Genomic DNA, 115,128 nt, shown 5'->3' with positions numbered 1-115,128 from the left:
TCTTTCTTTCTCTCTCAAAATAAAAAGACATTTTTTTAAAAAGAGTATATATTCTGGTGTTGTTGAGTGGTATGTTCTATGAATATCAATTTAGTCAAGTTGGTTGATATGTTTTTTTATGTCTTCTTCCTACTGGTTTTCTGTCCACTTGCTCCATTATGGAGTGAGGAATGTTGAATACTTGATCTCTAATTGTGGATTTGTTTATTTCTCCTTTTGATCATCCTTAATTTCAACTTTCTATATTTTCCTCCTTAATTCTTAATGGAGTACTTCCTCCAAAAGTATTTTCAAAGGTAGTCTTTGTGTACAGCAAAGCTCTGACCCCTCATATAAATGAAGGTACTTTTTCATCTGCTATCACTTTTAAATGATAATGATTTGTATGGATAAAAACTTTAGGCCAAAGTTCTTTTTCCTCAGTATTTTCATGGTATCCCCCATGAGCTTATTGAATCTCCTGTGTCTTGAGAAATCTGAGGTTGATCTTGTTCTTTTGTCATTTATCAGTCTTTGCCTTTGGAGGTTATTGAATTACCCTTGACTTTCTTAAATGTCACTGTGATGCGTCTACGTATAGGTTATCTTTATCTGACTTGTATGGCTAACCTTTCATTGAAATATTTTTGTGTTCTTTAAATATGTTCTTTCCATCCCCTCCCCGTCAGCCTTTCATGCTGACTCCCAGGAGAGTTCCTTAGTTGTTGGTTTTTTCCCTTGTTTTCCTGTCTCGGTAAGTCATTCCTCAACTGTATTTATCCCATCTGTTATGTTTTTCATGCTTAATGTGTTTTCACATAGGCTGATTTCATATTGTTAATATTTTCTCTTTTTTCTAATGTTAGTATAGATATTAATGTAGATTATAACTTGGGGTTCTCCCAAAAGAATTCGTTAGTAATACTGTGCAGTTGGTTGTCTCTTTCATTGTGAGTGTATTCTAAGGATGTCTAGCTATTTGGGCCTGTCAACTCGTGTTCCCTTGGGGCATATTAAGCTATTTTGGCAATGACAGATTAGAAAAGAGGGAGAATGACACTCCCTCCCCCCCAGGAGAGAGCACCCACAGTCACCACAGAACCATTTGTTACCCACTCTTGTTTGCTGATGTTGCATCAGGCATGCAGGCTAGTTGGGGATTCACCTTCACATTCTTCGAAATAAACAGTATTGGGAAGGAGCAGTTTCTTTATCTGGTGATTTGTTGGGGGAAGGGAAGGCTGTAGAGGAAGAAGTAGGGGCGGGATGCGGTGCCGTACCAGCGCTGCAGTGTTGCTGACACAGGCGGCGGCCATCTTACCGTGAATTCTCGGTGACGGTTTGTGATGGGGCGCTTTGGACTGGCTCTGGTTTCCATCGCTCTTGGCAGTGCACTTGGCAGGCCCTGTCAGTCAAAGAACTCATGAATTTCTCTTCTCGAACTCTTCCTGAATTATTTTGATCATCTCCCTTTCCATTTTCTTGGTTCTCTCTTTCCAAAAATCCTATTATCTGGTTGGACAGGTCTAATTTAAGCCTTTCCCCCCCTCCTTTTCCTTTTTGCACTTTTTCTCTCCTTGCTGGAAAACTACTTCAATTCCATCTTCTAACTTTTCTAATTAATATTTTAAAGTAAACTCTTACTGAAGGGCAGCATGTACATGGAAAAGTGTATCCTAAGTTCAGAGCCCATGGAATTTTTGCACAGTGACATCCTTTTAAACACCATCCAGATAAAGAAGTAGAGCATTTCCTGCACTTTTGCCGCCTCCTAACCACTACTTCCTCCCCAAAATCTGTATTGACTTTTAACACCTGGTTTATTTTTGTCTGGTTTTGAACTTGGTATAAATGGAAATGTAGACTCCGTGTCTAGTGTCTTTCTCTCAGTTTCATCCATGGTGCTACACCTCTTAGTAGATCTCACTGTGTCATTGCTGTGTCGTGCTATGTCATGTGAGTCACTACCGTTTATCCGTTTGACTGTTGATGGACATTGGACTTGTTTATGATTTGGGACTATTACAAATACTTTTGCTGTGGACATCCTCAAACATGTCATTTCTTGTGTATATGTACACACCCGTGTTGGGTCTGAACCTGGGAGTTGGAAGCCGAATCAGGGTGTGCCAATGTTTACCTGCAGACCATGTTAGAGAATGTGTTGCCACTTTTCCTGTGGGTCAGGAACTTGGGAGCAGCTTGACTCGGTGATTGTGGCCCAGAGACTTTCACAACGTAGTAGAATACTGGCAGGGACCACAGTCCTCTGAAGGCCTCTTCAAAAATGGCTCACTCACATGGCTATTGGCAGGAAGCCTCAGTTCCTCACCACGAAACTGCCTAGATACTGACAAGGCAGCAAACTTCCCCCGGAGCAAGTGATCCAAGAGAGTTAGCAGTTGTTTTAGTCATTCTGGAGGGCATATTGTAATGTCTTATTGCCGGTTTTAGTTTGTATTTCCTTGATGACTATTGAGACTAAGTATATTTTTGAATATTGACTACTTTTAAATACTTCTAAATACTTTTGCTCTTCTGTTTTAATTTCCAGTAGTTCCTTTTTATTTTCAGAATATACATTTTTGCTGACATCTTGTTGTTTTTTTTATGGACCTAGTATTTTTTCTTGCATCTCTCATGATATTAAGGATAATCCCTGCCCCCTGTCAAGGTTTTCATTTCCCTGCACAGTTTCTGTTTCTTCTGAGTTCCTTCTTTTTCTCCTTGTTGTCTGCTTTTGATGTCAGGGTTTTTTCTTAAATGTCTCTGAGCTTTTGGCTATCTGTTTATATTTAAGAGCTGCCTTCTAAAAGGGGCCGACGGAAGTATTCCAGGCACTGAATGACCATGGACTTCACTATAGGGCCTCAGGATTGGGGTGTTTCACTATGAACTAACTCTCAGTATCAGGATCTGGACATTTACGTCTTTTTCCCCCTTCATGAATTGTCAGATTGCCCAAAGCATACTCCCTCGTCTACTGTCTGTAAGGTGTAAGCCTGGGAGTCTCAACATTTAGTCTGTAAGCCTTGGGTTTTAGGACTCTGTTTGGACTCTCAGGTGCGCATGGGAGCTCCCCAGTCCCTTGTTCCCATTTCTAGAGAAGAAAGCTTAGTCGTCGACTGGGTGGAAGGAAGACTGTTGGGAGAGGACCAGTGCTCAGACTGCCTCTTCGCCGGTCCAGGCCAACCTGGCTTCTCAGATCTCCTGTTGCTGGTTTAGTGTTTCCTTTTCGCAGACATGCCAAGTTAGCGCTCTGTTCCTCTTTTCCCACTTGGAGAAAATTTCACATTCATTAGCTCTGCTTTGTCTTTGTGGGTTTATGCCTTTAAAGAAATCTTTTAATGCCATTCTTACAGGGGTTTAGGAGACAGTAGAGAAGGTAAGGACATGCGCTTAATCACCATCTAACTGGCAATATTGTTTAAAAGAGTGTGTGTGTTTCAAGAAAACTTAAAATTTTGGGATCAACTTCCTTTTTCTCCATTGACTATATCAGGTTACCTCTACAAGCATTCAGAACTGTTCTTGAAAGTCAGGTTTCATCTCATTTCTCACCCTGTGGCAGCAACCAGGAGCATCTCTTCAAGGCTCCTTCTTTGTTTCTTTGCAGATTGCATTTTAGGCACTGACCTAGTGTTCTCTCTAATCTGCTGGAGGAGTGGTGGTGAAGGTGAAGGGGACGAGGAGGAACGTGCTTGGTCTCAGGATCTGTCTCCAGGAATTTAGCGTTCTGCTCATTTCTGCAAATACCCCATTTCCAGCAAAATAATTTTCCTACTAGTCTCATCATAGAAGGACCTTTCATGTTGTTCTTGATGATCAGGTTTTATGTGTGACATAGATGTTGCTTTATCCAGATTTTCTGAATCTACTTCTTGGCATTGCAAAGGATAAAGCTTTCCAGGAATGGGCACAGATGATTCGGGAGGTTAAGTAACAAATGTAGTCATGCCACTATAATTATTTGATGGACCAATTTGGTTCTTTGGACCTATATAAAGAATCAGCCATGGAAATTTAACTGTAATTCTGAATTTTGTAGTCCTTTGTTACAATCTTCAGTGTTACTGTGGTGAAAGTGTTGGCATCAAGAGGTGGTGTTAACTTTTAATCTTAAAAGTGCTAAGGGATCAGGTTCTCTAGCTGAGGGCATTGGAGAGTAGCCGCACACCTATAATCATCTGTGGTCATCTTCATTATCAACTGTTGGGATATTTTAAGGGAAGTGGGTATTGTGGGCAAAGTTAACAATAAGTGACAGTTAACTTTCTAAATTATTTGTCCCTCTGGCTTGAACTTGGAATAAATATTTAACATATAGATAATCATCATATCTTGAATCATGATCAGTGCCTTTATTTGGGAAGAAAATCTATATTTCTCAGGATAAAGATAGAGCCACCAGGACCTCCAAGTTCGAAGTTATCGTATTTATGTGTTTAGAATGATAGCTAAACTGAATTGAATGAATAGATATTTTAAATCTCTTCTGTCCTTTGATTCTTATTAAAAAATACTTTGTGAAATTGGTATGGTTATATCTCTTTTACTGGTAAGAAAGCAGATTCTCGGAGAGACTAAGAAATTTGCCCAGGAGTATGGGCCTCAGTTGACAGAGTTAGAATTTTGTCCTAGATCACTCTTAGATCTAAAAACAGACCTAGATCACTCCTAGGTATAAAAAACTGAATAGAAGTAGAAGCTGACAGGTGAATGGTTCGTCCTGTTGATCAGTTTGCAGAGGATTATGTTTGTGAGTATTGGTCACAAGAAATGTTTAGGGATTCTCTCCTAATGAGTTTCTCTTTATAAGGTCTGTTGTTGTTTAACTAAAGCCTTTGGAATTTCAGTCATTTCCTTCCCAATCTCTCTCGCCCTTCAATTCTTCCCACCCCCTCCCCCTTTGTCTTTTTCCCCCACCCATTTTGGCTCTCCTCCAGTTCTTCTTCTCCCCTTCCAGCAATACCTATTGGCTTGGCTAGACTTACCAGAGACTTTAGTAAGTAGATTCTAAAATGTGATTGCGCCAAGCAAAGTTGACTAATGAATGAGAAGTTTCTCAAAACTTATTTAGAATGAGAGATACGGATTAATAGCCTCAGCTCACAGGCTCTGGGAAAAGCTTAAAGGTGATTTCTTGCAGAAGCTTTTTATGAGCAGCCTTGCCCTCAGACTAGGTCACAGTCTCTTGAGAGATTCTTTCCTAGAACCTTTCTCACAGCACTCATCACCATTGAAATTGAATATCTCATTGTATAATGAGGAGTTTCATCTGTCTCCTCCACTAGCATATAAGCTTTATGCAGGCAGACCGCACCGGTCGCACTGCTGACTGGGCTTCAGTGAGCTTACTGGCTCCACATGGTGGACACCCGTGTTGGCTGGAGGGGTGAATGGATGGTGGCTGGATGGATAGAGTAAGTAAGTGAATGAAAAGACATTGGTCTTTGATTGCATTTCTTCTGCTTTTGCTTGGACTATCGCAGGAGCTTCCTACTGTTCTCAGTGTTACCATCTCAAAGCTGTTATCTGTACGGTTCCACCCTCCCCTCAGTTATCTCCAAAGGAGATCTTATCTTACTCCTTTCCGCCTTCAGAAACCTGTGACTTCCCACTGCTGTTTGTCAGTAAGACACCTCAGAGTTGAGCTCCAACAACCTCTCTAGTCTCATTCTCACTCCCCCCTTGGACCCTACACCCCAGCTACCGTGCATTATTCACCACAACCTATCATTCCTGTGTCATTTCACATCTCGCTGAATTTACGTATGCAGGCAATCTGATTGAAGCATCCTGTCTCCCTTGCTTGGCAGATTTCTGCTTATCTTTCACACCTTAACTTGGCTATCTCTACTCTGTGGAACCCTCCCCCAGCCAGAATTCATCAGTCCTTCCTTTGTGTTCAGGGTGACTTTATCTTTAGAAGTTACATGTAACATTTGTTATTTAGTTTTGTAATTATTTACCTAATCGACCCCTCTCTTAACTTGCTGCTCTCTAAAGATCGGGTTCTTCCTCTCTTTTATGGCTCCCTCAGGGTGGAGCGTATGAGAGACAGTGTGGAGTGATTAAGAGTGTTCTTTAGTACCAGAGAGACGTGGCTGTGATTGAAATTTTGGTCTGCCACATGCTATTTACTGGAATTATTCTTTTATACTAATGCCTTTTCTTTTCTTTTCTCCCTGTCTCTCAACAAGTCACCTCAAACCTGATACTCAGAAAAATATAAACATTGAATTTCAAATGTAAGTTTAGTGGTATTTGTAAAGGATTGAAATGTGGATTTATAAAATCATTTCCAACATCTTACCTAAGGAGAAACATAGAATCCATTCATTCAGAATTCTCAGAGTGTCTTTTTTCCTAACGAAAGTTGCCATCTTCCCACCGGTTCAGTATTTGGGTGTGTGATGCCGCGTGTCCAGCATTACTTGTTAGGAGTCAGTGAGCACACCACATCCGTATCCCAGGCACTGTGTGCCACCTAGATGTCATTTTAGTCCTCAGAATAATCGTTGGACGGGGCACCTGGGAGGCTCAGTCGGTTGAGCGTGTGACTTTGGCTCAGGTCATGATCTCATGGTTCCTGAGCTCAAGCCCCACATGGTCTCGCTGCTGTCAGCACAGAGCCCACTTCGGGTCCTCTGTTTCCCCCTCTTTGTCCCTTCCCTACGCATGCTCTCTCTCTCAAAAATAAATAATGGAAAAACATTCAACAACAACAACAAAATCAGCAGAAGAATCCTGTACAGTGGGGACTACTACCTTCTCCTTTGAGGAAACAGGGTCAGAAACCTTGAGCACCATTTTCTGTAAAGTGGTGAAAGAAAAATCATGATGGTAGAAGATAAGGAGAGGAAGCGGCTTCTGTTGCCTGACTTACGCATTTGATATTTCCCAGGGGCGAGTAGGAAATGAAATCGCTACTTAGTGGAATCAAGATATTAGTAATGTCTGAAGCCCAATGTCTTGAGAATCCAATAAAATGGCATTCAGAGTTTCTTCCCCTGGAGATTGCAGGTTAGTTGTGGAAGGAGACATGGGCTTTTCACACTGCATGGATTTCCTGGACAGTTTCAGTAGCCAGAGTGTCTTTCCAGGGGACGGACTTAACGTATCCTGTTTGAAAAGGGTCTGCAGGCTATCATCAGAGAGTTATGAAAAGCCACATGAGTACTGATGTTGTATATGAATGTGAGGACAGTGGCATAGTTAACCCAGTGTTCTCATCTTTGGTCAGGACTCTTAGCTGCATAGTTCTTTGCTATGTGGGGGGCTCTTGTAAACTGCAGGGTATTCAGTGACATCCCTGGCCTCCACCCACTAAGTGCCAACCCCTCCCACTACCCAGTCGTCACATCTAAAACTGTCTCCAGATCTTTCCTGCTGATGCTTGGGGGTGGGGACAAAATTGCCCCTGATGGAGGGGCGCGGACCTAAAGTGAGGTTTTCCAACGCTTCCCGGCTCTGTTTTGAAGTCCCAGAACAGGCATGTTGCTGAGCAGTAAGTAGAAGCTTGCCGAGAGCCCACGCCCTTGAGCTGCTGAGGGCCCGTGAGGCTGGTTGAGGTCTTTTGACTAGGGACAGTATTTCTAGTAGGCGACTGAAATAGCTCTGGTTGAGGCTCTTAGTAAAAATTTGTTTCAAAGAAGTTTAACATCTGTTTTCATTTCTGCTTTTGTAACTTGCTTTGCTACTCAATTCCTTTATTTTAGATGCCTTCCTCTTAGAACTTAAAATACTAGAATATAGGTCAGAATTTCCAGTTTAACGGGAAATACATTTTATTTGAGCAGAAATAAAAAATATTAATTACTTCAACTTATGGTAGGACAGTGGAAAGTTTAATGTTAGTTCTAGCTGAGATGACAGCAGAGTAGATAATAAATAGTGAAGGGAACTTGAAGTCTGGTGTATTCAAGATTCACTTCCTGTTCTTGTTTATCATTGGAAAGTTGCACCTTATGAAAGATTTGAGATTCAGATCATTGCATTATTCTAAGAAAAAAAACTCAAAATGCTAACCACGTCTCGGTAACCATAGCAAAATATACAGCACACAAAAATAATCTCATACCTATCTTCGGGTTGAATTTTTTTGTATGCGATATATACTGAGTTCTGAAGTATCCGATGTGCTTTTATTATCTGAGGTCAAAGGGATAAAGACCTTCTCAGGAGAGCCCAAGCGCGCCCATCAAGTGAAGTAATTGAAGTAACCAACTCCCGCTTATTTAGTGGAAAGGGAGTTTGTTATTAATGCAGTTCAGAGGATGTCTAGAAGGGCAAAGACCTAGTCATGGATGCAACAAAGCCAGAATCACACTCAAAATAATCCCCTCCCCTAAACTGATAGAATTTGTTAATTAATGTTTAATGTTGGCTTGTAGAACCTAAGATGAATTCACCAGGACAGGTTGGTCTATATTATTTTCAGCTCTCATCCTCGTGTGTGGAACAGTGTGAGGTTAATAGTAAGCCCTTAATTGACATTTGTTGTATAAATAAATTAATATAAGGATATATTAATGTTAGCAACAACATGGAGAAAAAATACATAGTAGTATTATGAAATGTTAATATTATATATTCTATTTGGAGATTTTTGATAGCTGAATTTACTCTTTCTTTTAAGGAACCTTGACAAATACATCTTGAATGACTATTTTGTACCCTAGAGCCTTGTTGTACGTATGTTCCTGATGGACATGAACATCCACAGCAGTCTTGCAAGAGTAGATGTTAGTCTCGCTGTGTCCGTGAGAAGGAAGAGGTTCTGAGAATCGGTTGCATCACTGGGGTCATGTCTGTGTATTTAAGAGGCAGATCCAAGGTTGAAATTCATGTCTGTTTGACTCTTAGCTCAGACATTTCCTTTTGTGTAACACAGCTTTAATGCAATTTTTTAAGGTAAAAGATATAGTTCATGGTTCTCTCTTTGCTGAACTAGAACGTAATTTGAGTGTGTAAACTCACCAAATTGGCACTTCTTATATACATTCTCAACTGCAATGTTGCAGATGTTTATAAAAGTATATGTTAGTGTCTAAAGGCAACTTTTAGATTGTATTCAAATTTTGTTGCTAAAATGAGAAGTAAAAAATAAGCACATGCTGCAAGAAACTTTTCAAATTGGGGGAAAACGCCCCATGGAAAAGGTTCTGAAAAAGCACTAACTACACACCACTGCAGTTATTTGGCTATTAATTTTCTTTTTCTTTTTTCTTACTTTTCAGAGAGAGAGAGACAGAGTGTGAACAGGGGAGGGGCAGACAGAGAGGGAGACACAGAATTTGAAGCAGGCTTCAGGCTCTGATCTGTCAGTACAGAGCCCACCAGGGGGCTCGAACTCGGGAACTGCAAGATCATGACCTGATCATCCGAAGTCAGATGCTTAACTGACTGAGCCACCCAGGCGCCCCTATTAATGTTCATTTTAACTTAATAGAAGAAACCGTGCTGTTCCTCTTCAGAGCTCTCCAATGCTGCCACTATGTTTTATACTTTAAAAACTTTTTTTAGTGCTTATTTATTTTCAGACAGAGAGGGACAGAGAGAGTGCAAGCAGGGGAGGGGCAGAGAGAGAGGAGAGAGAGAGGATTTGAAGCAGGCTCCTCTCCATCAGCACAGAGCCCAATGCAGGGCTCAAACCCATGAGATCATGACCTGAGTCAAAGTTGGCCCCTCACCCAACTGAGCCTCCCAGGCTCCCCCCAGACATTTTTGAAGTAGTTCTGGCTCATAGAAAAGTTACAGGAAGAGGACAGAGAACTCCCTTAGACCAAAAACCCGGATGCCCTGATTATTAACATTTTTTACATTTGCTTTATCATTTTCTCTCTATATTATGGTATTTTTCTGAATCATTTGAGAGCAAGTTGTAGATGTAATGCCCCTTTAACTCCTAAATGCATCAGTATGTATTACTTTATTCGTATTTCGCATTTGTCCAAATAATGTCCTATTTTATAGCAAAAAAAAAAAAATCTGGTCTTTGGTCCAGTCCATTATTGCATCATTCATTTAGTTGTTATGTCCCTTGACTCTTTAATCTGGAACATTTCTCATTCTGTCTGTCTTTTATGGCCTTGACATCTTAAGGAATATAAGCCAGTTACTTTATGGAAGACAAACCTTATTTTAATAATGTGGTAAAATTAAAGTTTTAAAAATGAAGCATTAGAAAATAATTTGTACTTTCCATGTTTCTCTTGGTATAACCTGTTAAAGGTTTTTATCATGAAAAATTTCACAAAAGCAGGGAGAATAAGGAAATGAGCCCTCTAACCCAGATTCAATAATTACCATTTAGCATTTCTTCCTTCTTCTGTTCCCCTAGAAACAAAGTACTTTTAAGTATTTTGAAGGAATTTCAAGACATCAAAATATTTTCCTTCATGTTTACATTCTAAAAAAAAAATTTTCTTGTATAACTATATTATTTTACCTAACAAAATTATTTGTAATTTCTTAATATTATATACTACAAAAACTATGTTCAGATATCTTCTCTTACTTTGAAGCCCTTTTATACTTGGTTTTGCATTTGACTGTCATGTCTCGTTTCTTTTTTTTTAATTAATCACTCCTTTCCTTTTGGTAGCATATTTTGGTATTTCCTATGGTATGATGGATACGGTGAGATTGGCTTGCTTGTTACCTGTTGCATGGTCCTCCTAGTGTACCTCCACATAAACCAGAGGGTGGAAGGCTGACTGCTTGATTTCTTAAGCCCCCTTGCATCCAGAGTTCTGGGTATGATTTGGCCTCCACCAGTCAGAAGAACTTGGATGGTGCCTGAGTTCAATGTGAACCAAGGCAGGAGCATACAGATACTAATTTTGTGATCCAGTTCCACAGACCCAACAGCACTCTGGAGGTTATAATTCACACAGCTTCCTGGTTCCTAGATCCTACAGTGATGATGTAATGACTTCCTGATTTCCCAGGGTCCTGAATGTGGCAGAGGAAGCAGTCTTCCAGGTAGACCAGTTGTTCTGTGTTGTTCCTGGAGCCACAGCCTGGATCTGCCTTTCTAGCACTTTCAGTAGTTTTACAAGTTTTACAATTCTGTGTACTAAGTCTTTTTCTGCCCAAGACAGCTTGAGAGCTATTCTGTTATCTATAAGTAAATCTTTGCTGACAGGACTGGTAATCAAGAAAATTCAACTTTTACATTTGACTTCAAATGTGTATATACAAAGTGATGTACCTGACTCTGAAATGCTTAGATTTGAACTGCAACATGCTTTAAGGAAAAGGAAGTGGCCCTTTGTGTTAGGAGATCAGTGGAGCATTATTGTGTGTGCATGTGTGGATGTTTATGAAACACTGACAATCTTTTCATGTGGATTTCTAGTATAACCTGTTCTTTGCTGGTGACTTTGTCACTAAAAACCGTCTCTTACCAGGACTTCTTGAAGGGCTGTTGAGACTATTCTTCCATGTGTTCTTAAAATATGCACATGACCACATGTGTCCCGTTCCTGTCTTTTTGTATGATTTGAGTTGTGTAGCTAACTCGTTAGAGACAGACGCAGCCACTTGATGTATGGCGCCATCTTTCTCTCAATCTTTGGTCAGGCTGTCCCTGATTTTTTGCTTCCACCCTTCATGTAATAAGAGTATGGGAATGTGTTGGTGACTACACTTAACCAGTTTTTAAAATGTACTACAAAAAAAATTTCAAACATACACAAATGCGGAGAGGATACTATAATGTCTACCATGTACTCGTTACCTTATTAGCATTTTGCCAGACACATAAATGTCAAGTAATTTGACAATTGGATCCCTTAATGGGATACTTTTTTTCTTTTCATGTGCCATTTTATTTTTACCATTTGCTGCCTCAGTTCTGCATGGCCAAGACCTACAGCATCTTTCAGCCCTGCCCCTGCCTCTGACTGACTGGCCTCCCCCTGGTTCTTTCCAGAGACCTTTGTTCATGGGAACGGGCACAGCTGAAGGCCATGTCCCAAAGCATTTACCAGTTGATGGGACTAAAAACAGGGGTGCTTTGATCTCCTAGTTCTGTGAGTATGGTGTGTATGGGTGTTTTGATGATGTTTTCTTAGCACCTCTTCTTTAGGGAAAGCTAATAATCTCAAATTCATGACCTTTCCTTGCTCTTGATCCTTTAACAGGGAAAAGAGGCAATCATATACAAGATAGCATTAATGATACTTTCCTTGCCCTCTTGTGTTGTAGTATGTATATGGTGAACCAGTGCATCGTCCAGTTGTTATTTATTTGTCAAACCTGAACGCAGGCAGTAACCCCATATATTTTCACTATATATGTTTAAAAAAAAAAAAAAAAGCCTGTGTTTCACTGTAAGACGTAAGGGGAAAATTGTAGAGCTGGTGCCCTCCTGCAGTAAGAATGCATCACAGTGTTACCATTTTTAGAGCTCGATTAAAACCTTTTGTAGGCTCCTTGTAGTTTCATTCTGACACACTTTTTTTCTTCTCAAAACCTGCCTGGGAAAAGTCATTCTTAAAAGTATAGAAATCAGAAATAAATGTTCTCACACTCTGAGAAAATTGAAAAATGTCAATCAAATGCTATTTGAATTCTTGGTATGGATCACTTGTGGGAGGTGGCCATATGGGACCAAAGAGTAAGGTGCCTATGAGTGGCTTGCCGTTTAGTTGAGTAGACAGGACATCCAAAAAGCATTATTAGCAGCGAGAAGCCACATAGTAGGTATACAAATAAAGACAAAAAGAAAGTCTTTAAAACTTTTGAGGAAGATGAACTGTTGAAAACTAAGGTCATGTATTTTCCCACATACGTTACCCTCTTACATGTTGTCTTCTCTCCAACAACTGCAGTGCGGCGGGTTCCTCTGAGGTAGAGCAGTCTGGATATGTATTATCAGGGGGACGTTAAACAAATGTATGTGTCATCCGTTGCTTCCTTGTATGTGGAAGGCAGAGGAAAAGGTAGGGGCACCCCTCATATTGCAGCAGAAAACCGCTTTCTGGTTTTTTTTTTTTGAAAAGGAGTCTTGATTGATTTCAGTGTCATTCCAGTTTCCAAATCAGTGTATTTTTCATGCTTAATTTCAGTATGAAGCATATATTAATTATCTGTTGCTGTCTAGCAAGTTATAATAGGCGATAGTAAAACTCCTTGTGCATATACTTTAGTAGTAGCTAATATTTGATGACCTGTAGTAAACCTGTATTTTATGAGCATTATCGATGTGCAAGATGCTGTGCCTGGAGTTACTCAGAATTGAGAGGGAAAAATGCAAGGTCTCTGGCCCAGAGAAGCTTATGTTTCACTTGAAGGATGTAGGAATGATGCACATGAAATAATAGATCATGGGCAGTGTGATGTTGGCAAGGAGTTTACACATTATTTTTTTTTGAGATGTTTATTTTTATTTTTGAGAGAATGAGCATGCATGTGCACACACGAGTTGGGGAGGGGCAGAGAGTGCAGAGCAGAGGATCTGAAGCAGGCTCTGTGCTGACAGCAGAGAACCCCATGTGGGGCTCGAACTCAGGAACTAGGAGATCCTGCCAAAGTCAGACACTTAATCAACCAAGCCACCCAGGCGCCCTTCCGCATTATCTAATGCTGTTGTTTTGCTGATAAGAAAACTGAAATCTCAAACGGCTAGAAGACTGGACAGAGGTGGTGTCGCTGATTAGCGGTCAAACCAGAACCAGGCCCCAGGCTTCCGGGCCAGTATGTTTTCTCTTTTCTTTTATTGTAAGATAATAGACATCTAAAGTTAAAACTGTGTGGTATTGAATATATAAAATCCAAGAAAGCTGAGGAAAGGAAGATGGGTGGCTGTAGGTGGTCCAAGAAGAATTTTAGGAGGTATGATTGGGATGTGAATATAAATAGAGGAAGCAGAATAATTCAGTGCTTGAGAATCAAATATTTGCCATAGTCATGGTCCAGAAACAAAACCAGCTACACTAACTTGAAAGGTACATGTTGGGCAATAGAGGGAAACTAGGCTGCAGAGGCTTGCAAGTGTGGAGAGGAACTTGGACTTCGAGTGGGGAACTGCTCTCCATCCTGGAGCCTGAAATGACACAGTGAAAGTGGGATTAAGGAAGATTGTTTGTTTGCCAGGAGAACTGGAGAGTGTCTGCATTTTTCTTTTCTTACGCTCTGTTTATTGGTCTGTTTCATTTTAAGCACACTAAATACTGTGTTAGTCAGAACACTGGGCTTTTGTTATAGCCACACATTCACCCTGAAATCTCGGTGGCTAAATACAGAAGTGGATTTCTTACTCCGCGCTCCTTGGCCAACACAGGCGGATGGGGTATGAGGTGGGAAGCTCCCCGTTTACTCATTCAAGGGGCCAGGCTGACAAAAATTGCCACCATCTAGAACATCTCTGGTCGCTGTGCTAGGAAACAAGAAGGGAATGAATCTCTCTCACTGCTCTCTAACACTTCATCTTGGAAGTGACATATGTCACATTTGCCTCCAACCTACTGGCCAAAAGTAGTCACATATTCCCCTAAGGGAATTTGAGGGTATTTGGTCGACAGTGCCTCTTCTCTTCCAAGACTCCTGGAGGACGTGGACCGTATAACTCTACTTGTTTAGGAGAAATCATACAGTGATTAAGAGGGCAGACCCTGGAATTGGACTGTGGGGGTCTAGAGCCTGGCGCCCCCACTTATAGCTGTGTGACGTTGGGTACCTTACTCAGTTTCTCTGGGGCATAATTTCCTTGTTTGTAAAACAGGGATAGTAATGAGATGAGCCTCACAAAAACGTTATGAGGCTTGAATGAGATTGTGTGTGTGTGTGTGTGTGTGTGTGTGCGTGTGTAGAGTGACTGTATGTATGTATGTATATTGCTCAGAGCTTTATGCCATGTAACTGTTAGCAAGTATTGGTTGTTGTTACTCTGCTGGCTTCCCGTAAAGCATCTGAAAGGAAGGCCAGTTTCTGACTGTAGTTGATGGACTGGGGGAAAGACACTGTAGTAAATATAGGTGTGCAGTGCCAGCATCTTTTCATCCCAGAAGAGATGGGCAAGGGAACATGCATCGGGGTGGGGGGGGGACCATCCAAGCCTAGATCCCACGGATGACAGGAGGGCCATCGGGTGTGGGTGTCTGAGAGAATGAAGCCTGAGTTTGCAGAGGAATTGGGGGCAAGGAAAGAGGGTGCATGGAAGCCCTGATGTTCTGGTGGGGGGCACCCGAGGCAAGGGGGAGGGAGCCGTCTCCTAATGGACATGCTTCTGTAAGCAGGGACATGCTTGCTCTCGGAGTTGGCCTCCAGGCACAGGCCGGATGCTGTGGATTTCATTCCTGACTCCACTTCTCCATGTGGCCTGGCACTCCATGTCCCTCATCAGCACAATGGCGATGATAATTGTCCCCATCTCTTAGGACAATGAAGAGTAAGTGAAATAATGTCCAGCAAGTGCTTGGAAATGTGGCATGAAGGAAGGAGTCAGTGAATATCATTCTTAGCTAATGGAGCTTTTATTTTAAAAGAAATTTAGGAATTATCTTTTAAATGACCATTTTCTCAGAGTTTGATCTAAACAGACCTGGATTGGCAGGGGTTCTCACAAGTGCTTTAGCCCTCCCTGGATTCGAGAGAATGGGCCATGTTGTCACCAGATGAGCTTTTCATTTTTTCGTTCTAACCTGAATGGTCAATCAGCAAATGTTTTTAGCTTTGCAAAGAATAACAAACTGGAATGGGCTAAAGATTGACCAAAATAGACCCTTTTAAAATTGTCTGGTACTTTACTGATTGGTAGGAGTCACTGCCCTTGCCTTCTGAAATATCAAATTATTTCCAAACAGAATATACTCTGTGTCTAGATTTAAATTGGCTTGTTGAGTAATTAGCTCTATTTTTTAATCTGCCTTGTTTAAAGTTGGGGTCTTAGGGGACCACTGTCTTCAATTATACAAATGTTCTAGTATATGTACTCTGTACATGTAATTAAGCATGTAAGGCATGTTTTTTCATTGAAAAATGAAGAACTTCACAGATATTTCAGTAGGGCTTTAGAATTTTGCTAGTACTAATACAAAACAGGTGCTATCCAGTTAGATGGCTATTTGAGGACTTTTTGTGAGCCAGGCTCTACCCCAGGTGCTGTGCACATAACTGATGGCGTCCTTGTCTTCATGGAACTCCCAGCCAAGTTTATAATCTACCTACTGCTGGCTCTTTGTCCTGTTTAAGAATTTGATGGTCTCCTGGCGTATAATAAAACAGTTAAGGGGCGCCTGGGTGGCTCAGTCGGTTAAGCGTCTGGCTTCGGCTCAGGTCATCATCTCACGGTTCGTGGGTTCGAGCCCCGCGTCGGGCTCTGTGCTGACAGCTCGGAGCCTGGAGCCTGTTTCGGATTCTGTGTCTCCCTCTCTCTCTGACCCTCCCCTGGTCACACTCTCGCTTGCTCTCTCAAAAATAAATAAAAAACATTAAAAAATTAAAAAAATATTAAAAAAACAGTTAAGTCTTCTGATACTTTTTCAGGGTCTGTGTGATGCAGTTCTGTCTACTTTATGGCTAGGATATAGAGTCAGGGTTACATTTCTGATGTTGCTTCTCACTTACCAGGTGCCTTTTCTGAACTTGGGTTTAATAAAGTATGAGTGATGCTACATGCTCCTCCTGTCTCACAGGAATATGAGAAGGAAGACATTACATAAAGTTTGGACTACTTTGTAAATTATGGAGCTCACCACATATACCCAATACTATTTCTAACACTTAACATTTACTATTCTATACCATCTATGCTAGTCTACACTGTCATGGAAGAGCTGATACATTTATATTGATTCAAACTAAATAGGTTTGAGGGTTTTTTAATTTTAAATTAACCAAATATCCTTTCAGAAAAATAAAATAAAATTATGGAGAGGGAAATTTAATTAGCTGCTGTAAAACTGTCAGCTTTCCTAGATGAGTTTTTCTAGTTCGAGATTACAATTTAAAATTGTTAATAATAGATGACCTGGTTCATGTAGAAAATACTTAGAGGTTTGTGATTTTCAAACAATGTGTTGTATATAAGGCACCTCCTTTGTTCTCTAACAGAATACAAACATTACACAGCGCCGTCCCTGGTCTCCAAGTTTACCAGCTCCACGAAGGAAATAAATGTAAAGCCAACTGATAATACAAGACAGTGGCAGGGTGCGCAGAGGCCATGTGTGAACCATGGCTGCATGAAGAAAGGAGTAAGGGCCTTTTAAAGGAGAGTAAATAGTTGAGTTTCCCTGGAGGACTGGCTGGGTTTTTTTGTTGTTTGTTTTTCTTTTTTAAGATTAGTTGGAGATGGGCTTAAAGTTTACCTTTTTGGCAATATGACTACTGATCGGAGAAAATCATTTATATGGATTTGCAGTATATTGGAGGCAGGAAGCAGAAAACGGCACAGATACGAATGTGGTATTTGCTGAGTGACATAGATGTTTACTTCCTTGTTTGAAGGATCTGAGATCCTCGGCACCGAGAGGACTTTCTCACGTGTTGCGAAGCCACACGCACGTTGGCTCGTGCATCAGCTAGTCTGTCTCACATGTCGTGACAAAACTCGTACGCCGTGAAGACACCGAAACTAAGGAGGCTTTGTTTCAGGTTTTCCTTCAGTTGCTTTCATACTTGTTTTTCTTTTGGGATCCAATTCAAATGGCTGTGTAGGTGCCCCTTGCATATCATGTAGTCCTCTGCCCTTTCTTCCACTTCACTTGGGTTTTCTGTGTGGCCTGAGGAAAGACCCTCACAAACCGACTTGCATCCGTGTTGTCTCACCTATCTCCATCCGCTGTGACCAAGGTCAGTGCCTTTTTTTTTTTGGTCCGGGGCTTCAAGGTCAACAGCTCTTTTTGAAATTCACGTAATACAAACCTGAAAGTACTCAGTATAATGGTGTTGACTCAACCGTAAAGATACATCTTCTTATAGGATAAAGGTTGAAAATGAGTAAGATAAGAATTCGAAAGAAAAGATTTCCAGGATATAAAGCCTAATAAAAATGTAAAGTATGACTCATGATGTAGCGCCTCACTTCTGTAGGTTCCATGATCAAAACTGGTAGTGTTGCTAATATAAATACTGCATTGGGGCAGCTTGGGGATTTAGTAAAACACATTTGAGCTGGCAGATAGGACGACAGTATTGCAAAGGTCTTGAGTTTGCCAGTACCTACTTATGCTCAGGTTTTTGTGTGAGCAAATGTATGATGTTGTGAAGAGCCCTGGGAACTCTTCAAGTTCGTAATTCTGCACTTTTCTCCTGGCTCACTTAGGCGAGCAGCAGCCGTGGCTCCTGCAGCTTATTCTCCTTGCCCTTTCTGCTAACCCCGGACCGTTGAAATGCAGAGCAGGGCACTGCCAACCTGTGATAAAAAAAAAAAAAAAAAAAGAGTGGTCCCCTAGACCCAAGGAAACCAAGCATATTTGCAAATTCTTTATTCCCAACCAGAATTCAGCAGTGGACCCTCCTCTCAGTGGTACGGCACCTCCACATAAAATCCTTGCTCTATTCCTGACCTCTGGGCCCTTAACTACTCTGCTGGCTGTTTGGGGAAGAGCCCGGTGCATTCATTTGCCTCAGTCACCATCATCATTTATAATGTTGCCATCCAAATCTGTTCCTGCCAATTCTGTTCTCTCTCTAAGTAAGCATTTAAAGACATACTCTTAATTTTGTAGCATCCTGCTCTTTATTCCAGAAGAGTTCTCTGAAACAAAATTTTATGACTCAGAACAAAAGAAAGCAAAATGCTGATATTATCAAGGAGATTAAAGTCAAAGATTGAAAGAAGTATGAGTTAAAGAAATATGTTAACAAAAAGAAACATGTTACAGTATTGACATTTTTACATGGCAATATACAATCTTACAGTCTTTTTTTCCTCTGCCAAATTTTTGGCAGGAAATATTGATGTTTAAATTTTTCAATAACATAAAAATCTTTTTATGCTGAGAGATATAAAATAGCCTCCCTTTTGGTAGAGTATTTTGTTACACATTAGAACTTTGCTTTATGTTGTTTTCTTGAGTATAAAAAACGATATCCACCCATTTACTTCCAATATGGAGGTAGGAACTCATGCCCAGTGAAAGGACTTTATAAGAATCCTAATTGGAAGTTGAACAATCGCTTTGCTTTATAAGAAAAGTTCAGCAAAGTTCATCATACAGTCTACTTTGCTATAAACTCAAGATTTAATTCTTCTTTTATTTTCCATTTAAAGACTTGGAATGTATCATTGTTTGAGTTTCTGTCATTTCACGTGAGTTTTCTTCAGGGGCTGACCTCACGGCACTGGAAATTGATACACTGACCTGACGCTTCAACATCTTCATAACCTTTCTCTTGTACCCTTTACATGCAAAGAAATATATGAAAGGGTCCATACAGCAATTGAAGTTCATCAGACATACTGTAAAGTGCAGAGAAATCTGGAATGAATGTCTTTGGCTACATTCCAGGAAATCAGGAAAATGAAGCTTCTTAATCATGTGTTGAATAATTGCAACATGGTAAGGTGTGAAACAGAGAACAAACACAACAATTATAAAAATGATTGTGTTGAGAGCCTTTTTGTTTACACCAGATTTCTCAGTCAGTGGGTTTTGTTTGGCAGTTTTAAAGAGTTTGCAACAGATTTGAGAATAGCAGATGAGAATGATTAGGAGAGGGAGCACATAGCCTATGAAACACGCACCAAGCAGAATCCAGGGAAGAGATTTTGTTTCTTCGAAGTTCGGATACTCCATGCATGTAGTCCTTTCTTGCTCCTCCTTTGACATAGGATTTATGAGTAGTGGGAGTGTTTGAGCGAATACTAGAATCCAGACAAATATGCAAATGCACTTTGCATGTTCAATCCTTTTCATCTTGTTGTAGCGCAGTGGGTGCACCACGGCGAAGAACCGGTCGATGCTCAAGCAGGTCATGAAGTTCACGCCTGCGTACGTATTGATGTAGAACAGGAGCGCTGTGATCCTGCACAGGGCCTCGCCCATCCTCCAGTCAAAGCCCATTGCGTAGTAGGCTATCCGCGTCGGCAAAGCCGTGGTGAAAAGTATATCAGAAATCACCAAATTTGTTGAATACAGCGTGGTTGAGTTGATTTTTTTCCTGTTTTGAATAATAACAACCAAGGCTAGCACGTTTCCCACAAGCCCGATTACGAAGACAATGCTGTAATGTAGAGGCATTAGTATCCTGGCCGTGTGGTGGTGTGAATAGAGGTCACAGTCACTTTCTTCAGTTGCTGCAGAAGGTGTAGTAAAATTGTTGTCCATTTTTGTATCCATCAGTGGTGTTCAAAGTCTCTAGGGAAAACCAAGGAGAGTACTTTTAAATAGAAGCATATTTAATTAAAAGTTATATAAACTGCCTTTTATAGATCTAACTTTTAAACTCTGAAAATTTATATAATTTTTAAAAATCTTTGATAATTTTACACAGTAAAGGAAACCATCAACAAAACCTTTAAAAGGCAACCTGGTGAATGGGAGGAGATACTTGCAAATGATGTCTAATGAGGGGGTCATATCCAGAACACATGAGGAGCTTCTATGACTCAGAACAAGAGTAATCTTGATTAACAGTGAGCAGAGGACCTGAATAGGCATTTTTCCAAAGAAGACCTACAAGTGGCCGGCAGACATACGAAAAGATGCTCAACATCCCTAACCATCAAGGAAATGCAAATCAAAACCACAGTGAGATATCACCTCACACCTGTCAGAATGGCTCGTATCAAAAAGACAAGAAATAACAAGTGCTGCCCTGGATGCGGAGAATAGAGAGTCCTCATGCATGGTCGGTGGGAATGCAAGTGTTTGCAGCTGCTGTAGAAAACAGTATGGAGCGTCCTTAAAAAATTAAGAATAGAAATACCACACATTTCAGTAATTTCACTACCAGGTATTTAATGGAAACAAAAACACGTATTCAAAAAGATATATATGTACCCTTGTGTTTATTTTAGCATTACTTGTAATTGCCAAGATATGGAAGCAACCCAAGTTTCCATAGGTAGGTCAGCAGACACCACACACACACACACACACACACACACACACACACTCACTCACTCACAAGAATATTACTCAACCATAAAAAAGGGAGATCTCGCCATATGCACAATGTGGATGGACCTAGGGGCTATTACACTAAATGAAATAAGTCTGAGAAAGACAAATATCAGACAATCTTTCTTACATGTGGGGTCTAAAAAGCAAAGCAAAACAAAACAAAACAGCAGGAATAGATCCATAAATATAGAGAACAAGCTGGTATTTGCCAGAGGAGAAATGAGGTGGAGGGTGGGGAATGGGTAAAGTAGCTCAAGGAGATTATTAAGAAGCACAGCTCCAGGGGTGCCTGGGTGGCTCAGTTGGTTAAGCATCTGACTTTGGCTCAGGTCTCGATCTCACTGTGAGTTAAAGTCCCACATCAGGTTCTGTGCTGACAGCTCAGAGCCTGGAGCCTGCCTCAGATTCTTTGTCTGTCTCTCTGTCTCTCTCTCTCTCTCTCTCTCTGCCCTGCCCTCACTTGTGTTCTATCTCTGTCTCAAAAATAAATAAACATTAAAAGTTGTTTTTTTCTTGGGGCACCTGGGTGGCTCAGTTGGTTGAGCATCCAAGTTGGTTTGACTCAGGTTATGATCTTGTGGTTTGTGAGTTCAAAGCCTGCATTGGGCTCTGTGTTGACAGCTCAGAGCCTGGAGCCTGCTTCAGATGCTGTGTCTCCCTCTCTCTCTCTGCCCCTCCCCCAGTCTCGCACTGTCTCTCTCTCTCTCTCAAAAACAAACATTAAATTTTCTTTAAATGTTTTTCTTTAAAATAAAAGCACCCCTCCAAAAGAAAAAAATCTATGATCTGTGTTTACATATATAGTAACAAGAACAGAGAATAAAATTTATGTTTTTACTCACAACTTGGTAATTTTGACAAAGCCCTGGCAGAGGAAATAAGAACCATCTATGTAGAGCAAATGTATTTTTGTGACGAGAGGGGACGTGATAACTTTTTAGTCAGAAATACTGCCCCCCCCCGCCTTTTTCGGAATCATTGTCTGGTTAAGAACAAAATGGTGTGTCACACCCCACATTTCAGATGGGAGTAAAACTTTGCTTTTAAATTGAATTTCAGTTGGACTTTTTTTTTTTTTGGCCAAATGCGTATCACTGCCAGGAAATGAAATCAGTCACACATTTATTTAGTGTAATAGAACTTACCACAGTGATCTGATTTGTGTTAACCTAAAAAGTATGAGAACAAGCTAAGGCCTTGTTAGGAACTGAAAGGTAGGTATACTTTAAAAAAGAGAAGATGATGACCACGACAACCACGACAAAAACGATGAAAAAGAAAGAAAAAACTGAAACCGTTTCAGGGGAAATGTTAAGATTAATTCTGAACTAGACTGTTCCCCATGTATACCACGGCTGCGTGCAGTGTACATTCCTACGTTTCGCACGCTCGTAAGCATTACACGTTGTGGTGTCTTGTGCTCTGCTTTCCTCACTTCACAGGTTCATGGACCAGTGTAATCTGTTTGTCATGTGTAGATCTTACGTGGACATTTGATAGATATCTGTGCAGTATTCCAGTGTGTTAATACATAATTTGCGTGGCTACTTCCTTGATGAATACTTGCAATATTTCCAGTTCTTTCTTGTTATAAATAATGTTAAGATGAAATTTCAAGTCCTGCGTTGAAAAGTGGAAAGCAATAAGACGACTCCTTATACGAGGCTGAGCTTTGATAAAACTTACGAGGAGCAGAGCAGTAAATGCTGTGAAGTTATCTTTAGAAGAAGAATGATATTCGGATAGGACTGTGTGCACAAATCTCATCTGAAAGCCACCAAAATTGAGGGGAAACGTCAGTTTATCTTGCAATGATGGTTTATGTTAAAAGAAAAACATTCTCTCCCTGCCCGTATCAAAACACCAACCACTATTCTGACCTCTGTATTAAATGAACTGCATCTCTACTAACTTAGTCCTAACAGTCCTAAACAGTGATGGTAACAGACAGTGGGGGTCTTCAGAGCATGCCTTCATGTTGTAGTGTGTGTTATTATACAGCGTCGATAGGTTAATTGTTAAAATATGGAAATACAACCTCAAGCAAAAGGGAACAAAACTGGAAGTGGTACTTTCTGTTAATCAAGAAAATACAAGAAGGGAGACTGTGAGAAAGAAATTTAAATGGATTGATCTCACCTATTAAAAGACACTGTCGGTTTGGATTTAAAAAAAATCCAGCTGTATGCTGCTTAGAAGAGATATGACTCAAAAAAAATGACTCAGAAAGGTTGAAAATAAAGATTTGGGAAGACATGTATCAGGCAAATCCCAGCCAGTAGGAAGCTAGAGTTAGCAATGCCACCATCAGAAAACAAACAGAAATGAAGACAAATTCAATATTAATAGGGATGAACAGAGTCACCACAGAAATTAAAAAGAGCAGTTCACACAGAATATAAAAATCATCTTGAACTGTGCATGTAACAGCAAAACGTAAAGGAGGAATTGGAGATTTAGAAGATGCCAGATACAGATTAAAGACTTAAAAAATTTACCCAGTGAGACTTTACAGAATTTGTGCTGAAGGTACATGAACATTTTATGGAAGTTTGGTGGTGTACAAGGTCCTCATAGAGCCTCTGAGCTTTCAGAAAAAATGTTACCTAGCAGCTGACGTTCCAGTGACTACAGTGCAACTAAATTAGGAATGAACAACATAGAGATAAAGGATACATTTAGAATCTAAAAAAATATATATATATGTTTCTAAGGAACGCATGGGTTAAGAAATCACTATAGGAATTCTGAAAAACTTAGAACAAAATACTGAAATACTATATGCCAAACAATGGGATACAGCTGAAATGTTAATCTAAGATAGATGTAGAACCTTGAATGCATTTATTTTATTTGCAGCATTTTCATTTTGAAATAATTTTTATTTGAGTATAACTAACACGTAATGTTACTTTAGTTTCAAGTGTATAGTACAGTGACTCAGCATCTCTATATGCTTGTGAATGCATTTACTTTTTTAAAAAATTGAAAATAGATAAATATATAGCTCAGGAAGCTAGAGGAGAATTGTTTACCCTAAAAAAGTAGAAGAAAATAATAATAAAGGCAGTTGCAAAAATTAAAAAAATAGAAAACAAAACAAATGCCCAGTAAATACAGAATTTCCGTTTTGTGCAGAAAAAAAATAGAGTGATTCTTGAAAAGGAAATCACGGGAATTGCAGCTGTGGAATGAAAGTAGCAAAACCTTATCCAGTGACTTGAGAAAGGCTGTGAGAAGTTAACTTTTCAAGAACTGAGACTAGACACAGAGAGGTGAAAATTCCGGGCAGGGGTTGCGACTTAGGAACAGGTAGCAAGAACTTCTTTTTGTACTTTCTGTGAATTTTTTTCCCCCTGAAAATCTCAATATGTATATTTTATTTTGAGGAATATTTCTCAGCAGATCTGGGAAATGTTTTTAAAACAAATATTAGGATAGAAATTCTCCATATGAGTAAATATCAGTGTAGAGATTAGGAAAGATGCGTTAATGTAAGAGTCAGAGCAGAATGTCCCATTGCTGGCCCTGGTGTACATGCATGTCCAACTTCTTACTGGAGTGTGGCCTCCGGTAGAGCCACACGTGGCAGGGCTTTCAGAACATCTGAGGCTCAAGCCTATAACTAACACGGTGTTAGTTATAGGGATGCAAATTTGCAAACAAATCAAATGTCCATCATTAAGGCATTGGCTAAATATTTTATAGCATAGCCATAGAGTAGAAATGACTGTGCGCATGCCTGTTTCTTGACCGGGAATAATGGTAAGTAAGGAAAGCAGACTACACAACATGCCACTTTGCTGCGGAGGAAAAGCACGTGTGTGTACATACATGTATACACGTCTGTGCGGATATGTATGCCAGGACATAATTTTATACATGTAACTTTTGAGTTTTATCCATATACTCTTAAACTTTTCTTCTTTTTTTAAAATGTTTATTATTTTGACAGAGAGGAGCAGAGAGAGAAGGGGAGAGAGAATCTCAACCAGGCTCTGCATGAGCCCAATGTGGGGCTCAGCCTCATGAACCATGAGGTCATGATTTGAGCAGAAATTAAGAGTTGGTGGCTCAACCAGCTCAGCCACTCAGGTGCCCAAATATACTTTAATAAAATTTTTAATGAATTGACTATGAAATGAGTAAATAGGTAAATAACTTAATGTGAGAAAAAACATTTTTTTCAGTTCAGTTCTTGCAAAAATCTTGTCATCTCACATACATTTCAAGGGTAGCCCTTCAGTGCCCTTTACTCAGATTGATGCATTAATTTTTATTCAGAGCCTACCTTTAAGTCCTGTCCGGAAGAACACTCCTATTGACCCCGTGGGCTAAGTGCTGCTCTCCGCTACCTACTTGCCATGTGTGGAAAGCAGGTGCCATGGAAGTTAAAAGGTCATGCCGGATCCTTCTCTCTGCTGACCTGGCTTCAGGTCTCCTACTCTGTCCAGTTCTTGGCAAGGGCAGGTGGTTCTGTTCCCTTGAAGAACTGAGAGTCTGTGGTTTTGAAGGGGTCTGGGCTTTAAGAGCCATCCTTCTCTGGAAACAAACAGCTTGGGAACAGTGTGGCCCAGCCGCTGCAGAGCTGGGCACCGATCCTTCCTGGGGACAGTGGGGCACCCATTTCTAGGACAGCGTAGATCCCTGGGGGGAAGACTCTTGAGGGACCTCTTACTGCCCAGCCTCATCCTGAGTCAGTCAGAGAAAGACACCTGCACAGTGCGGGCATGTAAATGGGATGGCTCAGGATGGTCTTTGGCAAAGACGAATGTAGGCTGTCTAGAAATCGGGTGATGTTCCAGTAACCTCTCCAAGGTTGATTCTGTTAGTGGCCCTAGTATGTCACCTTAGTTCTTGATTATACCTGTCCTGGGATACTGATGCTGTTGTTTTAGTCATTTTTTATCTTTTCCAAATTGAGAGAAAAATTCTTTAATGGACTTGACTGTTGTTATCCCATTCTTCCCTGAATCAATTCATTTATTATCATCTTCCGTCAGATATTATTTTATACCCTCCTTTAATCATTTTAGGATTCAAGATTACTTTCCTGAACCTTATTTTTGAATACATTTTAAGTATTTTACAGTTTTTAAAATAAGTTTTCCCCCTCCTTTTTTTTTTTTTTTTTTAAGTTAGCTCTATGCTTAACATGGGGCCTGAAATCATGACCCCGAGATCAGGAGTTGCATGCTCTCCTGACTGAGCCAGCCAGGCGCCCCTTTAGTATTTTACATTTTTATAATCATTAGACAACAGCTCTGTCGTGTTACTAGGATGAATACACAAGTCGTGCTTGGAGGTACCATGGCATACCGTTCCACTGCCTAGAGAAAAACATAAAGAAGCGTTTGTTCTAAATCTTCTTTTCCGTATAAGTATCTGTAGGAATTCTAATTCCCTCATTAGGCTTTCTAATGAAAAGGTATGTGTGGCCACTAAATGGTCCTTCCTGCCCACCCCCAAGGAACATGGCTGGAGCCTGTGCCCCGCGGGCGCAGCCAGTAACTGGGCTGCAGGACGTGTGGGGCCATATTGAGGGTCCACCTGAGGAGCCCCCGTGCCTCCTGAAAGGGAGCTGTCTGCAGCCACCCTGCTGATCCTCCGGCGGTCACGTCACTGAGGGAGGGGCTCTGGCCCAGGTTTGTCTCTGTGACACGGTAACGGTACCTCTCCTGCTCTGGTAACATATGTAAAACAGCGAGTTCTCCCACAGCAAAATATCCTGCACTGTATTTTTACTTATGTTTTCGGAAGTGGGTCTGTGTGTTTCTCTAGAGTTGATTTCATTGCTACTAGAGTAGCTAACGTATCTTAAGACATTATCATCTCATTTTTGCATAACCGGACGTGTTGACATGAACTGACAAGTTCTTTCTAGCCACAGAAAGAGGAAAATAAAACGTTCCCCCCAAAAAACTGATCTATTAATATTTAAGAAAATTGTCTGAGCACTAATGTAATTTTTACACTGGAAATATTTACCCTGGCGTCTGACTCAGAGGCTTTTGGGATTGCTCACAGATCTGCAGTCCCAATCTACTTGCTTGGATAGTTATTTTCTTAAATTTCATTTGTGGCAGAAACAAAACCTTCACTGCATTCATAGATTTAGTATGAACTAGAATACTGGCTTTTAACTTTTGCTTTAAGATTCTGAAATTTCACCTTTACCCCTAATGTTTATTCACTTAATAATCATCAACAGCCTTCAATGAAAAGGGGTTAAACTTCTAGTAATTTTGTTTAAAATCAGGCCTTAGCAATGAATTGAATGACTCAAGTCATGTGAAATGATAAGCCATAGAAGTGACTTCTCTATAAGTCCAAGTCTGCTCAAGGCCATGTTTACACTTCAGCACAATCTGACTCACAGTACCCACAGGGGCATGCACCAAAGAGGAAGTTCCAGGAGCACACTTTCGAAAACAAGAGCACAAAAATGTGGACATAAAACACGAATTGTATTTGTATAGTATTAAATGAGGAGTGTTGATTGATCTCTTTCTCTGATTTCTCTGGGGACACTGTCCTTTGGCTATTTTGTTGAGAGGTAAGGTTGAGGGAAAGCTTCTGGAGTCGGAAAAGATGAAATCATTGAGAAAGGAGGGTGCAGGCAAAAGCTTGGGGTTCCGTAGAAGAACGAGGATTCTGTCTACCGAGGAACCAGGTGAGCACAGACATCAGGATGGCAGGCAGAAGCTGGTCTGGGCCCTTGTGGGTAGACATACTCCTTGGAAGAAAGAAATCATTGCCTCTTCCTCTGGTTACCTAGTTGGTGAGCATTTGTCAGTTGCTTGAAAGAAACCGCCTTGCTCTGACTCACACGGGGACTTTGGAGTTTGGTCGTGGCCTAGCTTTTAACCAGTGGTTTTTTGCCCACCTTCTTTTTCGTTGACTAAATAACCATCACCTGAGCGGCTGTGTGGGCCATTGGCCGGTAAAACAGGCAGGTGGGAGACGTTAATTCCGAATTGTGGGAAAGAGCCCTGGGGCACAGCCTCTCATCACCCCACCAGCAAGTCAGATTGTTCCAGTAAGCTGCTACTCGACTGTTTAATGGTCAGTGTGCGCCCCAGTTCACTTAGTGAAATAAGTCCTTCTACACTGTCAGGCAACTTTACCCCCAACCAGCTTTGAGTCCCAAGTTGATGGCTCACTATGTCTGTGGTCAGGATTCATTTTTGGAAGGATATAGGGAACGTTGTCCGGCAAGGTTGCAGGCACACTGACAGCCGCCTGAACTTTCCCAGGACAGAACCTCACACCTGCCAGAATGTTAATGTTCAGAGTGCGGCTGTCTGTGGCCGGCCTGTCTGAGGGGACTTCCCGGCCCCGCCTCTGGGTTTGTGGAAGTGTGACCCTCCTGCTGACCCCAGGGCACAGGCTGGTCCTCACCACCTTGCAGTAGGTCCACAGAGGGTCACTTACAGGACAGTGCACAGAAAACTCCTTCTTGGCTTTTTTTTGGTTTTGTTTTGTTTTTAATTTTAGAGAGAGAGGGAGGGTGTGAGCAGGGGAGAGGGCAGAGGGAGGGAGGGAGGGAGAGAATCCTAAGCAGGCCCCAACCTGAGCCTGGGCTTTGCGGTGCTCGATGCCACGACCCTGGGATTACGACATGAGCCAAAATCAAGAGTCAGACAGTGAACTGACTGAGCCACCCAAGTGCCCCAAGAACTTCTTGAAGACATAAAAAACCAAACCTGTGTTCGCCAATTTGTAGTTTACTAGTGTCTCTGTGGCGTCCTGACCTAACGGGCAGTGACGGAGGAAGACCACCTCGCCTTCCATAAACATGTGCATTAGAATTGAGGCGAAAGTGAAAGGGGCCTGACATTTGATTACTTGATAACCACCCACTTGCACATTTGGGGTTTCGTATATTCCAGCGATTTTTCTTTCCCCTTTCACTGATTTTCTTTGTGTGGTTTTTGGCAGCTTTAATATACTGAGTAGGATGATGTGAAAGTTGCCTATACGAAGACAAAGGAGGTGGTAATACTAAGGACAAGAGTTACACCACATAATGTTCAGGAACTTAAGAAAACAGAGTCCCACTAGAGTGCTCTTCGCAGTGAGGAGGACAAATGTGTTTCTGTGGGGCATGATTTGACCTATAAGTACAATAACTGGATAATATAAAAAGATTGTTTTGTTTTTTAATGTTTATTTTTGAGAGATACAGAGTGTGAGCAGGGGAGGGGCAGAGAGAGAGAAGAGACGCAGAATCTGAAGTCAGCTCCAGGCTTCGAGCTGTCAGCACAGAGCCTGAAGCGGGACTCGAACTCATGAACTGGGAGATCATGACCTGAGCTGAAGCTGGACGCTTAGCCAACTGAGCCACCCAGGCGCCCCATAAAAAGATTCTTTATAGTAAAGATCTGGTTTTGTATAGTCTTCTTTTTTTTTTATGCTTTTTAATTTATTTTTGAGAGACAGAGAGAGACAGTGAGAGCAGGGGAGGATCAGAGAGACAGGGAGACACAGAATCTAAAACAGGCTCCAGGCTCTGAGCTAGCCGCCAGCACAGAGCCTGATGCAGAGCTTGAATCCATGAACCTTGAGATCATGACCTGAGCCGAAGCCAGACGCTTAGCTGACTGAGTCACCCAGGCACCCCTGGTTTTGTATAGTCTTTATCCCTGGAGTCCCAACTGTTTCTAGAAATAATATATATGTTTTCTCCTTAGAGTTCAAGGGAGTTTCAGGTTTTGTTTTTTGTCTCATCTCATGGAAACTAGTCTGAAACAGTAATTACCCTTATTTTATGGAGGAGCAGAATTCCAGAGAGATTAGATCATTTGCTCAGGGTCCTCCCTCAGTTTAGGTACCAAGTCAGGAGTCACAAAGGTGTCCAGGAGTCCACACCCTCCCTCACCTGCTCACTCTGCCAAGCCAGCGGTTCCTGTGCCTGCGGCCTCTCCTCCACACCACGCGTCCTCTGTCCATCCGCCTGTCTGTATGCTACCCCCACGTCCACTGCCCGCCTTCAGGGCGCATCTCTCTGATGCTACTGCGAGCCTTCCACAGGGCCTTTCACGTGCGGCCCAGCGAACTCTGGGCCAGTGGGCTGATGGAAAGCTCTCTGACTCTGTGGCTGGCCTCTGCCTTTCTCTTCAGCTGGCTCTCTGACCATCTTCTCCCTCTGATGCCCTGGCTCCAGCTTTACTAAATTATTTGCGGTTTTTTTGACATCCCGTGTTCTCTCACAGCTCTGTGCCTTTCTGGCACTTTCCTTCTGTAGGATGCCTCCTCTTCTTTGTCCTGTATCCTCAGCTCTTACTTTCCTTCAAGACTTAGTGTAGAGGGACGCCTGGGTGGCTCAGTCAGTTAAGCATCCAGCTTTGGCTCAGGTCATTACTTTATGGTTTGTGGGTTCGAGCCCCGCATCAGGCCCTGTGCTGACAGCTAACTCAGAGCCTGGGGCTTGTCTTCGCATTCTGTGTTTCCCTTTCTCTCTGACCCGCCCCTGCTCATGCTGTTTCTCTGTCTCTCTGTCTCTCTCTCTCAAAAATAAATAAAATCATTTAAAAAAGTAAAAAAAAAAAAAAAGGATTTAGTGCATCAGTCTGCTGTTCCTGGAATCTCCCTTGGGCTTACCCTCTCCTGCTCTGTTGCCAGCACCCTCTGGACAGACAGCATGGACTGTCCTTGTGAGAGCACTGTGTTCTGAATTCGCACCTGTAGGTTGAATTTATTTTTCTGTTTCCCACTAGCCTGTGGGGTCTTGTGAGTGGGGACTGTGTTAATTATTTTTATCTCCAGCCAACCCATGACTGAGGCACAATAAATACCCACTGAAGAACAGCAAAGTCCCAGCTTTCTAGGTCTTTAGGCAAAGGTTCTTCATCAGCATTCTTGGCTAGTATTAGGATCCAGTGTCACTAAGCGCGGACTCTCCTCCAGATGCCATATAGGCTCTGGCTATGCTCACTCACTGCACCATCACCGAGCTTTCCCAGACCCGTGTCCAGTGGTGCAGCTGAAACACAGAGCACTTACATGACTTGCCTAAAGACATCGCTGCTAAATGTTAGGATTCAGTCCTGGCAGCTTGGCTCCTGCAATCCTATTTTGTGCGATGTGTTTTATCCCTGGCTCCTATTCCCAAAGTGATCTGATGTTACTGGCAGAAAACAGGTTAAAAATAGGAAGATTTCCCAAAATTTAACATGTACCAACTCCTCCTTCTGAACTAGAGAGAAGAGGAGAGCTGGGGAGCTGGAAGGAGGCAGAGGAGGAGGGAACTATGTTGCTATAAATAAAGGCACTCATTAATTTACTTATATTTTAAAGTAAGTAAAGGCTTTACAAATGAATTTAAATTTTACCAATTTTAACCATATTTCCATAAACCAGTTTGGACTGAAAGAAAATGGTGAATACCTAGAGTAGTTTTGTGCTGTAAATTTATTTTTATGCTACTTTTTAGTATTTATAGATATTTAACAAAATATTTTTTATTCTTTCTGAGCTTTCAAGACACTGCAAGGATCTTTGTTTAACTGTACAGTTTTCAGATGATTTTCACATGCATTATCTCATCTGATAGTGAAGCCTCGTGTTTTACAGACTTCTTGGGAAGCTCAGGGACTACGGGGCTAGAGGGGCTTGCGCACCCTTAGCACGCGCCCACCGTGCTCTGTGGCCTTGACCGCTGCCCCCGTGGCAGGGAGGGAGGCTTCACTTGTAAACTCCGCTAGGCCGGGAAGCTCTTCTTTTTTAAATGCACTCTTCTTAAGGTGGGTGGCTTTCTCCCCTGCAACAGTTCACCCCGCAGAGTGTTTCAGAGCCATCCTCCAGTAGATATTAGTAAATGTCGGTGGATTTCTCACATGAAGGAAATTCATATAGTGATCTGAGGTAGAGTTTATTCTAGTAAATGATCGGTCATGTTACTAATAAGTTCTAGGAAGCCAGTTAAAGTCATTTATAAGAGGCATCCCCACTCCCGCCTCATGACAGGTGAGTGAGGGGACTTCGTGCAGCAGCGTGTTCTGTGTAGCGTTGTGTCCCCAAAGTATGATTAAGTCCTGGGGAGGGAGCACGCTCTGACCTACTAGCAGCTGCAGATGCAGACTCCAAGCACGTTAGATGCTTCCCCTCCATAGACTCCGGTAAGAAAAATACTTCTCACAGAGTGGTCGGGCGAGGAAACTGCCTACTGGATTCACCCTTCGGTAGTCTAATGGGTAGAGTAGCAGTTTTCTAGGGATTACTATGACAGCCAATGTGACAAGGGTTTGGCAGTATCATTACTCCCCATTTCACAAATGAGGCAGCTGAAATCAGAGCCTGCCCAAGGCCACACAGTTTAGGAGTAATCGAACCCAGGTCCAAGCCTGATTCCAGAGCCCTGAACCAGGACACTGTGTGGTACTTGGACTGATACCCTCAAGGGCCCCCAGACACACCTTCCTTTAGAGGAACTCTCCTCATAGCTTACATTTTGCCAGAAATTCCTATTACTGCCATTCCCAACCTGGACATAAATCTTGCCAATCATCCCAAGCACTGCAGTGTTTTGTGACATTTTTTTAGGCACATGGAAATTCTAGAAAAAATAGACTTGTTTAGCATTAGTGATCATCAAATAAATATAAACCAAGCAACAGATCCACTTTTCACTTATCACATTAATTGTTTATATTTAGAATTAAAATATTCATGTTGGCTCAGAAGCAGTGAAGTCCAGACGGGCAGGGGGCCAGTGTGGACAGCAAATTCGTAAAATGTTTTTGTAAACCAAAAAAATACCAATTTACATATAAAGCTTTAGAAACATTTATACCCTTTGCCCAAGGAATCCTAGTACTGGGATTCTGTCCAGAAAAATACTTTCTAGTATAGAAGTAATGGTGTATAGAAGAGACCTTTAGGTATATAGATACATGGTCAAATAGGAGAATGTAACAACTTTTTTTTATTTTAAATTGTGCTAAATAAGTTCTCTACACATGCACTTAAGTAGAAACACTCCATATTAAAATGATTTTGTTCCTTTCCCTTCATACTAGAGGACCCTGAGACGCTGGCATTATTTGCTGACTTATACTCGATACTGTTTTCTGTAACTGTGAGTTCACGTAGAAGCACAGAGTAACTGTGTTTGGCGTAGATTTTTTGGCCTGGCCCCTTGCTCTCACCTCCCTTGGTGTTAGCTAATTAGAAGGCCAATCATCAGAGACTAAAGTATATTCATGATACGATTTTTGTTAGAAATGTTTATAGTTGTCATTGAATAGATTGTATTCTTTGTACCTTAATTAGGCTTTTAAAGTTTTACAGAAGACTTTATTTAAAAGAAACAAAATATCTAGTACTCACCTCTCGGTGACTTGTTGGGGCCCCTGTGCAGGAGCAGTCAGTGTGTGCCCGACAGAAGTAGGTTACTTTGGCATGTTGCTCGAGGGTGCAGACATCCTTTTATGGTGCTGGTGGTGGCTGTAATGTCGCGCTGTGACTGAGCATAGCGATGATCACTTACCCTCACATATGCGTGTGCACTTTTTTTTTAAATGGGAAGTGAAATTTTTCTGTTAGTGATTGTTTTTTTTTTTAACAATTATCCAAAAACCCCTTGGAATTTATGAATTGCTAATATCTGTGGAACTTTGTAGGTTTTTTAAATAAAGATTTAAGTCAGTATTTAAAAAATTTCTTTGAAAGGAAGACTAAAGCAATAAACCTTCACCAGAAAAAAAAAAAAAAGAATGAAAATTACCAATGATTTTGTACCTACATTCTGTGTAAAAGTAGGAGTTTTTCAATGCTTTAAAGAAAACAATGTCAACTGTGACAGTTTGGGGACCTGGAAACCTGACACGGAGAGCCGTGTGCCGTTCTCGCTCTGAGCAGCGAGAAGGAAACCCAGGTTTCTGTGGTGAGTGGGAGACGATGCTCTGGCGCGGCACGGGGACTAGCTGGTGTTCAGGCAGGCGCCCGGCGCACAGGGCCGCTGACTGCGTGGACACGTGGGCGACAAGCGAAGCGTTGAAGGGGGACGTCGCACGGCTGACCGCCCAGCCTCTTCGCCTTTCAGTGCTGGGTGGCTCAGTGTCAGCCAGCTCCCGTCACGGGGCTGTCGAAGCGCAGCGTCTGTGTCGGCTACGTGATGGCCGTGCGGCGGCCAGAACGGAGCGGGCCCCCTGACACTCACTCGGAGCTGGCCTGGCCCTTCCCAGTCAGTCGGGGTGCCGCGCTTGGCGCAGGGCGTAGAGGACCACGGGAGTGGGCTGGCCGGGGGTCTGGATCCCAGGTCTCAGGAGAACCGATGCAATACACTGAGAACGTTTAGAATGTTTCGGCGTGGCCGGGATGTGGGCATCTTTCTCCTGCTCTGGAAGCTGCCCCGTAGAAACGGGGTTAGGTCGTGCCTGTCAGTCCTCCCGGCTCCAGAGAATAGAAAGAAGGCCAGTAAGAGGAAGTCACCAGGGACAGCTCTCAGATCCAAATAGGAAGGTCGTTCCCAAAAGCTCGGATCGTTACCAAAAATGGAAGAGGCGCTTTCTTATTTAGGTGCCTCCATAAGCTGCTTGACTGTTCTGAGGGAAGAGACAGAGAGAATTGAATCACTTGGTAGGAAATTATTCCTTTGACCTCACATCCTCCCTCCAGAACCTGTCAGACTAGCGAAGCAGCTGCAGCGCCTCCTCAGTGGCGTCATTCCATCTCACAGCTTTCCGGGTTCTTCTACGCTCGGAAGTGCCGGGGATGGCGAGCACTGTCAGAAGACCAACCGCTCGCCCAATCCTTTGTGCCTCCACCTCCCTGTAAAATAGAGGTACTGAAGTAAATGATCGCCAAGATAGTTCCTAGTGCAAAAGTTCTGAGAGGGAAGTACAGAGATTTTATGATTTGGTGGTAGATATAATAAAATATTCTAGAATTAATTTATTTAAAACTTGGATTGAGGAATATTTGAAGAAGACACTGTCGAGAAGCTTCTCAATTTGTTGAGAGGACATATTGGCATGGTGTTTTGGCTTTTAATTTTTGAAAAACTTTTTTTTTTAATGTTTTTTATTTTATTTTTGCGAGACATAGAAAGCGCGACCAGGGGAGGGTCAGAGAGAGAGGGAGACACAGAACCAGAAGCAGGCTCCAGGCTCTGAGCTAGCTGTCAGCACAGAGCCCAGCGCGGGGCTCGAACCCACAAACTGTGAGATCATGACCCGAGCCAAAGCCGGACGCTCAACCGACTGAGCCACCCAGGTGCCCCGAAAGACTTTTTATTAAGTAAAACACTGTTTTATAATGAAGAACTCAACTAGGTAAAGTAAATGTTCCAGCGAACTGGATCTTCCTCCCGTTTGGGAGTAGAGTGGTTGAGTATATAAAGAAAAGGATGCAGGGTGATGGTCCTGGGAGATGCTGTGGGGGGTTGGTGGGCGCTAATTTCATGAGCCCACAACCCGTATTTTTATTGTTGTTGAAAGTTACCAGGATTTCTTTTGTTGTACTGTAAAAGTGCAGTCCTTTTCTGTAGAAGAGATAAGATGGACATTTGTGACCCAAACTGAGTGTTTTTTATGATTTTCTTCTATCATGTACAGTTGGGGTATACAGTAGATTATAAATATTACTGACAGTAGTTGAAAGAAAAAGAAAGAATGAATTATAACCTATTTTCCTCTTTTCTCTATTTCACCTCATATGCGCAAGTCAAATAGGGCTTCCAGAAGTTAGCTATTCACAGTTTGGAAAGGGTCAAACTGAATTATTGTTGACAATATACAGAACAGATGTTGTATCATGAAATAAGGAAAAGAGAAAAACTGGTCAGTGACTAATAACATTATGATAGTTTGTGAAGTCTGGGCGTATAGAAATAGCAACGGAAATTTCTACAAAACAACCTGTATATTCATGGTCTGAAATGTGTGCTTTTTTATTATGGGTGTATGTGGTCTAGTACTTAGTCATCTTTTAAAACTACACAGTGATTAATAACTTCTAAGGAATTTTTAAACTTCTTTTATTGGTATATAAGACATGAACTGTGGTCATTAAAATTCCTATCAGTATTGTCTTAGTTTACATTGAAATGTAATCTCAAACAAGAACATGACTTCAGATTGTCTATTGTAATATCATCCATTACACTTTATTGGAACTTCTATAAGTTAAGTACCTCCAAGAACATGTTCTGTGGTGAGATCTCTCAAGTACAACCAAAATAGAGTTTTCTTATTACCAGGAGACCCAAAGGCCATATTTTGAGTGTACATATGAAATTATGTTTTAATCTCACTAAAAATAAAACAAGATGGTTTTTTAAATAAAAGGCAAATTCTGGGTAGTTTGCCCTTTTAAAGAGAAACTTCTTTAGTGGGCAAATATTTCTTAAGCAGCCCCTCTGTGCCAGGCACCGTTTTAGAGAGTGGTGATAAAGCAGCAAACAAAACAGGCAGAAATTCCAGCCTCCGCGGAGTTTCCCTCCAGTCAGGGAGACAGATGGTAAGTCAGTCACACAGTAGATTATGAGCTTATAGGTGCTGTGGAGAAAGGAAATAGAGAATGCGGAGCGGGGATGGGTCTGGAAGGTAGGGTAGGGGCTGTGCTTTGGGACGAGGCGGCCGAGAAGCGCCTCCCTGAGAAGGAGCCATTTGAGTAAAGACCCGAAGGGCCTGAGAAAATAAATGGCGTGCGTGTCTACGGGAAGGTGGCCAGGACAGGCACGCACCGTGGGGCACCAAGTGCCTGCTGGTGCCGGGAACAGCGGCAGCCAGCGGTGGGGGGCCGAGCAGAGGTAGGAGTAGCAGTAGAAGACCAAGTCTTGAGGTCTGGGTTGCAGGGCCTTGTGGGTCTTTGTGAAGACTTTGGCTTTTACTCTAGGCTGGGGACTCGCTGCAGGATTTTAAGCCCAGGAGTGACTAACTTGCACTTTTTCATGGGGAGAATACACAGCTACTTAATCAACTTTGTTTGGGTTTAGATAAGTTGAATTGGAACAAAACAGTTTCTTGTGTAGTATTTAGAATGGCAACTTAAGTCTCTGTTGCAGAGTATTTCTGAAAGGAAATGTGTAGCTCAGGGTCTGGCATGGAATAGGTAAGGAGGTCAGTTAACATTTACTAGATGAGGGAAAAGAAGAATTTTCTACACAACAACCAGAACATTCTTTCAGGAAGGACAACTATGTCTTTGATTTGCTCTTGGACGTATGTCTCATTCAACTATAGTCACAAAGAGGAAGTTTGTTTATAGAGAGCTACTGCCAACATTTAAAGCTATTTTCTCTATTAATACATATTTCAAAGCTTAAAAATTCATGGAGAAGAAAGTTATTTTCTCTTGTGATGTTAGTAAACTTTGCATCTTTGCTGAATAATTCTTAAGACTGCTGAGTGTACAGAGTTGAGAGATCAGCAGAGATGATGGTTACAAAGTAGATCAGATAGTTTTTGTTCCCTAACAAATCATTCTAAACCCGGTGATTGGGGCACGTAGGTGGCTCAGTTGGTTGAGCGTCAGATTTGGGCTCAGGTCAAGATCCCAGAGTTGTGGGATCAAGCCCCACATGAAACCTGCTTAAGATTCATTCCTTCTCCCTCCTCCCCTCCCTCTCCCCCTCCCCCTTCCTCTGCCCTCCCCCTTCCCCTCCCCCCCTCTTCTTCCCTCCCTCTGCCCCATCTCCCATTTGTACACACTCTCTCAAAAATTAAAAAATTTTGAAAATTAAAAAAATAAGTCTCTGCTCATTAAAGTTGCCTTGTCAGGTTTTTAAAATAATCAGACAAATATTGAGAGTCAATTATGTGTTAGAATTTACATTAGGTATTGGGAGACGCAGTGCTAAGTAAATATTGGACTTTCTGACAGAATTTGATAGGAGACTTTTTAAAACCCTGCATAGTTAAAATGTGATCATAAAAATAACCTCAAAATGGGTTAGACCTAAATGTGAGGCCTAAAACTATAAACCTCCTGGAAGACATAAGCAGCAACCTCTTTGACGTGGGCCATACAAGCTTTTTTCTAGGTATATCTTCTCAGGGAAGGGAAACAAAAGCAAAAATAAACTTTTGGGACTACATGAAAATTAACAGCTTTTGCACAGTGAAGGAAACCATCAATAAAATAGCAAGGCAACCTACCAAATGGGAGATCCTGCAAATGATTTATCCAATGAGGGGTTAATATCCAAAATATGTAAAGAACCTATATAGCACAACTCATAGAAGCCCCACAAATAATTCAATTAAAAAATGGACAGACCTTGAATAGACAGTTTCCCCCAGAGGACCTACAGATAGCCAACAGACAGATGAAAAGATGCTCAGTTGTCAGGGACACGCAGATCAAAACCACAGTGAGATATCATCTTAATCTGTCAGAATGACCACCATCAAAAATACAAGAAATAACAAGTGTTGGCAAGGATGTGGGAAAAAAAGGAACCCTCACACACTGTTGATGGGAATGCAAATTGGTGCAACTGCTGTGGAACACAGTATGGAGGCTCCCTAAAAAATTAAAAATAGAATTACTGTATGATCCAGTAATTTCGCTACTCAGTATTTACTGAAAGAAAATGAAAATGCTAATTAAAAAGATAAATGCTCCCCTGTGTTTATTGCAGCATTATTTACAGTAGTCAAGATATGGAAGCAACCCAAGTGTGCACTGATAGATAAATGGATAAAGATGGAGTGTGCATGCACACGCACACCTGTGCGTGCATGTACACACACACACACACACACACACACACACACACACTGTAATATTAGCCATAAAAGAAAGAATGAGGAATGAGATCTGGAGGGCTCTCGGTGATAGGAGCACTGGGTGTTGTATGTAAGTGACGAATCCCTGGGTTCTACCCCTGAAACCAGTACTACCCTGTTACGTTAACTAACTTGAGTTTAAATAAATCATGTGCTCAAAAAAAAAAAAGAGCTCTTGCCATATGCAACAACATGGATGGACCTAGAGTGAATAATGCTAAGTAAAGTAAGTCGGAGGAAGACAAATCCCTTGTGGTTTTAGTCACATGTGGAATTAAAGAAACAAGACAAATTACCAGAGAAAATAAAAGACAAACAGAAAAACAGACTCTTAAGTAAAGAGAACAAGTTGGTAGTTGCCAGAGGGGAGGTGAGCGTAGGCAAAGGGGTCAAGAGCACATTTATTGGGTGTAAAGGGAGAGAGAAAAACAGAAGGACCAGGCAGATGTCTACGTAAAGAATACTTCGAGCACCAGATCCCTTCCTTGCCTCAGATTGGTGGGTGGCTGCCCAGTCTGTTCTCACCCCAGCAGAAGTCTGGGGTTTTATTCTCTGGAGAGGGCTCAGAACTGCAGGATGCTAGGCATACCCTAACCCTGATCCCCTGGAGAGGTCTCTGAGCACATGCCTTAACTCTAACCTCAACCCTAACCCTAGATTAAAAAAAAAAAGTACATGGGATGAGCACTGAGTAATGTATAGAAATGTTGAATCACTATATTGTACACCTGAAACTAATATAACCATATGCTAATTATACTACAAATAAAAGTAACAAAAAAGACTACAATTATAACCGTTAGGTTATTCTCCTAAAATTCTCTCCCATTATATATTACCATATATGACGGTCATACAGCTGTCCAAGAGTAAGGACTATCTATCTCATGCCCCAAATTGAATGCGATGCCAGGCTGTGCCAAGCACTGTGGCGCTTGCTGGAGGATACAGTCCAGGAAGATGCATTCCCTTCCCTGCTACGGGAGGTGCTCTGTCTGGGAGGCGAGCCAGATGAGTGAGGCATTTGAAACTGAGCCACTGTCCTGCCTACATACCTTGGCTGCCCTGTCTCCATCGTCCTTCCCACAAGACCAGGAAAGATTGCTTCTGACACATCGGTGTCTCCGGTCCTTGCCGGGTGTCTGGCACTTAGGTGCCCCGCTAATTGGGGTTTTCCCTCTTCTAGTATTTGCTGCATTTTTGATGCCTATAGATGCTTCTGCCATTTTTCACATTTGCAGTGTATGTTTGTTTTCATTTTGTTTTTGGAAGCAGAATTGGGAGGACAGTGAGTGATTTTGTTTTTTTAATAACATGATCTCTATCAAAGAAGGGAAATTTTGCACAAGAAGCCAAGAGTGTTCTGTGTTTCGACAAAAATGGTAATGAGAACATTTCTTGCATTTTTTTTGTGGTAAAGATATATTCATGCCACTCACCAAACACATACAACAACAATAACACAGAGGAAAAAATAAAAGGTACGTTGAGTCATTAAGCCAAGCGTCTAGTGAAGAATGAGTGCGAGTATGTGCCCAGACCACTCTCCCATTCATGCTTCCTGCTTAGCCCTTGCGGGAATGTGCGTGTGCAATTCTGGAGCTAGTTCCTGGAGACTAGAGACTGCTCTAGTAGATGGGGCTTCTGAAGCTGGGCTGCCACCTCACCTGGTGCAGAGGAAATTCACTGATTGACTGAGACAGTGAAACTGAGGTAGCTTTTAGTGGAGAGGAGGGAGCTTCTGGCCACCCAGAGGAGCTGGAGTAGCGGCTGCAGGAAAAATTGAGCTGTTGAACGCTGAACGTGTTTCCTGAGCAGAGAAGTGGGAAGGACGTTTAGGTTGAAAGGATAACTTGTGTCAGTGAATAGTCAAAAGAGCCTACTGTGCCCAGGGAGCGTCTTTGGGGGTTGAGATGATGGGAAGGAACCAGATCGGGGGAAGGGAGAGGACAGTTGTGGGAAACTACACTAATAAGCACGAATTGGAGGGCTTTGCTATTTCATGCTAATATTTACATTGGATCCCAGGCACCTGTGGAAGGAGAGGTTTAAATGGGGTGACATGATCAGTGTTGTGTTTTGTTGTCAGCAGTGTAAGTGATGGATTGGAGAGAAACAGGACTTTAATTAGAAAGACACTTTGTGACTTCTGAGTATGTCAAGTCGAAGGTATCAAATGGAATGGCTTGTGACAATACCAAGGAGAGACTGGAGTAAGAAGAGGCTCTGGTGAGCCCTGGAGAGGGTAGAAGAGTGGCAGGGGAAATCTGGGAGGCCAGCAGGAACAGGTTCTAAGGTGGGGAGAGGTAGGGGATTGAGGAAGGAGACAGGAGTGGGAAGGGTGTCAAGTGCCATGGTGATCTAACAGGACAGTATGAGATGAGACTTCGGGATGTGAGCATGATAAATTACATTAGTTGCTTTTGTTAAAACCTCTTTCATTAGATTTAAGTCATTCAGGGGAAGAAAACGTAGCAGCAACTTTAAATTTTCTCGCAATGCCTGACAATTAGTAGATGCTGAACCACCTTTGCAGTCATTTTAGGAGAATCTATAAGTATTCAGATAGAGTTTTCATAAAACGTTATATATAACTACAAATTATCTCAGATGTGATGCACATACACAATCCAGCTTGTACATCTGAGACCATGCTTTCAGATAGAGATAAAATTATAAGCAATATTCAAATATATATGTGCTCTCTGTATTTTAAATTGAGTACTTTACTATAGTGATTTTTTGTTTGTTTGTTTGCATAGCCTGGCACCTGTGTTTGCTCTGTTTGTACCATTTTACTGCTCCGTACCAAGAGTCCAAGTGGCACAAATTCTGGGCCCGTTGTCCATCACAAACAAGACGTTGATTTATATCTTGGGACTACAGGTACAGTACGCATTTTTATGTTCATGTTTCTTTAACCAGATCTTTTTTTTTGGTGGGGGGAGGTGTCTTCTCATTTGATCTCCTTGAAAACAATGTTTTTTTCCCATAAGTTTGGCTTCATGATCTATATCAAATGTTGAAAGGAAGTGTTACAGAACAAGAACATCAAGGTATATGAAGTACTAGAATACTTTCATAGTCTTTAGAAATCTGATAAGAGCTTTCACTGTAATTTGTATCAGTGGAAAATATTTTAATTTCATTGTACAATTCTGTGTAAGTACCTTTAAAAAATCACAGTATGAAGTGGAAACAAATGAGAACCATTGAAAGGTGGAAAGTGGAAATTCACTGTCAAAATTCATGAATACAGTGTCACAAATGGAGCGCTGAGGAAGAAACCAGACATGCCTCACCACCTTTGTAACTTCTGTGCTGCATGGCCACTTGGCTAAGCGGTTTGGTTCGAAGACTGTTGAGAGTTCTAATTGTGTGATTGAAAAAGGCCGTGTTCACCAGTATCCTGTGCCATTGACCTACCTCTGCCGGGTTCCAGGCCAAGTGACAGGAGATACCCCATTTTCATTTTCTCCCTGTAATAATACTCGTCACTTTTCTTTCACTCTCACAGCTTTTGATGTGAACTTTTATTCTACTGTTTCCTGCAGCGCCATGGCCTTTTGATCCACTGTTAATACTCATAACATTCCTTATTCCGCATGTATCAAACCGGATACTAGTGTCTCTGTCAAATGCCCTCCTCTCTCCCCTTTTAACCTTTGGTATTTCCTCCAACCTGTCTAGCGTGCTGGCAGGTGTTATCAGTGGTTCATCTGGGGTGAGTGTTTCCTCACCACTTTTACAACTGTTTCTCATGAAATGGTTGTTCATCTCTCGGCCTGCATGCAGTTACACTCTCCCGGATCCTTCCTAGTGTTGTGGCACCTAATAGGCCCTTTCTGCAGTTTATTCTTACTACTAGGATTTGCTGTGACATGTTTACTTTTTAAAAGATTTTATTTATTTTTTTTTTTTGAGAGAGTGACTGAGGGAGAGAGGCAGAGAGAAAGAATCTTAATCAGGCTCCATGCCCAGTGCAGAGCCCAACATGGAGCTCAATCTCAGGACCATGAGATCATGACCTGAGCCAAAATCAAGAGTCAGATGCTTAACTGACTGAGCCATCCATGCACCCCACATGTTTACCTTTTAAAAAATGTTAACAGCAGAAGGCAAAATGCAGTGGTAGAAGAGTGCCCTGGCCCTGGGGCAGGAGACCCAAGTTCTAGTTCTACATGGCGACAAGACTTGGGTCAGTTGTAGAAGCCCTGTGAGCCTCTTGTTGACTCTAGAGTGCCTTCTGAAACAAGTTACAGAGCGTCCTTGAGGGTGAAAAGTGTTGTTTTATTAATTATGGGTAGGAATTCAATGGAGCATTATGGAAAGTCTTTGGAGCCAAATGGACTTTGGTTTCATTACTTGTTCTGGTAGTTATTTGCATTGTCACTTTTCTGAGCTCCTGTTTGCTGGTCGGTAAAGATAATGTCTATCTTACAAGGTCCCTTGAAGGATTAGCGATAGTAGTGTTGGTCATTCAAGATAATCCAAACAGATAATAAGAACTAAGTCATTTGGCTTCAGAATTAATTAATTAATTAATTAGTGTCTCTTGGTTTTTCTGAGATTGTGAGTATTACTTTTTCTTTTCTTCTTTTTTTTTTTTTCTTTTTTTTTTGGTGAGTAGAAATTAGTATCAGAAAAGAGAGGTGGAGATGCCTCCTTGGCTTCTTGAAAACCTCTAACGTCCTGACCATGGATGGCATCCAGGGTTCCTTTTGCCTGTTCAGTATCAGCTGCCACCCCTCCCTACCTTGAGGTGAATGTGGACCCCTTATTCTCAACGTTTGTCTTCTCTCCCTACCTCCCTCCTCCCTTGACCTGCACATATGTTTCTGCATCTTTCTGTCTCCTGCATAACCTTCTTGAAGCCAGGAACATTGGATGAATGAGTGAATGAGTGAGGGAAATGAGTGAAAGATGGAATGATTTTAATCATTGTCAGAGGAGCAAAAATGTTTGTGATGGTATCAGATGGCCTGAGGGCCCATCATATAGTGCCCTTGCTGGGGGCTGTGGAGGAGAAAATGAAGTGTGAGGTGTGGCACCTGTCCCCAAGGAGCCCACACTGAGAAACAGCACTGACTGCTAAAACGCATGCGCAGGCACAGTGGGGCCCAGGCACGCAATAAGATGAGCGGCTAAGAGTCCAGAGGAAATAACTTTGGATTGACGAAATTGATGATACGCTCTTCTTACTCGTGTATGAGACGTGGCAGTCTGGAGGTCATGATCAGTGGGCAGCGGAGCCAGACCACGTGGGTACACTGCCAGCTCCACCACCCACCAGCTCTCTGACCTTGAGGAGATTATTTCACCTCTCAGTTTTCATGGTTAAAATACAGCTAATAATAGAACTTACCTCATAGGGTAATTAGGAGGATTCAATAAGTTTAATATATGAAAAGCGTTAAGATCGATCCTTGGCACACAGTAAGTGCTATGAAAGTGTTAGCTAAAAACAAACACACACACACAAAAGTGCAAAAAAGTGTTAGCTGTTTTATTCTTTATATTTTTAGAATAAAACTACAGATAAATATTTTTCCATGTAATTCTCATCCTTGTTATTTTCAAAGTTGTTTAGGCTGAATAAGCACCCATGCTTGGTAAAAGGAGTAAATTTTAGATCAAGGGATTAAATTTAAATTTGCAACCCGTGCTTCTTTCTCTGTAAGTTAGCACTGAGAGCACAATTTGTCAGCCTCCTTTTTGCCTGGGCTTTGTCATCTCTTACCTTTATATCTCTCTTCTGTTTATGCTTCTCTCTCACTCACTCTCTCTCTCTGCCTCTCCCTCCCTCTTTCCGTCCCTCCCTTTCTTTTTTATGGACTCTTGGTAAATGTGCAGAACTTTGAGATTTTCATCTAGCACAGTGGCTGTAGTTAAGCCCTGGTCCTGCTTCTCTGTGTAGGAGCAGAAGTCCTCATATGCCCAATATAATGGTATAAATATGAGCAAACAGCAGGCTCTAGATCTTTTCCTCCTCACAGCAGCCCTTTGAAGGGATGTCTCACGACCTTAGTTGTGTGCTCTCAGCACAGCTCTCCTATGTAAATGATCTGGAAAACAAAGGGAGAGATTTTATGAGACAATTCTGGACTCACCTCCGTATCACCGTCTAGTTTGCTCTTCCCTGAGTGACCTGGGCTGGGCGGCCCCGCAGGGAAGCCCAGCAGCCCCGGATGTGCCTGCGCGCTCGCACAAGTTGGCCGTCCAGAGTTAGAGTGACAGTGGTGAGGAGTTAAATGACAGAACCATGGGAACCAATGTCGCCTGTCATTACTCAGCACCAGGCCTGGGATGGTGGCTGTGTGGTTTGTATGTTGTTGATTGTAATCATTGCTTCGTACGTGGTATTTTACTTTGTTTAAATCAATTAATGTCCACAGGTAAATAAGAATATGCCTGAATTTCACTTATTTTTCTTTGCACAGGAGCGGGCTAAGTGCAGTCTAGTTTAGGCTATGGAAAGGCAGAGAGCTTGATTAAAAAAAAAAGAAAAAACATTATTTTCTTTTGGATGATAGAATTAATATTTCTTAATTTTCTACTTGTTTATATTCAGAAATACACAATTACTATTTAAATGGTTATCACTGTAATTATATGAACAGAAGTATGCTGTGACTGGCGGTTGAATTTCATTTTTAGTTGCCTTGTTTTTCTTTTATAGCTTTTTACCTCTGGTTCCTACGTCTGGATTGTGGCCATAAGTGGACTTGTAAGTGTGATTCCTACCCCCCCCAACTCACTTTTCTGAAGCAACTTTAGGGAAAATGTCGAGTTTGGATTATTGACACATTCCCTGGCCTCCACCATTCATTCGTCACGTGCTACTTCCTTAGTAATGCACCACGGCCAGTTACCGGGCAGTGAAGGTCAAGGGGCCAGTTTGTCTCCATTTTCAAGGTCATTTTGATGAAAGTTTTAGCTGAGTTTCTTGTTAGTTTGTTTTTTTTTTTTCAAAAAAATGTTTTTAAGTAATTGATTTGAGAGAGAGAGGAGAATGAGCAGGGGAGGGGCAGAGAGAGAGGGAGACCGAGGATCTGAAGCAGGCTCCCTGCTGACAGCAGAGAGCCAGTGCAGGACTTGAGCTCACAAACCATGAGCTCATGATTTGAGCAAAAGTTGGACACTTAACCAACTGAGCCACCCAGGTGCCCCACTAATTTTTTGAATTCTGTTTATTTTGAGAGAGAGTGTGAGCAGGGTAGGGGCAAGGAGAGAGGAAGAAAGAGAATCCGAGGCAAGCACTGTACTGTCCGCATGGAGCCTGATGTGGGGCTTGAATTCATTCATAAACCATGAGATCATGACCTGAGCTGAAATCAAGAGTCGGGCCTTTAACTGACTGAGCCACCCAGGCGTCCCTCTTGTTACTGTTCTTTAAAATTACCTTAGCAGTTGAACTCATCAGAGGAAAAAAATGACAGGAAAAAAAATGAAGTTGGATTTACTAAAAATAACCTGAGATGTTCTGCTTGTTTTGTGAAGAGACATTGTCACGCAAGGGGAAAAATAAGGCAAAACGGAAAGTCAGGTGGACCGGAGAATCGTCGGGGTGCGTGGCTGGAGAAGGAGCAGGGACAAGCGGAAGGATTTGGGCCGCGTCCTCACCCGTGGGCTGGAATGGGGCCATGCCAGGATGCCCATCCCCCTGCCGTGCTGTTTTATTTTATCAAGTGTTTGTCTCAAACTCTAGTCGTGAGATATTTCAAAAGAAATCTAGAACATGAAGTTGAGTTTTATTTTTCATCTATAACTTAAATTTCTACTCCCAAGTTTATATAAAAATAAGTTTAGAATTAGTGTGTATGAAATAGTTTTAATCTTTTTCTTGGGGAAGACTAATGCAGAAGGGATTCCTGGTGATTTACAGCCTCACGGGGAAAGGAATTTGAAATATCCGTGCACTCCCCTGTGGACGTTTTCGGTGCTCTCACGATTTAGTCTTGTTTCCTGGTGGGTGGGTTCGGGCCCCTGTGCTGTTACTTTAGGCCTGCCGACCTCTCTCCTTCCTTTATGCGCTCTGTACAGTTTCTTCTGTGTGCCCATTCTTTTCACTTACAATGTAGTTCTCCATTCCCCAGCTGCCAGCCCTCGTCCTGAAGGTTGAAGTCACTTTGTTTCCCCCTCCCGAAATACCTGTCTCAGGCGCCCCGATGACTGCGTGGCCTCAGGCCCCCCGAGCTGACCTCCAGTTTGTGGTCTGCAAACCATCCAAGCTGCTTGGTGTTCCTGAGGCTTCGCAGTGACTTGGTGACAGTGTGGGATCCGACCCGTCTGTGGGGCACGGTCACCAGGCTCCTCATCTCCTCGCTGACCTGAACTGTCAGTTTGATCAACAGCTATTTCACTAGTGTGCAAACGATAGATAGTGCGATGCTCTCACGAGGGCAGCGGGACAGTCTCCTCGGTCTTTCCTGACACCTTCTGTCGGCCTTTGCAGGTCGGGGTCTCGCGTCCGTTGTGGGTATTTTCCTAAAGCACTCAAGAATTTGAGAAGCACTGGACTGTGCTGTTTCACCGTGTTAGTTGACTGTTGGTTGATTGTCTCTCATTATCCAAAGCCTTCTTTAATAACTCATTACATGACATTGGTTTTAAAACATATTTTATTTCTTTATTGATTTCAGACTTCTGGTTTTTTTTTTAATTTTTTTTTTATGGTTTTTATTTTTTTTTTTTTGAGAGACAGAGACAGCGTGAGCAGGGGAGGGTCAGAGAGAGAGGGAGACACAGAATCTGAAGCAGGCTCCAGGCTCTGAGCTAGCGGTCAGCACAGAGCCCGACGTGGGGCCCGAACCCACAAACTGTGAGATCTTGACTTGAGTTGAAGCCGGACGCTTAACCGACTGAGCCACCCAGGCGCCCCCAGACTTCTGTTTTAAATCAAGTGCTTGGTATCACCTCAGAAAGTTTTATTTTGTGGCATTCAGTGCTCTAGAATTAGAGGTTGCATTTTTTTTTTTCATTTCTTTGTAGTCTTTTTAAAATCTAAAATGTGCATGTTGTGGTCACAGTCTTTGCCAGTACATGTTTAACAGGTAGTGGGTTCTTGTTTAAATTTTTTCTAATTAAGTTTTTATTTTAATTCCAGTATAGTAAATATACAGTGTTCTGTTAGTTTGGGGTGCTTGTTGTGATAAGAGCTGAGTGACATATGGAATTGTTGGATTTTTTTTTAAATAAAAGTTTAACCAACTTTTAACATAAAAATCCCTTGTTTAAGAAGAGTAAGTAGAGGGGGCGCCCAGGGGGCTCAGTCGGTTAAGTGTCCAACTCTGGCTCAGGTCATGATCTCACAGTTCGTGGGTTAGAGCCCCGCATCAGGTTCTCTGCTGCCAGCACAGACCCCATTTTGGATCCTCTGTGCCCCTCTCTCTCTGCCCCTCCCTGTCTTATGCTTTCTCTGTCTCTCTCAAAAATAAATAAACTTAACAACAACAAAAAAAGTAAATAGCATTGCACAGTATTTGGAATATAATTCCTAGAATTGAGCATTTAAACAGTCCACATATTCGTGAACACCTCTGAGCCCATTGAATTTTCACTTTTAACAGTAATGAACTGAGCCTGTGTTGACCTACAATGAACACAAATCTGACAAATACTCATATCACTTTTGTTCTGCATTATATTCCACCGTAATTAGATGACACAATTTACTTCCAGTGATTAATATCAGTCATAATCACAGCCAGTTTTCCTTTCCTTTAGGCCTTAGAGTAATGTTAGTGCTTGTTTTGAATTTAATGAATATTTATTTCTGACTTCCCCCTAACACGTTTTTATTATAAAACATTTAATAAAATATGGTACATTTTGGATAAGGATAATTCTAAAGAAGGATAGTAAAATAATTTGTGAATGTTCAGTTTACACATTACTGATTATAGAATCAGAGTCTGAGACTCACAGAGCCACAGCTTGTCCCAGATGTCTGTTGCTCAACGTGACTTCTCTCCCGTGTATATCAAGTGACTTCCCTTTTTTTTTTCTTAATCCTAAATAAAATGCTAAAAAGAAAATAAAATTCTTACTACCAAAAAGAAATGCACAGATGGTATTCAGTGTTCTGGGAGAATGGTAGGAAACTTGTTAATGAAATTTCACCTTCCAGCACTGAATCTAATAGTTCTCCCGACATACTCTGTGTGTTAAGGAAGTGATTTTATTTCAATCTGGCAATTCTGTGTTGTTTAAGAGAAGGAGCTTTTTTTGAAAAAGACATTTGTGTAAAACATAAGTAATGTGTATCTGCTGTCATAGAAACCACAAACTTTACTCGTGCTTTTTTGGAAAGCTGCCAACTTCAGATGTATTTTAATATTTAGTTACTGGTGGATTCAATTTGGGTTGGCTAGTTTTTATCTCTCCATGTGTCATTTACTCTTGCATGATTATAAATGTTTCCGAATAGAAAACTTTAAAATACCTCACTGACTGAGAGGAGAGAGGTTGATAGAATTGAGTCAGGACAGCACTTAACTTAGATAGGAGTCCGCTTTCTGACTTCAGCGATGTCACAGAGAAAAGGAGGACTACATTTATTTCCTGGGGTGAGAGGGAAAGAGTATCTAGCTTTCCACGGGCAGTCCTGAGTCAGTTGCCTAGGACAGCTGTCACTCTTCAGTTCTGTTTTGTGATCCAGCCCAGATTCCACCTGCTGCCCAGAAAGGGCCAGGGGCATTCAGCTTTGCTTCGACATTACTTCGAGATTATTCCCATGTATCGTGAACACATGTTTTATGTTGTGCTGTTTCTCCTTTGGTAATTCTGGCTTTTAATACCAACAGTTAATATTTAAAATAACATGGGGCACCTGGATGGCTCAGTCGGTTAAGCATTGGACTTCAGCTCAGGTCATGGTCTCACTGTTTGTGAGTTCGAGCCCCGCATCGGGCTCTGTGCTGACAGCTCAGCGCCTGGAGCCTGCTTCGGATTCTGTGTCTCCCTCCCTCTCTGCACCTATCCCACTTGTGTTCTGTCTCTCTCTTTTTCTCTCTCTCAAAAAATAAATAAATATTTAAAATAACAACCATTTCCATGAAAGGTCACAAAATTGTAATTGGAAAGCTTGGCTACAATGGCCAAGTGAAATATCTCAGTTGGAGCATGAACTTCAAGGTGTTCGTATCCACCTCTTCTTCAGGCCTTTGGAGAGAGGCCTTCAGAAATGGGGGGGCACTCTTTAAATAATAACAAGTTCTCTGGTCTTGTTACACATGAATACTTTTCTCCTTAAAGATCATGTTGTTTCCGTATAGAACTTTAAGTTCTTTTGTGGTTCTGCAGAGAGCCTTTGGGCCATCCGTATCCCTGAACTTCTTCATTTTCTGCCATTTTATGAATCATAGTAGTGAGTCATTACCACTGGGATGTACCCTAATTCTCAAAAGTTGAAGTCTCAGGCCTGAGCTGATTCTGGAATGATTAAAACAGAAAGAGCCCGCTTTCGCCAATTTTCTTTTTCCAGTTCACATGTTTATCGTCATTTGGTCCTCTTTCGAACTGTTTGGGGACCCATATCTCTCAGACTCCAGGCTTCTCTCCTTCAGCTGTCCTTGCAGCTTGCCTGTTTCCTGCGTTCTTCTCTACAACATGCCAGACTTTGATTAGCTTATGATCAAGCAACCTAGTGTGGAAAAAAAGTCTGCCCTACCCAAAAATAAGATTAGAAACATAGATTGATGGCCGATTATTTAGAACTTTGAATGTGGTTTGAGTTTGTATTTTCTTCTGTAGGCAGAGGGGATCTTTAAAGCTTTTCAGAAAAAGAAAACCTCACGATGGTGGGAGATTACAGAAGTCTCATTAGGGTTTGTAAATCATGAAAAAGAGGAAGGGAAAAGTGAGCAATCCTGTAGAAGTCGGGATGCCTCATTTGTGGGCTACAAGGCTTTCTTTTCTCATCCGTCCATAGTGGTTTTAAAGAAAAAGTATAAAACATTGTCTTTTGGTAGCTGAGAAAAAAGCATCAGACAGAACCATATGTTTTTTTTTAAATAACATGTATTTATTTATTTTGAGAGAGAAAGAACAAGCAGGGAAGGGGTAGAGAGAGAGGGAGAGAGAGACTCCCAAGCAGTGACACGGGGCTCGATCCACAAATGTGAGATCATGACCCGAGCTGAACTCAAGAGTTGGATGCTCAACAGACTGAACCAGTGAGGCGTCCCCAGAACCTAATGTTGACTGGCTTTCCAAGGGATGAAATGACGTTATGGGGAAAGCTTATGGGACTAGCAAAATCTGTGGAAATCTAAACTCTTTGGAGTTAAGTTTGGAGCCCTGACTGCTCCCTGGTGAATGAGAATGGCGTGTTGAGTCCTCTGTACCTTCTCCTCCTTTTCATGTCTTTTTCTTCTCCTCAGACCTCCTTTTCCTTTTTCTTTCTTCCCTTCTGTTTCTTTTCTGGATTGGCCAAAGAACGGTACAATAGAGTGGGTCAGCTAACTCCTCTGATGCCTGAGGTTTTCGGTCCATTGGACCGAGGGCAGGCCCAGCAGAGGGAAGTCAAGGCTGGATGGAGCCGTGACGTTGGCTGGGCGTGTGGAAGGGCCAGGTGGAGAAGTGGAAGGCGGCAGTGACTTCCCAGGAGCCTCCAGACGCACAGGGTGCCCTCACCTACTTACAGTTAACGTGGCGCTTAGGATCCCAACACCCAGCGGACTGTTTTTCGGCCTGTCGCACATCACACGCGCACGTTGTCTCTCTCATATGGACTCATTTGCTCCTCCTCCCTTAGCTCCCTTTCCTCCCCTTCCTCTCCCCGCCCCTCTCCCCCATCCTGACCACATAGCCAGGACCTATTGAAGGAACCCTTCTGTCCCTCTGCCATAGTGTGTCAGTTGTCACTCCGCTCAGGGCTGACAGTGTGAACGTCCTGTTAGACAGGCATCCACAGGGAGGGAGTGACCAGTAGACCTTGATTTTTACACGCTTAGTGTAGAATAAATGAGCTTACTATTACCAGTGTATTGATGAAGCTGTCACAGAAGTGCTCATAAAATAAAGGTGTAAAATTTTTATTGCTGCAATATATCTTACACCTGTAGGCAAAAATCTAGCCTCCTTTCAAAGCCTTTCAATATTTGGCCTCCGCTTACCGGCCTAACCCCCATGCGCCGTATACTTCAGTGACTGACTAAGCTTGCCCCTTCCCGAACACCGTGTCCTGCCTTGGGATTCTGTGCTGTTTGCCGTCGCAGCTTCTTTACTTTCTCCGTACCAGGCACGTGTGGGAGATTGTGTTCTTTCTTCAGTACTTCTGTTTGTTGCCCTTTTCTAGCCGGGGCTGCCCTGAGGGCCTCGCTGTGCTCTGTCAACAGCAGCCTCTACTCTGTGACTCACGGTAGCGCTAAAAGTGATGATGCTTCTCAAGCAGCAGTTCTGCCACCGCGGCACAGCCCCCCATTCCTCTGCTCCCTCTGCCCAGAGAGAAGCTGCTCCTTCAGCCCCAACGTCAGAAAGAAGGGCGCGCGTGGAGCATGGCTGGGCCGACATGTAAAATGAGTGAGAAATAAATGTTTGCTGTCAGCTGCTGGAATTTGGGATGCTCTGTTCCCACGGCATAGACGGCCTAGAGAAAGCAGAGTAATACAGCTCTTTTCCAAGTACTTTATAAATATTATCGTTTTTAAAAAATGTTTGTTTTTGAGAGAAACAGCAAGCAGGGGGAGGAGCAGAGAGAGAGGGAGACGCAGAATCTGAAGCAGGCTCCAGGCTCTGAGCTGTCAGCACAGAGCCCAACGTGGGGCTCGAACTCATGAGATCATGACATGAGCCGAAATGGATGCTTAACCGACTGAGCCACCCAGGCGCCCCTACAAATATTATCTTAATTAGCATTTATAAAAGCCTGATGAAATAGGGACTGTTTTCCTCATTTTTTAATTTTATTTTAACATTTATTTATTTTTGAGAGGCAGAGAGAGACACAGAACGAGTAGGGGAGTGGCAGAGAGAGGGAGACACAGAATCTGAAGCAGGCTCCAGGCTCTGAGCTATCAGCGCGAGATCATGACCTGAGCTGAAGCCGGATGCTTAGCCAGCTGAGCCTCTCAGGCGCCCCTCCCCATTTTATAGATGAAACAAAGGCACAAAGGATTAGGTAATTTGTTAAGAATACAAACTAATAAGTTGTGAAGACAGAGTTCAAATGCAGGTAGTCTAGCTTCAGTGTCTGTCCTAAGAGGTAGGTTTGTCTAACCACATGCAGTTTCTTCCATCTGTATCCCTCCTTTCACCGTCAGATCCCTTCTTTTCTGAGCAAAATCTCACTCATTTAGGTCCTGACTCTGAAGCTTTTTCTGAGTCAGCTTTGTCTTTCAGTTTAGGAATTAGACATTATTCTTTATAATCCCCAGATAATCTATAAATAATTATTGAGTTTCAAAATTCACTTTTCACAAAATTCACAAAACAGTGTCTGTGCTCTGAAGCATTACTGTGTAATACGTTGTGACTGTCAGGGTGCTTTCAGTGTGCACCACCGCACGAAGTTGTTACCAGGCCCCGCGGTGGTGGAGAAAGCGGGCTTCCCAAATGGGAAATCAGAGATTTCAGAGATGGGGCTGCTGAGCTTCAGATTGCACAATTGATGTGTGGCAGCACCAGGACCAACGGCCAGATGTCTGGTCCCAGCCCAGTGGGTCCAGAGCCTCCTGTTGCACCTTCCGGGGCTCTCATCCATGTCTGTTTCAACCACAAGACACGCACAAGGTCATTGTTAGATCCTCCCTTGACTACACCACTAACATGGGCCCTGTTCATTGTCAATTGTAGACATGATTCTGGAGGGAGATCCTGGATATGAAGAAATTTTACAAATGCCCAGCAGTGCTGAAAGACACGTGTCAACTTTCTGTAGCCTTTGTTGTGACTTTTGTGCCTTATCCCATTGGCTGCCCCTACTGCCCTTCTGATGTGAAGAATCTAGCCTATGGCTGTACTTGCTCTTCTAGGATGAAGATATTTAACTGGTCTTCTGTATAATGGGTTAAAGATGCAGCTCAGGGGCACTTGGGTGGCTCAGTCAGTTGAGTGTCCAGACTTTTTTTCTCCAATGTTTATTTTTAAGAGAGAGAGAGAGAGAGACAGAGCATGAGTGGGGAGGGACAGAGAGAGAGAGAGAGAGAGGGAGGGAGGGAGGGAGAGAGAGAGAGAGAGAGAGAATCTGAAGCAGGCTCCAGGCTCTGAGCTGTCAACACAGACCCCAACACAGGGTTTGAACTCACAAACCATGAGATTATGACCTGAGCCAAAGTCAGATGCTTAACCGACTGAGCCACCCAGGCGCCCCTCATGTCCAGCTCTTGATATCAGCATAGGTCATGATTTCATAATTGTAGATCAAGCCCCATGTCGGGCTCCACACTGAGCATGAGCCTGCTTGGGATTCTCTTTCTCCGTCACTTTCTGCAACCCCCTCTCAAAGAAATATTAACCAAAAAAAAGTACAGCTCAGACCTCACCTTTCAACAAACAATTCATTGCCTTGTGTTTCTGGCATTGTCAAGTACAAGAAAACAAAGTTTAAAAGGCTTTGGGAAAGTTGAAAGGATAATTTAAAATGTATTAACCTGCAGGTGCCTGGGTGACTCCATTGAGCATCTAACTCTTGGTTTTGGCTCAAGTCATGATCTCTGGGTGTGTGAGTTTGAGCCCCAGAGGAGGCACTGCCAGTGCGGAGCCTGCTTGGGATTCTCTCGCTCCCATTCTCTCTGTATGCGCCTGCCCGACTTGTGGGCTCTCTTTCTCTCTCTCCCTCTCTCTCTTTCTTTTTCTCTCTCAAAAATAAATAAATAAAACTTTAATAAGTAAATAAACTGTTAAAATATATATATATATTAACCTGGTTGAGTGTGCTACTGGTCAAAGGAGAAAGAAATGAAGATAAGGTCGCGGTTACCAAGAAAACACCCATACTCGTAAATTTTAGATGATTACTGGTAGATTATCTTGTCAGTTGAAGCACAGAGCATTTTCCCACAGGGTCTTCTCATTGTTTTCCTATCAAGATATGGAAAGTCTTCAGTCAATTTTAGTTATCTCTTTAAGCTTTCTTGGTTGCGTTTTTTTTTTTTTTTAATAGACGCATCCAATGTTCTTTTTTTTTAGGGAGTGATTGTGTTGATATTTCTCTTCTATCTTAATGATAGCCTGTGGGAAAGGACTATGGTAAAAATCAATGCATGTGATTTTGAATTTATTAATTATAAGCAGTGGCATAGCTTATTACCAAAAAGTTCTGTTAGTTCATGTTAACTGGGAACATTTTCAATATATCAGAAGTTTTTGTTGCTGAAGATTGTTTTTACTTCACTGAAGTCCCACCTCTTATAAAATTGAAAAGATTTATGCATCTAGAAATGTCTAGATCTTTCTAGATCTTCACATTCACTTTCTTATGAAAACTTCTTTTTCTCCAAAACTTTAGTTTATTAAAGTATTATTTATATCCAATAAAACTTACCAGTTTTAAGTGCACATTTTGGTGAATTTTGGTAATTGTGTACAGTCGTGTCACTACTACCACAATCAAGATAATTGTATACAGTCATGTACCCAACACTGCCGTCAGGGTAGTTATCGTTTTTTCATTCCTTTTGCTTTTGCTCTCTTTCCGCCCACCCAGCTGCCATTCCCAGGCAACCACTCATATTCTTTATGTCATTTTCATTTTTCCTTTTCTAAAATTTCATATAATCGGAATTATATAGTGTGAAGTCCTTTGTATTTTGCTTCTTTCAGGTAACATGAGGTTTTTAAGATCGGTCTTTGTCTTATTGGTCTTAGTCTTTGTTACTGTACTCACCTGGGGCACGGTCGAACCACGGTTTGTCCGTTCACCGGTTGATGGACATTTGGGTTGCTTCCAGGTGTGAGTTGTTAGAAATAATGTTGTGTTGGACATGTTTCCCCTTCTCTTGGGTGAATATCTAGGAGGAGAATTGCTGAGTCATATGATAAATGTATATATAACATTATAAAGTAGTACAATATGGTCTTACTGTGGCTGTTCCATTTTGCATTCCCACCGTCAGTACATGAGAGTTCCAGTTGCTCCACGTCCTTGCTAACACTTGGCTTTGTCAGGCGTTTTAACGTTAGCCATTCAGGTTGGCATGTAGTGATACCTTAGGTTTCATTTTGCATTTCTCTAATGACTAATGGTTTGAACATCTTTTCTTCTGCCTGTTGGTCATTTGAATGTCTTCCTTTGCAGGGTATCTGTTCAAATATTTTACGCACTTTTTCATTGAGTTACATTTGTCTTATAATAGTTAAAGGATTCTTTATATATTCTGGACATAGACCTTTGTTGGATATATTTTGTAAAAATTTTACCCCAGTCTGTGGCTTGCCTCTTTGTTTCCTTAACTATGTCTTTCAGTGAACAAAAGTTTTTAATCTTAATTAATTCAGTGTTTCAACTTTTAAAATAGTTTGTGCCTTTGGTGTCTTATTTAAGAATCTGTGGTAATCCAATTCCATGAAGATTTTTATTTGATATTTTCTTCTAGAATTTAATAATGTCTGCTATTGCATTTAGGTCTTGATCCCATTTGAGTGTAATTCTTGTGAGGTAAGAGTTGAGATAGATTTTTTCCATGCAGTTATCTAGTATCATCCCGTCACCGTTTGCTGAAGAGACTCTGCTCCTTTGCATTACCTTGACACCTTTGTTGAAAATCAGTTTACGGGGCGTCTGGGCGGCTCAGTCGGTTAAAGTGTCTGACTTTGGCTCAGGTCATGATCTCATGGTGTGTGAGTTCGAGCCCCACATTCGGCTCTGTGCTGACAGCTCAGAGCCTGGAGCCTGCTTCAGATTTCGTGTCTCCCTCTCTCTCTGCCCCTCTCCCACTGATGATCTGACTCTGTCTCTGTCCATCAAAAATAAATTTAAAAAATTAACATTTTTTTAAATTAAAAAAAAAAAGAAAATTAGTTTACCCGTGTTAGGTCTCTTTCTTGACTTTCTTTTCTATCCCAGTGATTTATATGCCTCTTTTGTACCAATACTATCATAGTACCATCCTGTCTTGAGTAATTTTGCCTGATGGTAAGTTGAAATCAGATAATGTCAGTCTTCCAGTGTTTTCTTTTTCAAAACTGGTTTAGCTATTTTTGGAACATTTACTTTCCATATACATTTTTAAATCAGCTTATCATTTCTTCAAAAAAAAGTAGTTAAGATTCTGTTTGGGATTTCACTGAAACTATAGATCAATTCGGGAGAATTACCATTGTGATGAGTTGAAAATATGCCCACAAATCCTTCTAGAATTCAAGAAATAGAGTTTAATTTCCCCTCTCCTAGAATGTGGCCTATACTTAGCAATTCACTATGGCAGAAATGCTGTGGGACTCCAGAGAGCAGGTCATAAAAGACACAGGTGCTTCCATCTTGCTCCCTCAGATCCTTTGCCCTGGGGAAAGCCAGCTGCCATGTCCCAAGGACACTGAAGCAGCAATATGGACAGGTCCACATGGCAAAGAGCTGTGGCCTCCTGCCCACAATCAGCACTGATTTGCCAGTTGTTGTTTTTTGTTTTTTGGGTTTTTTTGGTTTTTTTTGAGCCACTGTGGAAGCTGATCCTTCATGTCAGGTCATCATATGAGCACAGGTGGGCTGATGTCTTAACTACAGCCTCGTGAGAGACCTTGAACCACAATCACCCAATGAAGCTTCCCTCAGATTTCTGACCCTTATATACTATGTGTATGACAAATGCTTATTTTAAGCCACTGAGTTTTGGGTAATTTGTTATTCATTAATGAATAACTAATATAAGCATTTCAACATTATTGGGTCTCCAGTCCATGAATATGGTATATCTCTATGTTTATTTAGCAAGTCTTTAATTCTCCTTTACAGTTTTTAAATATTCAGTTTATAGGCCCTGCACTTCTTTAATTAAATGTATTCCTAGGTATTTGTGGGTTTTGATACTATTTTAAATAGAGTTGTTTTTATAATTTTTTTCTAATTGTTTGTTGTTAGTATATAGAAATGCAGTTGATTTCTGTATATTGCTATTGTATCCTGCAGTTTTGCTAAATTTGTTTATTTCTGGTAACTTTTCAGTGGAATTCTTGGGGTTTTCTACATACGTGATCATGTCATCAGGAAATACATTTTGTGTATATGTTTTACCTCTTTCTTTCTGCTCTATGTCTATTTTTTTTCCTTATTGCATTACCTAAGACCTCTAATACAGTGCTAAATAAAAGTGGTAAGTGGATATCCTTATCTTACTCCTGCCTTAAAAAGCATTGGGATTTTCACCATTGAGTCTATATCTACAAATGTAGAAATCATTCTACATCTTCACATTCATTTTTAGTTTATTTAGGAAACAAGTTTCAATATAAATCTGTTTTCTTTTTGTTTTCTTAAATGAGTTTATGAAAGTGGATATCATTTTAAAGGGGGATGGTCTCCTTTTTAAAAGGAATATTGAAAGAGATTTACATTTATACATCTGATTAAGCTTTTTCCGTGTGCTAGAGACTCTAGTCTCCTGACGTAGCAGAACCTTCATCTTATTTGGGGCATTAGTACCTTCGACTAAATAAAATACCACATTTCCCAGTTTCCAGTGCATCGAGGTATGGCCATCACGTTAAATCCTGGCGTCCTGACCAGTGAGCTGTAAACCCGCAGGTTGGTGGGACTTCTGGAAGGGCTCCTTAAAGTAGCCTTTGTTCTTCTGTCCTCCCTCCTTTTCTTCTCTCTGCTGCCTGACGTGCAATTAAGATGTTAGAGCTTTTATAACGTGAAGAAGAATAAACTTATGCTGTATGTAAAGCCATTGTTATTTGTGGTTTTCTGCTTTGCACACTTTACCTAATAAAACTGATGCGTGATTTTCCAAAAGGAAAAGTTTAGAGCCGCCTCCTAAGACGGTGTGTTTAGAGACGATCTGTGGGGCACCGGGGCGGCTCAGTCAGTTGGGCATCCAGTTCTTGATTTTGGCTCAGGTCAACAATCCCAGAGTTGTTGGATCGAGCCCTGCACTGTGCTCATGCTGAGGGTGGAGCCTAACTGGGATTCTCTCTCTCCCTCTGTCCCTTCCCACTTTCCTCAAAAAAAAAAAAAATTATCTGATCAGTCTAATTAATTCTGTCCCTTTTCCAGTTAAACTTCCCAAGAATCGGGATACCCAGTGCTTTTAATTAGATACTTGAAAATGATATTAAAAGACGAGCCACAGGAAGTTCATCTGAATCATTTTTGCACTTGACAAAGAACAAGATTGCAAGAGTCTTTCAATAAGTACTGAAGTCCATGATTCATTCTGTTATGAAAAGAATAACCATTTCATAATTAATCATAAATGGCAGAAATAACTTTAGGCAGCCCTAATTTGCATACATATTCTTTGGGTAAAACGAAGTAACTCCAAAGTTTCTTCCTTCTTCGTTTAGCACTTTTAGTGAAGAAAGGGAATAGGTAGGTCTAAGTTCTGTTAAAAGAAAAGATTCTCCTTGTTTTGCTCCCCGCTGTATCCCAGCATTTAGAACACAGCCTGGCACACCGTAAGTGTTACATGTGTGTCGAGAAGCAAGTGTTGGATGAAAAGCCTCAGCCAGTCTAGTTTCCTCAGGACCTGCGTATGCCGGTGCCCGTGCGACAGGGTCCCAGTGCTGAAGGCCGTTTATTCCCTTCATTCGTCCCTGTCTTGTTACGCAGCAGTTTCTCCCCAGAAGAGCAGCTCCTGGTGTTCTTCCTGTTGCCCAGTCAGGTGATAGGTTTCTGAATGTCGGGACCATGGCTCACAGGACCCTAGGGGGCAGTTTGCTTGTAGGTTTCTGTTTAACCACAGCTGCCTGCAACAGGAGGTCATCAAACACCTGGGTGGCTGTCCTTGCCCAGTCATGGTTTCTTATCTTTGTCAGCTGTGGTTTCATGCCAATACTGAGAAGGACCAGGACACTTGAGGTTTACTGTCTGTGATCAAGAGGGTTTCATCTATTTTATGCCCAGCAAATTAAATTCTTTACATGTCCGATGCGCATTATTTTATGGTTCCCTTTCTAAAAGGACTACTAATCTGAAAAATCAGCATAAGTGTGTAATTGATGCCCATGTTTACTAATGGCCTAGAAGAAAACCATTGTCCGAGTTTTACATTCTCGGTTAGATTTATGAGCTAATAGCTTCTGTTGGCGCATGGGGAGCTCCTGGCACTAATCCTGGGCTGTGGCCTGGGTCTTTGGCCTGTGCTTTCCACTGCATGTGGCCTAGCGTGCTCTCCTGACCTCTGAGCTTCTTTTCCTGGGCCAGGGTTCCTAATTTCTGCTGCTTGAATGCTCGGATTCTGGCGCTAGCTGGCCTTCCCAGGGCTGTGTCACTTGTCCCATAGCTGGTCATCCTGGACCTCAGTCCCCACCTTCCCAGCACCAGTGCTACTGCTTTGTCCCTTGTCATTGGGCCTGTCAGCTTGATCTCGGGCTTCCCGCTCTGTTAGTGTTTCCCCTGGCCTCTCGACATGCAAATCTGAGCATCTAGTCTATTTTTAAAGCCTCTTTTTTCACAAACTGTGGGTTTCGAGAAAATTCTCATTCAGAAGTCCCAGTACATGGAAGGTTTATGAGATTATGAAAATTAAAGTTAAAAGTAATGTGTAAAGGGACGCCTGGGTGGCTCAGTTGGCATCCGACTTTGGCTCAGGTCATGATCTCATGGTTCATGGGTTCGAACCCTACATTGGGCTCTGTGTTGTCAGCTCAGAGCCTGGAACCTGCTTTGGATCTTTTGTCCTTACCTCTCTCTGCCCCTCCATTGCTCAAGTGCACGCACTCTCTCTCAAAATAAATAAACATTAAAAATAATGTATAGATGTAAGGTAGTATAATAATACTACTCTCTCAAAGCTCGTGGTAGTAATGAGGTATAACTTAGGGAGAATTTAATGCAGTCATTCTTAGCTTTCCCATCTTGTCATAGAATAGGGTGGTAATTATCAAATATTAATGGAAAACTAAACTGTCTAAGCTCTACGTATTTTAATCCTTTATGAATAGCTGAAACATTTATGAATAGCACTTTATTTATTTGACGACTTGAGGTCATGCTGGTGTGCCAGAGGCACAGACAGGTGAACTGTACCTTTGCGTCATGTGGGAAAGTATAAACTTAGCACCAAAAATGTGTCTGCTGGCAACTTTCTAATGTCCTTAAAAGAATCTGAAATAACGTATTTATTTTTGTAGAGCATTATTCATTTGCCCATTCTCCCAAGTAAATACTTTTAAGGGTTCTTATCATGTGCCGGGCACTGTTCTAGGTGCAGATCAAACTGATCAAAACCAACCACAGTTCTTCCTCTTCAGAGCATACATTCAAACAGGAGGCGATGGGGCACCTGGGTGGCTCAGTCGATTGAACATCTGACTTCAATTCAGGTCATGATCTCACAGTTTGTGGGTTTGAGCCCTGCATTGGGCTCTGTGCTGATAGCTAGCTCAGAGCCTGGAGCCGGCTTCTGATTCTATGTCTCCCCCTCTCTCTGCCCCTCCTCTGCTAATGATCTATCTCTCTCTGTCTCTCAAAAATAAATAAATGTTAAAAAAAAAATAGGAAGCAAACCATTAGGATGAAATTTAAGCAAATGAAATCAAAAGCCCTATTTTATCCCTGCCAGAATTTGCCATAGTATACTTATTTATTAATGGGTTTTAAGTTATCCTAATTGTTCCAGGATGGTCTACTAACACTGAACACACAGTTTTGGTGAGTGTGTCCATGATGGAAGGTGAGGGGGCAGGCAGAGACCTGGGCAAGAGGGTAAAAATCTTTATCTTTCATCAATTCCCTGAAAAAATCTATTGCTCCCCCACTCTCCATATTAAGAACCCCTGCTAAATTGTTAACTCCTTAAATAGAGGCAACAGCTGTGGATTTTCATTATTTTTACCTAATTTCTGTAGCAGACATACGATTACATAAAGCAAAAGTAACATCATGCAGCATAAAGTATATAGAGGTACACTGTATAAGACAAAAAAGTGGCATTGGCTAAGCACGACTGTGTACTCTTGCCAGCTGACTGTATTTTACTTGAAGTAATTCCGTATTAACACTAAGCACATTGCGGTAAGTTAAAGACGGGTTCTGTAAGATCCCTGCAGCAAACACAAGAAAAATATGCAGGGAGATATTGCTAAAAGCAAAATGAAACCCAATAAAATTAAAATGAAGTACTAAAAAACTATTGTTTTAACACAAAAGAAGATAGGAAAGGAGAAACAAAGAACAAAAAACAGATGAGACAAATAGAAACCAAACAGCAAAATCCAACTATATATCGAAGTAAGTACATTAAGTATGAAGAGCTCAACACTCTAATCAAAAGGCAGAAATAGTCCGACTGGAATTAAAAGTCAGAAACTGCTATATGCAATCTACAAAACACACTAAACACAGACACACACAAAAAGGTTGAAACTCAAAAGATAAAGAAGTATCATGGAAACAGAAAGCTGAAATCCCACATTCATATTCGACAAAATAGATTTCTATAGGAGTATTACTAAAAACAAAAAGGGATACTTTGTTATGATAAGGGCCAATTGCCTAATAACAATTTCCAGACGCGTACAAGATGTTAAAAGGGAAATAAAGGGAGAAATAGATAAACTCACAGTCATAGTGGAGGCTTTGAAGCTAAAAAACAAACTTTAAAAATTTTTTACTTAATTCAGATCTCTCAGTTCTAATTTGATGAATCATTTTCCTATTTTGTTAGGTTTGTAACACCATGTTGCTCTCTTCAGCAAAACCAGTGCAATACAGCCCCGTTTTCTGTTTTCCTTCCTACCCAGATTTTTAGAAAAGGATTTTCTAATTCCTTGCCCTCAATCCATTATGTATTTCTGCCATAATACTTCCTATCTCTTTCTTTGTTAAAAAAAATTATAAATATAAGCAGATAGTGCTACCCCCATCCCTCCCCTCTTCCGCATCCTGCCCTAGAAGCCTCTCTCCATGTTCTGCACTTAAGGTATAAGGATGTGTCCATAAATAGTCTATACTATTATTTTGTGTTTTGGAATCTCAGGGAAAAGATGGATACAATGTATGATACATTTAAAAAATATATTAACAAGGGGTGCCTGGGTGGACCAGTCGATTAAGCATCCGACTTCGGCTCAGGTCATGATCTCACAGTTCAAGCCCTGCATCAGAGCCTGGAGCCTGTTTCGGATTCATTTTCCTGTCTTTCTGCCCTTCCTTGCTCTCATTCTGTCTCTCTTTCTCAAAAACAAATAAACATTAAAATTAATTAATTTTAAAAATTAAAAAAAATACATGAGTACATGTACACCTGGCTTATTTTAACTGCTGTTTAGGGATCCCCTGGATGAGTAGCCCAGTCTGTGCCAGGGGTCTCGCGGGGACACTTGGTCTCATCTCCTGACCATTAAGGACAGCACTGCCGTGGAGCATTCCCCAAAGCGAGCCTGCCGCCCAGCTCGGGTTCGGTCACAGCCACATTGTCCTCCGGAGAGCTTGCGTCACTGGTCCTCGGGCCTGTGAGGCTTGCCACTTCTCCTCATCCTCACCAAAACGTGATCCCTGATCTTTCCATGTTTTCCAGATTATTATTATTTCAACATTTCATTTCCCTAAAAACAAGTGAGAATAAACATCTTTTCATATGTTTGTTGCCCTTTTGAATTTCCTCTTCTGAAATTGCCTTTTCACCTACTTTTTAAGTTGGGTTGATTATTTTTTTCTGATAAATGCATAGATTCTCTTTATGTATTTTGAATACTTGTTGACTTCAAGGATTCTAAATACTTTCTTTAGGCTCTTACTTTTCCCTTTACTTCATTTATGGTGACTTTTGGCACACTGTGGCTTTTGAATTGTAATTGAATTGGTTAAGCGTCTGACTCTTGATTTCGGCTGAGGTCATGATCTCACAGTCCATGCGATCGAGTCCCTTGTCGGCACCGTGTGCTAACAGTGAGGAGCCTGCTTGGAATTCTCTCTCTCCCTCTCTCTGCCCCTCCTCCCCCCCATGCTGCTCTTTCAGTCTCTCAAAACAAATTAATAAACTTAAAAAAATATTTTATTTTAAATTATATTGAATTTATATCAATTTGGTGAAAATTCGTATATTAACAGTTTTTTAAATTCCCATTCATGGATATGATGCCTTTATTACTAGGTGGTTTTTTAATGTGCCTTTTTATATAGTTTTTTAGTTTTCTTTATAACAGTTTGCTGTTCTGCAGATAGTTAATTGTTTTTCCTTTCTAAGCAGTCTATATTTTATCTCCGGTTACTTTTAAGGACTTCTTTCTTTGTTTCACATTAGTGAATCTAGATATAAATTTTCTTTTGTTATCCTTCTTGGGACTCCTACATTTCCAATCTGAGATTTTTATTCTTTATTAATTCTGGGAAAACTCTCTTAACTATTATCTCTTAAAATAGAGCCCCCCCTATCCCCACACCCACTCTGTTGTCTTCTGGACACTCTGTGAGGGCCTATCTTTTCTGTGTGGAATCTCGTAGGTGGATCCCCAGGCCTCCTCTGAGCTGGCTCTGCCCGCTCCAGAGCTTTCCTGCGTGCCGCGCAGAGCTCTTCCCCTTCCCCCGTGGAGGAGAGTGGGCGTGTGGGCGTGCCCTGTGCTGGGGGGGCGTGCCCTGCGCTGGGGGTGGGGCGTGCGCTACGTTGGGGGGCGGGGAAGGCAGGAGTCGAGAGTCGAGCTGCATCCTCACAGAGTGAAGTAGCGCCCCGTTTCACCCGCCTGCCTCTGATCCCGGAGCCGGTCTCAGCTCTGGGGCCCCTTGCCAGCATTTGGGTTTACCTTTTCTTCCCATATGCCCAGTTATTTTATAATTCCTCCATGTGTTTTCTGTTTTGTTTAGTTGGCTCGGATTACAGATGCTTGTTTTCATTTTCTATGTTGTTTTGTACCATTTTTGAGAAAAGTGACATGGAAATGATTTGAAACCAAAGCTCCTCCACTTTTACTCTTCCCTCTCTGCAGTCGGTCTTTGGCGCCTACTGCTGCACCACAGCTGTTTTTGGAAGGTCCTCAGCGGTGTCTGTTCTGCCAAGTCCGGGGTCATTTTCCTCCCTGTCCTGCTTGAACGTGGCGGAGCTGCAGGTTCTCCACCGCCTGTTCGCAGCTTAAAACACTCTTCTCTTTGCTTCATGGTGCTGTGTCCTCCTGGCTTTCCTCCTGCCCCCAGCAGCCCTCCTCAGAGCACGTCACTCGCTCTCCTCTTGGTCCACCCACAGAAGACTGCTGGGCTGAATCCTAAGTTCTCTTCACCCTTCTGTTCGTCCCGCAACCTTACTATTATCTCATGTAGTCCCATCGCTTTCACTGCTGTCAGTGCCGGTGACCTCTAATCTTTATCTCTCTCAGTTTTCTCCTAAGTTCCAGGTTTGTCTCACTATCCAGTCAGCATCCCCGCTAAGATTTCTAACAGACATTCCCAGGCTCACTCCTGCGTCAGGTTTGCTGTTTTCACTGCCTGAAGTGTGCTTCCTCCCGTCCTTCGAATCTCTGGCATCTCATTATCCTGAAGATCTTTGCTCAAATGTCACTTCCGCCAAAGCTTCCCTGACATCTGACCTAAAGATGGTCCCTGCTCGAAGCCACTTTATTTTGTCGCCTTCACAGAACGTATCTGGAATTACTGTGTTTGCTCATTTACTGTGTGTTCTCCGTGTTGACCACTGTTACCTCCGTAAGAGTAGGGTCTTGCTTACCTTGTCTTCTGGTGTCCTCTGAGTGCCTAGAACAGAGTACCCACTAGAGGCTCAACAAATCTTGCCTAATTAATTGATATAAATTTTATTAAGAAAATATTAAGTGTATTTATTAGCACATTATCAATTATGTTCTAATTTGGTTTGAATAACCTCTTATATGAAGAAGACTCAAATTCACAGAATTAAAATTTTTTTATTAAAAAAATTTTTTAATGTTTGTTTATTTTTGATAGAAGCAGAGCATGAGCAGGGGAGGGGCAGAGAGAAAGGGAGACAGAATCTGAAGCAGGCTCCAGGCTCTGAGCTGTCAGCACTGAGCCCAATGCGGGGCTTGAACTCACAAACCATGAGATCATGACCTGAGCCTAAGTCAGACACTAACTGACTGAGCCGTCCAGGCGCCCCTAAAGATTTTTTTTTTTTTACAGAGGAATTGCCATGCTCATTTTAACCTAACAAACCATAGAGTCTTCAGACGTCTATTATCATATAAATTACCTTAAAGGTATGAGTTTCGTAGGCTTGGTTGTGAATAGAATTGTTAATTACTAACTCTTGGTGAGAATTTTAAAACTAGAAAAATCAGTACCTGAAAAATGTATTAGTACACCATGTAAATTTTAGATTGTCTTTATTTTCTGACAAATGATTTTAAATTTTATTTTAGAGAGAGAGAGCATGTGCAGAAGCTGGAGAGAAAGAAGCAGAGAAAGAGAGAGAATCTTAAGCAGGCTCCACACTCGGCACGGAGCCTGATGGGGAGGCCTGATCCCACAACCCTAGAATCATGACCTGAACCAACATGAAGAGTTAGACGCTCGGCCAGCTGAGCCGCCCAGCCGCCCCTGTGTTCTGATAAATGTATCATGTGGCTGGATCACACCATTAAAGCTGTCATCTGCTGGTGTCTCTCTTTGATGGCCATCTGCCAGTAAGAGTAACCACAGCGTTGGTATAGTGTGAAAGTGTTTTGATGATCAGGTCTTATACAACCTTTTTTTTTTTTTTAAGAAAATATTGTTTCTTAAAATATTTTACCAGTACTTAGGATTTTGCCACCTCTTCTAGCTTTAACAAAACAAATATTTTTACTGAGTAAATTAAATTTTTGTTGATTTGTCCTCCTTATTAGTCAGCAACTTGGTAGGGTTTTGGTTATCACCTAACACTGCTGAAATGAAGAAAAATACCATCTGAACTACCTCGTGGTTCTTGATTTCTATGTTAAACGCGTTCTTTAACACTGTTGCGGTGAAGCAGCCCAGCTGGACTTTGCTCTTTCAGATCTCGGGCGTCTGCTACCACAGTGGAGTGTTTCAGGTCCACCGGGTTCTCTGCGTCCCCAGCTGGGCGGCAAAGTTCTGCTCCTGGACTCTCGAGCCCATCTTCTCGTCCTCGGAACCCGCGGCCGAAGCCAGGATCGGGATGGGGGCCACGGTGGACATCCAGAGACAGCAGAGGATGGAGCAGCTGGACCGGCAGCTGATGCTCTCCCAGTTCGCCCAAGTGAGGAGACAGAGGCAGCAGGTGAGTCAGCAGACACGCCCCGCAGCCCGGGCACGCTCGCCGCGACGGCCGTCTGTACGGCGGAGAGGGCACTTCACTCCTGCGTGTCGCAATGTGGATAGTTTGACGTTTTCCCAGGTAGGATGTAGGTCTCTGATCGTGGCTATTCTCAGGGTTTTTTAAAGATAAAAAAAAAAAAGGTAGTTGAAAGACTGGTCAAACTGGACATTCTCGTTCCACTCCTATTAGATAAACAGTATTTCTTAGAGAAACACCAACCTAGTTAACAAGACGTGATATTTATCTGTTCTTTTCATCTTGTAAAAGCCACAGTGTCTTCCTGTTAAAGTGCTTATTATGGCGTGCTCTGGAGTGAAGAGCACATGTAAAACTTCTTGACTTTCCTTGGCTGAAATGGTGAGAATATGGAGGTAAGAAAACTTCAAGAGAACAACCAGCAAATCAAATAAATGCTGTTTTCCTAACTTTGTTATCAGGCATCAGGAGATACTGAGCATTTATCTACCAAAACTGCTGTATTCCAACACTCTGGTAGCACGCTTGTCCTTCAAGGGTTCCTGTCTATCAGCCAGAACCTCCTACCTGGGCTCTCTTTGGCTGTGAGCCAGCCCAGTGAGTGGGCTCTCTGTTTCCGGTCTCCATCTTCTTTACCGTCTGGGACATGAGAGAGGGCACTGTTCTCTCCTGACTTCACGGGCATGAGGATTGGGGCCGCAGGCCTCAGTGGTCTGGGGAAGTGAGCGCAAGTGTGGCATCCGGTGTCCACTGGAGATTTCGGTCCCTGAGTCTGTATCGAGGTAGAAGAAGGGGTCTCTTATTAACAGGCTGAGTCCACTGATGAAAGAGGGAAGCACAGGTTGTTCCCCAGAGATGCATTTGAACTTGAGGTGACTCTGGAGCATACAACAAAGACACCTGTGATGTAGTTAAATGTGAAGAAGAGACCTCCCTCTCAGAGAGGTCAGAGCTGGGGTTCTAGATCGTGGAGTCAGCTGTGGAGGGTAGGGAGGTGAAAGCAGGGTGCCAGACGAGTTCTTTGAGAGCCTTATGTCCATGATGAACATAGGCTCAGCCTTGTATGCAGCCAGAGGAGGAGCTGGATCCTTCCAGGAAACAGAAGGGAGAATGAAAAGTATGAGAACTCAGAATAATCAGGGTCCCAAAAATGAAGTCATTGTGAATATAAATATTTTCCAGGCAGAACGGACAGAGCTGTGAGGGAGAGAAAGAGATAGGGTACAATTCTGAGGATACGACTCTGAGGTTTCTGGCCTCGGTAATTGGATACAGTAGATCGATGATAGCCCCATTTCACCAACGTCTGGAGAGCAAATTTGGGGGAAATAGACTGACTGAGGTGCCTTCAGAATGCCCAGACGCCCTGTTAGGTGGCTCTGGACCTTGTGCTCACGAGCAAGCCGGGCAAGTTGGATCACTCCGCCAGGCGTCTCCAGCCACATTTTTGCGCATGATGTTTCCCAGACAACAGTGTCTGGATCAGCATCTTTTGGGGGAGGGGTGGTGAAGGACACAGGGTGGCTGAATGGCAGTTATGAAGAGGGTCTGAGCCCGCCTCACGGGGGGCTGTGGAACGGAGGAGCCCCGGATTCGGCCAGGGAGTGAACCTCCCCCAGCCAGCAACTGGGTGCAGACTGCAGGTCTCGGGCCAACGGCTCTCAGGTGTGCTCCATCCACAGAGGGGGCAGCCCTGGAGAGGTGTCAGCTGCCGGCACCCCCATAGCAGGAAGGTGGGGCGCTTCAGTGCTGGGGGAGGTGTGGGTTTGGGGGGGCGGTGGACCAGAATATCCCCCTTGCATCGTCCTGGTTCACGTAAGTTCTCGGAACAGCAGATTCCCGTGGTGTTCTTTTCCCAGGAGAACCTTCAGGAGGAAGGTCAGCAGGGCACACTTTACCCTTCTGCTGGAGCTGGTCCCCAGGCCACACTGGCCATCATCTCCCTCCACTACTTCCCATTCCACTCTCAGCTGGAAGGCGCACTTGGTGAAGTGACACAGAGCCTCATCCCTGTGGGGTCTGAGTCCTCGTCACCATGCCTTTCTCAGGCTGTGTCTGCTGCCCTTGTTCATCTGTTTACTGTAAAATCCGGGGCACGGGAGTACAAGGGGGGATGGCCTAGTGCAGCACCAGGGAGTACCAAGTGACATCCTGGTGCAGCACCTGGGAGTACCAAGTGACGTCCTGGTGCAGCACCTGGGAGTACCAAGTGACGTCCTGGTGCAGCACTTGGGAGTACCAAGTGACGTCCTGGTGCAGCACATAAACCCATGGAGTCTAGAGTTTCAGGGGCAGGAAGCAGGATTCCCAAGTGGGTCACTGGGTAAGAGGGTAATCAGGATCCCGTCCCCTCCTGCCTCTTACTTCCAAGATCCACCTGTTGGGGACACAGTCCATGGATAACGTCTGTTGACTTAGGGTCTGCACTGGGTGCTGGGGCCACGAGTGCCGTCCTCGCAGGGCATCCTCTGCAAACTGGCATTTCACTCACACCTTCAACTGGCGGTCTCGTTGGTCTGGCCAGCTGGCAGCTCCCAGGTCGTATGAGACGTGAGAGGGTCACTACATCCCGTGGCCTTTTCACTGCTGTGCATGCTTTGTTGTAAGTGGCCTCATTATCTGATGCGATGTTAGTTGGAACCCTGGTCAGTAGCTGAAACTTCTGTGAACCCACAGGTAGTGATGCTGGTTGGCAGGAAAGGCAGACAGACCCATAACCAGAAGATGTGTCAATTTCAGTCAAGATTTGCTGCTCAGGCTGCCATAACCGAGTACCACCAACTGACTGGTTGAAACAACAGAAAAAAATTTTTTCTTATTGTTCTGGAGGCTAGAAGTCCAAGGACAAGGTGCTGGCAGGGTTGGTATTTGGAGAGGACCCCCTGGCTTGCAGATGACAACCTTCCCATTCTGTCCTCATGTGGCCTTTCCCTGGAGTATGCGTGCTCCTGGCGTCTCTTATGAGGACATGAGTCCTGTTGGATCAGGATCCCATCCTCAGGACCTCATTTAACCTTACTTGCCTCTGTAAAAGCCCTGTCTCCAAAGACAGTCACATTGGCGGTTAGGAACTGCAACTATAGATTTGGGAGTGGGCACATTCCAGGGTGAAGGGCCCGGTGCAGTCAGTGTGGCACTGCCCGTTGATTCTCCTTGAGGGATGGTGGTGTCCGAGGGCTCAGCATTGGTCTCTGCTGCTGTCAGTAGCTGGTTCTCCCTTGAAGTGGGACAGGGCCTCCATGTCTGCCCTCATGGCCACTGTGTCCCCGTGCCAGCCCTGGGGTGGCCGGTGATAGAGGCTGGCTCGTGTCTGTTAGCTGAGTCACTCTGTCCCCCTCTTGTCTGGTAGAGGTTTCTGATAGATAAGACTTCGGCATTATTTTGGAATGCTTGTTTCAGTGTATTCCTTTCTATTTCTTTTGCCTTGTTCTGTCATATTTCTCTCACTGCCTGGCAGCAGCTTAGTGCTCTCTGTCCCCTACCCCCTGTGGGCCCCACTCGGCTCTGGGGTCATGGCCGGTCGTTACTGGAAATTAAGCAAGACTGGTGAAGAATGGGTACTCTGTGGGCACAAGAGAAGTGAAAAACATGTCCTTTCCCTGAATAAATTTGTGACCAACTTCAGGGAGCTTGGACAGAGTGAGCTGACACCCAAAAACGACGAAACACTGGCCCGAGTTCCCGGAGCCGTAAGCAGTCTGAGAAGCACGTCAGCACAGCCTGAGACCACGTGGGTCCAGGGCCTGGAAGGATCAGCAGGATTGGGTGGGCTGACGTGAGGCAGGTTATCCCCTGAGCAGAGGACCAGCAAGAGTGGTGCAGGCGTGCCCAGGCCCCCTGACTGAAACATGGAGGGCACAGAGTGAGAAGTGGAAAGTCGTGCCGCACCTGTAACGGAGGGAGCAGTGTTTACACCCGACCTCAGATTTGGGTTTTGAATAGGAGACTGTGAAAAGCGGTTTAGACAGTAGTAAAGGTAGACAGTGTTCTAGAAAAATCCATCTTACTGCAGTGTGTCGGTGGAAGGGAGAAAGGGGAGAGCAGGGAGGAGGCCATCTTGAAATCCAGCTCTCAGCTGTGTGGGCACCGAGGCCCGGATGCAGCCAATCATATTGAGCACCGCCGGCTCCCTCCTGTTGCCCGAGGCCCACCCATCCCAGTAGGGGACCTCAGTCCCGCCCATCCACCCCACTGAACTCCAGCTGCCAGATCTAGATCGGGACCAGACTCCTCCCTCCTGGGCTCCACACCTAACCCTCCCAGCGCCTACTGGGCACCACCACTTGAACGCTCCACAGGCACCTGACGCCTTCCATTTCTCTGCCTAACTGGGCTTTTCCTCCTCACTCACTCTTCTCATGGAGAGCACCACCACCTGCCCAAAGACCGGAGCCAGGACATCTGGCTTCACCTGAGAGAAGGAAAGCTGTCACTCCCTGTCTGCACCCCACCTGGAGCCTTGCCACGACCACCTCCCAGTCCCCACCTGGCCCCCCGACTTGTCCCCAGGGTGATCTGTTTAACAGCACAAATCTGAGTGTTTTGCTCCACCCAACTCCTTTGGAAGCGCTTCGTGGCTTTCAAAGTCATTAACACTCATTACCTGAGCCCTACCTGCGTCTCAGCCACGTGGCCTCCCCTGGCCCGACGCGCAGCCTTAGGCTAGCCTTGCCCAGCTGATTGTCACTGGCTGCCCTCACTCCTGCCCCTGCTCTGCCACAGCACACGTCCCCGTGCTAGCCTCCCGGTCCCCAGCACACACACGAGGCTTCACCCCTGCGTCCCTTTCAGGTCTCACCTCCTCTGGGAAGCCTGTCGAGCCTCCCAGTAGGCTCTGATCATCCACCTCCTCTGGGAAGCCTGTCGAGCCTCCCAGTAGGCTCTGATCATCCTTTCTCTGTTCCTACGGCCCCTGCGTGTCTCTTTCCTGGCGCTCACCAGCACAGCCCCTCCCTCCTGAGTGACTGGTCTGCCAGTAGACACACTACCAGTGTGCCTTGGGGGTGGGCTGAGACATTTTCTTTGTATCTCCGGTATGTGAATAATGCTTAGCACATGCTGGGAACTCACATAGTTAGGGAATTAATATTAAATATGTGTATAATCAGTATTCACAGAATTAATATACTGAGGCCAGCCGAATCCAGGTGAATAGTCAGGGCTGCAAAGTGTACAGATAACCTCTGAGAGGACAGGTGTGAAGCAAACCATTAAAGACACACTGATAGGGGCACCTGGGTGGCTCAGTCGCTTAAGCGTCTGGCTCTTGATTTCGGCTCAGGTCCTGGTCTTGTGTTTCATGAGTTTGAGCCCTGCATGGGGCTCTGTGCTGACAGCACGGAGGCTGCCTGGGATTGTCTCTCTCTCTCCCTCTGCCCCTCATGTGTGTGCTCTCTAACTCTCAAAAAAACAAACTTTAAATAATAATTAAATAAAAATGTGATTCATTTATTAAAAAAAAAGACACCCTGAGACCCACATGTCCTGAGCACAGAGAGGAGGAAGGAAAGCATTTCCAGGGAAGTGAGAAAACCAGAGTTCAGGCAGGGAGAAAGTGTCTGAGGGGTCGTGGGAGAGCGGTGTTCGCATTCAGGGGCCACCCACTCCCACCCCCACAAATTAAAAGCCAAGCAGAGGGGCACGTAGGTGGCTTAGTCAGGTGAGCATCCAACTTCGGCTCTGGGCATGATCTCACAGTCTGTGGGTTTGAGGCCCACATCAGGCTCCATGCTGACAGCTCAGAGCCTGGAGCCTGCTTCAGATTCTGTGTCTCCCCCTCTCTCTCTCTGCCCCTCCCCCACTCGTACTCTGTCTCTCTCTCTCTCTCTCTCTCTCAAAATTAAATAAACATTTTTTTTAAATGTAAAGGAAAAAAGAGCCAAGCAGAGTTAGCAGGAAAAGACCACGAGACTCGGGAAAAATTGGTTCACTTTTGAAAGGAGTGTCCTCCGAATGCAGCACCGAGCAGCCGCCCATGGATTGGATGAACACGCATCCCTTCCAGTCCAAATCGCTGGCCTCATTCTGGGACACATCTGTGGTCATCACAGCTCCGCTCGCCCAAGTTAACAGTGATGTTACACCACTGAAAACGTTTCTAGAATGCTCCGTAGCGTCTACAGATTGCATGGCTCTAAAGGACAGTGAGCAGTGGGGAGACTGTCGACTTTGCTTCTTCTGGAGCCTGAGACCCTAGCCCTGCGGGTCAGTGTGTGGTGCCCTCATGTTCATCAGGCACAGTGATGTGACCTTTCTGGACCTGCCATGGCAGTTACCTGCCGAGAGGCCCAGGACGGTGGTGGTGAGGACTTGCAGTGAGGATCGTGGAGCTCACCGCCTGTGGTTCCAGTGGGCGGGCTGCTCGGTCACCCTGACTCCCCTCGCAGGTGCTCCCCTCCCCCTCACAGAGGCGCTGGCCACGTGGCTGGTGACAGCGCCGACTCATTTTGGTACCTGCAGCTGCAGATCATTTTTCCATTCGGGGCCATCGCATAACTTTTCACAAGCTTAGCTTTTATTCAGTCGTCTAGTAGTAGGCGAACTCTTGAAGGCCAGGACCTGCGTGTTTTACATATTTTTTTCTCTCTTGGTCCTTCTGGAGCATGTAGCCGGGAGGGACTAGAGGACACTGCTCTGACCCCCCAGGGGTGTGCGGCCCCCCCAGGGGAGGGTGGGTGCGTCAGTCCCGGGTGCTGGGCTCCTGCTGGAGTTTGTAAGCAGCAAAGCGAGAGTCCCCACCTCCCCGCGTGGCTGAGGGAATCTTGAAGATGCCGACGTGCAGGTGGACGTTTCAGGCCGGGGCCCAGGGAGCCTCGTAAGGAAGCAGAGGGGTTCAGAGCAGCTCGGGGGGAGGGGCAAAGAGCAATTGTATTTGCCTAAGCGCTGGTTTCCCTAAGAGGCAGTGGAAGACGAGGCTGGGGAGAGTGCGGAGGCCAGGACCGAAGGGGTCTTGGGCCACACGAAGAGTTATTTTTCCTTTTGTTCTAGAAGTAATGAGTCATGAAGCCTTTTAAGCGGGAGAGCAGGTTAGGTTTGTTTTTAGGAAGGATTATTTGGGCCACAGACTGATCTGTGGAAAAGGGGGGGGGGGCGGGGAGGTGACAAGGACTCCGTATTTCAGGGTGTTCGCGGTGGCGAGGCGGAGCGGCCTCACTGCACAGTGGCAGTGAGGGGCCACAGTCAGGCTTTGCAGAGCCTCTGTGTTCTCACCTCCAGGGCAGTCACTGAAATGCCCTACAGTCGTGAGCGGCCAACAGGATCGCTGCCCGTGTCCCCACGGCTTCCGGGCATGTTGTTCCTCTCCGCAGTCCGGAGAGAACAGACCCGCGCTCACAATAGAAAAGCCGTGGAATATACCTGAAGGAGCAAGGAGTGTGCGGTTAAGGGGTCAGCCCTGGGTGACAGGGTGCTCTGTACACCATCTACCTAAGAGCCTTGTCATGAGAATAAAGTAACTTATACAGAATTACTTTACGTGCCGGGAGGATCTACCAGATATTAGTTGTTATGATCTCATTCATTGGACCTCTGCTTTCTGGCTCTCAGGAAGTGTGAGAGAGAGTTAGTTCTGATTTAGGAGCTAATCTGATAGTTACAGCTCTTAAAAACTTGTAACCTTTAGAACAAGGGTCAGTAGGCTATAGCCCCTGGGCCAAACCCAAAGCTAAGAATGGTTTTTACATTTTCGCTGGTTCGGTAAGTACCTGTGTAGTGTCTCCAGTTTTGCCTCTTGGTCTTCAAAGGCTAAAACTTTTACTGTCTGATCTGTCATTAAAAGCAAGCAAACAAACAAAACCTTTGCCAGCCCACTGCTCTAGACGGTTATGTAGCAGCAGCTTTCAAAGCAAGGTTGTACCAAGAAGTCTTTCTCTGGGTCTTGATCATCTGTTATTTGTGGGACCACCATTTTCTCTGTTGGCTGTAGATGATAATGCCATTGTATGCTGCAGTGTAAACTTGGTGATTGAACTTTCCAGAAAGTGCCTCCATAAGATCTCCATTTCCATTATAAGCAGAGTGAGGGTGAGGCCCACTGTGAATGCATCATGCCAAGTGGGAGTCTTGCCAGCAAAGCAATGGAGTGTCAGTTGGTGGTGATTTCTTCTTTATTCTTCACTTCTTTGGGCTGCCAGTGTTTTCCTGCTTAGCACTTCTGTTTTCAGCAACAAGCAGTCTGTTTGGCCTGTGCGGAGGGATGTTGGTGCCTACAGCAGCTCACCATTACTCACGCATGCGTGTCAGTTATTTTTGTGGTGTTCAGTTAAACTGAGCTAGATCTATTCTCACCCTCGCTTCGCCACCTTTTGTGGCTGTGAAAATTGCTTCTCTCGTTATCCACCCCGGCAACAGTTGTTAGGTAACATCTAACATATGCATTATTATGAGTCATTTCTGCCTTGTAAATCATGGGAGTTCCTATCTTTAATCAAGTATTTTTAATTTAGTAAAATATATTTAGTGTATTAAAAGTGCTTTCAAGTTCTCAATGTGTTTTTTAAGTTTTTTAATAGCTTTATTGAGGTAGACTTCACATACCTTATGATTCATCTACTTAAAGTATACAATTCAGTGATTTTTAGTATCTGCAAAGCTGCACAACCATCACCACATTCAAGGTCAGACCATCTTTATTACTCCAAAAAGAAACTGCCCAGTAGCGGCCACTTCCCAACCTTCCTATCTCCCTAGCCCTAAGCATTTGCTAATCTGTTCTCTATAGATTTGCCAGTTCTGGGGGTGCCTGACTCGCTCAGTCAGTACAGCACGAGACTCTTGATCCCAGGGTCATGAATTCAAGTTCCATGTTGGAGGTAGAGTTTACTTAATAAAAAAAAATTGCCTCTTCTGGACAGTTCGTACCCTGTCTGGTCCTTTGTGACCAGCTCCTCCCGATTGCAGTGGGCACAGTCCTCAATGCGCTTAACTAGCAAGACCCACCCAGGGGACCTCTGTGCTGCAGGTGCCGCCCCGTCGAATGAGTTTCTTTCAGGGCCCCTGCCTCAGCCCAGGTCTCTGAGTAAGCTGCTTACTCATCTCCTGGTCCCACCGGCACTACGGTTTCCATGAACCCTTACTTTCCACAAAATATGTTTAGTAGTCCAGCCAGGCCCCGGGGAGCGTCACAGTGACCGGGACAGCATGGTCCTTCCTCTCCCAGAGCTGAGAGTAGAACGAGGCTATTATAATAAAGTGTCGTGAGCACTCTTGTAGGAGAGGCACCTAGCCTTGCCCAGGGGGCTACACAGCTTCCGGAGGAGGCACACTCCGTGGGGAGCCCTGAAAACCGTATGCTGTACCTTCCCGTGCGTGTGTGAGCGTGTGAGTGCATGTGCACACAGTGGAGGGGTCCATCTTGAATCCTGAGGGAGCAGGCTCTCAGCCTAGATGAACCCAGGCCACTTTAAAGACAGCCTGTGGCATACTTCTCAGCACTTTTCCTTTTTAGCTTTGCTCTTTCACTTTTTGGTGCAATTTGATTTAAAAACCATTCTTGTTGATTTGCCGTGCTGCCTTGTCAGCCAAGCAATCTCATCAGTTAGAGCTGCTTCTTTTATGACTTTTTTCTCGTATGAGTATGAACTGTACAGCATCAGGTGTGGGATAAGCTACTAGGGCTTAGTTGATAAAAATCTGCAAATTAAATGAAAATTAGGTGCCAGAACTCTGTTTTCAAGTGAAATTAAAGCTAAGCTGTTGATTTCAATCTGTGCCTCCCTGCAGAAGCCGTTGTCACGGTTTTGGTGCTCCTCTGCTTGATCGCACTGACCTTTCTGACAAAATTCAGAAGAGAAAGATAGGATCAAGCTAAATTCTAATCCCTTCCAAGACTGACTCATTAAGTGACCTCGAGAAAATCATTTCTATTTTCCATTCTGCCTTGTGCCTTCATGAGAAAGAGGAGTGTGGCACAGTCTCATGATGACATAGTCAGGATTTTGGAGAGAGAGAAGGCCTAAGCAATCCTTGTCTTTTTTTATAACTTTTCTTTTATCCTTTATCGGTCACTTTTTAAGACCACAAGTGAATTTAGAGATGTAGCCTGAAGCAGACATAATGGCAAGGAGGGGCATATTAGAAAAATCATCTTCATAATCATTTGACAACTTTTTCCTCCCCCAAGAAAGCCATCCCTTTGGGTTTTCAAAACCAGAACATGATTCTAGTGCAGGAAAGATCACTGGAGTCCCTAGGAGTGTCTCGGGAAAAGGCCTTCTGATCATCTTGAAAAGGCTTGAATTTCAGGGAGCCCACCCCGGCCGGGCGCAGACCCTGCAGCCTGACTCTGCGGGTGACAGGTGTGGTTTTGTGAGCAAAGCAGCAGGAGCCCAGGAATTTCCAGAGTGGTGAGTGATGACTCTCATCTGAGATCATAACATAGATTAGCAATACCGAGATTTTTAAAAATCGCATTTTTTAAAATGATAGAGATTTATACACACATATATGGAGGCTGGATTCCCAGGGTGGACGGACCGTGGGGAGCAGGCTTAGCTGGTGGCTCAGAGCACAGGCGCTGGGCTGGGAGCGACCACCCCACACAGCACTTCGTCCTCCGCTGCTCGCTCAGAGGCCCTCCACGCTGCAGGTCTGGTAGCTGGGACTGCTCGAGGAGCTCATGGTTCCGGCCTTGATCAGTGCAGTAACACTCGAGAGGGGTGCAGGGGAGCGTGAGGCGGAGCCCCGGGACCAGCGTCGCCCAGGAATCCCTCCTGCAGCGGCTTGGGCAGGTAGGTGGCCGTTGGGCTCCCTTTGAGCGAGAACTGCTTGGCTTCAGGATATTCTTTAATAGATTGATTAGGAAGAAGCAGCTCATAATTAGTTTAAGGATCGTCTAGTCCAGCTTCCCACTTTCCAGATGAGGAAACACGGGCTCTGTTATATTCTCTAAAATTGGCAGCTTGACTGAGTTCTCTGGAAGTTGAGCAGAGAGAGAGAGAACGGTAAGAATTTGGATTATCAGGAAAGAAGCCAATTACAGATCCAAAACAAGGGCTAGGCCCTGTGCAGACTCCTGGGGGGAGGGAGGGGGAGCAGGGAGGGCATTTCAGGGACACAGGCACACTTTGAGCAGATGTTGTCACCAGGAGCACTTCCACTGACTGGAAGGAACGTGCAGGGGAGAGTAGGAAGTAATTTAGGATGGGCCTGGTTTGGGGGGACCTTCAAACAGGACAGGATAGTGTAGACATTATGTAGTAAGATTTTCAGTGGAGGTGGCGGCATTGTGAAAATAAGGAAGTTTCACCTGGGGGCAGCATTGGTGACAGCGATGTCACCTGCCCACGGTGCGTATTGGACGGGGTCGAAGTCGGTGGCAGTGATGTCATCCAGGAGGCTGTTGGCCTAACCTCAGGGTGTCACACGAAGGGTTTAAACAGTGGCGTGGCGTACCCCTTCAAAGGACAAACCGCAAACCTGAGGACGGCTGGATTTGCTGCGCAGAGCAGAGCGCCGGGTCCCAGAGCTCTCTGGGCGCGAAGCTGACCCCAGGAAGGAGGGCGATGCCGCCCTGGCTCTGTGCTTGCTGAAGGACAGGGACAGGCAGGGGAGCCAGAAGTGGTCACCGATGACGTGAAGATGGACGGCTTCCCTGTGGAGGGAGATATAAAAAGAGGGGAAATCTTGAGTAATACCCAATCTCATTTTTAATAATGAGTTTCACCTCTTCTGTCAAAACACTTATGGTAACAAGCACCAGCACTCATTTTAATTTTTACTTTTACTTAATAATTTTTGTTGAGAGCATAAGTGAAGGAGGAAAAATAATGACCAGAACTCCTTTAGACAGAGAAGGGAGACAACAGGAGCTGGAATGCAGAAGTGAGTCATTTCCGTACCGAAAGATGCTTTCACTCCTGTGTTCAAGGAAGCCGGGCAGGAGTCCTTGCCCTGCGCGCCCCTTGCCCCAACTCGTGCTCGGTGGTCACAGTGTGGAAATAAAACTAAGAGAAAACCCGTAGGATGAGAGCTACATGTCCTCCTCCTGCACCAGGCGTGCCGGGTCTGAGGGGCCATGTTGTCTTTCTCACACAGCCCCCACCACCGCCCCCTCCAGCCCAGATGGAGTGTTCTCATGCTCTACCAGAATCAGAACTCCCCCCAAAAAAGCCAGGGACCTCTTTGATCCTGGCTTTCCCTGGAGGAAAAGATCCCCATCCGAAGAGAGGGGTCAGCGCACCAGCCTTCAGAAACGGAGATGAGCTAAACGCTCCCAGCGCCACCCTGGGCCCTGGCCGTGGAGGGCGGGCAGCAGAGTGCACAGCCAGCCGAATCCGCATCTGCTCCTAGTCCGGATCCGGATCCACTGCTCTGCTTCCGGAGTCCTCGCCTTGGGCGCCGCCAGTGGCTCACGCCCCAGGTCCAGCGCCCATCACAGCGCTTTCTGGGGGCAGCCCCTCTGTGGCCCTCTTCTCACTGGCACCCAGGCTGGCCCCCCTCCCCACCCAGAACACGGCGGGACAGGAACAGAGGGGGGCCGGGCAGACAGCAGCAGTACCCCCAGAGACCTCTGCCTTCCGCACAGGGTCTCTGAAAACTGAGCAGCACGACGTGTTTTGTCCTGATCTCACTAGTGTGGAAAGTGCTCTCTGTTTTGCTAAAAAGAGTGGTATGACATATCTGAGCCCCAAAACTGGTCAGTAGCATAAACCACAAAGAAAAAGGGAAACCCGAGAGCTGTGAAACTAGCCTGGGATTTCATCTCGTCTCCCTCCAGCTTCTTATTTTCTCCCAACACCTGCTAAGATTGCTTACTGCTGGGAAAGACACCGGAACATGCCATGGATAGATGCAGGGGTGTGACAGTGTGACAGCTGTGGACAGGTGCAGGGGTGTGGCACCGTAACACACTGTGGACAGATGCAGGGATGTGACACTAACACACTGTGGAAAGACATAGGGGTGTGACACTAATACACTGTGGGCAGATGCAGGGGTGTGACACCTCACATCTCGTGGCTACATTCCGGCTCTGGCTCCAGGCCAAGCACTGGTCAGGGCTGTCAGCTACCGGTGGTGACAGTCGCTCTGACCCTGCAGGAGGGCGTGTTCTGTGCCTCATCCTTGCCCCTCCCGTCTTTTCCCCCCCGAGGGCTGAACGGGTTGCTGGTTCCTATGTGAGAGGGTGATTTTTGCATCTTTCCAATTTCGGCCATGAACTGCATTATCCTAAGTCTCCTTGAGATGCCCGTCACTTAGCCCTCAGCCACATGCCACATCTTTGTGCCTCTTGTTTGGTTTCATGTGACCCCAGCCGAGCTCTTGAGGGCTGCGGGAAATTAGTCACTCCTGTGGGTCACAGCCCAGTCCCCTGGCCGCGTATCACGCCATGCACGTGGCAGATGCATGAATGCACTGAGGCACATCCCTGCCTACCCACAAGCTGCAGCCTCCGCGGGGCACTTGGGAGCAGTACGGTGACATACAGGTACTGCGTTCACACACGAGAGGAGCCCGCGTGTGGTCGCACGGGCACCCGCAGGGGCTCGCAGCAATGGCGGGTTGTTCCTGCTCGGTCCTGCGCGTCCCTGTGACGTGTCCTGCACTGTCCTCGGAGGGTACGGTGCGAGCCTCAGGGCAGATGAGCATCTGGGGGTTCGGGGAGCAGCAGCCTAGGACGTGAGGTGGAGAAGGACCTCTGGAGCGGGGAACAGGAAGCTGGGAAGCCACAGGAAGAAATCCCAGCTGTACCCCAAAAGCAGTGGGGACTTGCTGAGAAGTGTCAAAGAAGAGCATCTACAGTTATCTGAGAAGACCCTTAGTGTACTCAGTTTTTCCCTAACTAGGTATCTGTTTGTGGCTAGATTTTCTTTGTATGCTTCGAAGGCCAAAGTAACAGGGGCTCCTGGGTGTCTCAGTCAGTTAAGCGTCCGACTTCAGCTCAGGGCTTGTGAGTTCTAGCGCCACGTCGGGCTTCTGTGTCTTTCTCTCTCTCCCTGCCCTTCCCCCTTCTCTCTCTTTCTCTTTCTTTCTGTCTCTCTCTCAAAAATAAACACACACACAAAAAGGCCAAAGTAACATATAACAGAATTGAATGCAGGAGCCAATGTGAGAATCCAACTATTGTTAAGTCAGACCTTTAAAAGATTTGCGGCAAGAGAAAACAGTGGCTTTCTTCTCATGGACGGATGCTTTTTCATGTCCCTAAAGAATGTATCAACCCTCATAGAAAACAGGTTTTGGAAAACACTGTTATTTTTTGTAAGAATATATTATCTTAGCAAGTGCTGAGTTCATGGTTGTTATTAATGAGTTAGTAAATATTTTAAGATTAATGAGAAGGCAGTGGGGAAGCATTGAAGGGTTTTTAAGTACAAGAGTGAGAGTGACATGAGGAGATTTGTATCTCAGGAAACTCCACCGTTGATGCAGGTGTGAAAGAAGGCAGCGAGAGTGGAGAGCGAAGGATAGATTCAAAGACACTGAGGAGTTACAGTCGGCAGAGCCTGGTGGGCTGCCTTACGCAAGTGGGTGGGTATTGACGTCATTCCCCAGGATTGGGGACAGGGGCAGAGGTATGGGATTGAAGATGAGTGTTGTTTGGGACATGTGTCATTGTAAATTTTTGTTAATGTTTTATTTTAAGAGAGAGAGAATATGAGCAGGAGAGGGGCGGAAAGGGAGACACAGAATCTGAAGCAGGCTCCAGGCTCTGAGCTGTCAGCACAGAGCCGGAATCAGGGCTCAAACATATGATTCGCCAGATCATGACCTGAGCTAAAGTCAGAGGCTTAACCAGCTGAGCCACCCAGGCATCCCAAGGGACGTGTGCCATTTTAGATGTCTCTGGAACATCTGAGTGGCAGTGTCCAGGAGACTGTTGGATATGTAGCTGTGGGGTGCAGGACACATGGTGCCTAAAGCCCTCAGAATGCACGAGCACCTAGGGACAGAATGTGGACAGAGAAGACAAGTGATCCTAAACAGAACTTTACAGGACACTTGTATTTAAAGGCTATAAGTAGGAGAAGATGGCTCTGAGAGAAGTGAGAAGGCCTGACTGGAGAGCTGGAAAGCCAAAGAAAGTGGGGCACCACAGGAGCCCAGGAGGAGGGGGCAGGGGGCCCAGTTCCTCTGGGGTTTCGGGCAGGAAGCCGAAGCAGCTCTGTTGGGTCAAGCAAAGGGTCTTGTTGGTACCCTGGAAGAAAAAGGAAAAAAAACCTAGCTTCTAGAAGGCAAGGCATTGTCTTACTTCTCTCTCCAGCCTCTTTGCCCGAGGTACTGGCAGGCACATTACTAGACACTAGGTAATTCTGGTGCTTTTAGCTTCACTAGAGCTACTAAAACAGACTGGTCTTTTCTGCCCTTGAGCCTCATGCTAGGTCATCCAGATCGCTCACGTTAAATGAATAGGTATTTCCTGAACATCTGTGGTAGAACTTCCCACCCACGGTGTTACGATCACAGGTGGGCTGAGATATCGATGCCCTCAGCCCACAGGGCAGCTGGTGGCCAGCAGCTTTGGCTGTCTGTCCCGTGTGTCCTGCGGACCTGTCTTCTCTGTGCCGTGGGAAGTCTTGGTCTGTAACCGGGTTACTGATTCCTTGTACGGGTGCCGCCTCGCCTCCTGTCTGCCCGAGGCAGACGTCACCTCACAGTCTTCTCACTGTCCCTGCTGAACCCACACCCTCCCTCTGAATCTTCCTAGCATGGTGCCCAGGCAGCCACAGACAGCGCAGGAGAGGGAGGTGGTCCCACTGCCTGTTTGACACCTCAGAATCCAGCACGCCGGTAAAGCCGTTCAGATCAACAGATGCACTTTTTTTTTTTTTACAGTGACCGACCACCTTTTTTTTTTCCTGAGAGAGAGCAAGTGTGCCCGCGCACACAAGTGGGGGAGGGGCAGAAGACAAGAGGGAGCCCTCCGCAGGGCTCTGTCTCAGGACTATGAGATCATGACCTGAGCTGAAATCACAAGTCAGACACTTAATCAACTGAGCCACCCAGGCGCCCATCCAGTGACCAGCCTTTTCAAAGTAAGATGAGAGTGCTTCCAGAAAGAATCTGAATTGCTCTGAACCATCACACCCATTGTGTCCACTCTGTAATTGTTCTTCATTTTGTTCTTTGGCAAAACGCCTCCTTGACTGGAGAATGAGTGCAGGCTGCCCTGAGCTGTAGGGAGTACCGTTCTCACCCCATCATGGCGCCGCAGGCTCCACAGTCGAGTTGGGCAGACCAGAAAGAACACACAATGCAGATAGTAGATGGTGGTAATAGCAAGTACATAAGCTTTTAGAAGTTCTCAAACTCGGTTTTAAATGCTTTACTTGTATCAACTCATTTATTTCCTGTCTTAACCCGGACTCAGGGTCGCGTTCCTTCACTGAGCCCTGCGTTGGGCGCCAATTGTCTAATCCCGGCGGCCGGGGCCTGCTCGTCCGCCCCGTCCGCTTCCATCCCAGGCTGGAGCGGCACTTGTGGGTGCCGCGGTGTGCTAGCTCGCCAGGTCTAGGGGCGCCAGGTCCCGGCTTTGAGCGCGCCTCCGTCGCGGGTCCTTCTCTTGAGGGAGGGAGAGAAAAAGGGGGCAGGAGAGGGAGACGCACAGAGAGTAAAGACACAACTCATGGTTTCCGATCAGGCAAAAGAGAGAGAGAGAGCTTTATTCAGAAAACTGTCTCTTATAAAGGTTTCAAGGCAGGAAGACAAAGCAGCTGACCAAGGTCAGTTACCAGGTAAACAGAGTCAAATGAATATCAAAAGAAATGCCCAGATTTGCCTCAGCAATACTGGGAAGGGGGGAGTTAGCACTGAATAATCCAAAATACGGTTTTGATCTTTTGTGCACCTTGGCCACTCCAGTCTGGCCCAGCATGACAGATGCCAAAGTTATTTTGACCAGGAAATGGCAGTCTCCAGCCTCTAGATGCAAATCTTGTTTACTGGTTCACTCTCAGGAGAGTGATAATCCTTGCCTGAGGCAGACAGAAAACTTGGCGGCCCCCAACAATTTCCTACATCCTTATGAGGTAAGTGTAGGTATTCCCATCTTACAGATGAGAAAACTGAGCCTCAGATCCAGAAAACTGGATTTGAACCCAGGTAATTTGGCCTTCAAGACCACTTGCAGTCACTCCGCTTCCTCTGCCATTTCCTCCTCTGTCACGACTTGTTAGCACCGCCTTGCCCCTCGAAAGAGGTAGAAACCTGTTTTCAGTTCCCTATCTCTGAGCGGGTGATGGTGGCGCTCCTCTCTGTTGTTGAGGTCATCTTCACCTTTAAAATTCAACTGAGCCTCCATCTGCTTTGACATTTGACCCCCGTGCTTGGCTGTGATTGGTTGGTGCCCACTCTGAACCTTCCGAGCCCTTTAACTGATGCCACTCAGCTTCCTTTTTAATTATGTGCCACCTTGCCTCCTGACCTGTTCCATTTGCGGATGTCTTGTGCTCCCCTGAGGAGATCATGGGCTCCACCTGCCCCTGGCTTGTGCCCTGCCTTGGAAGCTGCCCACAGAAAGCCCCTAGTGAGCTCCTCCTACCCAGCTTCTCCGTGGAGACACTTCTCTGTACACACCGCCTGATCGTCCCCATCCTGAAGCCTGCCAAAGCCATTAGAGATGCAGTCCCAATCCGTGTGATGCCACTTAATAAAAGGTTACAAATACTTACTATTCTCAGCTGGGAAATTAGTCATTTTTTTCAATTTTCACAAGAAATTTTATTTTATTTGAAAATCTTCTTACCGACTAATAACATATTTCATAAAATGGTGTTCAAAATGCAAGCTGTTTCCTTTTTCCTCTTTTAAATATGTGGTTGTTGCTTTTGAAGAAGACAAAGTGAAGGAAACGTTTCCTGTTTGTAGAGTCTCGGAGTTAACCTGCACCGAGACCAGATGAGTGCCAAAACATCCTAGCGCCGAGAGCTCCGCTAACTTTCTGCTTTTTAAGCACTTTTTCACCATCACAGGAGCAGGGGGTTAGGGTTCAGTTTTGCTTTGCCTGCTCTTCCACTCTCACTCCCTTTGAAGAAATAAAATGTTACAGTTTCAACCAAAGGCTCATTGTCCTTCCCGCTGTCCTGCAGCTGGTGGGTGGGTCTAAGCCTGTGCCTGTTTGTGTCTTTAGCACATGTTTTTGCGGTAGAGCACATCCTAGACACTGTGGACACTTTGGTCCAGACCATTCTCTGGTGGAGGCTGTCCTGCGCATTATAGGACATCCCTGCAGCGTCCCTGCCCTTGCCCCCACCACACACAGCACCACCATTGGGTCCCCCGCCTCCCACCCCCACCAGAAATGCCTCCCACCCCCTAGACATTTCCACATATCCCCTGGGGGGCAAAATCACTGCCAGTATATATCCACATAGTAGTTTCAGTAGTTTACTGTTATTCTGAGTATTTTTAAAATTCATGTAAGCGCTATATTCTCATACAGCTCTCTGTGTTCTTTCAAAATTGTATTTTGGAGACTTATCTGGTAGATCTAGTTCATTTATTCTGGCTGCTCGTATAATAGTCCTTTCTCTAGTAGAACCATTTATTAGTTTATTTATTAGTTTACTTCAGGACAGTTGCATTGTTTACATTTTCTTACTTAATATTCTAATCGGTGCTTCACAGAACATCGTCATAAATGCACCATTAGGCACTTGTAGCCACCCGGAGGTGAAACTGCTGGGTCATAGAAGGTCCTCAGTTACGCTCGATCTGGACACATTGTTCTCCAAAATGTTTGTCCAACTTTTCCTCTCACCAACAGTACACGAGCCCCATTTCCTTCACACCATCCCCATACCTGGTATTTTTAGACATTTTGTTTTTGCCAGTCTTGTGGGTATGAAATAACATTGCTATTTTAATTTGCATGTCCTAACCCTGGTGGGTCGAACGTCTATTCTTATCTTTATTGACTCAGGGTTCCCTCTTGTGTAAATTGTTCCCCTTGAACAACATGGGGGTTAGGGGCATCAAGCCTCAACACAGTCAGAAATCCATGTATAACTTTTGACTCCCCAAAACTTAGTTACTGACAGTCTGTTGTTGACCAGAAGCCCACCGATACCACAACTATACTGTGTTTATCAAGAACTGAGGATAGGTGGATCTACACAATTCAAACTCATGTTGTTCAAAACTTAGCTGTGTGTTATCCATTTCTTTCATAAGTCATTTATTTCTTTTCATTAATTCTTTATGTATTCTGGTTATTAGTTATATATATATGTACATCTGTATGTGTATATATGTGTGTGTACATACACACATACACATATATAATCTACACATCCACGTCTTCTTTATCTTTTCTTCTATCAGTGGACACTGGGGCTGCTTCCACAATTTAGCTGTTGTAAATAATGCTGCAATAAACATGGAAGTTCATGTATCCCTTTGAATTAGTTTTTTATATTTTGGGGGTAAATACCAAGTAGTGCAATTACTGGATCGTAAGTTTGTTCTATTTTTAACTTTGCACCAATTTGTATTCCCACCAACAGTGCATGAGGGTTCCTTTTTCTCCACATCCTCACCAACACTTGTTTCTTGTGTTTTTGATTTTAGCCATTCTGAAAGGTATGAAGTGATAGTTCATTGTAGTTTTAATTTGCATATACCTGGTGATGAGTAATGTTGAACATCTCTTCATGTGTCTATTGATCATCTGTATGTTTTCTTTGGAGAAATTTCTGTTCATGCCTTCTGCCCATTTTTTAATTGGATTATCTTTTGGGTGTTGGGTTGTATCAGTTCTTTATATATTTTGGATACTACCCCTTTATTGGATATATCATTTGCAAATATTTTCTCCCATTTAGTAGGTTGCCTTTTAGTTTTGCTGATTGTTTCCTTCATTATACAGAAGCTTGTTTTTGATATAGTCTCAGTAGTTTATATTTGCTTTTATTTCCCTTACCTCAGGAGACCTATCTAGAAAAATGCTGCTATAGCCAATGTCAGAGAAATTACCACCTGTGCTCTCTTCTAGGATTTGTATGGTTTTAGGTCTCACATTTAGGTCTTTAATCCATTTTGAGTTTATCTTTGTGTATGGTGTAAGAAAATGGTCCAGTTCTCATTCTTTTGCATGTAGCTGACCAATTTTCCCCAATACCATTTGTTGAAGAGACTTTTCCCATCACATATTCTTTCCTCCTTTGTCAAATATTAATTGACCATGTAATTTTGGGTTCTTTTTTGGGCTTTCTGTTCCATTGATCTATATGTCCATTTTGGGGCTGGTGTACTGTTTTGATTACTACACCTTTGTAATAGAACTTGAAGTCTGAAATTGAGGTACCCCCAGTTTTGTGTTGCTTTCTTTTCTTTTTCAAGATTGCTTTGGCTGTTCGGAGTCTTTCGTGGTTCCACACAAATTTTAGGATTGTTCTGGTTCTGTGAAAAACGTTGTTGGTAGTTTGATCGGGGTTGCATTCCATGTGTAGACGGCTTGGGTGGTATAGACATGTTAACCATATTTATTCTTCCAGTCCGTGTCTTTCCATGTATTGGTGTCATCTAAATCTTTAAGTTTATTTTTTAAACAGACTTATTTTTGTAGATGATATGAAGTGAAGGTCTAATTTTATCTTTTTTCCAGATGGCCACTTGTCCCATTTGCTCTCTTCCTACTGATTTGTAAGGTCTCCTTTACTGTCGACCAAGTGCCGGTGCTTCTGATTCCTAGACACTAAGGATCTCTTGCTGTTTATTGTACACACTGAGTCTTACTTATGATGGGTTTTTTCCTCATGGGTTTTGAATTTTGGGTTCTAAGTATTTCCCACCTGGAGTTTTAGCTATAAACCCCATGTAGTCCCAGGATAAGAGATGGCCCTCTAGAGTAATTTTACATTTGCTTTTGCTTGGTCCTTAGATCTATCCAACTCTGTCCCAGAACCAGTTCTTATGTAACTTTTGATGTGTTCTTAAAACACATATTTAATATAACTGCAACCTCAGATTTCTCATTTCTCATTTCTTAATTCTCAGGTGGGCCAAAATGACTGCCTTCTCCCTCAGAAAGATCGCCTTTCGGGTTTGTTTCTTCTCATCTTCTCGCCCACCGAGGGTGTTGCCATGTGAGGGTCGTGCCTCTACGCAGGTGCTAAGCTCAGCATCGCTGCCTCTTTCATACTCAGGCCTCATCTCCTAAACCTAGTAGATGGTGAAACCGCGGTGGCTCTAGGTCAGCAGGGTGTGCCCCCCCCCCCCGGCTGCCCCGCCCCCGGCAGCTTGCAGCTTGCTTGCTTACTCTTCTGCTTTTCCAGCACGTGTTTTAAGGACCCTGGGGCCTCCATTTGTTCCTCTCGTGTTCAGCTGTGCAAGTCAAATATTCTTTTATTTTGTCCAGCATTTTTAGACATTCATAGTAGTCTTAGTCTATAATTTTTCCTAAATCTAGAAATAGAGAAGGTATAAATTGATAAATAAAATATTGGCAGATAGCTAAAATCATGGATTTTTATTCTTTTATTTATACTTTTTTAAATTTTTATTTATTCTTGAGAGAGAGGAGGAGCGCACGCACAAGCAGAGATGGGGCAGAGGGAGAGGGAGGCACAGAATCCAAAGCAGCCTCCAGGCTGAGCTCTTAGCACAGAGCCTGACATTGGGCTTTAACCCACAAACTGTGAGATCATGACCTGAGCAGAAGTCAGACGCTTAACCAACTGAGCCACCCAGGTGCCCTTAAAACCATGGATTTTTTTTTTAAAAAGCATCACACTACACATCTTCCTTTACATGGTGGCCTTTTTTTTTTCATTGATGACATAGAATAAGCAAAAAATGACATTGCCTTCAATCCAGGTTATCCCTAGAGCCACTCACGAGAACAGTTCTGATCCTTACTTCCAAACTTCTTGTGTGTGTGGGTTTGCCTTCTTATTCTCCGCCCTGTCCCTTGAGCGGGGTTTCATCTCTGCCTGTAGTCTACTCGAGTGTGCATGCTCAGAAGTTACTTAAAGCAGAAGGAGAAGGAAAAGGATCAGGAGAAGGGAAGACAAGGAGTGTGTTAACCACCTGCTGTGGGAGCTCCGGCTGCTCTCCATGTCTCGCCGGCCACAGCTGGCAAAGCCCCGGGCCGCTCAGGGCAGCAGAGATGGAGCGGGGCAGTGGGCACCCACTGAGGCTGAAGTTGGGAAGGTCTGCACGCGTCTTCCACTGCCTTCCAGAGCCAAGGTGCACAAGTAACTCTGGTGGCATCTTTCTCTGTGTACCGCCCCCCGCCCCTCCCCCCACCAGGCCATTGCCTTCATCCTGGTGACTGAAGGGTGGTGTGATGCTTTAGGGTGTGGACTGCTTGCCTTCAGTAGAACCAGTATAACCTTTCATTTCCCAGTCTGGACATGTGAGCTCATGGCAGGAAAACACACTCTCAAGCATTGATAAGATGGCTCTCCTTCTGGGTCTGATCATTGTGTCTTGGTCTCTTTTTAGGGAGGAATGATCAATTGGAATCGTCTTTTCCCTCCTTTACGTCAGCGACGGAATGTAAACTACCAGGATGGTCGGCGGTCTGAACAACAAGCATCTCCTCCTCTAGAGGTTTCTGAGGAGCAGGTAATCGGTAACACTGGTTCTTACCCTAAACCTGTGTTTCAGACTTAAAGAGTTTTGGCAAACAAGACTTGAAATAATCAAGCATATGAATACAAAGATCTTGAGAAAAGTTAAACCACTAATCATGATAGACACTTGGGCTTTATTAGTTACTAGGGGTCTTGTAAGTCTGAGGAAGGCATGATTTAGGGGGAAAAACGCACTGTGACCACTTATTTGAAATCGGTAATACTTTATACATAAAGGAAACTACTGACATTTGTTCTCTGTAAGGGGTCGGAGACAACGGGACTGGGGGTGGGGGGTTGTTTCTTTGAGAGAGCCTTTGTGTGGTTTGACTTTAGGGATCAGGTTCGTGTTTTACATATTCAGAAAGCAGAGCAACAGTAAGGGAGGTGTAAAACCAGAAAGAAACAAATAAAAGATTCAACTGTATTTTAATGCATAACATAGGAGAGAGGGAAGAATCCATTTTTGTAACTTTTGAACATAATATATCCTCAGTCTAAAGAAAAAAAAGAACAAAGAAATCTTAAGCTCTTCCCAGGTTCGTTTTCACAGTAGTCTGAGTACAGCAGCTCTGAAGTGATGTTGGTTGTATTGTAGATTTGAGCAAACGAGGAAACGGGCTGCTCCTACCGTCGAAGAAGGAAAATACACACACAGGATAGGGGCATCGGGAGAGCCAGGGGGTGCTGTCGGGTTGGAGTGGAATTAGAAGTATCAGCATACACTCGTGATTTAGTAGGAGAGAGTGTGTGTGTATGTGTGCGCGCGCACACGTGTGTGTACCCATGTGTCTCAGCTGTGTCTACTTAAAGGAATCAGAAGCAAAGGCACCCCAGTAACACTGACCACCCGTGCCGCCCTGATCTAGTCTCCAAATAATGCTGGCCGACTGACAGAAACGAGCTTCTTGAGAGAAATGGTGGGGCCCAGGCCCAGGGTTGGCAAGGAACAAGATGACCCTGCACCGCCATGCAAGGAACTAAGGAAGTGCTCCCATAACTAAGGGATCAGGTCCCAAGGATATCCGATTTGGGTATCAAAATAAGTAAGGACCGTACTTAATATAATCCACTCGGCAGGGGGGCAGTCCATGCTGATGTTAGGAGATAAGTATTTATATGGGTATATGTGTCCACAAGGGAAAGGGATGTAAAGTAGTAAGTAGAGGGTTATGGATGGTATTAGAAAATTACAATTTTGCAACTATCAGTAAAAATCAACTCAGGGACAAATCATCAATATCTGAACAAGAGACCGTTTCTATAATCTCTGAGTATCTCCCCAAAAGTTGCTTATTAGTTACAAAAGGGAAATACTTAACCATATAGTGGAGAAACTGGACACCAGCGTCACCACGGTATCAGAGTCAGCAGAGAGGCTGGCGGCACGCCCTGGAAGGGCCCCAGGCACATCTTCCAGGAACTGGCCCATAATTCTCATCATAAGGAGAAAGCGGATAAGCCAGTTCAAGGGACAGTCTGTAAAATACGGCCCCGTATTCTTCAACAATACTCACGCTGCAAGCTGTCGCGGATTGAAGGGGACGAAGGCACGTTCACAAAATGTCAGACGTGATCCGACTGCACTCTGTCCTGGAAGTGCAGTGCGAAAGTTTGTGGTGAACGAACATTTTAGAGCCAGTTGATGAACTTGGACTGTGGATTAGATCGTAGTTTTACATTAATGTTAAGTGTCTGGGATTTGGTATCTACACAGACTGTGGTTAGGAGAGAGAATATTCTTGTTCTTGAAAAACACGCAGTGAAGTGCTAAGGGGTAAAGGGACACGGTATGTGCAACTTAATCTCATGTTTCAGGAAGAATAAGTGAGGAAGCGTATTGGCCGAGAGAGAGAGACAGACAGACAGACAGATGTGGCAAAGTAATAGGGAATCTGAATGAAAAATAATTGGTTCTAGGTACTATACTTGAAACTTTCCTCTAAGTTTTTAGATTATTTCAGACTAGAAAGTTAAATCTATGAAAGAAGTTTAGAGCATTGTAGTAACGACACTTTTAAGTTTCCTTCTACATATTTGTTTTCTTCTCATCAAACAAGTCAGGGGCAGCATCTCTTAGCTGGTCACACCATCCAGGCCATCACCTCCCCTGTCCCCAGAGTACATAAAGGTCATTTGGACCCAGGGCCCCCAGTCTGTGTGGCAAAGCCGTGTCCTGACTTTTTCTGGAACTCATGAGGGGCCTCTGGGCAGAGCTCCCATGGCCACCCTGGATTAGGCCAGTAAACACCCTGGAAAGAAACCCATTGAATGTGCCTGATGAATTGTTCCAGCTCCCCTCACCCCTGCTCACTCAGACCCACCGTTTTCATGCCTCCTCAGGACTGAGAGGTGGAGGAAGGAGCCCGTTCTCTTCCACTTCCGTTAAGAGAATTTATTTTTTAATGTTTTTAGGTTTATTTATTTTGAGAGAGACAGGAACAGCCTGAGCAGGGGAGGGGCAGAGCGAGAGGAGACGGAGAATCCCAGGCAGACTCGTGGGCCAGCGCAGAGCTGATGATGTGCGGCTTCAACTCACAAAATCGAGAGATCTGACCTGAGCCAAAGCCAAGAGCCAGACACTTGACCAACTGAGCCACCCAGGTGCCCCTAGAGAATTTCTAGAAAACTGTTTTCCCCATAACTATGAAAATAAAGCACAGTAACTCATTTTGTAAGATATTTATGGTAACATGTTGAGAAATAAGCTAAAGCTCTCAAATTCAAGTAAAAAGTAACAGTTCTCTTACACTACCGTTTACTTACTGTGCTAGAACCACCAGTCTCATTGCTCAGAGCAGCCGTTAAGGACATGAGGTGTTAAAGGTGAGAGAGCTCTTAGTGTTGGCACTTTGAGGGGAGAGAAAGGTGTCAAAAGTAACAGGGAGGAGAATGTGTGTGATTGAAGTCTTCGGGTGTTTTAATGAGTCATTTTCCTTGATCCTCCCAGAATGACGCCAGGTTAGCATGTTGTCAGTATCAATTTAAACAGCATTAACTTCTTCCTGGCTCGGGCATGAAAAGATGTAAATATGTGAGAGGCTGTTTTTAACATACGCTTCCTTATTCACTGATTTTCTAAACCTTGTTTCTTGTGTTTCTTGATTTTCCTGAGAATGGCCATCGCAGACTGTCATTGCCCTGAACCCCAGATTCTCCCCTGCCGTTGTTTAGGATGTAGACTCCTGGCGGTGTTTGTGAAAGGTGCTAGCCGGCCTGTAAAAGAGGGGAAATGTTCTTGCTTTCAGGTCATATACCGTAGTGTTTAGAAACATATAGTTAATATATAATCTCTTGGTTACTTTGAAGCTAGACACTATCTAAAATACTGTCTTTTAGTAACATAGTAAGATAGCTTGGATGAACAAAACCGCTTTATGTTTAATTCTTCAGTTACATGTGCTGTATCTTTTAAATATCAGAGTCCTGCCATTTTAATGCAGTAGGAAACTTAATAATTTTCTAAGTCAAAAACAATGAAAACTATTGTTTTTTTCTCAGGTAAAAAAAATACTTAAGGAATTTTAGTTAGAGTTCTTCTAGATCAGAAAACAGAATATTCTAAGAAAGAATGTGCATCTCTTATTACATCTTATATAGGCTAACATATGGCCACAGAAAAATTTAGCCACTTTTTCTCCTTTTGCTGTTGTTAAGCTTATGAATTTTTAGTTCTTCACAGTCTACTTTTTCTATTTTTCAACAAGTGGACTCAACACCTTTGCCAGTCTGTCGCCCCTTGAAGATGCCACCTCTGGCCACCCCCCCTTTTTAAAAATATTTTTAAATGTTTATTTTTAAGAGAGAATGCAAGGGGGGAGGCTGAGAGAGAGGACAGAGGATCTGAAGCGGGCTCTGTGCTGACAGCAGAGAACCCGACGTGGGGCTTGAACTCATGGATCATGAGATCGTAACCCGAGCTGAAGTCAGACACTTACCTGACTGAGCCACCCAGGGACCCCAGCCCCAGCCTTTCTTAAGAATATGTCACAACCAAGTGCCACCCTATAAAAACTCTTAATAATAACAAATGTGCTCAAATGTCTACTATCTTGAAATATATACATCATTCCATTTCTCTTCTTTTCTTTTTAACCAGGGATTTTCATATTTACACCTATAGTCAAAAATAACAATGAACTTCTGTCATTAGCTTCCTCCTTTTTTTTTTTTTAATCAAAGGAGAAAAAAACTTACCAAGTTTGTCTTTTTTGAACCCTCCTAAGCTTGGAAATGACCCTTCAGTTTTTCCTTAATGGAATACACAGGTAAAAGTGGACAAGGAAATTAAACAGGACTAAACCAGAGCTGGGGCCCGACAGAGCGAAGATAAGTGAACTGTTACAGATCCCAGCTTCCCGTCGTCCAGTCACACCTTTTCCTCCTCCTCAGCCAAGAATGATCAGCTGTCTGCATCAGGCTGGCCACTGGGCTAGGTTCTTGAAACACAGAGATAAATAAGGCATAGTTTCCTGCCCTCAAGTGGTGCAGAGCCTGTCTGGGGAGCCGGGCCAGCGACATCGCTAGTCAGCTCTGCACAAGTGTCCCAGTGCTGGAGGTGTGGCCCACCCCGTCATCCTGCAGACGTGCCAGAACGGCCACCTCTCTGCTGGAGGCACTGAGGAACCACAGCAGGGTCTTGGACCCGGAGTTGCACCGTTGGGTTTCCCTGGAGGGCAGACTACCATGGAGGAAGGTGTGCATTATAATCACGATGTGACTTCCTCCATCCCTGCCCAGGAGACAGGCTTACGAGTGCTTACGAGACTCTCGCTCAGTACGGCCGTGATACGTGAGACTCGTTGTGTGCATTCCCTTCAGGTTCTCCGAAATAGTCACTGACCCAACTAGAGAGAGAACAGCGTTCACACGAGACACTTTCAGTCTTAGCTGATAAATAGCAAAATGCGTTTAGTCGGAGAGAATCTTAATCTTAGTGAGGTTTTCTTCTCTCTTTGCTTCTCCAGAATCTTCACCACTGTCACCATAAGAACTCACCCCTAAACAGTTCCCTCGCTAATAGGCTACTTTGGGGTACACTTTGTACTTCTTCTGGGTATTTATCATTGTTGTGAGTTGGGAATTGGTCCAGCAGTGACTCAGGTTTTGTCTGTTTTCCCTGGTGACGGCAACCTCGTGAGGGCTAATATCATGTCTTCCTGTTTCCCACGCCTCATGGAGCCTGACACAGAGGCACCCGCAGTGGTTAGAACAGGGCTGAACGTGAGGCTGGTAGAGAGTGGGAGTGTGTCGGACCTTTCCACCGGGCGCTTAGCCTGGAAATAGGGTTTCTCAGAGAATAGCAAAGCTGAATGTCTTAGAATGAAATATTGGGTGGCGGTCAAATAATTAGCCAGCTTTTGGGGGGGGGGGGCTCTTTCTGCTGGGTCGTCTAACAGATATAAGCAGTGGAGCTCATCCTGTCGGTCGTGAGGGCCTTCTCAGCCCCAGAGCCTGAACAAAGCAGAAACGCAAAAATAAGGGGCCTCTGAGCAGCCTGTAGCCGGGAAGGAACATAAAATAACCAGAAACCGTTCACTCCCCCAATACATGTGATCAAAGGGGTTCAGCATTTCTGAGGAGGAGGGGAGTGGTCAGGGGTCCGTGGAAGAGAGGCGCGCTTGCGGTGGGGAAGCCACGAGGTAGGAGAGCTGGCTTGCCCTGAGTGGCAGCAGGGTCGTTATGCTGAAGCGGGGGAGGCGAGCCACATCCCCAAGGCTTCTGTTGGGGTGCTCCTCCCGGCAGGGCGTGGGCTTGGGGGGCGGGCATCGTTCAGGTGGGCATCACTTCCTGCAAGGTCAGAATTTGGGAAGTAGAACCCAAAAACCGTTGGTTTTTGACACCCTTAGCTAAAGGGAAGTTAAAGAAAACCACAGTCTCACTTGAACAAAACAAAAGGAGTAGGTCACTGAGAGGAATGCCGTCCACTCCATTGGGATGAGCGCCTAGCTCGGGGTGCCACCGCGGACCTGCGTCACCAAGAGAAGGCAAAGCAGGACTTTGTTTATCTTCTTTAGTGAGAATGACCTCGAGATCGGAGGCACACGTGTCCCAATCAAAGAGGATTGTTTTGTTTTGTTTTAAGTAAAGGAAAACCGATAGGGATTTATTTCCATGTAGGTTTCTTTCTTGTTCAGCAGGGTCTCTCTTTGGGAAACCTGCTCTGGGGAAAGATTGTTCTGCCTTGTTTGCATTCGGCGCACCCCTTCTCCCACGGGCTGGCACTGTACAGGGGGCCTCGGGCACTTGACCAAGAGCCTCCGGCAGAGTCGCAGGTCGCCGGGGGGACGTGCCACACTGCAGGCTACAATTCCAGTAGCGGCCCGTCCTTGCCAACCCTCACAGAGTTACTCTGAGCCTCCTCTAGAAAGTTAAGTCTTCCAGCACAGAAAACCGGCATCGTTGGTGTCACACTCAGGCCCCTTCAGTTTTTATGAATGAGGGGTGTGGGAGACAGGAGGGCATAACTCTCTCACTGGATGTTAACCCAGTTACCGTTTAAAGCAAACAGAACAGGATTGTTTTGGTGTTTAGACTAGAAGCGCAGATAAACTCTATTCTGATGTTCTGTGGTGACAGTGTTTACACGGAGGCTTCCCTGTGAGGCACCAGCAGGAGGAAGGGACTTACTCTGCTCCGAAATGGACAAGGAACGTTGAAAGAAATACTTTTCAGAAAATTCTATGGGCCTTTTTTTTTTTTTTTAAGTTTTCCAGACAGCCCACTGCCAAGCCAGCCAGTCCAAGACTGACTGAGGCACCAGCCGTGTGTGGCTGAGGGCTGTGCATGGCTGAGGGGTGTGCGGCATCCTGAGGGTTTTGCCAGCATGGGCATCTGGGCCCCGAGCCGTGTATTTGGTGGCCATCCCCCTGCAGACAGTCAGTTCCTCAAAGAACACACATCGCTGAACTTAAACTCCTTCTCTGACCACTGCTGGGCACCTTCTGTGTGCCAGGCTCTGGGTCAGGTGGGGGACACAGCAGGTGGGGTCCCAGTCCCCACGGAGCTCACCGTCTGCCTGCGGGGAAGGCAGACAAGGCCAAGTCAGCTCACCGCACACCTCACACGGACCCTCGGAGAGTCCGGGAGCGTCCGTTGAGTGAATGACATTCCACTGCTGTCCCCAACTTGATTTAAACTGAGTAGGAGGCGTTTTTGTATCTTTGTCTTCTAGTCAAGACCAAGAGCTTTTACACCGACATTTTCTCTTCCTTTGGATGTTCTATCTGATCAGGTACCAGATGGCTCTCATTCCAAAAGCTGAACTGAAAAGACAAGAAACAGCCTGTAGAGGAAACAAATTAGGTTTCCAGTGTGAGTTGGTGTGTTATGTGGCTGATACATATGCCCTGGACAGGGAGGGAGGTGGATGGAGTATCTGTAAATACCGTCATTTATATAATCGTCACAGTTGAGTATTTGCTGGAGTGTGTACAAATATAAAGTAAGGTCTTCTAAGAGTCACTAAAATAATGTGGGCTTTCGTTAGAATTTTGTGCTCATCTTTTAAGGAAAGATTTTTCCTACCTTTTTGACTTCTTAGGCCAGTTCTTACGTGTGCCTTTTAAACCCTGAAACCGTGTAACACAAATCATTCTGGCGCTGGTATTAAGTGTGGCTGTATTTAACTGTGGGGATGGGTGCAGGAGGGCGAACTCTGCCGCGATGCCCGTGTCTGACCCCGGGTCCCGGGGCCCTGATTTTCTGCCTGAGACTCTCCTTCCCGCTGCTCAGTGCTCGTTGGGGCTCCCGGAAAACCCGCATGTGCTTGATTGTTGTAAAAGACACAGCAGTTCTTCTGCCAACAAAGGATATAAAAAAGCAAAGTGAAAGCAGCTAAAGTGAATGCTGAAAACCAAGCTGAGGGTGGTTTTGTCAAGGTTGTGGGAACCTCTGAACTGCGCCCACGATGGTCACCGGGAGGGACCCGCTTACCTGGGCCAGCCAACTCCCCGGTGGGGTGAGAGTTATGACAGGGGCGGGGCTCCCGAGCACCTGTCCAGCGCCGGTCACCAGGCCGGGCAGCACTGGGAGCCCGAGGTGTCGTCCCCAACCTGGCTCGCGAGGTGAACACATGGCAGATGGGGGCCCAAGCTCAGGGCCCAGGCTCTCCCCGCCCGCTGACAGGCACCCCCCCCCCCCACAGGGTGGCTGGGGTGACTCTCTGGCACTTGGGTCCCATCTAAAACGGCTGCCGGCCTCCCCTGTGCTTTTCTTTCAAGGCATTGGGCACTTTGCGAAGCCTGTCTGTGTTTGCGTGTGACCGCAGGTCTGCACAGGTCTTGATTTTCTCTTTCTGCCATCTGAGCAGAGGGCGCGTCCTTCACACGGAGCCGGGGACGGAGCCACTGGCATCGGGCAGGTTGGGCTTCTCAGCACAGGGAACTATCAAGTCCGCAGCAAGTAGCTGCTACGTTGTTGTGACTGTTACATCGTAACGAGGTTGTTCTACCGCCCAGGGGAGCTGGAGCCCCAGTTCTGCTCCGGTTCGTGCATCTGGATGTGAGCCTTGAACCAGGCCCCAAGAAAGGGCAGCTGTGGGGTGCACTGCGGGATGCGGGCAGTTAGACAACACCCGTGGGGCCTGCAGTCTCTCTGCTTCTAGTCTTTTCTGGCTCATTATTGTCCACATTCCTAAGCCCAACACACACTTTCACTTTTCCTTGTATGTTTACTATTTGGGACACTAGGGGAAACTTACAGATGCACTTTCTTGGTGTAATTGTTCAGTTTTTAAATAGAACTATTAACATTCTTTATTTCTGCTTTGTTTTCTCATCTGGTTAAAGCGCCAGGTCATTTCGCCGTGAAAATTCTCCAGTCACACTTTTCCTCTCACCCCTAAACAATGCAGAGAGCCCCGAAGCCGGCTCTGGCTAACGGGGCACGCTCGCCAGCCTCCGGAGGGCGCCCAGAGCCGCGCGGGCTCATCAGTGCGGCAGACACGCTCCTGAGCCAAGCCTGTGAAAACCCAGCCCGGTTGTCAAAACCCGCACTGGTGCACGTGTGGTTGCCCATTTCTGAGAGACTGAACGAACTTGGGAGGGAGCCTCCCGTCGGCACCGACGTGGTGTGTGCACGTAGGACACGGCCCGGCCGTCCAAGACCGGAGGGCCCCTCCAGGGTGGTGTGGCCGACGCCGGGGCTGTGCCTTGGTGGCCTGTGTGGCCAGCCCGTCATCAGCTTCTTCCAGATTCCAAACTGGATTCCGAGTCCGTGGAGGGAAGACTAAGTGCCAGCTGGGAGTGGTGGCCCTCCCCTCACCTGCTGGCCAGGTGCCAAGAAGCGGCCCGTCGGTAGATAGCTGTGCTTGAAGTGCTGATGGTGACAAAGCAGTGATCGTGAGTGCAGCGGGGGCCACGCTGTTCGAAGTCCTTAAGAATGGCCGCGCTGGTGGGCGGTGGTGCTGGGTTCGCGGTAGCAGAGAGAAGGCAGGCGGAGCTGCCCACCCCCTCCTCCTGGGCCGCATTAACTCCACTAAAGGTAGTGGCTCTTAACTGGAAGTAAGTGGGATAAACATCACTAAAAGTTACCTCAGCCCAGGAACTAACCGAGAAAGGCTCGCCTGGCTCTGGTGTGCGTCCAGCCCAGGCCCCGGAGCCCGTCTCCCCGAGTGCTGTCGGGGTCGAGAACGCAGGGCGAGCCACTCTGTGAAATCCCCACGAGGAAAGAGCAAAGTGTGGATCCTCATAATCAAACGGCAAAATTGATGTTTCACATCTGGCAGAGCCTGAGACAGAGCGTAAGGTGACTCGAGTGTTAAAGGCACTGTGGTTTGCACTCACCAACCCGCTCCTGCTAACACAGGATGCCACCAAGACGTCTGATGACTGTAAAAGACACAGTGGTGACATGTGCAATGGATAATGTGAAGTGGGTTTTAAACCAGTTAAAAATGTCTTTAAAAAGTTGGTTAGCCACTTGAATAGAAAGGCAGGTCTGTAGGCAGTTGGGGGCCCTACCTTTGATTTTTGCCTGCTTGAAACTTTCATCAGTAACTTGAGGGACATTGTAGAGGCTTGCTACTCCAAATTGGGGGTAATAAAATTTTGATGGAGCTGAATAACCTAAGAGACAACAGAATTTAAACTGAAATTAGGGACGCCTGGATGGCTCAGTCAGCTCAGCGACCAACCTCAGCTCAGGTCATGATCTCAGTGGTTCATGGGTTTGAGCCCCATATCGGGCTCTGTGCTGACGGCTCAGAGCCTGGAGCCTGCTTCGGGTTCTGTCTCCCTCTGTCTCTGCCCCTTCGCCGCTCATGCTCTGTCTCTCAAAGATAAATAAACATTAAAAAAATACTAAATTAAAAAAATAAATTAGATTTGGTTAGCTAGAAAATGACCAGAGGGGATTTAACAGAAGTGTGCAATCCTAAACCCAAAAGACCAAATAAACTTACAGGGCAGGATTTGAGAAGCCCGGGGGGTGTTTTCAGCAGGTGGCAGCGTAACTGGCCACACCGGGAAGATGTGGTCTCTCACACGAGCACGGGCACATGCACACACACGTGTGTGCACGCTGCCGGAACGGGTCTGCTGTGACCAGCGCTGCGAGCACAGGACAGCAGCATCGGGGGAGCATTGCGGGGCGGGGTGGGGGGGTAGGCTGCACTGAAAGGAAGTGGAAACTGGGGTGCAGGAATGAAGAAAGCAGCACAGCCCCTGTTTTCAGGAGGCTCACGGCACAGTGACAGGGAGCCCAGGGCACAGTCAGTGGAGCCACAGAACTTTTTGTCTGGGCTTCCTTCTGGTCCGGGAGAACGGGACAGGGACGGGTGCTCCCAGAGCCAGTGGCTGGAGAGGAGCCACCCAGGCCAAGGACAGAGGGAAGAGCCTTCCGGCAGAGGGAGCACCGGTTGTAAAGGCGGGAGAGGGCCCCCGATGCCAGGCCTCGAGGAAGACACGGGAGGGCGGCCTTCGGCCCTTCGAAGTGCTTCACCCAGCAGAGGGAACAGGGTTGTTTTCTGTCACTTCCAAGGGCAAAATGCGGACCTGTGATGTCCCCCGGACGACAGCCAGCGAGAGGCAGAGTGTGCTTCTGTGGAGGCGGCGCCTTCCCCCCCCGGGCCATGCGGGAGGAGGGTGTGTGGTGCTCTGGGAAAGATCCTTTGCTCGAGCGGGAAATGAAAGCAGAAGATTCCCACCGTTCTGTCCACACTGCCCCTGGCCCAGGGAGTGGGTCCCCGACGTGTGCCGGCCCCTTTCCCAGGCACTGAGCGCCCCTCCGGGCATCAGCTGTCAGGTGTGTGCGACCACAGCCCGCGGCGAGCGCGACACGTGTGCAACGGAAACGGGGCTCAGCGGAAGGAGGGTCCCCACCACCTCCCGGTTTGAGGCCACTCCTTCCTCACGGGGTTCATGACGCACTGATGAGGGATCACAGCCCTACTTCGGAGAAGACGAGCTAGAACCCCAGCCGCTGACAAGTGTCCCCTGTGTGTCACTTCCACTCAGCGTCTCCCTGAGGCTCCTGGGGGGACGCGGGGTCTGGGTGTGGGCCCCTGGCTCCCGCTTGGCTCCCCACCCTCCTCCCCCCTCTCCTCCTTTGCTGCCCCACACCTGCCCCGACCCCACAGCATCAGGCGTGTTCTGTCCACTTTGCACCGAGGGCACTGATTTCTGCAGGAAGGCCAGAAATGGTGACTCAGTCCTCAGTCCACAAAAGCCTCTTTAACCCACATGTGAAAATCCCAACATTTGTGACAGTGTCGTTTTTCACTGTATCTTATTACAAACGTATGTTTCAACAGAAGTGCAAAGAATAGCTTCCTTTGACTGGTCTAGGGTCATAAATCTATTTATAACACATTTGTAACTGGGAAGATAGGTTACGCATGACCTTCAGTGGCACTGCCTGCTTCGCTGGAAATCGTATGTTGAAAGTGCAGGAAACCTCTGCGTTTACAAATTCGGGATTTATGGTCAAGAAAATGCAAGCCTCAGCCCTCCCTACACTTGTTGACTTTCACTACATCCTTCCCCCCTGTTCTGCGCCAGGCTTCACCTCCCTCTGCCCGCAGGCGGCCGCCTGGGAGCCCCCCAGCCGGGGCCCGAGCAAATGTTGCACCTCCACGAAAAGTTCATGGTCTCTGGCCTCGGGATCCCAGGAACCGGCACACAGTGTCAGCATCGGCGTCTGCGAGCATCAGAAATTCATCTTCAGTGAAGCAGTTGTTCATGTGCACAAGGAAACGCGGCTGAGAAGTGGTTCGCAGGAATCCAATCCAACGCTGAAGGGGCGTGCGGGCGTGTGAGCGCGGGGCTGCGGACGGCCGGCTTCCCGGGCCTCGTCCGGGCTCGTCCGGGCTGCCCGGCCCTGGGAGGCTCATTCCCGTCTCTCAAGTGAGGATCAGATGAGATACTTACACTTATGAGCTATATGTTAAGTACTTTAAAATGTGCCTGTTAAAAAATGTAAATCGTATTTCACACTGAAATTAAAATTATAGTGTTTTGTTTTGTTTTTAAAATCTTCCCTGCAAAACTCAGCTGAAGAACACTCTGCGGCGGGGGGGTGGATTAGCAGCGGAATCGCCGGCCTCATCAGGTTTCTGGTTTTCTGTTTTCAGGTGGCGAGGCTCATGGAGATGGGATTTTCCAGGGGAGATGCTTTAGAAGCGCTGAGAGCTTCAAATAATGACCTGAATGTGGCCACCAACTTCCTGCTGCAGCACTGAGGGTCCTGGGCAGCGACACGGACTGGCCACGGGGGGCGGCACCGTCCCCGCCACTCAGTCAGCCTGAGGCCACGCGCTCTGGCGCTGACCGTCCCCGTGTTCTCATGGGCGAAGGGTGGTCCCCGCTGCTCCTCCCTGAATTCCAAGATCACTATTGTTAAAAGAGTATCAAAAATAAGTTTGCCATTAAATTAGCATGTATTTTCTGTCTTTATTTTTTTATTGGGCATTTCCCTTAGTTTGGAGAATCGTCACTTGTTCCTAATGTGTTTAAAATGCATTAACATTGCAGGTTTCTGTAAGCAGTTGAATAGCATCCCTGATGGGAAATTACTGCTATTGTAATATTATTCTTCTTGGCGGTCACGGATCCATCCACGTCATCTCTGATCATAAATGCCCCCACTGGGGAAAGGGGTATGTTATTCAGGAAGAACATGGCAAAATATTCCTATGGACTTTTTCTCATCACTGTTTTTTTCCTCAAATTTGCTTTCAAGCCACAGTGGCAGTTTCGTGCCCACTTTGCGGGGGGCGAGCAGTCCGTATCTTGGATGGGCATGGGTGCGGAGGGAGAGATGGAGCCAAACCCGCCCACACTGTCCCAGCCCGTCTCAGTCCGGGAGTCTTTCCTACTCCCTTTCCCTGACTTCCATTGAGAAATACTGATTCTCAAGTACTGATGCAAGGCTCTGGAGAACCCTGTGAAACTTCTTGGGGTTCCTTTTGCTCAGAATATCTACAGTTAGCCTCTCAGGTGGAAACGGGAGGGAAGCAGGGGCTCAGCCCTGGAACTTCTGGAGGCCCGTTTTCCCGGCCCCGGGGGTGACCAGGATCTCAGCGAGAGGCAGGACACGGCCGAAGGGAGGTGGGGGTGGGACAGGCAGTTGTGTGACTCTTGTGTTCTGCAGAATGAGCAGAAATGTATCAAATTGATGCAAATTTGGACAAGTGTAATACTTATAATAAAGTTTTTAATGTGTTTTACTTTGTGGTATTTTTTATTCGACTTACCTAAATAAAACTTTGTTCGAGGCTATATAATTTACCCAAAAAAAACTTTTTTTGCCTGTGCTCTTCATTCTTCAGATTTGGGTGGGGTTTTTTTGTTTTGTTTTGTTTTGTTTTGTTTTGTTTGGGAGTGAGAGAAAAAGTCCCTTTGTTCCTGTAAGACTGGTCCTGTGAGGCCCCATCTGTAGGCTTGGTAGGGCCTCAGGCTGTTCACGATGGGTGTTGGGGTGACTTTCTGGGAAGCCAGGCGGCTCCAAGTGTCTCGTGTCAGCCCGGAAGGACGGCAGTGGGTGTCCGCGCTGCACTCCCAGGCTGGTGGCCCGGAGGAGACGGGCACCGACCCCCATGCCCATGTGGATCCACCCCTGACCTTCCGGAGCAGAGGTCCCAGGGGACCGCGCCCCGCGTCCAGAGACCCTGTTCTCAGACAGCACTGAGCAAGGTCACACCAAAGCACAGGCGTAGTTGTCACTCAGCGGAGGCTTCTCCGTGCCCGCCTCACCGAGGATGGCAGCAGAGGGGCCCAGAGCGAGGCCTCAATCACGTGATCACATCTCAGAGACCCTCATCCTGCCCAAAGAGCCTAAGCGCCCTTCCAGGGTGGAGAGTATAATTTAATATAAATTGAGGCAGTGCTGGTGTTGTGACCACAGCCCCGCACCTAAGAGTGGTGGGGCCGGGAGACCCCCTCAGGCTTTTCCTGACCCCCAGCCTCTTTCCCAGCTGCCTACAGCTGCCAGGTTCCCAGTAGCTTCCATCCTTTCCACATGACTGCCTGGGCTTTGCCCACCTTCCTAGTCCCCCCCCCCCCCCCCCCCCCCCCCCCCCCCCCCCCCCCCCCCCCCCCCAGCTCATCCCCATCCCGACCGCTCCCCAGCCCCACACACATCCGACTCTTCGGGCACATCCTCTGGACCTTGCTGGAGTTCCCATCCCTGGCTCACTGTTGCTCCCCGCAGAATTCAACCCAACAGCCACCAGTTGCGGGTTTGAATACCTGAAAACACCCCCCACCCTGTCAAGACCCCCAGAAATCTTTCAGGCTGACGAGACCCCCCCCCAAAAAAACCTTTTGTGTTTGATGCATGGTGATGTGTGCCAGGCGGGGGCATCAGTGAGCCATTGGCGTGGTTTCCTAACATCTTGAAAAGTTCATGTGGACATTTGACTTCGTGTGAATGGTAGCAAACAGATGGGCCTCGTTTTCAAGAAAGTCAATTCCAGTTGAAAAGAGGAAGGAGGAGAAAGTTGTCTGTAGCGATCCCCTCTCTCCCCCAGATTAAGGAGAATCTGCCTCTGGAGTCCTGATTCATCAGCATGGACTGTGTTTGGGATTCGAAACGTTTCTCAAGGAAATTGAGCATAAAATTGTGAGCGCACACGTTGCAGCAGGACTTAGAACTTTGTCCGAGTCCCTGAGTGTAGATTTCTGCCACAGTGCTTCTTGAGTACAGATGAAAGCGTCTAAATTGTTAACTTGAGGCGTTTTTTTTTTTTTTTCACTCAGGTTGCTGAAGTGATTTAATTTGGGAGAATCAAAGGGTCTTTTTCAGAATCCCCTAGCCCCTGTAGTGTGTGTATAAAGGGATGGTCCAAGGATATCATAGTTGCCTTCTGGCTTAGACTAAAACTTTAGTGCCGAAACTGAAGTCTCGTGTGTCAGAATCATGTGAATTTGCTAACCCGCTTGCTATCCAACAGAGAACCCACACTCACTAAATGGCTGTGCCCCAGTAGAGTTGGGATTTCAGGATATGCCCCCGGGGGTTGGGGGCACAGGCACCGGATGTGGGAAATCAATCTGGAAAGAGGGGATTGGAGAAGGAGACCTGAAGTCCTGCTCTGGGGATCATGGAGGAAGGCGGGTGACAATATGGAGAGAGGAAAGAAGAGGGTCGATTTCCTGCACTTCTAGTGGAGGAGGTGAGAATAGGAGGTCTGCAGTGATGCAGGGCAAGCGGGGCGCTGGAACGGAGGACAGGAGAGCGAGCCAAGGTCTGCTGCGTGCCCTGGTCCCGGAAGTGTGGGGAAGGAGGGGACAGAGGGCACTGTCCCTGGGTTGGCTTGTAGGTCTAGGTAACCAAGCCGGTGATGAGAGACCAGAGCTGTAGACCCTGGAAGGGGTATGATCAGAACCGAGAAGAGAGGTTGGCCTTGGGAACAAAGAAGGGGGCTCTGTCCTCCAGAACCAGAGACAGTTAAGGAAGTTAGAGGTGAGTTGTAAACTATGAACAAAATTGAAGATGTTCAGGTGCTAGTGTCTGTCTTCTTAATGAAGCAGGAAGGTGAGGGACCAGGAGCTTGAGGACAGTAGATGCTGAGGGGCAACCAGAGGTGGGTAAAGGCTCGTAAACACAAACACTATATTGGCCACTTTGGCTCATTGGTATGGCTAAGCCCCATATGCCGTGGGAATTTCAGAGCCCTGAGGGATTTAGACAAATTCAGAAGGTCCCAGAAACTAGCAGCACACTGCCCTGCCTGGTACCTTCAGGCTGACCCCCACTGTGCCCTTTCTGTTCTGAGCGGCCCCAGGTCTGGGGAGACTTGGCAGGAGAAGGCAGAGAAAGCCCGCTGCTGAGGAGTTGGGCACAGGGGTCCCTGACCGGCCCTGGTTCTCACCCAAACAGGAGAGTGCCTTAGGGACCCTGTGATTGCTCCGAGGCCGGGTGTCCCCACCAACCCCTAGCCAAACCCAGACATCCCAGGGCCTCCATTTGGCTGGTGCAAAAGGAGAAGCAGCAAATGATTGCAGGGTGACCCAGCCACCCACAGTGGTCACTGAGCAAACTTCCACAGTCCCCACTGCTCAGCCCAGGCTCGTGGGAACTACACTCAGTTGGATTTCTGCCACTTCACACAGACTCTTCAGTCCCCTTGACACTGACAGGCTGCTGCTGCTTCTTGGGTGGGGTCAGAGAGAGCCAGGGCAGAACAAGGACAGGGCGGGATGGGCTCAAGGCTAAAAGCGGTGAGCCTGCCCTGCCGGCCAGGCCTGTGCGCCATCCTCAGCCCCTCCCCAGGCAGCTCCTGGTGTGGGGCCACCACCCTCCAAAGTCAGCATTTCTCCCTCTGGCTGCTCTAGACCAGGGCTCTGCCAGCCTGCAGAGGAGTGTGGGGGCTGGTGGGCTTGGAACCTCCCAGGGGAGTGGCCTGAAAAATGTCCACAGGGCTGCAGGAAGTACTCTCACTGCAGGAGGCCAGGAGTCCTCTGGGGCCGGAGTTGTCTTTCCACACCACGAACGTGCCCAGAGCCATGTCCACCTGCTCTGCCCCACGTGCTTCTGAGAAACCACAGGTGCTCTGCTATCACTGCAGACGTTCAAGTTCAGGACGGTGTCCCTGCAGCTTTCCAAGAGCATTGCCGGAGGCGATCCTATGTCTCCTCTGGAGGTTAAACTGGCATTTAGGACAAGTCCCCTTTTCCAAGGTGGGACCCAAGCGGCAGACTGGATTTGATGCCTTTGGGATTTTTTTTTTTTTAAGTTTACTTAGTCTGACAGTGAGCAAGTGAGAGAGGGAGTAAGAGAGAGAAAGAGAGGGAGAGAAAGGGAGAGAGCGAGCATGGGAGGAGCAGAGAGAATCCCAGGCAGGCTCTGAGCTATCAGCACAGAGCCAGACTCAGGGCTCCAACTCAGGAACTATGAAGTCATGACCTGAGCTGAAGTCAAGAGCCGGATGCTTTGGGGGTCTTTAAACAGAGGCTGTGGTTTCCTTCGGGGCCGGCCCTCGGAGCCTTACTCTGAACTCAGCACTTGGCTGAAGTACCGAGATTGCAGGCCGGGGATCCCTCGCTAGGCTGGGCTGTAATGAGGAGGACTTATCAGAAATCCGCAGGGAACACCGAGGCCGAGGGCCTGTTTCATGATGGGAAAGGGGCTCCCAGCTCCTTTCCTGCCCCCCCTCTTCAGAGATGTGCTGCGCCCCCAGGGGCGGCCTGGCAGCCCGGCTAGCTGGCTTGTCTGTCCTCGTTTGTTCACAGGGGACCATGGTCGGTTTCGCTCTCTCGCTGTCTCAACAGCTGTCTGTCTGGAGGTTTTATTGTTAGGTTATGTGGTGATTTCGACAGAAGTGCCCATTGTATCTGAAAAACGTCCGGCCTCCTATTGTCTGTGCAGATCTTGCAAAACCCTTACTTCTGTCCCTGTGGACTAACCCCAGTCTTTCATGTGCATAAAGCTGCGAGGGTCACACAGGTCTTTCCAGAACAGGCCTCATCTGCACGCCAGGGGGTGGTGGCTAAGATGCTGCATCCTCGGCGGGTGGGGACCAGGTGGTGTGTAAATCCGCACAAAGATGAGTGTGATGTCCACATCCGCCGCCGCCCTGAGCACCTCTTCAAAGGGAGGAAGTGCACTTCTTTTGTTTAAGCAAAAAAAAGTCAAGGAAATACTTGGAAAAGCCAGCAGGCCAAGTCCAGCCCCTCTCCCGTCTGGGAGGAGACAGGCTGAATGAAGGTGGACAGAACAACCAATAAAGCCGAATACCGACTTCCAGCCTTGTATTCCTGATTGTATGAGGGGCCGTGTTAGATACTCACAAAATTTTCTAAACTCAGAGTTCAAAGCGACTCCAACATGATAGAAACAAATTGGGGATTTAATAGTTTTGGGAACAGAAGAAGGAAGTAGAGAAAGTGTGGGGCATAAGCGTATCTGTTTTTAATGTTTTTATTTATTTTTGATAGAGAGACAGAGCATGGGAAAGGGAGGGGCAGAGAGAGAAGGAGACACAGAACCGGAAGCAGGCTCCAGGCTCTGAGCTAGGGGGTCAGCAAAGAGCCTGACACGGGGCTCGAACCCACGAACGTGAGATCAGACCTGAGCCGAAGTCGGAGGCTTAACCGACTGAGCCACCCAGGTGCCCCAGGATTAGTTTTTTTTTTTAATGTTTTATTTATTTTCGAGCACGAGTGGGGGAGCGACAGAGAGAGGTGGGGACAGGCTTTGCAGTGGGCTGTGCTGACAGTGGCCTCAAACCCACGAACGTGAGATCAGACCTGAGCCGAAGTTGGGTGCTTAGCCGACTGAGCCCCCAGGCGCCCCATGTTTTTAACATCTTACACAGACGCTGCGTGTATGCCTTTGTGTTATAAAATACTCAATACGAAGTTGAAACCCTCCAGACAAAGAGATCCTTCTTCAGGACTTGCCGACTCCTGGGGGTTCAGACGGGGGATGAGTGCGCCCCGTGTCGGGAGCACCCCGCTGGTGGAGTGTCCTCCACCCAGAGGAACAGCACCAACGGGAGTTTCTCACACCCCCACCCTCATTTCCGTGAAGACACGGGCTGGGGGCAGAGCGCAGCGTTTCCCTGGGACTCACCCGGGAACTCTGATGCTTTCCAAGAGATTTCTGCCCGGGCTCAGTCTGTATCCTTCCTGCCCAAAGCTGGCGGCCATACCGTTAAAGAGCACCAGACCCAGGCCCCCGTACTGCGATGTCTGCCTGGGCTTGTGGTTGGGCGGAAATTAATCGTCCTTGGTCCTTGAGTATGCTGCAGCCACAGGGGGTCTAGAGCCCCCGCCCCAGGGAGGTGCGGGGACACATCTGCTGGGACTAAGGGCCTGGCGTCAGGGCCGGGGACCAGTAGCCAGCACCTGACAGGACAGGAGGTGGCATTTGACACAGGCCCAGCCCTCCAAGGGGACCCTCCTGGAAGCCGAGCTAAGTGACGCTCCTGGAACACTTTGACAGCCATTCTGCTCAGGCCAGTGATTCTCTGCTGGTGCCACCAAGGGCCAAAATAACCATCAGAAGCCCACTGTGGGCGAGTGCCATGCTCCCAGCACGGCCCCAGCTTTCCTTGCAAGCCCGGGCCTCCAGCCGGGGACTGAGTGAGTGAAGACTCAATGAGGGACGCCTGGCCGGCTCGGTCGGGGGAGCAGGACGCTCTTGATCTCAGGGTCGTGAGTTTGAGCCCCACGCTGGATGTAGAGATTTCTTACAACTAAAATCTTAGGGTGCCTGGTGGCTCAGTCAATTGGGCATCCAACCCTTGGTTTCAGCTCAGGTCATGATCTCACGGTTTGTGGGTTCGAGCCCCTGCGCTGATGGCATCGTGAGGTCTCGAATGCAGACACCACTCAGATCTCAGCAGCAGAAGGACGACAGTGATCATCTTGACTAATGTCCTCTGTCTGCACATGAAACCAGGTTTCAGAACTGCCAGTGACTCACTGGGGCTCCTGGGGGCCCAGCACCTAGTGAGGCCGCCATCTGGCATATCTCCTCTGTCCCCACCCAGCTGTGTCGGGCTCAGGCCGGAAGGGCTGGAGGTGACAGAACTCTCGAGAGCCACTTCCCAAGGAAGATGCCTCCAGACATGCGGCCTCTCTCCTCTTCCACCGGCCACGTGGAAGCCAGTTTTGCCAGCTCTGCCCAGGGAGGAGACATCAGAGGACCATGGTTAGCGTTCCCCTTCTCAGTCACAGCCCCACATACAAGATGAGCACATGGATCAAACAGCAGATAAGATGAACAGACTTCTGCAGAAGTGCATGACGGAGCAGGCCAGTTGTGCAAGTCGGAAACAGTCTTTCGGCCGTCGGGTGAATGGGGGCTCTACAGGAAAGCTCCTCCGTAGATCCGGGCATCACTTGGCCTGGGACAAGAAAGCATCGCCAAGCTGCTGTGTCCAGTACCCGGTGTCCCCCGGCTCCAGCCCCTGGTCAGCCTCACGCCACATGCTGCCCACCCCAGAAGGCTCACTTACAGCAGACACGATGCATTTGTTTGCTCTTGGAGGTGCCTAAAAAAATAAGTGGAAAAGTAACACTTGCTGTATTTTGGCCTCTACTCTTCTTTTAACAGGTGCTAGGAGGTGTGACGTTCGAAGAGAAGAGCAGGACCTATTTCTTTGCCTTAAATCAGGTAGAAAATTAAAAATACCATACAAGTGTGCTGGGGCTGGAGTAAAAAAATACACAGATGGGAGCGGCTTAAATGACAGAAGTTTTTGTCCTCACAGATCCGGAGGCTGGAGGTCTGAGACCAAGAGGCGAGCAAGGTGGTTTCTTCTGAGGCCTCTCTCCTTGGCTTGCAGACGGCTGCCTTCTGTGTCATCGAGTGGTCTTGCTTCTGTGGGTTCCTGTATCTGGTTTCATCTCTAGAGACACCAGTTTGTTGGATCAGGGCCCACACTAATGACCTCACTTTAATGACTCTGTCTCAGAGGCACCTGCGTGGCTCCATTGGTTAGACGTCCGACTCTTGGTTTCAGTTCAGGTCATGATCTTGGTTCAGATTCATGGGATCAAGCCTCGCGTCAGGCTCTGCACTGACAGCATGGAGCCTGCCTAGGATTCTCTCCCCTTCTCTTTCTGCCCCTCCCCCAGTCTCTTTCTTTCTCAAAAATCAATGACTAAACATTCAAATAAATAAATAACTCAAGACTCTGTCTCTAAATGCAGTCCCATTTGGAGGTTGGGACTTCACCATGAATTCTGGCTGGACGCAAATCATCCCATAACAAATCCCCCAAGGACAGAATGAAGGACGCTACTGCTGACGACGTGACCCACCGTGCTCCGCTCCATCCTGATGATGACCGCTGGGGCAGCGATGGCTTCCCAGCCCAGTTACAACCAGGCCAACAAATACGCTGGAGAGGCAGCCTGGTGTGTGAGACACCCCGCCTCTCCAGGTGTGACTCCGTGGGCCCCGGCAGCTGTGTGACTGCCGATGGCCGTGGCCTTCCCGCACGGTGAGAGCGCTGCCCGCCCAGCTCCGGGTGCCTCGGAGGGTTTCCTCGGCTGGCGGGCCTGCCCTCACTCAATGCCCTGCCACTGCCCCTCAAAAATGCTTCGCTTACCTGCAGTCCTTTGCCAAACTAGGCGGTGTCCAGGGCGCTGGCTTCTCCCCTCACTTGGGCCATGCCGAAAATGTAAAATTTCGTGCAGATGCCTGAGCCTTAATGTCTCAAGGGGTAGACCTTTAGCCGATGCCATTGCTGTTATTATGGGGCCAAAGGGAAGAACAGCGATTATTGAACAGATTTGGGGCAGACCCAAAGTAACAAAAGATGGTGTGACCGTTGCAAAGTCAACTGACTTAAAAGATAAATATAAAAATATTGGCGCTAAACTTGTTCAAGATGCTGCCAATAACACAAACGAGGAGGCTGGCAATGGTACCATGCTGTTCCTGTGCTGTCGTGCTCTACCGCCTCAAGAAGACTCGCAACGGTACTGATCCAGTGGAAATCAGGAGAGGGGTGACGTTAGCTGGTGACGCTGTAACTGCTGAACTTAGAAGCCGTCTGAACCTGTGACCGCCCCTGAGGAAGGTGCTCAGGTTGCTGCCGTTTCTGCCAATGGAGACAAAGAAACAGGCCACATCATTTCTGATGCAATGACAAAGGTTCGAAGAAAGGGTGTCATCACAGTAAAGGATGTGAAAAGAGTAAATGATGGATTAGAAATTATTGAAGGCATGAAGTTTGATTGAGGTTATATCTCTCCATACTTTATTAATACATCAAAAGGGCAGAAATGTGAATTCCAAGATGCCTATGTTCTGTTGAGAGAAAAGAAAATTTTTAGTGTCCAGTCCATTGTACCTGCTCTTGAAATTGCCGATGCTTGCTGTAAGCCCTTGGTCGTCATTGCTGAAGATGTTGATGGAGAAGCTCCGAGTACACTCAGTTTGAATAGGCTAAAAGTTGGTCTTCAGGTTGTAGCTGTCAAAGCTCCAGGTTTTGGTGACCACAGAAAGAACCAGCTTAAAGATATGGCTATTGCTACTGGTGGTGCAGTGTTCGGAGAAGACGGGTTGACTCTAAATCTTGAAGATGTTCAGCCTCACGGCTTAGGAAAAGTTGGAGAGGTCATTGTGACCAAAGAGGATGCCATGCTCTTAAAAGGAAAAGGTAACAAGGCTCAAATTGAAAAACGTATCCAAGAAATCATTGAGCAGTTAGATATCACAACTAAGGAGTGTGAAAAGGAAAAGCTGAGTGAACGTCTGGCAGAACTCTCAGTTGGAGTAGCTGCGCTGAAAGCTGGTGGCACAAGTGATGTTGAAGTGAATGAAGAGAAAGAGAGTTACAGATGCCTTCAGTGTGACCGAGCTGCTGTTGAAGAAAGCATTTTCTGGGAGGGGGTTGTGCCCTGCTTCGGTGCATTCCAACCTTGGATTCAATAACGCTAGCTCATGAAGATAAAAAAAATTGGTATAGAAATAATTAAGAGAACACTCAAAATTCCTGCAGTGACCATTGCTAAGAATGCAGGTGTTGAAGGATCACTGATAGTTGAGAAAATTGTGCAGAGTCCCTCGGAAGTTGGTCATGACGCTGTGCTTGGAGATTTTGTGAATATGGCAGAAAAGGGAATCATTGATACAACTAAGGTCCTAAGAACTGCTTTTTGGATGCTACTGAGCAGCCTCTTTGTTAACTACGACAGAACTTGTAGTCACCGACATTCCTAAGGAAGAGAAGGACCTGGAATGGGTGGAATGGGAGGTGACATGGTCTGATTCCTAGAATGGTGCTTTACCCTTGGTAATGAACTGTGAGAGGAGGCTCAAGGCGTGAGCCTCAACAGTAACTTCAGAGAAGTCGGTTGAAGGAAATGACTGAAGAAAAGGCTGGCTGACATTTAAGAAAATCACTATTACGATCAATTACTGGTTTCAGTTGACACATATAATGGTTTACTGCTGTCATTGTCCATGCCTACAGATAATTTATTTTGTATTTTTGAATAAAAAGACATTTGTACATCCCTGATAACTGAACACAAGAGCCATGTACCAATGTGCTGCTTTCAACCTAAGTCACTCAGGCTTTTTTACTACTGTTCTGTTAAAATCAGGATTTTAGTGCTTGCCATCCATCACCAGATGAAAAGTTAAGAAGCAGCCTTTCTGTGGAGAGTAAGAATAATTGTGTACAAAGTAGAGAAATCTCCAATTATGTGACAACCTCTGTGTAATAGAAATGTATTTAAAGGTAAAAAAGAATAAACTGTGAAACAGTGTATTTGTGGAATATTCTTCATGTGTTATGATACTAATAATAAGCTATCCCTGATTTTGAAACTGGACGCTGAAGATTCTGGTATCTTTAATGTCGGGCACCGCTCTGGCCGACCTTAGTCAAGAAATGTTCCCACGAAGCTGGAAACCTGTCCATCTGTGCCTGAACCTCCACCCCCACCCCATCCTTCTTCTCTCCTCCTGAAAGAAGGATTTGTTTTAAAATGGTGTATATCACCAGAGACTTATCCACTGTCTTCTTCCTTCTGTGTATCTTCACCTTCAGCCTCTTCTCCGACTTCTTCCCTTTCAAGACTGAAACCATAACAATTTCTCTGATTTAAAAAAAAAAAAAAATCCCAGGGCGCCTGAGTGGCTCTGTTGGTTAAGCGTCTGACTCTTGATTTCAGCTCAGGTCATGATCTCACAGTTTGTGAATTCGAGCCCCACATCAGGCTTGCTGCTGTCAATGTAGAGCCTGCTTGGGACTCTCTCTCTCTCCCCCCTCTCTGCCCTTCCCCTGCTCTCTCTCTCTCTCTCTCTTAAGAATAAATAAGCATTAAAAAAAAAGAGTGATAAATGTTTAAAAAATAAAATCCCAGCCCCTAGCCCCCTCTTCCGATTCATCCTTAAAGACAAATCTCTCAAGACGTGCTTGGACACCTGCTGAGCGCACCCCCTCAGCCTGCTAGCACCTGACCTCCGTCCCCGCTGGTCCAGGGTTTTGCCAAGTGCAAGGCCCCTCTTTCGGCTGCTAGCCACTTCCTTCTCGTTCCTTCATCTCCCTTGACTTTTGTAACATCGCCCTCTTGGTTTTCCTGCCACTTTTCAGTCTCTCCTGAGTTCCTCAGCGGCTTCCCTCCCCTTCCTGGCAGTGTCCCTCATGGTCCTCTGCTAGGTCTCTGTATTAATCACATCTTGTTATTTTCTGTGTGTGTTTTTTTTAAGTAGGCTCCACACCCTGTGCAGAGTCCAACACTGGGCTTGAATTCACTACTCTGAGATCAAGACCTGACTGAAATCAAGAGGCAGATGCTTGGGGCGCCTGAGTGGCTCAGTTGGTTGAGCATCTGACTCTTGGCTTGGGCTCAGGTCACGATCTCAAGGTTTGTGGTTTCGAGCCCCTGCATTGGGCTCTGTGCTAACATTGTGGAGCCTGCTTGGGATTCTTTCTCTCCCTCTCTCTCTCTCTCTCTCTCTCTCTCTCTCTCTCTCTCTCTGCCCTTTCCCTGCTCATTCTCTCTCCCTCTCTCTCGCTGTCTCGCAAAATAAATAAACTTAAAAAAAAAAAAGACACCTTGATACTTAACCTTAACCACCTGAGCCACCCAGGCACCCCTGGCTTCTGTATTCCAATGCATTGATGTCTGGGGCCTCTCTGACCCTGAAGGGACTGCCCTTCCCAGGCTTAGCCAATTCCTGGAGGTAATAACTCTCGCTCAAGAGTACACTTTTTCAAATGCAGGCCAACCAATCCAGAGCCCTTCTTCATCAGACTCGCACAGCCCCCTGCCCTACTCACCCCAGGACCTTGTACCAAACTTCTGGAACCAGATTCCATGCCCCAGAGCCCAGGGCGGTGATTCAAGCTAGCCTGTCCTACGTCTCTCTACTGTGTCTCACCTTTCCTGTCTTCTCTTGTCCCCTCTGAGCCCTGACCCCCTCCCCGTGCATCTGCATGCGGCCCTGCAGAGTGACCACGCCTTCCTCTTGGGAACTAACTTTTCAATGGCAAGTACCTCCTGACCTGTTAGCCCCGCCGATGCTGACGGTACTAAAGCCTACCTTGTCCAACGGGCTCCCGCAACTCTCTCTGGGAATTCTGTCTGCCTCTTCCCTCCCACAT

The 115,128-nt window shown here is 45.3% G+C and overlaps 2 protein-coding genes and 1 pseudogene across 4 annotated transcripts; 2 read left to right on the top strand and 1 right to left on the bottom strand.

Moving 5' to 3' along the window:
* Positions 1-18,650: 18,650 nt before the first annotated feature.
* LOC115284738 (G-protein coupled receptor 183) lies at positions 18,651-33,538 on the bottom strand. Of its 2 annotated transcripts, XM_029931222.1 has the most exons (3): positions 33,393-33,538; positions 22,749-22,829; positions 18,651-20,292 (listed from the first exon to the last, which is right to left on the bottom strand). In XM_029931222.1, the coding sequence occupies exon 3, from the start codon at positions 20,274-20,276 to the stop codon at positions 19,191-19,193; it is 1,086 nt and encodes a 361-aa protein (XP_029787082.1). In that variant the 5' UTR covers positions 20,277-20,292; positions 22,749-22,829; positions 33,393-33,538; the 3' UTR covers positions 18,651-19,190. The 2 variants fall into 2 exon arrangements, with proteins under 2 accessions (XP_029787082.1, XP_029787083.1); XM_029931223.1 differs by lacking the exon at positions 22,749-22,829.
* On the top strand, positions 32,119-103,278 carry LOC115284739 (ubiquitin-associated domain-containing protein 2-like). Of its 2 annotated transcripts, XM_029931224.1 has the most exons (6): positions 32,119-32,182; positions 41,560-41,683; positions 45,477-45,524; positions 66,841-67,083; positions 89,482-89,604; positions 102,184-103,278. In XM_029931224.1, the coding sequence occupies exons 1-6, from the start codon at positions 32,160-32,162 to the stop codon at positions 102,289-102,291; spliced, it is 669 nt and encodes a 222-aa protein (XP_029787084.1). In that variant the 5' UTR covers positions 32,119-32,159; the 3' UTR covers positions 102,292-103,278. The 2 variants fall into 2 exon arrangements, with proteins under 2 accessions (XP_029787084.1, XP_029787085.1); XM_029931225.1 differs by lacking the exon at positions 45,477-45,524.
* Positions 103,279-110,958: 7,680 nt separating this feature from the next.
* LOC115284744 lies at positions 110,959-112,781 on the top strand (annotated as a pseudogene).
* Positions 112,782-115,128: the final 2,347 nt, after the last annotated feature.

The sequence above is a fragment of the Suricata suricatta genome, unplaced genomic scaffold (genome assembly GCF_006229205.1).
Source record: "Suricata suricatta isolate VVHF042 unplaced genomic scaffold, meerkat_22Aug2017_6uvM2_HiC HiC_scaffold_181, whole genome shotgun sequence".
NCBI classification, from domain to species: Eukaryota; Metazoa; Chordata; class Mammalia; order Carnivora; family Herpestidae; genus Suricata; species Suricata suricatta.
Note: the sequence above shows the minus strand (reverse complement) of the source record. Positions and strands in the feature narration are given on the sequence as shown.

What these genes read in the sequence shown, in the direction of transcription:
- LOC115284739 (XM_029931224.1), top strand. Translation starts at nt 32,160, where the DNA reads ATGCTTCCCCTCCATAGACTCCG. An exon ending in CTTCCCCTCCATAGACTCCG is followed by an intron (nt 32,183 to 41,559) that starts GTAAGAAAAATA and finishes TTGTTTGCATAG; the next exon opens with CCTGGCACCTGTGTTTGCTC. An exon ending in TGAGGAGACAGAGGCAGCAG is followed by an intron (nt 67,084 to 89,481) that starts GTGAGTCAGCAG and finishes GTCTCTTTTTAG; the next exon opens with GGAGGAATGATCAATTGGAA.
- LOC115284738 (XM_029931222.1), bottom strand. Translation starts at nt 20,276, where the DNA reads ATGGATACAAAAATGGACAACAATTTTACTACACCTTCTGCAGCAACT.